Below are 144179 nucleotides of genomic sequence, written 5' to 3'. Positions count from 1 at the left end.
AGTATCCCTGAACTCAGAATTTAATAACACACCCTTTAGGATGGATGGTTTTTAAATTCTATGTTTGAAAATAGCACTTTTAGAAAGTGGCTATTTTCTTGTCCAACTATCTACCGGTCTCTGCTGGTTTGGTGTGTGTGTCAGGGGCTGGGTGGCTCCAGAGGTCTGAATGAGTCAGTGTGGGGTGAATGGGGCGTTTACACATAGAGTGAGGGAAGAGTAGCCTGCCCTGCCTGACACAATACTGGCTCCACCACCTGCTGGGCGACTGATAGCCCTGCTCCTGCCAGTGACAATACTGGCTCCGCCTCCTGCTGGGCGGCTGAGGACTCTGCCCTGCTCAGTGAATAGGCCAGGTGCCCCTGCCTGGCAACACCCACAACAAACCTGAGATGGTGGGAATCTCCCTGCTTGGACAAAGGGAACAAAGGGAAAAAGGGGTATAAGAGAAGGACCCCTGAACCAAGAACTCAGATCACTTCTGACAAGGAAACCTGTACCAAGGACAAGAAGCCTGCTGATCTAAGGACTTGCCTCCCCTTTCTGCCAGAGTGCTGTTTTGCTGTGGAGGAACCTGAAAGCTGCTTCTTTATTTTTGCCAAGGAACAAGGAGAGAGGAACTTGGTGTGTACTCTCGGAATACTTGCTAGGAAATCTCCAAGGACTGGAAGAGTGCCAGTCTCCTGTTGAAGTCACAGGGCCAAAGGACTTCACCATCTACTGAATTGCTGAATTGCTGGAAAGTGTTGTTTCCAGTACACAAGGGAAAATCTGCAGTCTCGACGCCAGCAGCAACGCCAGTGAGCAGTGGGTATCGGCCCCGGCTCCAAGTGACCCCGTCTCGACGCCGGTATCAACGCCAGTGAGGAGTGAATATCGGCTCCACCTCCAAGCGACCCCGTCCCGACGCCGCTGCTGATCGCATCGACTCGACGCCCTTCTCGACGCCGTGAGCGCTGCTCCGGCCCGACATCCCTCGACACCGCTGCGGATTGACCCGACTCCGAGGCACGATCGACGCCGACCTCGACGCCGACATCTCGACGCCGTGGATCCTCGTTTTCTTCGTTTCTCAAGGTACTGTACTTGTGGGGTCTGTTGCGACTCCAGGCTCGACGTAGCGCTCCTCGCGGTCAACGCCGAACCTTGGGAATCTTGTCGACTCGACGTCGTGTGACTCCTGTGGGGGTTACATTGTTGCCAGGGAACTGTGCTCAGAAGAATACTTTGCTAAAGAACTATTTGCCAAGAAGAAACCTTATTTGAACTATTATTTTTCCTTCCAAAGAGTATTTATTAAGACTGTGGTATATTTTTGTCGTTGTTTGGTCTTGTGCTAAGCCTTATATAAAAATACTATTTTTTATAATAACTTCTGTGTCGTGTCCATCTGTAGTGTATTCACTTTATTACTGTATGTGGTCATAAATGCTTAACACACTGCCTCTGAGATAAGCCTGTCTGCTCTGCCAAGCTACCAAGGGGGTAGCAGGGGTTATCTGAGTGTGTAATCCCCTTTCCCTGACTAGAGTTGGTAGGTCCCTATTTGTCAGAAGTGTATACCTCTGCCAACTAGAGACCGCCGGTTCTAACAATCACTGTAGTAAAGCTACTGGTCACCAGGGAAGTCTGCTGCTGGTATTGAAAGTGCATGTTTCAGTCTGCATGTCAGAAGTTTTTAATGAAATGGAAGAGGATTTGAGAAGTCACTCAAAATGTGCCCTAATTTTTCTTTCTGCAGCACTAATCATACTTTCTATGGCAAAATGAACCCCCTCATGTTGTTCCTTTTTAAATTAAATGTTTTAAGAGTTACCACTTTATTCCAACCAAGATGGCTTCAGGTGTGCCGTACGTTTGTCATAAGTAGGACTGTTAGCGCTCTAGTTGTTCTTTAGAACACTCTGGGACGCTGCAGTAGAACACAAAGGAATCAACTGACTGTCTCTGCCCTTGTTGGATGTACATGTTTTACTGAGAATTATTCTCACAAGACTGAGAAAGATAATGTGAATTTACAGAAAATATGCTCTCAGTTTAGCTTATAGATCACCTTCCAAACCTCTGTGGGAAAAGCATGAGAAAATAGTTTTCTATCAAGCATGATTCATGATATCACAGCAGAAGGCTTTTTCACATGGTAAAATCACCTTAGAACACACCACAATTCCTAAAATGAGTATGGTACAATCAACAATTGATTTATAATGTAACTAAAGTCTTAAAAGCTTCTATTAACTGCAATGCTTTTTAATGAGGTGCTATCATGTATATTGGTCCCAAGATGGCTGCCAACACTTCTTGGATGAAGTGCTGACAGCCAATCAGATCTCACGATGAGATGTGTGGTTAGGCTTCGCCCAGATATATATGTGATTTTACTTTTGATTTTCTCAGGAACTACTGAACAGATTGACACCATTTAAGCAAAAGGCTTTCGGGCTGGACCTTCGACTAAAGGTCCTATGGGAAAATGCATGGGGAAAACGCGTTTTGGGACCCCCCTTTTTTCTCAGCCCCTGCTTGACAAATCACCCCGAGAGTTTCAGGGCAGGAGCTGAGCGGAGCGCCCCATTAGTTTTGAAAATTTCACGAAGATAAGTCAACCGGCGCCAAAGTTATTCAAAATAGAATTTTCAGATTTCCTATGGGAACTCGGTCCTAACTATAACTATCTACTGGCGACCGCCAGTAGATAATATATATGCATATATATGTATGCGCATATATATGTGGAAAGATATATGCATATATATATTGACATATGTATACATATATATCTTTATATATATGCATATATATGTATGCATGTATATAGGTAAGTGTGTAGGCTTCCTTTTGTTCGAGTCTCTTGGTTAGGGGCAGTCAGGAGCCTCACACTTGATGCAAATGCAGCAGGGAAAAACAAAGGCTCACACTTTGTTAGCACTTCACACATACTTAAGAAAGGCAGCTTGTGGACAATGACACAAGCCAATGAAAAATATGGGCAGAGAGTGGGCGGAGCTTCAAGTCCATACCTGAATACAGCATGCCTCGCAGAGCAGCGCATGTACTGTCCAGGCTCCACCTAAAAACAGTATTTGATGCTCAAATGCCTCAGCTAAGAAGCTTATAGGAGCAATTGGCTCTCCACTTGCTTACAATTGACAGTACCGATTATAAACATTAAAGAGAGGTTTATCTTGCACAGAGGCACCACATAAGAAATTACCCTTTACTAATCTCCTCAGGAAGCAACATTACTGGCATCCCACCAAAACCAACTTGAAAAGGAGAAGCCAACAAGAGAAGTTCACTTCACTTCCCATCATTCATTTGCACAGGAAGTGACATCACTTCCTGCCTTCTCCCTACTTCAGTCAACTCCCCTGGCACCCCAGCAAAGCGCGGACTCAGACAAAAGCACTGACTGTTTGTGCCAGAAACCCCTGTGCGTCACCCAGCCCCCCATGTTATCAACCCCCACACCGAGATACAGACATGCCAGACACTCGCATAGCATTGGCGCTACACATTCACAACCTTGTACACGCCCCACTAACTACTGCACACACCTCTTTAACTACAGAACACACATTCCAACTCATGCTCATTAACGCTCACTCAGCATACTCCATGCACCAGACGTCGCAGATCACATCAGCTATGACAAGCTTGACACCCTCCTCATCACAAAAACATGGCACACACCCACATCATCACACATCCTAGGAACCATCTCCACACAGGCTACAGCAGCCGTCGTGTGGAATGTGCACAAAAGAAGGGAGGAGGCTTCGCTATCATCCATAAAACATCCTGGTCCTGCACCTTATGCAAGTAACACTCAATGCCAAAGCCTCCTTGTGCGTATAAGATCATAATTGATGAATTCTCGGGTGGTCTCACCACCTCATCTCTCAGACACACTCACACCACCCTCTTGGGTAACTTCACCTTCCCAGAAAACCAAAGCTCAAAAACACAAGAGACTCCCTCACCTACCTCATCAACACAGTCAACACAATACAACACATCGCTCAACCAACACGCTTCAAACCCCACAACTATGACCTCGTCTTTTCAACAGCACCAGCAATCTAACGCAAACCACACATGCTCCAGACCACCTCACCATCACTATCTCCCTTCTCAGCATCTATCAACAACAGACTGCCTGGTCTGCAGTGGTTTCTACATCCTGGTGCAAGAGAGCGCCTCGTGGCAGCAGAGTTCAGCTGCACAGGCACCTGGGGAGGATGTGGCCTAACACCCAGAGCGGACGACTTTGGAGCGGAGAATCGGGTAGATTTGAGTCTCGGCAATGACTCTAAACATCCTGTGATTCTGGCCAAATCACCTATTCCCCCCCCTGCCGAGCCGAGCTTGTTCTAGGTCAATCGTTTCTCTACACCTATCCGCTAGTCCAGAAGTTAGTGGGGTGACTTCCCACGTTGAAAGGTTTTCAATGTTGCTGAAAATATTGCTCAAACTGTACATTATGTAAGCAGTCTAATCAGAAAGCCTCAGAGGTGATTCATCCTAGGGATACAGAAAAAGGAGAGCGATTTATCCGCATGTTACATGATGTGCTATTTAAGGGTTATGATACAGCCTTGTAAATGGAGCATAGGAGGGAACGAGCTGGCTCCATGAGAAGAGTAATGTGCATTCCTCTTTCCTATAAATTCTCTCACTTTGATGCTAACCAAAAGCAAAGGAAACACCAAGCTGCCTCGTGGACACAGCTTGACATTTGACCTCTGTCTTTGAATGCACAGCAAATGTGACAAGGTAAGAACAAGATTTAAAGGCCTGTTTACAGAAAGCAAGTTCATGGAACAATTCAGTAAACACAGTTTAGGCAACAGGAGGGACGAACCAAAAGCTTCCCATTGAAACAAGATCAGCATTCTGTTATTCAGAATTCAGGAAAGCATTGAAAATGTGGCTATTTAGACAGGCCTATAATTAACCCCTTACCTATCCATATTCCTTTCCTTGTTTCCTTCTCAGTGTTATGAAACCTCAGTGCAATGAAACCAATTGGTGAAAGAGGCCTTTATAAACCTCTGTAACATAACATAACGAATCAAATAAAGCCTGCAAATAGAAAGCCAGATAATGTGAGTTATAAACCACAAAGCCAATGGTAATCAGTGGGCGACACGCGTTCCTAGGTCAACTTTCTGAAACTCACCAAGATGTCTTTAGCAAACCAGACAGTTGCGCTGTTTGGCAGGCTGCGACCTGAAAAGTAATGACTGCTCGACTGGACCGCCATTTATAGTTCAGCAACCCAGTGTTTGTGTTCTGTGCATAGGACCATGTGACAGAGGAGACGATTTTGTCCTGTGAGTTGCTCTGATGTGTGTTGTTTGCTAAGTCATCGTCTGTGGCCGGCTGCAGTCTCGATGATTCACCCCACTGTTTTTGCTGAGACTCTGCTTCAGTGTGCTGTAGCAACTGGTTTACAGTAGAAATTGGCTTTTCACATTTAAGTAGAAGAATAGCAAAATTGTGGTCTGTATATAGGAGCGCGAGTGAAATTTAAGCCTACCTATTTATCTTTCATCCAAGAGGGGACTATTTACTTCTTCCAGTTAGTGTCTGGTGGTTGTTTATTGTGCTTGTTTTCTCTAAAACCATGTGAAAAGGTTGCACAAGTGCTATGCCTTGTGCACTTAGCCAGTTTGAAATTGCATGAATTGTAGAATGCTTAATGACGCTGGGATGGGGATTCTGACAAGTTGTGTAACTTCTAAAATTTGTCTAAGTTTCCACAAGCTTCTGCAGAGTCAGAGGTAGGCTTTTTTAACTAGGTTTGAGTCTGCATTGCCTGAACATCCTGTGATTCTTAGGGCCTTTTTATGACTTTGGCTGGTGTGGGAGTTGGGCCACCATGCCGCCGCCTTGCTCCCACACCACCAATGCCTAAATAGACTGCCTGCTAGATTATAATTTATTTTGTATCTGCCAGGCAGTTCTTTGGAGTTCTCAAGTGGGGCCTTTGAAAAAGGCACCGCAATGGGAACGCCAAAGCAAGTTCCTGCACAGCATGGACTGTTAAGTCCATGACATTCAGGAACTGGGCGTGCATGAAGACGGGAGGCCGCATGCACCCCATGGCCCAGAGGTGACTGGGGGCCCCGTAGGCCCCCCTTTGTTTCCTCTATGCCACAGTTTTCATGGCAGGCTCACTGCTATGAAAATCGTTGCAAAGAGGAAACTCGTAATATGCTTGGTGGGCCGCAGCGGCCCAACCAAGCATATTGCGGCATCAAGACCGCTACAAGGCCTCCAAGGATCACGGATTCCTGGCGGCAGTAGGGTTCCCATGGCAGTCCGACTGCCTACTTGTAATAAGGTGGTCGTACCACCGGTGCGGCGGTAGCCACACCGCTACAGTGGGTTTGGCATAATCTCCCACTAAAAAAATTGACGTGAGCTTCTGTAATGTAACTGGTACTCATGTAAAGAGCTCCAATGCCTTCCAGTCGGGTCGAGTTAGCACCATTAAAAATAAATAAATAGTAGTTCAATCACAGCTGATGGATGACGGACATTAATTATGTTAAATAAGTCTGTACTTGCAGCATACAAACACAAGAAGTGACACAGAAAGTAATTATATTGCACACAATGCTGAATTAAAAAGTAGCAAAGAACAATGATAATGATGCTAAGTAATGAGTGGGCTAAAAACCCATTTTTAAAGAGTTTTTAACCTTTTTTAGATATAACGGATCATCACTAAGCGACAGTGTATGTGCTCTCCCTGCCGGCTGGACCTAAAATTTATGGATGGAATGCTTGAATTAATCTCAGCCACTGGTGAATTTTCGGGCCACCTCATCATTATTTTGCACTCTATGCCACCTCAATTTAGACTCAGCCGTATGTAAATCAGCCTCGTGCCTGCTCAAACTTGGAACAGTCTAGCTTGAACTACCAGGCCAGCTCCTGACTGAATCAGAATACAAGCAACCCAAGACCAGTTATTTCCTAGTTAGGGCTCCTCATCCAGGTATAGCTGGGCTCCAGTGACACAGTTATGTTATTTTATAGTAATTTATTAAGCACACAAATACCAAAGGTGTCTTGGTGCTAGCAGTCCTGAGTAAATGAACCTAGCCCTAGTTCCTAAATAGCCAAGTTTTAAGTTCCTTCCTGAAGGCCATTAATGTAGGCAAGGCCCTTATACAGATCGGTAGGCTATTCCAAAGCTTGATGGATCCTGCTACAAAGCTTCTGCCACCCCAGTTGACCTTCCAGATCATGGGTAGTAGCATAAATGTTGCCCCTTCCAAGCGAAGGGGTCTATTGGTACCACATCAGAGACTGCCTCAAAAGCTGATGTGACTTCTTACTGGAAGCCAGTGTAAATTAGGAATGTGATTAGCCATACATTGGAACTTTGGAATACCGAGGAGACGCCTGGTAGCTGCATTCTGCACCACCTGGAGCTTTCTCAAATGTCTTTCCTGTGTGTTGAGGTAGAGGCCATTGCAATATTCTAACTTGAATTAGACTAACATGCTTTTCGCTATCATCAGGAATAAACAGCAGGGTACTTTTTTAAAGTTTATAGTAGCTAAAAACTGCAAGGGATAACAGCGTTGACTTGGTGACCAAAGTTCAATTTTTCATCAATTATTACACCTAAGTTTTTTGCCTTGGTCACTGGGATGGGTAAACAACCTAGTTTGTCCAGTCACTAGACATGAGACCAATTAGCGGACACATTTCCAAACAGAACTATCTTGATTTTGTCTGAATTCAGCTTGAGGCAATACGAGCCTATCAATGAGCATACAGTCTTGGAATTGAGTGGCAAGTTTAGCGCCATTTTTAAAAGCTGACAGGATGATTTGGGTGTCGTTGGCATAGGAAGTCAGAGACAGCCCAAAAGATCTAATCAGTATGCCCAATCCTGTGGCATATCTACTAAATAGTGTAGGGCTAATGGATGAGCCCTGCGGAACCCCACAAGGGAGTAGGAAGGGGGTGGACTCATATATGCCCGATGCTACTGATTGTAGTCTTCCTGAAAGGAAGGATGAGATTAGTGATAGTGCTTTATCTTTGATTCCTAAGCAGCTCAAGTGGCTAATCAGAAGCTTGTGGTCAACAGTGTCGAACGCCGCCGACAGATCGAGAAATATGAGTGCAGCCGCATCCCCATCATCTAGTACTGCCCTAATTTCTTCAGTGGCTTTGATCAAGGCCATTTCTGTGCTATGCCCTGACCTAAAACCAAATTGTGTCTCATCAAAAGGTGATTGTCGTGTAACTATTTGGTTAACTGCGTGTTCATGACCTCCTCCACCATCTTGTCCGGAAGTGGGAGACGCGAGATAGGTCTGTAGTTATTTGGCTCTGCTGAGTCCAGGTTCGATTTCTTCAGGAGAGGTAATATAGAGGCCCTTTTCCATATGGATGGAAATACTCCTGTAATAAACATAGAGTGGAAGATGGAAGGGAGACTATTGCCTATGATTTCAGGGACTTGATTGAAAACTGAGGGAGTAATAGGATCAAGGGGGAACCGGAATTCACCCGATCAATCATAGTGGATACCTGATCACTAGTGACCAGGAAGAATTCTGAGAAAACCGAAGAGCTAGATTGGCCATTAGCCTCCCATGCGACCGGTGTGGCAGCGGTCTCGAAAATGGCTTAGGTCTGTTCTGCTTTCTTCTGAAAATTAAGTGCTAATGTGTTGCTAAAAGTTTGCACAGGACCCACATCTAGCCAGAACCGTCCCACTTAGGGCGACTCAGTAAAATGTACATAAAAGTGGTGGATGGAATGATTGAATTAATCTCATGGTCAAGAATGATTTTCATATGCCTGGGTCCAAACTGAGGTGGCATTGCGTGCAGAATAACAATTTACTGGGAAACAGCCCAAATAATAACCAGTGGCTGAGATTAATTCATGCATTCCATCGTTGATGTCTAAGTGGATTGTAGTGATTTACTAATAAATGATGTGTTCATTTACAAGAAAATACAAGAATAGAAGTGATGTTTTGTATCATATAATCATGTATGTATATATAGGTTTATTTATATGTATATATGTATTATATGGTTTGCAGGCCTGAAGACGTTCTTTTTAGAAAGCAGTGCATTGTCTGTGGCCGTATCGAGTTGTAAAGAAAGAATCAAAATAAAGAGGAGCCGTTTTCTATGCTATATCTGTGGAAAAGTTGGCCCCAGATATTTAAAGTCATCATCATGGTATCATTTCATTCAGATACAATATTCATTGAATCCGGGTGAGTGCATACACAAATAATATATTTTAAATACATATCAAATATTACGAAGTGTCTCTGTGCCTACAGAGGGTCCGCTTATAGGCGCCCACGCGTTAGTATTTCTTCATTTTCAACGTGTTCTTCCACATTGGTAAGCTAAATTCAGTTTTACATTAAAGCAATGTTAGCAATTTGCAAGATCAGCAAAATATGACTTGCTTCGTGTCCGGTTTGGCTTGAATAATGACAATTAATAAGTAGTTCCAAAATACTTGCGAGGCGAAGCATGACCACCATGTATACACAAGCTATCATCAAAAGTGCACAATTTTAAAAATTGAGGCAAAACCTTTTAGTTCTTATTAGAACTTGAATAAAAAGTAAGTAATCCACTTCAAAGCATTCTCATATTTCAAAAGTAAAATTAAAAAAACTATTGAGCTAGATCACAGAACATTTTTAGTATATGTCCTTGTTATAGTAACTGAAGCAGTGGTTGGTGCAAACACCTTTTAAAAAGCCAATAGGTTTCGCCTTTTGTTATTTTCCAAGGCTTTTTTCTGATACTGTCCAGCATCAGCACAAATAAACAGTATATTGTTTTTGCTGATGCAAAAAAGCATTGGCAAGAAAACCCACCAAATCACTACGATGATGCATACATGCACATGCCTCATCATGCATGTCCACATATGATTCATGGATTCAATGTGGTCCTATATATGATACATACACATGCATCACCACGCTTCAACATGTATGCATCATGATGCTGCAGCGCCCATTCTTTCTTTTTTATGTCTCATTCTGAAGGGGGGGTAAATGTTTACCATGTATCGGTACATTGAAAAACATGAAAAGAGAGTGAAAGGACCTAATTTAAAACAGAACGACCCAGCAACATATTGCAGCTGCCGCGTATTAAAAAAATAAGCATATACATGAAAAAAGAAATTAAAAATGTGGGAGGGAGGAGCAAGGTAGCAAAGCTTGAGCAGGTGGAGGGAGCAAGTAAACAACATTGGGGGATATTCTCAAGAACGTGCGATAATCATCGCCAAAATAGGCTAACGGAATTTTTCATATCTCCATCTATTGCATGAAAATAACGCTGTGTCAACGTCTTATTCACGTTCTGTGATAATCTGCGGCAGGGCAGCAATTCACACACGTCAGGCTGGAGAAATCACGATAAAAGCAGAAAAAAAACCCACAAACAAAACCAAAACAACTGCGAAGCAAAATGGAGGTAGCTGGAGCAAGTACAGAGGACAACTAGAACCCCACAAGCCCCACGGAGGACCAGCCTGGGACCTCAGGGTCAGGGAAGGACAAGGAGAAGAAGAAGAAGAAGAGGAAGATGCGGTTCAGTCCGCAGGAAAACAGGATCCTGATAACAGAGGTGGTAGAACACCATCAACTACTGTTTGTCACCTCCACTGTGTCATTGGCAACAAAAAATGAAATATGGCAGTCCATCGTGGACAAGGTGTATGCAGTCAGAGTGCTGAGGAGGTCAATGGAAGAGGTCAAGAGGCGCTGGAATGATGAGAAGCACAAAACGAAGCAGAAACTTGGCAACAACAAGAAGGCAGCAATGCAGACTGGAGGTGGTAGTCCAGCGCCACAGGAGGAGCTGGATGAGATGGAAGAAATGGTGTCCACAGTCATCAGTGTGGAGACTGTGGCAGGAGTTGGGGGACCGGACACTGCTCAACATGACCTGACACAACAGCAACAGGGTGAGTAACGACCAGGAACTGAGGGCATGGGGGGAGATGGGCACAATGGCACACATGCACAATTGAGTGTAGGACAGTGCACACCCACAATGACTCTGGCTCATGTCCCTGATCCCATTGGCACACTGCAGCACACCTAGAAACAGCAAGTAGACCCCCGTCGACTATGTTCCCAGAGGGGGCCTTTCCCACCCACACATCACCAATCTCAAAACCAACCCATGCACATGTGCCAAACCCAGCAAATACCATGGCTGCAGTCAATATATCATGACGTGTTGCACGCCACGACTCTGAGGTGGCTGAGTGTGGACCACATCCGTAAAGGAGCAGGTCACACTCTGACACATTCACATGCACAAACAAACCCTGACCTCAACAACACATCGGCGGACAAACCATGCCCCAGACTCCCAACTCCCACAAGGAGCCCAATTTACCCAAGTGTGCAACATCTCAGCACTGTATAAGCACAGAAGTCAAATGCACACTGCCTGAAAGGGATAAGGAGCAGCAAAATCATAGCTGCAGGGGTGACTCTCCCAAAATGCAGCACACACACATAACATTCAGAGCTCATGAACAATGACAACAATGTGGTACAAACTGCAACATGTTCACAACAGAACAGAGGACACAACTGGTGCCACTTGTCTGTAGAAACTAGCCAATCACATTTGGCATAGAAGGGAAATGTGAGATGATAATGTACAAGTACAAACACACATCAGTAATGTTGTCGAAATGTCCACTGTCCCGCCTCAAATAGGCAGCTCCTCCCAAACAGGGACAATGTACATTATCATGCAGTCTATATGTAAACTTGTACAATGCGCAACATACATGTGAACACAATGTTAAACTGCATCTCCTCTTCACATTGCAGAGGGAAAATCAACACCTACTGCAGTGCAGACCGAACATCTCTTCACTGATGACAAAGAGGACTTCCACACCTTCGACAACGACGCCCTCCAAGAGCTCATGGACAGGTTTGGCACCCCGCCTCCAGGGGCACAGCAGCCCAGCTGCATCGAGGAGACCTCACCCCCTGCACAGACCACACAGCAGGAAGCACCCACCACCACGACTGTCTGCCAGGATCCCCACAAACAACACATGGTGTAGGGAGGATATGGACACACCTGCGGACTTTGCTAAGTTAGCATGAGTTAGTATATACTTGGCCGCCATTTTGCTGCTTTTGCTCACGTTACTACATGCCACATTTCTCGTAAACACTTTGCTTGCTCGCTTTCACATGAGAACTGTCTGCATTTCACATATTTAGTTGAACACTCTGCTCCTCGTCTGTACAGCGTGTTCAAGGTCAAAAAACAATGAGCCATGTTGATTTGCTTTGGTCAGTCTCACGTCCCTAGCCATAACATCGAACACAGCTGCAAACCTGGAGATCTGGTGCTTTTAATATTGCCTTGCATGCATGTTAACATACTTGGAGAAACGCTTTCCAGGATAGAAGAGCTGTGCTCATCGGGAGATGTAAATTCCTGCATCTGAACTCGGAGGTATGGGGTCCCCCTGACAAAGCCCGGAGATCTTTTATAATTATAATAAACTAGCTTCTAGCATGGGGAGGGTGGCAAGGCGCTATAGTCCTGTTTCCACCATCATTATAATATGATTTCCCCTTTTGTTCTATATGGAATTGTAGCAATGCTGATTTGTTTGATCTTATTCATATTGCTGCTAGTATAGGCTCGTGTACTGCATTTTTAGAGCACGTTAGTTAAAATAAACAGTTTAAACTATTCCTTGACTCTATTTACTCATGTTGTGGACAAGTACAACAGTTTGAACAAAAGAGTGTTCTTGTTCCCACAACGGCGATAAAAATCCAAAGCCGAACATGAAAAAAGTGGCGATGGGCCCAACTGCAATGAAAAAATCAGAGATAATCTGTTGGCAAGCCTGCAATTCACACACATCAGGCGGGAAAAATCACTAAAAAAGCAGAAACCAAAACAACTGCAAAGCATAATGGAGGTAGCCGGAGCAAGTACAGAGGACAACCAGAACACCATAAGCCCCACGGAGGACCAGTCTGGGACCTCGAGATCAGGGAAGGGCAAGGAGAAGAAGAAGTGGAAGATGCGGTTCAGTCCGCAGGAAAACAGGATCCTGATAACAGAGGTGGTAGAACACCATCAACCACTGTTCCTCACTTCCACTGTGTCTTTAGCAACAAAAAATTGAATTTGGCAGTGCATCGTGGAAAAGGTGTATGCACAGTGCTGGGGAGGACAATGGAAGAGGTCAAGAGGTACTGGAATAATGTGAATCGCAAAATGAAGCAGAAACTCGGCAACAACAAGAAGGCAGCAATGCAGACTGGAGGCGGGAGTCCAGCGCCACAGGAGGTGCTGGATGAGATGGAAGAAATGGTGTCCATAGTCATCAGTGTGGAGACTGTGGCAGGAGTTGGGGGACCGGACACTGCTCAACATGACCTGACACAACAGCAACAGGGTGAGTAATGATCAGGGACTCGGGGCACGGGGGGAGATGGGCACAATGGCACACATGCACAATTAAGTATAGCACAGTGCACACCCACAATAACTCTGGATCATGTCCCTGATCCCCTTGGCACACTGCAGCACACCTAGAAACAGCAAGTAGGTCCCTGTCGACTATGTGCCCAGAGGGGGCCCTTCCCACACATCACCAATCTCACAACCAACTCATGTACATGTGCCAAACCCAGCAAAGTTGCGTGTCTGTGAGCCACACTGACAATGCAAGTTACACTGCATGACGAATAGCATGGCTGCAGTCAACATATCATGACGTTGCATGCCACGACACTGAGGTGGGTGAATGTGGACCACATCCGTAAAGAAGCAGGTCACACTCTGACTAGTCCACGCGCACAAACAACCCCTGACATCAACAACACATCTGCAGACAAACCATGCCCCAGACTCCCAACTCCCACAAGAGCCCAATTTACCCAAGTAAGCAACATCTCAGCACTGTATAAGCACAGAAGTCAAAGGCACACCACCTGAAAGAGATAAGGGGCAGCAAAATCAGAGCTGCATGGGCGACTCTCCCAAAATGCAGCACACACACAAAACATTCAGAGCACATGAATATTGACAACAATGTGGTACAAACTGCAACACTTTCACAACAGAACAAAGGAAACAACTGGTGCCGCTTGTCTGTTGAAACTGGCCAATCACATTTGGCATAGCAGGGAAATGTGAGATGATAATGTACAATTACAAACACATATCCATGATGTTGTCTAAATTTCCACAGTCCCACCTCAAATAGGCAGCTCCTCCCAAACAGGTACAATGTACATTGTCATGCAGTCTGTATGTAAACTTGTACAATGCGCAACATACATGTTAACACAATGTTAAACTGCATCTCCCCTTCACATTGCAGAGGGAAAATCAACACCTCCTGCAGAGCAGACCGAACATCTCTTCTCTCATGACGAAGAGGGCTTCTACACCTTTGACAATGACGCCCTCCAAGAGCTCATGGACAGGTTCGGCACCCCACCTCCAGGAGCACAGCAGCCCAGCTGCATCGAGGAGACCTCACCCCCTGCACAGACCACACAGCAGTTAATGGATAGGGGTGCAGACGTGAGGCCCCCCACTCTGACCCTAGCCAATGGTTCAGTGTATAGAAGCTGCACCCAGCGTATATACATTCGTGGAAACCCCATTCGCTTCATTACATAAAACATATAACCCCATTCAATAGAGTCAAATGCCTTAGCTGCATCCAACATTACTGCAGCAGCTGGCAAGTCTGGAGTCAAAATATGATACATGGCAAAAAGCGTTCATAAATTATGTGACGTTCATCGCTCCGGTATAAAGCCAGATTGATCTGGAAGCACCAGGCAGGTCATTAAGGGTTGAAGTCGCGTAGCCAAGATTTTCGCCAATATCTTTGCGTCTATATTAATTAATGACAGTTGGCGATATGAGTCACATTGGGAAGGGGGTTTATCTTTTTTAATAAGGTGATGATTAAGGCCTGTCTCAAGGACAGGGGGAGAATGCCCGATTCGTGGGCTTCAGCATATACTTCTAAAAGGTAGGGCGTTAAAAGATCGGCGTATTCTTTGTAAAATTCCGCTGTGAGTCCATCCGGACCCGGGGCCTTTTTTGTTTGCTAAAGATCGAATTGCTACTTTGATATATTCTTCGCCTATCGGTTGACTGAGATAGACCCGCTGGCCGTCCGCCAGCCAGGCACAAGCAATATCAGAGAAGTACTCATCTAGCACTGCGTCAAATATGCCCCCCTGTGAGGTATACAGTGTTGAGTAACAAGATCTAAATTGTTCAACTATCCCTTGAGGTGTATAGTGTTCTTCCGCTTGTGTGTCTACTATTTTCATGATGGGACAATATTCAGTTCGGAATTTGGAGTTTAGCGGCTAGTTGCCGACCAGGTCGGCCTCCCTCACCGTAAGTCCTTGCAATATGACGACATGATAGATAACGGGTCTCAGTTTCCGCCATGGTATCATATTCTAGTAATTGTTCTTTTATGCGCGCTAGGGTGTTGGTGTTTGGCTCGTCCATGTAGTCGCGTTCCAGGCCTGCTAACGTATGTTCGATGATCGAAAGCTGGCCTCGAATGTCTATGCCAGCCGTGGTGCTGATGCATACTCCCCTCACAGTAACCTTAAAGGCCTCCCATAGGGTGGCAACACTATCTACTGTGCCCACATTTACTTTGAAGAAGTGTGTAATGGCTTGCCTTATGGTATCATTATAGACAGGGTCTAGTAAAGCCTCGGCTCTGAATCGCCATGTGAATGGTCGGTATATAGCTGAGGGTATGCTAACATGAAGCTTCACCGGGCTATGGTCTGATAATGTTCATGAAGGTATAATTACCTCAGTGACCCAATTGTTGCACTCTTCATTTAAGATCCAATAATCCAATCTGGACCACGTATTATATGCAGGTGTGATGTGTGTGCCTACTCTCAGTTCTGCGTTACGCAGACGCCATATGTCCACCAGCCCCATCTCCAACATAGCATCACGAATACACTGAGCGACCTTCACAGTGCGTGCGCCCTGTGGGCTCGACCTGTCCTTTAGAGGGTCTAAGTGTGTATTCAAGTCTCCTCCCCATAGGATAGCCGCCTCCGGCCAAGTGCGCAGCACCGTGAGCATGCGGAAAATAACCTGTGGTTCATCTGATACAGGGCCATAAATATTAATGACAGTGACAAGGACGTGTCCTAGTTTCCCATGGACCATGGCACACCGTCCGTCAGCATCAACATATGTTTTAAGGGGCGTGAATTGCAGACCATGTTTAAACAAGATAAGAACCCCTCTCGCGCATGCGGGGTATGAGGAGGCTAACTTGTACCCAGCCCACTTAGTCACAATTCTGGCCTCCGATGATCTGGTCAGATGTGTTTCCTGTAAAAGGGCTATCTGAACCATGTGTCTGTCTAGATAGGCAAGCACTTGGCGGATTTTTTGGGGGGTGTTAAGCCCCCTTACATTCCACGTCAAGCAGGTGTAATCAACATGCATAGTCTAAGGCGACAACATAATGGGGGCAAGAATCATAACCAGGACGTGTAGACTCAGGCAGACGATCATCCAAGAACGCAGCACATAGGTACATACTTATTGCAGAGAACCTCACATTGCGTTTCAATACCACATGTCTCAGTTCCCAATAGTAACTGACGATCACTATTCAAAGCATGCATAGAATAGTAGAACCCAACATGTATGTCAGCACCCAATAATCCCTGGGAAATGTAGCCTCCTCATAAGTATTTGTGCGATCACTTCGAACCCAGTTAAAAAACACAGTAAAAACCCTTCCCACCCCCTCCCACTTCAGCACCCTAACTTTGCTAACGCCATACCCAACATCCCTAGTGATCCCCAACACAAGAAACAACAACAATACAGTATTGTGGGGATTACCCATTCGGGGGGGCGTTGCAACACAACTGGCCTCCCCAGTTAGTAGTGGGAGTGGCCACCGAGTGTCCATATAAAGCACTCAAGCCAATGTTCCAGTTTGACAATAAAGGCAGGCACCCAGCAATCCAGAACCTGAGCAAGTAAATGCCTATATAAAACAGATAGTCATCAACATTAAAGGATAACAAACCATCAAAGTGTTTCAACGGTGCAGTCTCAATGCAGTGGGCATTGGTAATAATTCCAGCGCGGTGTCGTCTGTAGACCATGAGGGTGAGTGGAGCAATGGGGATGGATCTTCATGCCAAACCGCCATCAGTACCTATTCAGGAGTGAAATGGTGCTATCCTCATTCATCGATATCCGAGGTGGCGGGAGATGGTGTCTTTTTGAAACACAGCGTTTTTGCGTAATCCAGTGCACGTTTAGGATTGGTGAATATCTTGGCCTTATCCTCGGTTCCAATACGAAGATGCACCAGATAGAGCATGGCATAGGGAATCTTTTCCGCAAATAGAATTTTCTTGGTCGTCTGGAATTCCTTGTTTGCTGCTTGCACTGTCGCCATGAAATCAGGGTAGAAAGAGAGTGTATTGCCTTGATAATTGACATTCCCTTTTTGCCTAGCAGCTTTCAGTACGGCGTCCCTGTCTCTGTAATTGAGCAGGCGAGCAATAATAGGTCTGGGTGGTGCTCCTGGAGGTGGCCGCATTGTTAATGAACGATGAGCCCTTTCCACCACAAACATACTGGATAGCGTGTCATCACCGCATAGCTCACCGAACAGATTTTCGACATATGTTTCTAGGCGCCCAACATTGGTCGATTCCGGAAGTCCAAAAATGCGTACATTGTTGCGCCTTGATCGCGCTTCAAGGTCTTCATTCTTAGCTTGGATGACCGCTAATAGTTGTGCCATGTCGGATGTTTTTGTTTCAACCTTCTGTAGGCCATCCTCTGCATTTGAGATTCGTTGCTCCGCTTCTCTGATACGCAGGCCTTGTTTGTCAAGCTTGGCGGAAATACTGTCAATTCGACCATTTAAGGCCTCCATATTATCATTGATGGCCTGTAGACTCATGTGTATAGCTGCTAAAGACTTCTCCAGTGTAGTCGAGGCTGGGGTTGCACTGTCTAGTTCTGAGTCTGAGGCGTGCTGGGTTTTACCAGACTTGCGCAGCTCGAACGTGAGTCGTGGTTGATGTGTGTCCAGCTTTCCCATGTTGTGGCTGCCTCAGCACTCTTGCGTTATTGTTATACCAGCTAACTATTTATCACCCGATCAGGGGGACTCCTGGCAATCCACGTGTAAGTGCAGTGAGTCGTTGTATATTATTAGGTGATGAGGAGACCTGCCGCAATCTGTGCTCACCGTTGTGTTAGAGAGCGACACACATGCATCTGAGGGGCACTTCAAGCCATCCTGCCATCAATGCCACACAGCGCCATGGTGCTATCATAGGGTAAAATATTCACTGATTGTCAGGCAGCAAGGTGCGCAGAACACGTTAGCCCGGTGGCATCTATTCAAGCAGCAGCATCAGTAACCACACCAGCGCAATGTGTAGCGCTGTGGTTGTGCTGAAATGGTAGCTGGGGGTAAACAAGGTGTACTGCACCACTGTCATCTCCTAGGGCAGCAATCGTTATTCCCAACAAGTTCAAACCTAGACACAGTCACACTGGGAACTTCAAGCAGCGCTTTAATGGGAGCTTCAGGCAGCGCTATAATGGGACCTCTTCACATGCGTTTATTCCCTCATCCAGCCACAGTTGGTATTCTCAGCATATAATTCCCGTCAAGCAGCTACGCCGCTACCGCCAGGACAATCAGGGCGCCACCTCACCGTCCCTCCACCGGGTCTCTCCAGTCACTCTCTTCTGCGTCCACATTCACGCTGGGGCCCGCGGAGCAACCTGTCATGCACACAACTCACCTCAATGACAGGGACGCGGTAGTCCGATCCGCAACCGCCGCCGGCTGGCCCCTCTGGTGGCAGCTCCGCGATTGCTGCACCGCAGGTACAATCAATCCGGGCTTTGACAGAGGCGGGAGTCAGAGAGGCGGCGATCCGGAATGCCGCGGCCGACCGGTGGCACTCAGCAGATGGGAGCTGTCATATTTCCTCATGTGTGGCAACCGGCAGGGCCGTCTGAATATGCCATGCAAAAGTTGGTCCCCGCAGCCAAATCCGCCTTTGGTCATACCAAGAGATGCAGAGTAGCATGCACTACAGCGGGACAGGGTCGATGGCTTCCGAGCACCAGGACAATTTCAGGATCGAATCAGTGGCCGGCAGAGCCACGATACTATGCCGCCACCTTGTCGTGCATCTAGCCATGCCCCCTTCTGGGCATACTTATGATTTGTGCGAACACACAAGAATTTGGTCTCTTGACAGGTTTCAGGTTCCTGATCAACGTTCTCCTCGTTCTTCACAGGCATCATCAGGCTCACAAGCCGGTGGAGGGGAACACCAGGATCGCGGTAGAGGTCGAGGTGCCCCACAAGGATGTGAGCAGCCTCAACAGACTGAAAGCAACGGGAAAGAAGACAATTTTCCTCGTCCACCACCGCCTTTTCAGAAAAAGAAAGCTGCTGCTTTAACAGCGAGTATTGCCACAGATGGGGAGAACCCGGCTCCGGAACCTAACGTGGGCAGTAACACTGCTAGACAGCGCAGCGGAGGTTACAATAGTGCGGCAAGCACTGCGTCTATTTCTGGAGGTGACAGCAACTGAAACATTCCCCCTGACAAAGCCTGGAGGTCTTCTATAATTATAATAAACTAGCTTCAAGCACGGGGAGGGTGGCAAGGCACTATAGTCCTGTTTACACCATCATTATAATATGCTTTCCCCTTTTTTTCTATATGGAATTGTAAAAATGTTGATTTGTTTGATCTTATGCATAGTGCTGCTGGTATTGGCTCATGTACTGCATTATAGAGCACGTTACTTAAAATATGCATTTTAAACTATTCCTTGACTCTATTTACTCTTGTTGTGGACAAGAATGAGAGTTTGAACGGAGAATGAATGAGACACTATAGCTAGTCGGATTGGGGTTCTGGGCACCGAGGTGGGTATTTTGGTACACCAATACACACTAAGGTCCTGGTTTCCTGCGCATAGTTCTGAGTATGAGCAGAATCCCTGCAACAATGGCCTTCCAACGCCATGTGTTATGGTGACAGGAGAAGATGGTGCGGATGGGGTTCGACCTCATGGCAGCCAAACTAGATGACATACGTGGGTGTCTAAGTCCCATCAGGGACCACTTATAGTCCCTAATGGACACCTCTGCATCATCACCTTCCACTGTCCCCCAATACACTCTGCGACACTCACCTTGGACTTCGACATGGACAGCCATATTCTGTTTGGTTACCAATGACACAGCAATCAGACTGCAGACTGAACTCTTCCTCTTCCGATGAACTTGTCATTACCTAAAGCACTCTGGCTGGCCCTCCACGGGGCAGCAATGTAAAGTGGGCTTTGCATGGCTTTGTACTGCTCCAGCTTCAACACTCCACTGGATGTGAATAAAACATTAAAATTCACACAGATGTGTCATGTCTATGATCATTCAAGTATGAAAGTTTGGATGTATGTAGGGTCAGTGATTCCCCCTTATGTCCATGTTGCTCATGTAGTGGGACTTGAGTCACACGGTGCAACATTGCCGATTGCGGTCCGGGTGACGCCGACAATACAACAGAGACACACGCATCAGTTACTTACTTGTTCAGCCTAGAACTGAACCACGCCAAGAGCCCTGGGCTCATTGTTCACACCCCTATGCTGGACTGACATACGCTAGCCCAGCCCACTCCGCTTATGCTTACAAGGGGGTGCAGAGCTACATGTCACAGGTCTACCCTGTTGTGATCTGCTGATCACTGGTCTAGTTGTCAGCATGCCACAGCCACTACCTGAGGGCTGGTTTACAATAGGGGTGGGCGGAATTTGCGAAATTAACTTTCGCAAATTATCGCGAAAAGGTTTAAAATTATCCCAAACAAGCGGAAATATCGCGAAAATGCGGAAGTTTTTTTCCCGCATGTGCGCGAGATTTTCTGCATGGTTGCGGGTCGCCAACTTACCCATGTGGTTGCTTGCGGGCGTGGCCATCTTGTTTTGAGTTGTCTCGCGGTGCATGATCGCGAGAAGAAAGACATGATCGCGCGACGCATGACGTCACTGCGGGCGCGAACTGTCGCGAGACAGCCCAAATGGCTAAAAACAATACAACATCTCATGGAGAACGCGACCAGATCAAGAAAACTTGTCGGCGAACGCAGGGATTCAGGTAAGGCGATCGCGCGCGCGCGAGAATGTATTATTTTACAGCGCGAGCAAGAAACAAATTATCGCCAAGCTGCGGAAACCGGAAATTTTGACATTTTCGCGCTCTCCGCGGAACGCGAAAATGTCAAATTATCGCAATTTCCGCGAACGGAACGAAATTTTCGCCCAGGCCTAGTTTACACTCACACCACACCCATCCAGCACAGGCGTCACAGGACATGTGACCCTGCCAATAAAAGGGGTCTACCACATCACATTCCCCACTGCCGGAGGTGACATGATGGTGTCAGCACCACGTGACTCAATCATAAAGGGGCCATGACCTGTGGCGCACTGGGTCGGTGGCACCCGATGCACTGTGGCCTGCACAAGCCTACCACCACAGGACGATGACTTGCGGTGCACAGAGTTGGTGGCACCTGATGCACTGCGGCCGGCACGGGCCTACCGCCATGGAACGATGACTTGCGGTGCACAGAGTTGGTAGCACCCAATGCACTGCGGCCGGCACGGGCCTACTGCCTTGGAACGGTGACTTGCGGTGCACTGAGGTAGGGTCACCTGAAGAGCTGAGCGGGTGTGCACCCTGAGATGATGCGTGGGCCTCGATACGCCATCCTGCCAATCAAGATTCAATTTGAATTGAAAGCCCTGCTGGACCGCAATGTACGCCAATGACAGCAGTCAGCACACACATGACTCCGCGGGGCGGTGCCACAGGGTGCGCAGGTGAGCATTGAAGCCTGGGTGCGCAGGGGCTGCCAGTCATCGCTGGGTGGCGGACGGGCCTGGGGACCAGGACTGGGGTTCAGCAGGTGCACAAGATCGCGCACCAACCACCGGTCACAGCGGCGGCCTCGGGGCTGGGTGGGGGCACCGCCCTGGCAGACACGACCCTGCATGCGATGACGAGATGTGCGCCTGTTGGCTGGGGACGTAGCCACCTCGTCTCCAGTGTAAATATGGTCGTTGAAGGTGGTAGGCCACCTGTGTGTAGGCCTATGGTCAGGATATGGCGGACATCGAGACACACTCAGTATTTACTTTGGTGGCCATCCTGGAACTGAACCACGGCCAGAGCCCCGGAATATTTATTAACGACATATGCTGGCCAAGTCCACTCTGCTCACACTTACAGGGGGGGGGGACAAAGCTACATGTCCAAGGTCTTCCACACTGAGGTGACCTGTTTGCGTCCACTGTCCACAACACTACAAACACCAGCAGTATATGTCCACATGGACATGTCTGTGCTCTGCATACTGAAGTCTGTCCAGCACATCACCGCCACACTTGGCATTGTGTATATTTTCAATGATGGGTCACTTGCCTCCTTCGCACACACTTGGTTCCCACCTCTCCCCACATTCTGCAATTGTGTGGCAGAGGTGCCATGCCGTGGATGGTTTGTCTACATGGCTGGCCACGGTTACCACAGTTACTTGTGTTGTCATGTCTAGTAGTGGGCATGTTGATTGGCATGTTGTATGTGATTTGGTAACGTGTGCATTACGACAGTTGTGAGTTGTATGATTGTGGAGTTGAGATGTGTTGTTTGTTCATTTGGTACTTACCGACGAGCAGTGCATTTCCATAGGTGCTATCCACAAAGCGCTGGTTGGTGATAGACTTGCAGAAGATGTTGGAATCATGTACACTGCCTGGAAAGTTTGCGACAACATTGGTGGACAGGCCCCAGTGGTCCCGTTTTGCCCGCACATTGATGGAATGCATGTGGTTTCTGTTGCGGTGATTGTGTGCAGTGTCGGCAGGGGGTACAAGTAGTACATGTCTGCAGTCAATTGCTTCCAACACGTGCGGGAAGCCAGCTATGGCGTAGTTCCCTTGCTTGGTCTCTAGCTGTTCCTGCGCAGTGTGGGGGAAGTGAAGGTGCAGGGATATCAAGCTGATACAAACCGTGATGCTTACAGGTATGATAAATCCTGCATAACAGGACCGTAACAGACGTTCGTGTGGTCGTAACCTTCCTTTTCTTTCCTATGAAGGTTAAGACCACACAAACTTCTGTTACGGTCTTTTTATGCAGGATTAATCATACCTGTAAGCATACCGGTTTGTTCAAGTGCAATACATTGTACCAGATTCCGGATGTGACTATACGGACGCTTGACCATTGTCACCATTTATCCAACAGGTTTCTGAATACTGACTTTCGGAATATGGAATTGTATTGGGGAGTTCCCGCAGAATATGCAGTTAATTGAATCCACATGTTGCCCTGATGAAGTTCACCGTTGGGAATGGAATGCATTGGCTGAGCTTTTCGTATTGTTGATTTATGTATTTGTAATAAAGAACTGTTTTTACGCTACTGTTGACTACTGGACTTTATGACCTGGAGCACCCCCATTTCAGTGACTACAATCTTCGATCTGGAGCAAAGAGGTGTCATGCAATGGCTGGCCTTGGGGTTGGTTGCACAGGAACACTACGATTTTGAACTAGCATGTGGTGCGGATACAGGGGCCCGCTGTTGCTTTTGTGGACATGCATCCAAGACATGTGTGAGGAAGTTTGATAGAGCTGGCTGTGAGACTCCTCCGACTCTGGCAGTTGTTGGTTGGGAGGTACCAGGTGCCAACAGGTGCAGCACAGCCAGCAGCTTTGTCTGCGGAGGGATGTTTGTTCTCCGCTGTGTTGGTACCGTCAGCCTGTGGGCAATGTGGGTCAGGATGCGGAGGATGGATGTCCTTTTGAGCCTGTAGTGGGCAATGGCATCCTCTGGCGTTGAGTCTCTGAGGCTGGTGCGTTTCTAGGAACGTCTGCTGTCTTGTTCTGCACTGCCTTTGTGGTAGTCCGGGGGAGGTTTCCCGGGGGGGTCCTGGGGGTGGTGGCAGTGGGTGTTGTGGCCCTCTTGTTCTCGGAGCTGCATGATCGGTAGCTCCATGACATGTGTTGGTCTTCAGATGTGGCTCTGGGCTGGGCTCCCTTTCATATTGCAGGTTGTCGCCCTGCTTAACACCAGTAAAAACAAGGAAGGCTTGGGTCCTGTACTCCCCAGACTGGACTACCCAACTATTGAAATCAATTGAAATCACAGAAAGGTGTCAAGGGAGGTTTATTTTAAATATTCACGATAAACCTAGACACAAAGATAAACACAACCTAGAACTGTTGAGTGTCGGGGACGGTAGAACAGGGTGTGCCACAAGGGGACTGAATAGAAATTATTTCCCCTTTGCTCTAGGTTGTCAACACCCTCAAGTAGGATATGCATCCCCACCCTCCCACAGGCAGGACAGTAGATATGTGTCAATTGTGTTGTAATCATGATACTGCACACCAGTTGAAGTTTAGAGTCTTTATTCGTGACCATCCGCTCTCAAACTGACTGGAGCTCACCTGAACATTCTAAGGTGAGCTCCCTCGGAACATACCACTTTCTGGTTGGGGAAGGGGTGTAGGGAGATACCAACTACACAATACATATAAGATTATAACAAATTGTCCGCCTTGTGTTTTCAGTGCAAAAGCAGGACTGGTTTGATTTCAGGCTGGCACACATAATTTATCGATGTTTATCTCGGGATCATTGGTTTGTTGTATATATTTTTGTCACAAATAACGTTTGGTATTATGTATGTGTTGTATATATTGTCTCACAAAAGAAATTGTTCTGAATCACGCATACAAATGTGTTGCAATTGTGTGATTTACTAATGTGGTGTTTCCTTTTAAAAGACATGTCCAATTGATTTATGAATGTCTTTTTGAATTATCAAAACTAAGCAGAATAAATGCTCAAAAACCTCAGTAATAATGGTCTCAGGTTTATTGCGAATATTTAAAATAAACCTACCTTGACACCTTTCTGTGATTTTAAAACCAGTAAAAGGCAGGTGTTAAATCCCTGCTGCTAACGCGCCTTATTGCCTGTTTTTGGATCGCATCGCAGATCAGACTGGTCGTTGCGAATATCGCGAAGTGGTGTTTTCGTGTGTTTTTGCACAGGAACGCCTACTCTGCGTATCATTAGCGTTAGTGGTCGCTCTCATCCGTGGCGATGTTTTTTGCGGCAGCTATTGCTGGAAAACAGGCGATATCGGCAGTTTGCACCAGCTTGAGAATGGGGCCATAAATCTTTCACCACTTTTGTGGTGCTAAAGTGCCGATAAATCGGCGATAAGTCCTTGAGAATATGCCCCATTGAGTAGTAAGAGCAAGGAGTGGCTGGCGAGCAGATGGTGGGACTGTAAAAACCACACCAACTAACAAGCTAAGTAGAATGGAGAGCTGCAGGAGGAGCAAAAGACAAGCTTAAGGGAGGCAACACGGTGAAGCAGGACACGAGACAGAGAGCAAGAAAACAGTGAAACGGAAACAACAAATTGATAAAGCCAAGATCTTGGCTGCGAAACCTTTTGGATTTGCCGATATCTTTTCTATTTTTTATGACCAAATGATTTCACATGCATCTACGACAGCCATCTTCAAACTGGATTTTGTTATTATATAACAAAATGCATTCCAAGATGGCGACCATGGATGAATGTGAAATGCTCCTAGGTGGGAGAGACACAAGAATAGGAAGAAGACTGAGGGGTATATGTACAAGAATTGCCGCTAACTAACACTAATGTTAGTTTGGAGCAATTTTATTACCGCCCCGTACCGCTGAAAACTATCACCATGATACCAACATATTTACAATACATCGCTACACAGCGATAGTATCTCATTGCAGCAAGAATTGTCGACGTTAAGACCTGCATCGCGGTGATAAAAATCTTGTCGCAAACGTGAAAAAAGTGCCGGCCAGTCAGCGGCCAGAAAACGCATGCTAATCAGTGAAACGCCACTTTTTCACGTTTCGCAGGGAAATCAACTACAAAACGTACACAAAGTTCACAAAACACCCCCCCAAAAAATTAAAAAACCTAGAGGAAACATAGACAAACCGGGAACCAGTAATGCAGGAGAGAACAACCCCCTAACCCCTCAAACAGCCAGGGGGACCAGCCAGAGACTCAGTGGAAGAGTAAGAGGAAAACCAGGTTCAGCCAGCAGGAAAATGAGATCCTGGTTGCGAAGGTGACAGACAAACAACACCACCTTTTTGTCAGCTCCACAGTGAAATTGGGGACCAAAAATGCAATATGGCAGTCCATCATAGCCAAGGTGAATGCTGCAGCAGAGGTCAAGAGGAGAGGGACTGACTGCAAGAAGCGCTGGCATGATGCTAAGTGCAAGACCAAGCAAAAACTGTACAACAATCGCCAGGCAGCACTGCAGACCAGAGGTGGTAGTCCTGTACCACAGGAGGAGCTGGATGCCTTAGAGGAACAGGTGTCCGTGGTCATCTGTGAGGAGTCGGTGCTTGGAGTCCATGGGGGGCCTGTGCTGTGTGGAAGAATGTGTATGTGCAGTAAGGTCCCCCTTCATGCACATGTACAATATTCAACTCAACACAGACATCCCTGCACTATGGTGCATGTGAGCCGGCATCGATGGTGGCCTCCTAACTTTAGTCAGAGAGCAGTCTGGTTCACGGGGCTGCATCATATTGTCATCAATGATATGCAGCCCTGTGTTCTCAAAGTGACAATGCAAGTAGTGAATCTCAATAGCATCAACACCTGCATTGCCACAACATAGGGGCAGATTTATGTTAGACTTGCGCCACTTTTACGCCGCCGTTGCGTCACTTTTGTGACGCAGCGGCGGCGTAAACCCTGGGCCACATTGTGCCCTATTTACATCGTGACGCATCTATGGAGATGCGTCACGGTGTAAAGCCCTGCGCCACATTAAACCTGCATCAGGTTTAATGTATGCAGGGTGGGCGTTCCATCGGAAAAAGCCTCGGAAAAGTGACGCAGTGAAATCTACAAGATTTCACTCAGTCACTTTTCCGACGCTGCTGCATCAAAACCTTGCGCCTGCTTGAAGCAGGCGTAACGCATGACGCAGCATGTTATGTATGGGCAGCCCCTAAACATTGCTGGAGTTGCGTCATGCTTGCGACACGACTCCAGCAATGCGCCGCCCTTACGCCATCAGATGCGTCCCGCATCTGTTTATCCTTGCGCCACGATGCGCTGCATTGTAAATGCGGCGCATCTGTGGTGGCACAAGGGTAAACTTGCGTGACGCATCTTTCCTGGCGCATCCCTGCTGATTTGCAGGGATGCGCCAGGAAACATAAATCTGCCCCATAGTGAATATGCACCCTTGGGTCTAAAAGGTGCATAGTTCACAATGCCCAAATGTAGCATACTAGAAGGCCAATGTGATGTTCAACTATGAGCAGAATGGATATGCTTTAAAAAAAAAACTACAGTGTAAGGAGGCATATCCGGAATGTGTCTCATAAAAACCATCTTCATTTCTCGTCTGTGTGCCTTGCTCACAGAACCATACAATACAAGGGCAGCGTACATAGAAGGCAGCGAATAAATTAATAGCAGGGAAAACCTGCTCTTAACTTTGCAAAAATATGAGAAATGCATCAGTCCTCCATGTTTCAGCTTTTTCCATGTGTGCTGCCTTGTGCAGCCCACATGGAAAAGCAAACTGCCATGGATTGTTTATGTACAGGAAGGTGTCTCTATGCAAGAATGACTCTAAATTTATAGACAGGTGGTATGGGATTCTCAAAAAATATTCTCTTGACCTGATCCTATTGATTGTAGAAGAGCTATCAAAGATACTGGATGAATTGGGAAGTGAAATCAACCATCTGAAAACCAAATTATCTTCCAAATTGAATTCTGAGGAGTGGTCCAAGGCTCTATCAGCCATCAATGAAAAATTGGCCTGGCATACTCAAGAGATCAATGAGCGTAAAGTGAAAACGTTTTGAAGAGACATGATAGACTATAAGTTAGGGGAGTTCTATAACTGGGCCGAAGTCTATGCAAGGAGAAGACAAAACAGACCCCAGAACAAGGCTTCCGACTCTGAAACCTCATCAGCCGATCGCGACTTTGTGATGAACAGGTGAACAACAGCACGATTTGACACAAGCGCACATCCAGGCCAGAGAAACATGCCACTTACCGAAACATCAGCAAAACCAGTTACACTAAGCGCCACAGCCTTTCCTTTTTTAGGAGCAGGCCCCCTAGGAAATGACAAACCAGAAGGGGCAAAGGGGGAGGTAAGCACCGACCCGACCACATCCAAGAGAGTAAGCAGGAGGCAGAGGACATGAACAAGAAAAACCTGGTCATTAACACTTCTTCACATAACTTAAGTCCATTGTAAATAGAAATCCTACAAAAAGGCACCTCATTCGTGCCCACCAACAAGTCTAACATACTGGAGGCGGAGGTCAGCATATTCAGATTGATGATATCAATCCGACTCAGACATTTCTCAGAGAATAGTGTCACGGAACAACAACCCAAGACGGAAGACACCCTAAAGGGATTGAAACACAAGAGTTCCTATATGGTGCCTGTTATCCATAAGGTATTGGATGCCTTCGAGACCTGATTGAAAAATAATTTAAAACATCTTTACAAAACCAAAAAGCCAAACAAACGAATTTGACTACCAAAGAAAGAAGCATCATACAACGTCTGGCTAACAACTAACAGATTAAATGTGTTAATGCTGACAAAGGGGGTGCCTTAGTTGTAATGGATGCATCTTACTACGGCCACAAAATAAATCAGCATGTGGAAGATTTGACAACATATATAGAATTAGTATACAATCCAACTGAAGAATTCGGAAGAGAACTCAAAGAGCTGATAGACAAAGTGGTGGCCTTTGGCACTATCACAAAAGTAGACTGGAGATATTTGATACAAGAGTTTCCGAAGAGTCCCACGCTACACATGCTACCTAAAATCCACAAGGATTTAAAGAAACTACCAATGAGGCCCATAGTTTCTATGCGTGGTTCAATACATAAACCTGTTGGTAAATACCTTGACCGGCATCTGTAGGAATTTGTGGAGAGCATGACTACTTATATCAAGGACACCACAGAGTTTTTATTGAAAATCAGGAATCTGGATATCGATTGGAACAAAGAAACATTCCTGTGTACGATCGATGTACAGGCTTATACACTTCTATTCCACACGACCTAGGGATCGAAGCAGTTGAATTTTTGTTATTTGAATCAATCATTAAACAGGATTTTAAGATTTTTCTTTTGAAGCTGCTTCAGTTTATCCTTTATCGCAGTTATTTCTCACTCAATGAAAACTTTTTTTGCAACTCAGGAACATCAATGGAAAATTGTGCAGCTCCCAGCTTTGCAAATTTGTTCAAGCATAAGTTTGAACTGGACAATGTTTTGAACAAAGAGGCATGAAAACAGCATTTGGTCACATTTCTGAGGTACATAGATGATATTTTTGTCATCTGGCAGGGTTCCTAGGAAGCTTTAACTTCAGCCATTGAATCCTTGATCCAAGTGGATGATCACATCAGTTTCACTTACGGTATTAACAATCGGATGATTCATTTCTTGGATGTGATTATTTCCATTAACAACCAGCAACTGGAGACTACCTTGTACAGGAAAGAGACTGATCGCAACAATTTGCTGCTTTTTAAATTTCCACCTGAACGCACTATAAGTCCATCTGCCGTACTCACAACATTTGAGAGTCAAAATAATTGTGTCTGATCCAAACCAGCTGACGTTCAACATGACCAGCATGATAGACTGATTCAAAGATAGAGGGTATCCCACCAATATACTCACTTGAGCTACAACCAGGGCATCAACTGTTTCTCGCACCCAACTATTGACTACTCAAAAAACAAAAACAAACAGAATGGTAATGGTATCCAAGTTCTCCCTGGAAAGCATTGGACTCAAAAGAATTATTCTCAAATATTGGCCCATGCTCCAACTGGAGCCGGATTTCAAGGGCCTATTTACAGACATGCCTTTGTTTGCCTACGAAAGGAGCAAAAACCTCAATGAACTACTGAGAGCAGAAAAGATGAGCGTAGAAATCAAAACACACAAAGATACTGTGCCATACTTCAATCGCAGAAATTGTAACAACGTTATTAAAGGTAACATCATCAATCATCCAACTAAGGGACATCAAATCAGACTGTTCACCACAGCCACATGTGATTCCAAGAACTTGGGGTATTTACTCGAATGACCATGCAGATGAGAAAAAATAAAACATAAAAATAAAAACAAGATTAAATGAGCACAAGAGCCATATCAGCAATAAAAACACCAAATCTGTCCTGGCTGTACACTTTTTGGCACAAAATCATAACATCAGTCAGCTACGCTTCCTGATCTTAGAAAAAGTGAACCTAAAAGAAGGAAGAGACAATCGTAAATTCTTGATACAATGAGAAACTTCTTGGATAAAACAGCTGAGCACTTTAATGCCAAATGGCCTCAATGTCTGTATTGAATATAGCGGCTTCTTATAAGTTCTGGCGTTACTCTCCTTCCCGTTTTTCATCCTAGTTCACTGAGTAGTTTCTTCTTTCTTCTCTCATTATACTGTTGTTCTTTTCCTTTTCACAATCTTTTTAACTTGTATGATTCTACACAAGGCATCTGTGCAATCTCACATTTGTGACCTTATTGTAATTACATATTTGCTGATGGCAATTTGTTTTTTTTTTACTCACATTTCAATTTATACATACTTTCCTATTTTTAGCTACAGTACACCATACATTTCTTTTTTCTTTTGTTATATTTTATTGTTCTCCACTGCGAATGTTTACAATTGACAATACTCTGATGCACAAAGAATATATATTTTGAACATTGACATACCATGGCACCACGGTCTACATTTTTTTCAGTACCGATGTTAATATACATTGTGTCAAACATAGTGTAAAACCCATTTAAATATAGCGACCATTCACATACGTCACTCAACCCTTGTCTATTTCTACTCCCGTAACATCGGGTCACATGAATGGCGTTCACTGAAGGGGAAACCCCACGCGTCTAGTCCACGACATCCTGACACGGTATTCATTATACGCGTTACCCGCAAGTTTGAATTGTGTGACACCGGCTTAATTCTTCCACAACACCGGTTACCCGTGCACTTCGTTTCACTTGCACGTAGGCGGTCAATAATACGGGCATCAATAACATGCCATTTCGAATGTGATCAAACATGATGGCTGATTTTGATAATATAGATCACCACTTCACCATTCAAGCAGCACCGATTTCCAGTGCACTTCTATCGGCTTACAGGCATGAATAATATGCGGCCAATGACGCACCCGCTATTTACACATGATGTTTGATTTTGATAACATCAATCACCGGTTTAACCATTTCAGCAGCACCGGTTATCAGTTTACTTGCACGTTGGCTTATAACCACACGACGCACCCGCTATTTAGAATGCTATGAGGTTTTGATACCTCTAATAACTGGCAGTTTGAGCCAACTTTAAGAAAGATATTGATATCACAGGTCGCAGACAGTTGGATACATTTAAATGTAACTTGTGTTACTTCTTTATCATAACGGTTGGAGCATCCTGTCCGCAGTGGGCATTTTCTTTTCTTTGTGATTGCACATGATGATTTCTCCCTTTGAACATACAAGTAAGATGAAACTCTGTTAAAGCAAATGATTGTTCATCACCATAACGAACACACAAAGATCGTACACCTGGTGGAGTGGGTCTCCCACACCCTTGCCAGTCGTTTCACTTTCGCCTTGATTTATTGTTTTTCAAGAACATATCCCCTGATGAAGGGCAGCAATATGCCAGAAATGCATTGGGCATATTTGTAACCTTCGTCTGATGTCCACCCATTGATTTATATGATGTGTGTTAATACATAAACAATGTGGACCAACACAACATGAGAAATATTCATTTTGAAGACAAATAAAGAATTTCAAATGAAATCACCACCTGACTTGGGATTAAATTGATTAACATTTTCCACTTATAACCCTGGCAGTGCACCAAAGGGACGCTTCCCAGTGGGAAAGCGCATCTGTTGTTACAGCCTCTAACATCACACATTGCTGTGATGTTTGTGTCAGTCTGATGGGGATGTATGACGTTACAACGCATACTATTACAACGCATACCTTTACAACGCATTTTTTACAACGCACAATCCATTACAACGCATGACATTACAACGCAGTACACTACAACGCATTTTTAAAAACTACCTTTACAACGCATATCCATTACAACGCATACTACCTTTACAACGCATACCATTACAACGCATAATATTAAATTGCATTTAAGGTAAGTATTAGATAGTATAGGGGTAAAAATTACTATTCTAACTCCAGGGGGTGCAACAGTAGGGTAAGTGTTGGATAGTATAGGGGTAAAAATTACTATTCTAACTCCAGGGGGTGCAACAGTAGGGTAAGTGTTGGATAGTATAGGGGTAAAAATTACTATTCTAACTCCAGGGGGTGCAACAGTAGGGTAAGTGTTGGATAGTATAGGGGTAAAAATTACTATTCTAACTCCAGGGGGTGCAACAGTAGGGTAAGTGTTGGATAGTATAGGGGTAAAAATTACTATTCTAACTCCAGGGGGTGCAACAGTAGGGTAAGTGTTGGATAGTATATTACTATATTATGCGTTGTAATGGTATGCGTTGTAATGGTAGTATGCGTTGTAATGGAATGCGTTGTAAAGGTAGTATTTAGAAATGCGTTGTAGTGTCCTGCGTTGTAATGTCATGCGTTGTAATGGATTGTGCGTTGTAAAAAATGCATTGTAAAGGTAGTGCGTTGTAAAAGTTGCGTTGTAAAGGTTGTTCCCCGTCTGATGGTCTAGCTACACAAATGTACTTGATCAACAGGCAGTCACTACTTGTCTATGATATTTGCAAAGCTGCATGCAATGGACAGCTAAGGCTGCACATTCATATAGCACTGTATGAATAGCTGTAGAGACAGAGGGGGACATTGATGACAGTCTGTGGTATGGCACTCATGGCTTCATTTTAACTAGATATGTCTATGCATTTCATGCATTGCTAGGCATTACATGGTCTCTGGTCATTGTGAAATGACCATGTCCATTGTGAACATTAGCTAAAATGCTAGGCATGATGTTACATGGTGTGGGTATGTTCTTGTGCAAGCAACATCACAGGGAAAGTCATGCATGTCAGCAATGGGCTAATGTCAACTGGTATCTTACAATATGTGTTGAATGCACAGATAACAATGTAAGTTAGTTTTGGTGTTGTGTCTGCACATCTTGTTAGTACCCAATGGACTACACTATCCTATAGACACAGCTCAGATAATGCATACCTAAATGTGTGAAACACATTTCATAAGGGTGCTGACTCCTCAGATTTATGCATAGCTATACTTGATACACTGAGCCATGCATGTTGAAGACTCAGCTTCACATGTGAACATGCCATTGGTACTTTGTAATGGCAAGGCTGCACTTTGCATGTCACAGTACTTGCAAAAGCAAAAGTGACAATGCCTGTTAGCACAAGCAGTCCACATGGTCTGTGGATCATACTTTGCCTTTTTATGAGACCATAGTATCTAGACACATATGCTGGTGAGTTACAGCAGAGTGACGGGGATGAAAATGCATGTGTTGTGCATGATATAGTGGCCCCATTTTCGTGAACTTATTGCATGAACAATTAACATTACCTGAAGTCAAGTATTGTCATGTTCTTGTTTTAACATCACTCACATGTGAAATATGTATGTTGTAACTTGTTGTGATCATAATTGAGGGCTGCTACTGGTAATGTACAAATGTTAGTGTGAATTGCAGTACACACACCATGAGTACACTGATGTTGCACGGTAGACATCCTATCTCTTTGAAGGTCCTCTCAACGTATATAATCAAGAGTATGTTGCGCAGCCCGTCACTTTTGAGGAGGAGGCCCATCTGCTCTGCAAGACTTGTGATGCAGGAGACATGTGATGAGGCACATTAGAGTGTCCACTACCATCCCCTGCATCAGTATTTGGTATTGCATAGTTTGCATTCCATGCAGTACCCTGTACTTTATTATCTGTGTTCAAAAAGGATTATGCTTGCTGAGTCAGTGAGTCAGAGAGAGAGTTGTATATTGATGCCTGCTGTAGTATTGATTTGTTGGTAATCGTTGTGAGTGAAGGGGAGGAGGACCAGGGGTTGTATCAGCAGAATATCCAGGAAAAACACTGCTTGTGCCTCACGTTTATACATGTACGATATGGGACATGTGATCTGCATGCAAATGTTGCCATTCAATACACATCTTCAATAGTGCATCCATTTTTCACAAAACACAGTATCAGTGGATGTTGTTCTTTTATTGTTCATTCCAGTAGTTCCCGCCAACACGTGTTTCGTTGCTCTGGGTATAACTCACGCGACTTCCTCTGGGCTAGAAAGACATATATACATTGCTGTCACAAACCACCTATTGATAATTAAATACATACATACATAAATAATAACTTGGGGTGGAGTCCTCTTAACCCCAGTATCAAAGTTATGTAGATATACATAACTAGCTGTAGTGACGCAAATTCACATAGTTAAAATTGCGGTATTTAAAAGCCAACTCAGTGTACGTCATGCTGGTTAATCTGATCATGTGCATCAAGTCATGTGACATCACACCCAATACAAAATCCCCTATGATCAAAAGAGTTGATAAAACCAGTGGATCCGATTAGTAGGGTGTGCTCCGAAGTGCCGGGAAAATTTGTTAGCGGGCCCTCTGCCCTCACATACCTATATCTCTGCACTTTGCTACGAATAGTTCTGTAAGTCAAAATAATAGACACATTGTTCACACTGAACATGTGCATAATTAAAATCCTCTTTACAACTATTACAGTGAGGCAAACACATACCTTCCTTTCTGTTCAAGTAATCCTGCCTGAATCTGGTCAGGATGCAAGGTATGCGATAAGAATTATCCTTCCTAGTACGCGTATTAATTAATTTTACATCTGTAATTAGAAAAGACAACCATTAGGAGTTTTATTATGATAGACTAATGCACACCCTATCTTAGTCTTTGAAAGAGCCTTATAACAGTCCAATAAATAATCAATATACTAAGACCATGCGGGAATAAGTTACTCATCACGTATTATAGAACATATGTAGTGGAGACCACCTAAATTGTCTAAATACAAAAGGGACATATATAATGTGCAATTAATTTGCACCATAAGGTCCAAATCTAATATCAAGTAACAAACATTCTACAGTGCTAAATGATATGTAGGTAAATACTGCTTACCTGACATACACGAAGCTTTAGTGTCATGTCAGTATATTAAAAAATCCGTCTTGTGCGGTGTATATCAGCGCGTAAGCAAGGCTGGAAAAACAAGAAACCAAATAAACGATCAACTCCTACGTGAGTCGAAGTATGTATCCACAAGCTACAATGCCTATCAGGCAGACTCCTTCGTACCTGTGTTACGCCTTGTATGGACCTTGTCCATCCACATTCAAATCAGGTCATATATTGAAACAACCGGAGGTATAGGATGTTTTTTAAATTGCGACCCGCGTGATCATACGTCACCGCGTCCTTTCAATAGAAATAGAAGACGGTACTGACTATCGTCCACATGCGTAGAAAACACTTCCATGGCAATGTAGTCGCCATGTTGGGTGTGTGTTGTTCCATAAGTCCTAATATCGACATATTAAACATCACAGCTTAATTGGTTTAGTACTACATATCGAATTGTGATTATGCCACATCTCAAGCGCATGAATATAAAATACAAATCCGCTCAATTTCCTCAATCTGTGAAAACCATAGAATCTAAATTGATTTCAGAAGTCAAAGCACATCTTCAAAGCAGGCATATATTAACCGATCTCTAATAAGTGGAATCTGGTATAGAGAGAGAATTCCTAACGATCTTCAAAATTAAGTTACATGCGGGCGAGCGGGAGGGGGAAGGAAACAGGAGAGAGAGATTTTGATTTCAGCCATGAGTAGTGCTAGAAATTGTATAGCACCGATTATACAAAATCAGTATTGATCAGTACTATTTTTGTATTAGGATGGGATGTCACCGAGCAGCCACAAATCTGACAGTTGTCATTCTGACCATACATATGCAGTCTCCAGTCAGTATTCCATATATTAACAATATAACAAATAGGTCCCCATCACATAGTATACAGAGACATATATAAATTATCTCAATAATCAGACTCATTATGTTGGTACATTACAATATATACCATGCAGCAAATGCTTGTTTATCTTCATTATATGAATATTGCGATATCTCAACTATGTCACATAACAAAATTCACTTGGGACCATGAGATCATTTTGTGTATCCTACAGGTTGTCATATAGCATACAGGATTATCCACTTCATTACAATCCTTAGTCTTGGTCACTTGAGTACCTATCACTTATACTTCTTAGGTTCATACAATAGAAGTACTGTATAATTATCCAAGAAAAAAATGTAGCTCATGATCCATGTTAAGACCCCCTTCCACTGTTTGAAGTTTCATGATCCAGAGTGCCTCACTGCGTCTGAGACGTAATTCCCCCTCCCGCTCGCCCACTTGTAACTTAATTTTGAAGACCGTTAGGAATTCTCTCTCTATATACCAGATTCCACTTATTAGAGATCGGGTAATATATGCCTGCTTTGAAGATGTGCTTTGACTTCTGAAATCAATTTAGCGTTTTCTACGCATGTGGACGATATTCAGTATCGTCTTCTATTTCTATTGAAAGGACGCGGTGACGTATGATCACGCGGGTTGCAATTTAAAAAACATCCTATACCTCACGTTGTTTCAATATACGATTTGAATGTGGAGAGACAAGGTCCATACAAGGCGTAACGCAGGTACGAAGGAGTCTGCCTGATAGGCATTGTAGCTTGTGGATACATACTTCGACTCGCGTAGGAGTTGATCGTTTATTTGGTTTCTTGTTTTTACAGCCTTGCTTACGCGCTGATATACACAGCGCAGGACCGATTTTTTAATATACTGACATGACACTAAAGCTTCGTGTATGTCAGGTAAGCAGTATATACCTTATGGTGCAAATTAATCGCACATTATATATATCCCTTTGGGATTTAGATAATTTAGGTGGTCTCCACTACATATGTTTTATAATACGTGATGAGTAACTTATTCCCGCGTGGTCTTAGTATATTGATTATTTATTTGACTGTTATAAGGCTCTTTCAAAGACTAAGATAGGGTGTGCATTAGTCTATCATAATAAAACTCCTAATGGTTGTCTTTTCTAATTACAGATGTAAAATAATTAATACGCGTACTAGGAAGGATAATTCTTATCGCATACCTTGCATCCTGACCAGATTCAGGCAGGATTACTTGAACAGAAAGGAAGGTATGTGTTTGCCTCACTGTAATAGTTGTCAAGAGGATTTTAATTATGCACATGTTCAGTGTGAACAATGTGTCTATTATTTTGACTTACAGAACTATTCGTAGCAAAGTGCAGAGATATAGGTATGTGAGGGCAGAGGGCCCGCTAACAAATTTTCCCGGCACTTCGGAGCACACCCTACTAATCGGATCCACTGGTTTTATCAACTCTTTTGATCATAGGGGATTTTGTATTGGGTGTGATGTCACATGACTTGATGCACATGATCAGATTAACCAGCATGACGTACACTGAGTTGGCTTATAAATACCGCAATTTTAACTGTGTGAATTTACGTCACTACAACTAGTTATGTATATCTACATAACTTTGATACTGGGGTTAATAGGACTCCACTCCAAGTTATTATTTATGTATGTATGTATTTTTTAAGTTTTAAAGGAGAGTTTATTGAAGTTCATTTACAACAGAATAACAATAAAGCATAATATTAAACTCATCACAAGTAGAAAAATAGAACGTCATAACTAAGAGAAAGGAATAAAAGACAGGGGGAAAAAGTAGAAGGGAGAAGGGCAGAAAGCATCATCAAATAGAACAAAAACAGTTGCAATAGAAATGTAATCATTGTCATACAAAATTATACAAAAGAATAAAGAAATGGATCAAACGTACAAAAACTCCTCCAATAAAAATATACAAAATAGTCATAAAACAAGCAGTAAAAGTATGTACATGAAACCATCAGGAATGTTGTCATGGGGGTTTGGGAACTTCTTCTGTACACGGGTTATGTAGGGGTAGGGATCGAGCAGACACATCTAAAAAATCTGTAATGGGAAGCCATAATAAATCACGTTTAATGGCAAGTGTAATGGGATAAACATAGGCTCTGTCAAGTCTATGATGATAACAGACTCCAAACCACCAAGCCTGAAAGGAAACATTTGAGGTATCTTTCCAAGACTTAGTGATTTGCTGAAACGCTACAGCTAGAAGTAAATCAATAATGGACGTGTTGGTGGTGGAAGAGGACCATATGTCTGAGAGACTACCTAAAAAGATATGTGAAAATGTAAGAGGGAAAGAGGTGGAAAAAATCTTATTGATCTGAGACCACACATCAGTCTAAAATTTATGAATCCTCGGACAGCTAAATAACATGTGTTTAAGATCTGCCCACGATGCTGAACAAGACCAGCAGGAGGAGGGGATGGACGGATCAATTGTATGCAATTTGGCAGCAGTAATCAAAAGTCTGTTGTATATAAAAAATAACGTTTGAGTTGTATTCGCTGCTCTAGAGGATTTCCTTATCTTGGTCCAGACCTTTTGCCACAGTGAGACAGAAAATGTGTCCTCTACATCTGATTCCCAGTCCGTTTCTGTTTTAGATTTATCTCGAGCGTCCGAAGTATCCCTTAGTTTTGTATATATCTGGGAAGCAGAAGAAGAAGCCAATAAACAAGGGAGAGAAAGAGGGGATAAATTAGTGCGAGTGGTGGAATCAGAAAGAGCGTCATAACTGTTTTGCAAAACCGTACTCAATAGATTATATTTGGATTCAAATGATTCATGCAAAGAAAAGCGAGATTGAAGGGTAGAGAAGGGAATACAAGTGCCTTCATCAAACAGTTGATGAGTCCAATTAATACCAAGGTTATTCCAATCCTTCCAAAAAAGCATCCTATTGCGAAGTTTAATAAGAGGGTTATACCACAAGGGAGACTGTAAAAAACGCGAACGGTCATCCAAACCTCCCAAAAAGAGAGGAGAAAAAGTTTTCAGAGAATTTTTAAGAATAGGGAGAGAAAATGTATTGGGAATATGGGACAGCGATACAAATTCCTCAAATGTAAAAGGATAAAAAAAAAGATGACTCAATCTCAACCCACAAAAGTTTTGAAATGGTATCGGATTCCTGCTCAGATAATAAGGGAACAGAATGTTTAAGGAAAAATGAGGAATGATAAGAGGCAAAATCCGGAAAATTAACTCCACCCAACTGCTTAGGACATTTAAGTTTTGCAAAAGACATTCTAGCCTTTTTATGCTGCCACAAGAATTTAGACAGCGTAGAATATATATTCTTATAACAAGACTTAGGGATATTAACTGGAAGATTAGAAAGGTAAAACAAAATAATGGGAACTAACATAATTTTAATTGAGTCCAGCCTTCCCCACCAGGATAAAAACAAGGGATGCCAACGAGTTGTGGAGTCCAGTAACATTGTTTGTAGATTTTTTATGTTAAGTGCTACAGTGTCTTTAATAGAGGATTTGAACCACAGGCCTAAGTATTTTATCTTAACCGGACTCCAATGAAAAGAAGAAGCCACGAAGTCTGCATGAAAACAAAATTTATTCAGAGGGAGACTTTCACATTTGTCAACATTGAGTTTATAACCAGAGACTTTCGCAAAGTCAGATACTTCCGATAAAAAGGATGGAATAGAGGATTGTGGATTGGAAATGAATAAGAGAATATCATCCGCATAGGCAGAGAGTTTCAAATACCTATCCCCATAAGGGAAACCAGTAATATCTGTATTCATACGAATTTTTATCAAGAAAGGCTCTAATGCTAAAATGAAAAGAAGAGGAGAAAGAGGACATCCTTGTCGGACACCTCTGAAGAGAGGAAACGAAGAGGAGACAAGACCATTAGCTAAGATAAAAGATCTAGGAAAGGAATACAATAAAGAGACATAGGCAAGAAATTTCTGGCCAAAACCAAACCAAGCAAGGACTGCGAGCATAAATTGCCAATTAACCCTATCAAACGCTTTTTCAGCATCTAATGCAACAGCAGCTAAAGAATGTGGATAGGAATGAGACTTACTTAGTACATTAAAAAAGAGACGAGTATTGTCCGAAAGGTGACGACCTTTAATGAAACCGCATTGTTCCTTACCAATTATGTTAGGTAGAATTTTGTCAAGACGGAGCGCAAGAATTTTTGCAAAGATCTTATAATCCAGATTGATTAAAGAGATGGGCCTATAATTTTTACATAAAGTATGGTCTTTATTCTCCTTAGGTATGAGACAAATTAAGGCCTCTTGAAAAGACCCTTCAGATTTTTTGGACGATATAAAAAATAAAAATAGTTGATGAAGTTTGGGAACAAGGAAATTAGCAAAATGTAAATAGAATTCTATCGTAAAGCCATCTGGCCCAGGAGCCTTACCTTTTTTGATTATCCGAATGGACTCTAAGATATCTTTAGGACCTATATCTGCTTCTAATGGGGCAAAGTCTGTGCCTGGAAAGGAAGGAGAAGGAATGGAAGATAAATAATGGTCAATATCTGTTAACAGAGGAGGAGATTCCGGAGTATAGAGATTTTGATAAAAGTTAGTGAACTCTGCCAGAATATCTTCATCCTTATGAAGAGTGAGATTCGACGAGGAGACAATAGACTCAATTTTTGTGCGTTCTTGCTTAACTTTAAGATACTTGGCAAGAAGATTACCTGCCTTATTTTGCGCACAGTAATATTTGGCACTGGATTTAAGTAGGATTAGATTAGCAGATTCCGTGGAGAGTTTATTAAAGGAGAGTTTGGCCTTGAGAAGTTTATTTAAGTCAGACTGAGATTTAGTTAAATAATAACAATGTTTCAATTGTTTAATTTGTGTATTAATTGACTGTAAGGAACGGAATGCAACACGCCTTTTATGGGAAACAAACGAGATAATGAAATCTCTAGAAGCAGCTTTAAAAGTGTCCCATAATACCTGAGGGGATATCAGAGGAGACTCATTTTCAGTAAAAAATAGGGATGAAAATTCAAGGAAAGCTGGGGTAAATTTGCGATCTAATAGGAGAGAATTATTAAATCTCCATCTCCTAGTACCTTTTATGGGGGGAAGTAGATCGAGGCGCAAGGAAACTGGAGCATGATCAGAAATTAAAATGGAACCTATTTCAGAATGGGTAATGTGTTGGATCAGGGTTTTAGAGACAAAAATGTAGTCAATCCGGGACTGTGAAGAATGAGCTGGTGAGTAATATGTATATTCCTGGAGTGTAGGATGGCAGAGTCTCCAAGAATCAACAAGAGAGTGTTGGGATATAGAAGATGTGAATTGAGTGTGCATGGAAGAGGGAGAAAAACGTGAATGAGACTTTCGGTCTAAAATAGGGTCCATAACCATATTGCAGTCCCCTCCTAAAATGAGATAGTCATCAGAGGACTGCATCAACGAGACTAATACCTGGGGCCAAAATAATTTATCATGTGTAGAAGGAGCATACACATTAAAAATAGTTAAAGGGATTTTATCAATCAACAAAGATACAATGACCCATCTACCATCAGAATCATTGGTTTGATTTATAACTTTGATATTTAACCGCTTATGACAGAGAATTGCAGCACCATTACGTTTCCCTGAACCAGGAGATGCAAATACATGTCCTACCCAATTACGGCGTAATTTGGTAACTTCAGCCTCTTGTATATGAATTTCTTGTAATAGCACAATATCTCCCTTTAAATTTGCTAAATGTGACAAAACTCGTTGCCGCTTAATGGGAGAACCCAAACCCTTAACATTCCAAGTAAATATATTTAACGACATTTAAATATATACTTCATAACAAAAAATATCACTTATGGAAGAGGCAATCAAGTAAATAAATATCCAGAAAGTCATCATATAAAAATTGGAAAGAAGTAACATTAGCACAAGAGGACAAATGATAAGATGCAATAAAGAAGTATGAGAGGAACAAAACTGAAAGTGAGAAAAGAAGAAGAAAACTAGCAAAGCAGGAGGAGAGAAAGAAGTAACAGAGAGGATTAGAACAAAAAACAAAGAAACAACAACAGCACTACGCGTAATGTAAGAATAAGAAATGAAAAGAGAGGAGAGGGAAATGGAAAAAGGAAAAAATGAGAAAGAGTCAATAATAGAATAAACAATACAAAATAACGCCCATACTTGAAAAGAAAAACAAAGAACAAAAAGACATGATAGAAAAACCCAATATAATATATCAAACAGACATACCACAGATAAACATTGAGGATGGGGAGGGTGAAGCCACATAGGAAAAGGCAGCATACCAAGACGGACAACTCCAAAACTGACGAAGGTACGAAGGACGACGACCTCCAGGGACAATGAGTAAAGAAGGAGAAAGGGACTGAATAATGTGCCTAAAAAGGAAACAGAGAAGAAAAAATGTTAACCACCAAAGTTATATACGGAACACAGAAAAGAGAATGCAAAAATTGAACATAGAACAGAGAAACATAACAAATGTCAATACGTTGACCAAAATTACGATCGAGACATGTCCATAGATTCATCTCTACAGGTATTCAAAAAATGCTGAAGAAGTGCAGGGTCCTCATAATTAGTTGTTTTGTTCTGATATGTGACTTTAAACAAACATGGATGAAATAAATCATATCGAGCATTCAAATTACGGAGAGCAGGCCTCTTGTCCAAAAATTTCTTCCGGCGATCTGCCGTGTCTTTAGAATAGTCTTGGGCAAAGAACAAATTAGAGCCGTTCCAAAGAATCTTCCCTTTTTGTTTGGCAGCCTGTAGGACTCTGAGTAGGTCGGTATACTCCAAAAAATATAAGATAATACCTCTAGGCTTCACATGAGAGGTCGAAGCAGAAGAGCCCGGGTTGTGACCCAAGCGGTGAGCCCGCTGGATGTTGAGAGGGGGTGTTGCAGGAAATCCAAGAACTTTTGGTAGAAAAGATCGGAAAAATAGCAAGGGGTCAGGACCTTCAAGCCCTTCCGAAAGGCCATAAATGCGTAGGTTATTACGCCTATTCCTGTTTTCCAAATTCTCCACCTGCTGCGTCAGATGCATGATCTCTCTGCGCATATCAGGAATGTGGTCGGTAACAGCTTGAATAGATTCAACATGAATCTCCAGAGCATCAACTCTCTTCTCGGTATTTGACCAATTATCCTCAAGGTGTTGGAGGCGAAAGTTAGTCTCTGTCATGTATGGCTTAAGAGAGCGGATTTCTTCCAACAAAAGTTCCATTGAAAGTATAGGCGAAGTATTAGGAGGAGAAGGAGGGTTAATTTTTGTTCTTTTACCAGAAGATGAAGAAGAAGCAGAGGGAATCTTAGAGATTGATTTATTACTGGAGCATGAAGGAACGGAAGCCAGAAGCGCAGAATTAACAGATTCAGAACCGGGCTCCTCCACAGACTCCTGCAGCACACTGTAAGGATTAGGGTCCGCCATGGACGAGGATTTGGGCTGCTGGGCACCACCACGGCTATTGCGAGGCATTGCCATTCAACACCAGAAACGGGACACCAAGAAATGTGAATAGAATAACTAGCGTTTATGAATTTGGTCAGTGAGGATGGAGCGAGTAACCCACTGTATTAATATATCCAAAGCCAAAGTCAGAAATACCACATCACGACGTCAGGAAGAAATAAAAGTCAAGATGCAAAACATTTGAGGCCATAGAACGCTCACCGTCAATCACATGAGTGAGTGGATGTGAGGAAAACCTTCAACGACGTAGCGCGGGAAACCGGAGCATCCAAAATGGCGGTCGCGGCGTTCACGAAGCCGCGGCAGATAGAGGAAGCAAATATCAGCCAACTCCGCTATCCATTAAAAGTCACTGACATTCCAGTCGATGCCGGCAAGAATACGGAACATGGTCCCACAAATATAAAAGTCCGCCGTGAAGGAAGAAAGCCCTGGGGGAAGTCGAACACGCTACTCCGTCACGGAGCTCCGGCAGGCAGCGGCCATTTTCTTCGGCGTTCAAGCCACGCCCCCATGTATGTATGTATTTAATTATCAATAAGCGGTTTGTGACAGCAATGTATATATGTCTTTCCAGCCCTGAGGAAGTCACGGGTGTTATACCCAGAGTGACGAAACATGTGTTGGCGGGAACTACTGGAATGAACAATAAAAGAAAAACATCCACTGATACTGTGTTTTGTGAAAAATTAATGCACTATTGAAGATGTGCATTAGGATTGTGTACATGTTTGTGTGCTAGGGTATAGTAGTAAAGAGAGAAACATGTGTTGCATCCTATCAACAACACATGTTAGTGATCACTTTGTTGTCTGTTGTATTTACATGGAGGATTGATGTTCAGTCCACTGCTATATGTGATAGGTGTGTTGCACATTTTTTACATTACCTTTCACTTGACAGATATATGTACTTGTGAAATGATGAAACAAGCATGCAAGACTTTTGTGTGGTGATATTTTATCTGCCAAAGTTAAAAAAAAAAAACTTTTTGGATGAATATACATGTGATGTGATATTTTGTTCCTGTGATTAGGTAAATAAATTAGAGATTATTTGATCTCTTCTTGCTGTTCCGGCTTCAGAAGCTGGTCTGTGTCTAGCATCTGCCTCTTCATCCGTGCCATCAGATGGGTTGTCCTGCTTCTCCTGCTCTTCATCCAATAGCGTGTTTGTGCCTACACATATATTGTGCAGAATGCAACAGGCCATTTATGATTTTGCAAACAAGTTCAGGACTGAACAGGAGTCGGCCTCCGATACATCTAGGCACCAGAACCTGGATTTGAGGACTCTAAATGTCCGTTCAACTATGGCCCTTGTGCATCCAAGTGCAACATTGTAGTGTCTCTGGGCCTGTGTGTGTCTCACTCTGAGGGGCATCATCAGCCATGGGGTGAGTGCATGATCACCTGATACAGATTAAAGAGATATATGGTCATTAGTATATGTGCCCGCTGTGCTTGCAGAGTGCCTTTTTAGGTGTGTGTGCATTGTGCAACTTTGTACTTTCGGGTTTGATATGTTGATTTTCCTACAATTTATCAGCATCTGTGAAATTAATTTTCCTATTCTTGACAGACTACACATCACCATGTTGTCATTGTCTGTGTCCTGTGTATTGCCTCCATGTTGTGACTGTCAGGATGTATGGATCAATGTAATAGAACATGATAGTTTCTTTGCAGACCTGTTGCACAAACCGGATGTCTCCTGTGCACATATTGTGGAGGGTGCACCTTTAGCACATGTGACTCTTTGATGACTACAATGTTGTGACATCATCTTTGTACCACATTGTTAGCCATTGTGCTGTGAGTGACTGATAGTGAAATATCTTGTCAGCTAAACGTTGGACTCATTGGGGGCTTTTTACATCCACCTTGCCACAAATGTGGATCAGTGTCTAGGTAACAGCGGCACTACTACCTAGTGCACTTGACTTACTGGGACATTTTTAGACAACATACATATGCATTGATGTCCTTGTGCATGGGTTGACTTAAACTCTGCATGTATTCAGGTTGTGGTACGACACATCAATGTACACATGGTGTGTGTCTGTTCCGAATCAACACATATTCTAATTTCTGATTCTGTGCCTCAGATTGCTATACCTCACCAGGGGAGACGTGGATGCACGACATGTGTTGAGAATGTGAATGTGATTTGTATAGTTTGTATGCTCTTCCTATGCATGCTCCGTTCTGAGACAACACAGACTGATGTTCAAAGCTACTTTTGATTTTATTTGTGGGCTGTTAGTGCTCACTTCATTCGGCACTACTTGCAGAGCCATGATGCAGGTACACCCACTACATGGTGCATGGCTGATTGTGTTTTTGCATGTCAGCAAATTGTGCACTTTCACAAGTGAGACCAGGGAGATCTGTCATCTATTTGTACATATGGTGCATGTGCTGATTTCAACATGTATGTGGCACAGCAGAAGCATATGTTCTGTATTGATTAATTGCAATTTTGTATGATGAGTTCTGCTAAATCTATGTTACAAGAATGCCATTGTGGTTTGAGTGATATTTTCATTGCTCTTCCCTTGTGCTGTCTTCCAAAAGTCTTCATTGATTTGCATTATGTGGTTGTGTACATTGGTTGGACCTGTTCCAATGTATGTCGAATTACATTGGCTACATGTGCATTGTCTCATATTTGAGCCACATGTTTGTGTACTTGAGGTGTGTGGTGTGTTCAGTTTGTACTTACCAATGAGCAGTCCATTTCCATAAGTGCCATTCGCAAAACTTCTGGTTGATGACCGATTGGCGAAATATGTATGAGTCATGCACACTCGCAGGGAACTTAGCAACAACATTAATGAACATGACTGTGAGACTCCGCCCACTATGGCAGTGGTTGGTTGAAAGGTACCAGAGGCCAACATGTGCAGCACAGCAAGTAACTTTGTCTGCAGTGGGATGTTCATGCTGTGCTGCCTGCAGCCTTGGTGGTATCTGTGTGAGTATGCGTAAGATGGAGGTCCTTTTAAGCCTGTAGTGGGCTATCACATCCTCTGGCTGTAGGTCTATCAGGGTGATGCATTGGCGGTAGACCCGCTCTCTTCTTTGACACTGTTTCTGTGGTGTTCCTGGTGGCGGTGGCAGTGGTGGGGATGGTTGTGGTCTTGGGGCTACAAGCTGCAAGATTAGTACCTCCATGGCATCATTAGGTGAGCTAATTTGCCTCTGGGATTGTCTCCCTTATGTACTGCTTTTTTGCACCAATTTTTAGACCATCTTTTTTCTGGTTTTACAAACCAGCCGCAAACTGGCCTTAGCAGCATTTTGTTTAAGTAGCGCCGGACCGGCAAATCATTGTAAATATCACAAAGTGTGGTTAGCAGCAAATTTTGTCACGGGAATGCCCACCTTGCATTTAATTTTCTTTAAGTCCCGCTAACAGAAGTGGCGATCAGAAAAACGCACGTCTACGCTTGAAAAATGGCGCTAACTTCAGTTAGCTGTAACTTGTACTTATGGCGATAGACAAAAAGCCACCATAGCGTCATAAAATTGATGCTACGGCGGCGTTAACTCCTTCTGCATATGCCCCTGTGTTTCCTGGCATTGTGGACTAATGCAACCACTCCAGAAACATCTTTTTGACTTCATGGCCACAGGTTCAAATCCCAGTAGGTCCATTCAGGCTCCTATGCTTCTGAGGCCAATGTGTACCAGTGAAATGGGTAAAAATAAACATCTGCACCCAGATTCCTCAAAGGATTGCATTGCCTTTGCTTTCAGCAGGGTGACGCATGGGTAAGTCAGATTTCCCAAGCCAAGCAGGGCCATCTTGTGTGGCCCTTCATGGCTTGGTAAATCGAGAGTAACGCAAGGGAGCACAAGTTGTTGCCTTGTGCTACTCTGCACAGGGACGGCATTACATGGGTGGACCGTGGATGTTCCCACTCGCTTTTTGGTGCATTCCTAGATTTACCAGGACTAGTAAATCTGGGAATGCATCAAAATTACACACCTTACCGATAGAGGCGCAACAAGGAGAAATATCTTTATTTCTCCTCATTGTTTCCTCTTTATAAGGGCCTGATTAAAAGTTTGGCAGCTGGGTTCCTCCATCACAAACAGGACAGATATTCTGTCTGCCGTATTACGAGTTACATTACAATGGAACATTATGGAAAATGTAATACAGCAGATGGGATATTCATCACGTTTGTGATGGAGTGACCCATCTGGCAAACTCGAAATCAGGCCCTAAGTGTTCTGCATTCAGCAGCACACTTAGAAGGAGGATATGCCTCTAAGGATTGTTTTCGTGCAGGAAGGTTTTCCTTCCTGCTCAAAAAACCTGCATGCAACGCAGGCTCCCTTGAATCATGGTCCACGGTTGCCTGCATTGTCGCTAGTCAGCACACGATGCGCTAGCACAGGGAGAGGGCAGTAATGTGCCATATCTTGGTAGATATGGCACATTTCAGGCTTCTCCATTTGACGCAGCACAGCAAGTTCTCTTGCTGTGCTACACTGCATCAAATTAGGATAATTCTGCCCCATTACCTTTCTGTAGCACAGAGTCACTCCTCTGGAGTAAACTGGGGAAGAAAAATCAGCTTTCACTCCTGAGTAAATTTCATGAGACTGTAGTATTCATATGAAGCTTTTATTAGAAGCCACAATAATCATTGGGAGACCTAGGCAATCAGCATGTCGCAGATGCACTCAACTCTTCATTCATTATTATACAATATAATTCTTCACACACAGCTAAATTGAATGTAGATGAGACCTAAAAACAGATTTCTGGAGGTGGTAAATTTGCATATTAGTTGTATTGTATTTTGTGTGGTGGGGATGTGTTATGTTAGGTTGTATATTGTAACCACTACCTGCAAATCACGCATGCCTGAACAAAGTTTTAAACAATGATTTACTTAACAACGGATTGTAGTACATTTACATTGAAAACGAATGAACCACGACAATGCCTTAGTCACGAAATTACGAACATAGGCACATATTTAAAGAATAATCTTTTTTTTTTTAAACAGTGTGCAATTTCCTAAAAAACGTATTTTTAATAAACATGCAATAATTCCTATTTTCGACATCTAAACTACATTAAAAATAATTTACAAAGAGTTTACGGTGCACAAACAAGCTACTAATGTGAAACACTGAAAATGAAGCCCAAAAACTATTTTTTACATATTTGAGAAACTAGAATGGGAAATAAAATGGTGGACAATCAAACAGTAGCTCAATTGAAAGCGCATTTTATAAACCGTTAAAAATAAAATACACGTTCTCACATAAACAACATTTAAAAAATTAGTTTCCAAAATATTTTTTAAAAACAAAATTTTTAAAAATGAACAACTCTACTAAAACTTATAAAACAAACATTGGCAATGCCAATCGGTCTTGGCATATTGATGAGTTGTGTAGTTTCTCATCTTATTTGCGTGTTTTGGGAAATTTTGAAAGTTTTACTTTTAGCCCCGATACTTCATGTTTTACAAATTAAGCACTGTTCTAAATACTCCTTTCCTTGAATGAATTGTCTGCAAACTATTTGTATTTAAATAAAGTGCCTGGGCTAAAAACAAAGTAGCAACTACCATGTTTAACTTTGCAGCACTCTGCAGCCATATAGCTACCAAATAAAGGACTACACCCAGTGCTTACTTTGTAAAACATGAGGAACCATTGCTTAAAGCAAAGAAGCAACTGCCACATTTAACTTTACAGCACTCTGAAGCCACAAAAGTCCCGAATAATGGCCTCTGTGTAAGCCTTTATTTGGGGCCTATGTGGCTGCAGAGTGCTGGAGAGTAACACGTAACATTTGCTGTTTGTTTGTTTTTTAAAAGGCAAGTTTGTTTATATAATAGTCAATAGTTTGAACACAATCCATTCAAGAGAAGAAGTATTTATAGTGCAGTTTCTCATGCTTTTTTTAGGTGTTTTGGGGCAGTGATAAAATATTGCTTTTAGCCTGCACACATCATGTTTTACAAATTAAGTAATGGATGTAGGCCTTGATTTGAAACTCATTTAGCAGCAGAATGCAGCAAAGTACAACGTGGCAGTTGCTGCTTTGCTTTTAGCCCCGGCACTTCATGTTTTACAAATTAAGCACTGCTCTAAATACTCCTTTCCTTCAATGAATTATCTGCAAACTATTTGTATTTAAATAAACAAAGTTGCTTATCAAAAATCAAACTAACAGCAAATACCTAGTTTAAGTTTACAGTGCTCTGCAGCCACATAAGTCACAAATAAAGGCCTACACCAAGTATTTAATTTGCAAAACAAAGTGCCATGGCTAAAAGCAAAGCAGTAACGACCACGTTTAGCTTTCCAGCAATCTGCAGCCACGTTAGTTCTAAATAAAGGCCTACACCACGTTCTTAATTTGTAAAACATAAAGTGTTGGGGCTAAAAGAATAGCAGCAACTGGCATGTTTAACTCTCGCACTATGCAGCAATATAAGTCCAAATAAATGCCTACGTGTAGACGCTGCAGAATGCTGGAGAGTAAAACATTGCTTTTGCTGCTTGTTTGATGTTTGAGAGGCAAAGTTGTTTACTTAATAGCAAATAGTTTCCACACAATTCATTTATGGGAATGAATATTTAGAGTTTACTTTGACATTATGTTTTTGACAACACAGTGAGAAACTACACTCTAAATACTAATTTCCTTGAATTAACTGTCTACAAAATATTTGCAAATAAATAAACTAACTTGCCTATTAAAAATCAAACAAGCAGCAACTACCACATTTAACTTTCCAGCACTATGCAGCCATATATGTCCCAAATAAAGTCCTACAACTAGTTCTTCATTTGTAAAATATGAAATACCAGGGCTCAAAGCAAAGCAGCAACTGTCACTTTTAACTTTCCAGCACTCTGCAGCCACATAAGTCCCAAATAAAGACCTACGTGTTGGCCTTTATTAGGAACCTATATGGCTGCAGACTGCTGGAGAGCAAAACATTTTGACGGGTTTTTGGCCATTTTTAAAGTTCTGCTTTTTGTTCAAGAAATTACTGTTTTACAAATTAAGCACTGGCATTACATTAATGTATTTTGTACTACCTGTTTTACAAGTATTGTGAGCACTGTATTTAATGTACTTTGTACTTGTAAAACAGGTAGTACAAAATACAAAGCAAACCAAATAAAATACAAAAGTACATGCTTTGTAACATTAGGCTCATTACATTACGCATTATTTCACAACATAAAGTCAAAGCAAACCAAATTAAATACAATTTATTTAACACAAAACACCACAGACGTTCGAAAATATTATGCATTTAAGAGTAAGCAATCACAGTACTTCCAAAACACTGCAAATGGGAAAACAAAGCAATGCACATAAACACACCTTCTGGAATATTACTCTGGTTACATAAAGCAATTGCATTAGTTTAAAAACACCTCACAGGGAAATAAAGCAAAGCACATATCCTGCATTTGTTTCCAGACACCTCAGAGCAGAGTAGCACCTTAAGCCAAATTACGGGAAGGTCTAATTCTTCTAGCAATTGACGGAGTGGAGATGCAGGGCCTCTAACCAAGTGGAAAAACAACAAAGCACAGCCTTTTGAAGACCTGTGACGTACTCAAGTTTGTCTGCAAAAAGACGGACGCCAAGCCAGCCAGCCTCCAGCAGTTCAAAAACTGTCTATGTGTGTGTGCCAGGGAAACAAACGATCGGGAGGGCCCGAAGCCCTTTGAACCCTATGGGCCTCACATGCCTGCCTTAGACGGAAAACAAAGCCAGGTAAGGAAATAAAAAGTAAAAAAAAAAACCTGCATACAACAACAACGCTGAACTAATGCAAGTAAAGGTGCCAATAGCCATAGGCGTGCCCATTAGTCAAAAAGGAGGGACTTGTAACAGTATTAACCAATAAGAACTACAACATTTTGAAAGGGACACTTAATAAAAAATAAAAAGAACAAAGTGAAAAGAGGTGTTTTTAAACATAGTAAAGCATTTCTTGCATGTCTCAACGAGACAGCGCATTGTGTTGCCTAGCCAAAACCTAAAAATGGCCATCCACCATTTTTTTTTGGACAGTGTCTTGGGATCCAAATTAATATTTCAACTCCACTGGGTACTTACCTCAAGGGAGGTGCTGGACAGTGACTTAGGGTCCAATTTAATATTCCAACTCCACTGGGTACTTACGTCAGGGCAGGTGCTGGACAGTAACTTGGGTCAAATTTAATATTCCAACTCCTTCGGGTACTTACCTTAGGGAAGGTGATAGACGGTGACCTGGGTCCAATTTAATATTCCAACTCAACTGGGTACGTACATCAGGACAGGTGCTGGAAAGTGACTTGGGGTACAATTTAATATTCCGACTCCACCGGGTACTTACTTAAGGGCAGGTGCTGGACAGTGACTTGGGTAAAATTTAATATTCCAACTCCATCGGGTACTTACTTCAGGGCATGTGCTGGACAGTGACTTGGGGTTCAATTTGATATTCCAACTCCACCGGGTAGTTACCTCAGGGCAGGTGCTGGACAGTGACTTGGGTCTAATTTAATTGTCCAAATCCACCGGGTCCTTACATCAGGGCAGGTGCTGGACATTGACTTGAAATCCAATTTAATATTCGAACTCCACTAGGAACTTATCTCAGGGCAGATACTGGGCAGTGATTTGGGGTTCAAGTTGATATTCCAACTCCACCAGGTACTTAACTCAGGGAAGGTTCTGGACAGTGACTTGGGATTTAATTCAATATTCCAACTCCACCGGATATTTAACTCAGGGCAGGTGCCGCACACTGACTAGAATCCATATTATATAATCCAACTCCACCGGCTACTTACATCAAGGCAGGTGTTGCACAGTGACTTTGGATCCATATTAATATTCCAAATCCACCAGGTACTTAACTCAGGGTAGGTGCTGGACAGTGAATAGAGGTCCAATTTATTATTCCAACTCCACTGGGCACTTACCTCAGCACAGGTGCTTGTCAATGACTTGGGTCCCGTTTAATATTTGAACTCCTCCGGGTACTTAGCTCAGGGCAGGTGCTGGACAGTGACTTGAGGGTCCAATTTAATATTTGAAATCCACCTGGTACTTACCTCAGGGCAGTTGCTGGACAGTGATTTGGGGTCAAATTTAATATTCCAACTCCAAAGGGGACTTACCTGAGCGCTGGTGCTGGTCAGTGACTTGGAGTCCAATTTAATATTCAAACTCCACCAGGTACTTATCACAGGCATATTGGTGTAAGAATCAGGACTATTTGTCAAGCAGCAAACTACAATTTGAATTGCGAAAACTAACTGCGTTATGTTTCGTACCACCAGAAAGTGTAGATGAATTCTACACTTCCATTACTGAATCAGACTATTTTACACAAAATGAAGAAAAATTGGCCCCTCTGTTAAATTACTTTGAGAAAACATGGATTGGCCAACTAAGCAGGTCAGGTCGCAGGAGGAAACCCAGGTATCCTATAAAATGGTGGAACTGCCATTCAACCTGCTTGTAGGGTGGTGCTAAAACTAACAATGTCATTGAGGGATAGCACAATTCCTTCAACAAATCAGTTTGCCAAACATCATCCTAATCTTCATAATTTTCTGGAAATTTTGAAGAAGATTTCCGGGAGATGAGACTGGCGCAATCACTGTCAGGTAGTCTGAATCCACGTATTTAAAAAAAGTAAAGAAATGTCCGAGAGACTATTGGAAAAACTACAACAATTTCCGTTGATGGTGGCTTCCGACTACCTTGACAGTATTGCATACATAGTAAATTTCTAATATTTTCTAATAGCTTTTCTACAGTACTTACCAGTTTTAGGCAAACACCAATTCAATTGAAATGTTTGTAATTATTTTTCTCTAAAACAATATGCAAAGTTGGGGTTCCTACCTTATGAAGTCTTCTTTTTTTTTCAACTCATGGTGGCTGATATACATTCCATGTGTCACCCTGAGACTCCAAATCCTTGCAAGGATATTCATTCTTCCAATCAGCTTTACTTTATTTTTTTTCCCAAAAAATCCAAAGCAATGTTAGAAAAAAATAAAGATCTTCAAAAAAGGCAACTTTAATCCACACCATGAATGTTGCTTCCCATTTTAAAAATGCAATCACCAAGTATTCTCCCATGGAAAAAAAAATGTCAACTACTTTAGCCATAATCCATCAAGAGACAGTTTAAAACACAAATCGTCAAGCTAGCCCTATTCCATCAGACTTCCAAATTCGAACTCCAAAGAAAACATTTCTTCTTTGCAATAATATTTTTTTCTAAAAAATTCATGAATGCAACTACATTAGCCTGTCCCTTACAAAACAATGTCTTCTTTTACAAAATTGCAAAATCCTTACCACAATGGAAAAGATATTCTGAGACAGGCAACTTCATTAGCCGTAATCCACTTCTGCTGCTCCTAGTCCCTTCTTCTAAATATGCAACTTTATCAAGTGCTGAAAAAAAAAACTGTAGATGCAACTATTTGTTTCATTTGCAGACCCAATCTGAACCCGAATTCCAAAATATTTTGAAGAACTGTTTTAACCAAATACACTACCACGAACATAACACATTGTTTTTAAAAATGTAACAATCAAAACCATCCACTCGTAGGAAACGTGAAGCAAACCTGCACTGGGATAGAAAATGGGTTAACAACTTAACACAGTAACTAAACCACAGTAAACAACTGCACAACCTTAGCACCTGCCTTTGCACTGGAGATAACGACAATATATCTTTAAAAAATAAATAAAACAGACTTACTCAACCATGAAATCTCCATCCTCCAGACTTGAACGCGATTCTCTACTGAATGCCGAAAGACACGTACAACCGCAAACGTCACCAAAAGCTAAAAAAATAGGAAAAGGACTCTCATCCGCATTGTAAATAAGGAATAAGCATGAGAACCAGTTAATTTTCAATGCTAAAATCAGTACTTTCATGTATTTTATTGCAAAACATTGTACAAAATATCAAATACATTTTTTTACAAATAAACTGTTGAAAAATATGCTTTAAATAATAAAAACGAACTTTTATTTATGTATATTTTAAGAAAATAAAAATCCTAAACTCTCCTTTGACTCTGTTTTAAAAAAAAAAACAATCTGAAATTTATTTTGAGGTCCCCAAAGGTAAGTATACTTTAAATGCTTTAATTAAATAAATATTTACATTTATTTGCAATTGGTTTTAAAAAAAAATATTTCTTAAATGTGTTTAATAGTTAATACCCAAGTATTAAAATTAATAACTGTGTATTGAAATACTTCCCCACACATACTATTCATTGTATTAAATAATGTAATTGTTTTATAATTTATACCAAAAAATAATGTCATTTATTTGAATATGAATACTTGGATACAAATCCTAATACCTGAGCATTAAAACACTTTCCCACCAATAACCCTTAGATCCCCTACATCCCATCCCTAAAGATATTCCTAAAATAACAAAAATTTATTAATATTTTAATTGTCATAAAATGTCCCTAATAAAATTGATTTCACCTATTTTATTATTAATTAATGCTTGGGTGTAAAAATCAATACCCGACTATTAAAATACTTCCCCACCCATTACCCTATATCTCCTACATATCATCCCTAAAGGTAAGTAATTGTGAAATACTGTTCATTTGAGTAAAAGGTAAAAGTTTTACAATGTCTCTAATAAAAATAATTTCATTTATTACATTAATAAATAATACTTTAGTATAAATAATAATACTACCAGAGTATTAAAACACTTCCCCACCCATAACCCCTAACACATGAAGGTAAGTAAATATGAAATACAATTCATTTTATTAAATATTATACAATTTCTCCTAAAAAAACTATTTCATTTATTACATTAGTAATTAATATTCTGGTATAAATAATAATACCAGAGTATTACAACACTTCCCCATCCATAACCCCTATATCCCCTACATCCTGTCCCTGTAGGTAACTATATATTTTTTTTATTAACAATTTACTTAATTCCAAAATTATTTTTAAAATAAATGTTCATAAATGAAATTAATAAAATAATAATCAAAGTATTAACACCTCTAAAGTACTTACCCAAGAATTGTGGTTCAAGCCGGTCGTTGTTAAGACTTCATAGTGTAGTAGTGGTCCAATCAATGCGTGGTTCAGGTCAGGTCATTGTTCTGACTTAGTAGTTCAGGTCCCTCATTGTTAAAGACGCGTGGTAGAGGTCGTTTCCCATTATGTTATATGTTATGCTTCTGTATTTTTGTGTTGAATTATTACTTGTCTTGTTTTAGTGTACTGTGGTTATTGTTTTCCTTTCTGTTTTGACAGTTTTGATCTCAGTGCCTTTTTTCCTTTTTATTGTGTTCTTATTTTGCTTTGTGTTATATTATTATGCTATGTTCTATTGTTTATTTTAGAAACATGGACACCTTTCCCTACAATTTCATCATCCAATTCTTTACATTTTCAGTGACAGACATCCATTTGACACTGTTTAATGTTGTAAACTACCCCACCTCTAGCTATTTACTTTGTGTGACATGTCTCAGCTCAATTGTGGTAAGGATGGTAACGATATTTCTTAAATTAGAACTTCTACTTGTGAGAAAGTGCCTTTTTTTACATGGTCAACCCTGTTTTTTTAGGATGTGTACTGCTGCTGTTTTTTAACTCCGTGTGCTGGGGATGTTGCTAACCATGTCCCGGGGCATGTCCTCTGACGTATAAAGCATCTGGACATTTGCTAAAATCAAATTGACACATGTAATCTTCCTCTAAGGCTATAGTATACGGCATCCCAAAATGCTTCCATGTCATGGAAAGTTAAATGTCACCTATGGACTACGGCACTGTTGTGCCATTAACTAGTGTGACAAGAAAACCTAACACCAAGGTTGCCATTGTAGCCTGGCTGCTCCAATTTGAATTCTGCACCGACTTGTCAAATTACATCCTTATGAAAAGGGAAAACATTCCTTTTAAATATTATCAAGTCCCCCTATGTAGGCCTTGTTTCCCACAAAGCTGGGTGCATGGCATTTAAAATTAGGACATGTTGAAATTTAAAGTTAACATGTTCTTACAGTTGCTAGCACCACTAATCTGTTTTCACTCTAGGAAGGATAACTGGGCCATAGAGAAACAGGAACAAATATTAAATATAAAATTTGACTAGGGACCAGAAAAATAATTTAAAGACTGTGTTTAATACTTACTAAAAGCCCAGCTCATTGGTGAAGAGGAATTATGGATAAATATTAAGGAAAATTGATTTTTAGAAAGTTACCTTGTTCTTGTCATTGGTTCCTGGAGGGTAATTTGCAACTGGTGAGGTATGAAAACTGCCCCCAGACACAGTGGCCTGGGTGTGAGGGTGCTTGTTTTTAGTAGGGAGTCCAGTTGGACAGTGCCCACGATCTCAAATAACTTTAAAGGATCATAACCTGTCACAAAGAAATGTAGATCACTCCTAAACAGGCACGCACCCTGTGGGGGGAACGAGACATCAAGAACTGGTTTGGAGTGACCAAGGAGGAGGACTCACCTCATTACCCTGACCAGACTTCTGGGTCGGCACACATGCTCTGCGTAAGGGGAGGAGAAGGGTTTCTACATCTTGAATTTAGTGAGTTAGGGGCATTGTGGGCTTGTTTGCAGTAGGGCACACAGGAACTGTTGCATAAGTAGATAAGGTTACCCCGGTGAAATTTTACCCTATTGCCTAGGAAAGGGCCGGAAGTCACTATCGCCCACAAGTCAGTGCCACTATTAAATGTAGCACTCTAAGATACTTTCACCAGAACACTACTGGACCTGGGAAGAATAGAAGCCTGCTCCTGCTGTTTGAGACTTGTGAGAGAGAGAATGGCTATACCCAGGGCAGAAATGTGGACCCCAAGGGTCAGCTGGCTGAAATGCTGTTAGCTACAGGGCCACAATAAGCTTCAAGGGACCTTTTCCCTGGAAATCCCAGCTGACTATTTTGAACTGAACCTGTCCTGGACCCTGTTGGTGACCTCTTCTGGAGTGGGTCTTGAGCACCAAGTGCTGTTCCAGAGAGCTTGACACCCTTGTCAGTGTCTAACTGAACTTCTCCTAATATCCCTGAAAACATTTTGAATTGACAGGAAAGCATCCCCGCACTGTGCTTTTGGAGTTGAAGACCTCTGGAGGAACAGGATAAACCTATCAAGCCAATCTACCCAAGGCATGTTGCTGCTGGGCTGAACAAGCAGGTTTCCAAACTTTCCTCCTCTCAAAGCTTCTCCGAAGCAGCAAATCTGATGCAGTGCGACCTTGCCAAGAAGGTATTCGGCCTTGTGCAGCCCTTTCCAGATACAGCCTGTAGCTTAGGCCTGTTGGAAGTTTCCAAGCTCTCATAGACTAAGAGGCGATATATGATGATAGAGTATCCTTACCACCAAGATAATGGTTCGCCTACTAGATTTAGAAGCTATCGAACCATTATTGCAACCACAACGGAGACTACTTTGTGTCTGCCAAGGTTGAAACCCTCCGATGGCCCAACTAATTAAGGGCTGTCAAGAGATGACCGTATGACCTCTATGCCCACCCACCTAATTTAGATGGGTGGACATACAAGTCAGTTTTCATTGCAATCACTGCCAGGAAAACCCTGGTGGTATGTTGCAGTAAAAACTGCCCAATGCTCCCCTCCCCATAGGACAGAGCTACAATTGAGAGGGGATACATTTATTTTTATTTTCAAAACTAAAATCCCATTTCAGGATTTTGGTTAGAAAATAAAAATATAAGTTTGATTAATGGCTCGGTCCTGTTGATGGAGCCATGCATCAAACTTAAAAAAGTATTGACAGGAACTAGGGGGACGGCGGTTCCTGACACTGCTTATGAAATGAGCGCCAGCTTGGAGCTTTTCTTGCCAAAATCAATGGTTTCCCAAAACAACAATGTTGTGAAGTCATCCTCCGACACAGCTTGCTGGCTTGCTCTGAGGAAAAAAAAAATTATGAGGCCTATGTGTCCCCATGTGCCCCCCTAACGCTTATGTGCACATGCATGTAACCTATGCATTTCCCCTCCATGGCCTTTCTATCATGATGCTTATGCTATAAAGTGGCCTGCCATCATTCAGTCTCCCATGAGAGAAACGACAAATCTGTATTGAGGCCTACACGTTTTGCATCATGTTTTCCTGCACCACATGAAACCCCGTGTTTTGTGGCTCAGCCAGACCCGAGAAGAGGTTTCAGGCCTCAGCTGCAGCTGTGTATCCTTGGCCTTGCACACTTGGGCCTCAGCCAAAGGGGCCCTGTCAGAGGTGCCGAGACAGTATTGAGCACGGTTATCTGCTTACTCCTACAGAGCCGCATTCCTGCCTGGAGAAGGAGGGATCAACATAAACCATCAGCAAAGGAGAAAGCCTAGCCTTACTGTCTCTGTTTGTGAGATTGCAAAGCTCACGTCAGTAAAAAGCCCATAGCCCCCATGTAAGGCCTCTGCAGTAAATGAAGAAATAGATGCCACATCGGCTCTTGGTGATGGGCAACCTATGTCACAAATCAGTCCCTGCTCCAGACATCAGATATCAGATAAAACAAGATGTGCTGGTCGTCCTGACACCGAAGGCCTCACTCACTGAAGGCCTCACTTCCAGACTTCCCGGTTGCATAGCAACCCTCCCCACGTCAGCTATACGTCATGCTCGAGTCAAGCACAAGTAAGGCAAAGTTCCAATACAATTCCAGCAGATCACGCAACCCCCTCCAGGTATCCACCCACCTATGACAAATTACCCAGTATCATCAAGTGGACGCCCAAATGGACGCCCACCTTCACACCTACTTACACGCCCACATGCTCTTATCTCATTCTCTTTTGCTCTTTTCGCTTACGTACATTATGGAGATGTATATATACTGTACTCTGTGAATAATGTTTTGAGAATACTTTTGAGACCCTTCCAGATCCCTTTTGGTGATGGTAATATTCTCCCTATGACTCGAGTTATTGGAATAATGCCCTTTTTGAACCAGATACCACAGACTCAGCCTCTTGCTTTATGCATGATCTTATTGAAATTATGACCACATGAGAGCGTAATATTTTATTTACGACAGCTCCGCTGAAGGATTTTGACTTTCAGAAAAAGGACTAAGCCCAAAGGTAAACTGTCGAACAGAGTTGAACTTGGTTGGTGCATCTGACTCTGACTCCATTGCAGTCAGCATGAAATTGTGGCTACGACACGATCTACCGTTACCACCTGGCTTACATTGGAGCTTAGTTATTGTTGGTGCTATTTTTCATTTAAAACTTGTAAAATTGACATCTCCAATTCCCCTTATTGGACATTTGTCATTTTGGTGTCATTTTGTTCATCAAAATATCATCTATGTTCTTAAATTGGAGTGGGATTGTTATTGTGTTGTGCTTATGATTTTGTAATTGTTAAGTACTTCTAAATGGCTTAAACATTTTCATAAGTTAAGCCTGTCAGCTGTGTGCCACAACTACCAGGAGTTGACCTCAGGATTAAATTATTGGATCCTTTAACAGGACCTAAAAAGATAGTTACCTTTTTACTTGTGGGGGACAACCATCCACCCCAACTGAAAATTCACCTTCTCATGCTGTCTTACAGTTTATATTGTTCTGTATTGACATCATCCATCTCCTAATTGGTTAAACATATCACACGTATAATAGAAATGAAGTTTCTGCAGTCTGAGAAAGAAAATGTCATAAATACACATCTCCTTACCTTCTTCTATGATCAAAATGTTGAGAGTATAATCAAACAAAAGTGTGTCAGAAGTATAGGTGGCCTTAACTTATTACATTTCCCCAATTGGGGTTCAATATAGCGTGCAGGTTTGGCAGACAAATACCTTACAACTGTTGTCATTTGTTCAGTAACCTTTCTGAGAAAAATGCTTTGTGGGGAAGGTCTTAACTTCTAAAATAGAATTGTTGTGCCTCTTTCACGGAGCTTCAATTTTATTAAATTCTTCCAGTCTTAAATTACAGAATATGTGTATTCCTATGATTGTTAATGATTACCTCTTCTGCTTTCAAAACATTTGAAGAATGATATCGGCTTGTGTGATTTCCATATCACCATCACCGTTCAGACCCAGGTACCCTCTAATCTGGACCCTTACTTTGCAGCCCTATAGGGATATGCCACAAGTGGATGCTGGACTTTGTCTTGACTTTCACCCCGAGTTTTGTGTGCCAATTCTAAATGGCTCATAAATCTTCTAGGCAATTGTAACAAATGGGACACCAAAAGTCTAAACTGATTCTCTTCCTGCTGGATCAGGTGCAACTTCATCATGGTACCATTCCTCAAGACACTTATCACCCCATTGAGAGCATATTCTACTCCAGCACATTCGTTTAAACTATCACCTTTTCCATTTGTCTGCTGTACTGACCTTACTCTCCTGAAAGTAATAGGAGGTTTTGCTACCATCAACATAACTGCATGCTCTATATTCCTAGTCTTAAGGGCTAAGTCAGTCTGGAATGCTTTTATGACTTTAGTCATGGTTCTCTCTCCTCTAGTGAGAGGCCCTTAATCACAAGAGTTATCTGATTGTTCACCCTTGCACCCCTTTCAATATTCAGAATTTTTCACTCTACTCATTCTCATCTTCTCTGATATTTATGTGCTCTTATTAGCGTCAACATGATTTCTGTCCATGAATTAGTGCTCTGACGTTCACTGAATGGCTAGGTCTCCAGAAAGTATGTGGATAAGATGCTATTCTAAGTCAGCTGCTCGTGTTTCTTTCTCACAGTATATTTGCATGAGGAACTCCATAGGATCAGACGTCCAGGTCCTTTGAACAGTAGAATGTTGCACTCACAGGCCTGCAACCACTGGGTTTTCAAGTTACCTTAGTTTACAGTACATTATAGGCTCCATTGTTGAGCCCCTCCCTATCATTTTCCAGTATTCTTCTCTTCTTTCTCCTCTCATAAAATGTTTTTTTCCTCCTGCATTGCATTCTCAAAGTTTTATTTGTATAGCACCCTTATTCTCCCTGAGGTATAGCTGCACTATAGAAAACTGCAAATAAAAAAAAACACATGGTGGCATATTTACAAGTATGACCAAAATGCAAGAGGGGGGACAAGGAGCTGTTGGAAATAGGTCCTGTACCAATGCTCCGAAAGGTAATGTATAAACACTTTTTTGGTATCAGTTCCTAGAAGAGAAAGAGGAGAGCATTCCGCAACCTGGTCGGTTGTGAGTAATGTCAGGTGTCTCCTAAATGAGGTGTGAGTGTGCAAAGAAAGGGAGAGATACCCTTATGTGAGTTGTTGTGCCCTCAAACACCCTTGCGAGTGTACAGCATCATCATTGGGCACTGCTCCTCGTGAGGGTGGCGCTGCAGTCCCTCACGGGCCCTCCTAGAGGGCTCTTTGATGGAGATCTTTTAGGAGTTGCCAAATTTGTGCATGTGGGTGTGTGGGCCAAGTGGTGGTAGTGAGTGAAGATAAAATAACCCAGTAGGTACCCTGGTAGATATATTAGGGGGTCCTCTGGGTTAAGCTAAAAATGTGACGGGGACGGAGCTGCAAATTATGCAGAATGAGAGGGAAAAGAAGCAAATAAATCCCGCTGCTCTCAACCCGTGTAGTAGTGTTACTAAAAAGTGTTAGAAGTGGGAAAAGGTCGGCATGTTTTGCGCTCGGACTGGGTCCCTAATGGATCCCTATGTGCTTCATCAGGACCAGTGATCTAGTAAAGAAGAGAGAGGGGTGGGAATCAGGGAAAAAAACACCCGATATTCCAACCATGCCTTCGTTGAGGTTAGGTCAACAAGTACTGTTTTGAGACACGTTTTATACGTGTACTCTGTTTCAAGCCCTCACCTGATTAGAGTAGGGCTGCTTCAGCAGTAACTGTCGGGTGGGAAGAGTCCGTTTTCGCCCTCCTTCCGAAACTCGGAGACCAATCCGTCCTCCAAGACCGCCTCTTTCCCTTCTAGGAACTGATACCATAAAAAGTGTTTAGGCATATTTATAAGTGCATTGCACCACCGGAACGTTACTTTTTCCGGTGTTCCGGTGGCGCAATGGCCTGCTCCATATTTATAAAATGACATTAAGCCAGTTTGCGTAGCTTAATGCCACTTTGTAAATATCATACCCTTTTCACACAAGTATCTGCATGAAAGGGGCGTTCAATGGGTGTTGCTGTAAGGATTCCCCCACAGCACCCATTGCTTTTTGACACTGCCCCATGTTTAAAAAGTATCTGTAAACTAATGCCACTGAATAGCAAGTGTTGGATTGGCACAACAAGGAGAAATACTTGTATTTTTCCTTATTTCTGCATTTTCTATGTGTGCAGCTTTCTGCAACATATATACAAAGAGCAAATCACCTTTAAAGACTGTTTATGTGCAGGAAGGTATCCCTTCCAGCACAAAAACGATCATGGTGCAAGGGTTGCGGTGGGAGACGGTGTCAAAGGCGGCCGAGAGGTCCAGGGGGATGAGAGCCGCGTTTCTTCCCGGTCGAGAAGGGAGCAGATGTCATCGGTGGTGGCGATGAGGGCAGTCTCGGTGCTGTAGTTGCTTTGGAAGCCAGGTTGAGAGGAGTCCAGGACATAGTTAGCTTCAATGAATTTGGAGAGTTCGGCATTGATGGCCTTCTCAATGACCTTGGCTGGGAAGGGGAGCAGGGAGATGGGTCTGAAATTCTTGAGGTCTGTCGGGTTGGTGGATGATTTCTTCCGCAGGGGTTTGATTTCGGCATGTTCCCAGTCATTGGGGAAGGTAGCGGTCTCGATGGAGCAGTTGGTGGTGTGGCGGGTGCGATGAAGGTGGCGGTTCTGTGGAAGATGTAGTGCAGGCAGGGTTCCGAGGGTGCTCTGGAGTGAATGCGGATCTATGACAGCTTCGACACCCAAGACCAGGCCATCAGTCCCGCCACCACCACACTCGATGATCCTGCCCTTCAACAGATTCTGCGCTCAACTGGACCCCGCCCACCATGGACAACACTCGTAAGATGCGGGTGACTCGAGCATCTCGTGAACTACGGAGGATTTGAACACCTGGATATCAGGTTACATGGTTGTATTTGTTCCAACCTTGTTTACATTATTATTTTTTCACTACGCAGTAGCAATATATTTTCTTGTGGTCCTGAGGAAGGCCGAGGATTACTCATAATCCAGTTGGCTGAAACATGTAGATCCACTTATTTATCATATCTCTGCAGTTATTTTGTTAAAACTGCTGTTGCACTGTTTTTAATGTGGATATCAAAAGATACTTATTAAGTTCTTCTCTCTTGCTATCCACTTTTAAACTCACCTTTACTTTCATGCACTGCGCCCATCACCCTTATTCAAACTCTTCCTCACATATGTGAGATCCTATAGAGCTCTCCATTCTTACTAAACTGTTTGAAAACATCCGTGAGCTCCCCTCTTTTAGTGAGAGGGTCCCAGCCCTTGTTTACACTAGTGTGTGACTAGGAGGAGATCCCAGATGATGAAGAATGTCACTTTGGTGAGTGATGGGAATCCGTCCCTTTTTTCAGGATTTTCTTCTTTAAGGATTTTCTTTCTTAAAGACTTTCTTGTTTAAAGGTTGTTCCTCTGATAATAGAATTGCAGGTATTTAGGTCTTTCGTTGCTTCAAGAGTCTTTTCTTGACTCACTAGACCCGTGGATTTTTTCATTGTTTTTGCAGTTACTATTGGGGAATACATCAACACTTGGTCTTTAAATATTCCCCGAGACCCTCTATTCATTGTTGTTTTTTTCAGAGATACATTTTATCCATTTTTTGGGAAACTATCTAAAGGGTCTTGCTGTGGAGCACGTGGTGAACAATGCAAAGCACATTAAAAGGGATGCGTTGCTGAATAGGCAGCCAGTGTAAGGATTGTAAGAGAGTCCTGGCAAGAGTACAATGGGGAGCCTCTGTTAGCAGATACACAGCCATGTTTTGGACAGTTTGCAAGTGAGACACCCCGGAGACTTTACTGCCCAGATTTGAGCTACTGCCTATCAAGGCTGCAATGCAAGAACATTTGTAGTCCAACAGTGGCAAGGGCAGTAAAGGATGAAGAACTGGCAAGAGGAAACTATAGCTGAAATTTGTGTTTCCGTCAGGATCATTATTGACGCCCAGGGGCAGTTTAACTAGGTTTTGCATTGGGGTTGCATCACTTTTATGGCGCAACTCTTCCGCAAAATAATGTTTCGTATTCACTAAGCCGTGCTTAGTGGAGTTAAGTAAATATAAAGTAATGCAATGTAACACATAGCGTTACCTTGAGTTGGGTGGAACACAGGCAAACCAATGCATGACCCATGGATTTTCTCAAACTTACTACAGCTCATAAACCTGGGAATGCTTCAAAGTACTGCACCTTCCCCAGGGGGTGTCTATCTATAACACAGACTTCAAAACTCAGATATTTCATGAAGCAAAGTGGGAATCGTAATATCGGGGTTAGGGAGAAAAAATAGATTGTCATCTACATAAGCAGAGAGTTTCAAGTGTTTATCTCCGTAATGGAAACCTGTTATAAAATCATTGTTGCGAATTAAAGACAAAAAGGGTTTAAGGGCTAAGAGGGGAGATAAAGACAACCTTGAAATAATCCTTGTTGGAATGGGACATTTTGGGAGACTCATCCATTGGCCAACACAGAGGCCTTTAGATCTTTATAAAGCAGAGATATAAGCAAGATAATATTGGGACCAAAACCATGCCAGTAAGAGATTTAAGTAAAAAGGACCAGTCAATTCTGTCAAATGCCTTTTCAGCATCTACAGCAACAGCAGATAAGGGATAGGAAAGAGTAGAAGCCTTATTTGTTACATTAAAACATAGTCTAGAGTTATCTACGGCAAGCCTACCCTTAACAAATCAAGATTATTCCTTACTTATCAATTTGAGTAAAAATGGTTCAAGTCGCGAAGCCAGTAATTTTGCAACAATGTTATAGTCCACATTTACAACGGAGATAGGTTCTACCATCCTTGTAAATAAGACAAATGGTTGCTTATTGAAAAGTATCACCAGCTATGTTATTAGTATAGAAAAATGTAAAAAGTTGCAGAAGTTTAGGGAGTAGTATGTTAGAAAAGTGCAAATAGAACTACACCCTAATCCATCTGGACCTTGAGTCCTGCCTTTTTGTAAGTGTGTTGATTTCCTTGAGTATTTCTTAGAGCAATAAATCTTGACCAAGGGATGTGGAATTAAGATTATCATGGATAGGAGGAGTGGCATATTTCAGATAGCCTCAATAAGAGAAGAATGGGCAGGAGATTCTGGAGTATGCAGGCTTTGATAAAATGGCATGCATTCCTCTAAAATAGCTTGATCTTTGAATAATCTTGTCCCATTGAATGATTGAATATATTCAGTTATGCAGGAGTTTTCCCATAGTAGTTGTGAAGATACATCAGAATCTGCATAAGCCACAAAAAATTAATCAGTAAAAAAGTGAAGACTGTAGATAAAGCAGGATCAAGAAAAAAGAGAATCATCACATCTACATCTATTGGATTTGGGATGTGCTGGGAGTATGTTGAGATCTGCAATTACTGGCGCATGTTCACAAATAACAATAGAATCAATTGTAGAATTAATGATGTTTTGTGCCAGTGATTTACTAAGAAAAATATGATCTAAGTGTGTGAGGGAACCTTTTTAGGGGGAACAGAAAGAGAACTCTTTTGTAGAAGGATTACAAAATCTCCATACATCCACAAGTTGATTCTGGGATATATCAAAGTGAAATTAATTGTCAGGTTAGTGAGTAACAAATCTAATCTGAGATTGACGGTCTATAATCTGATTGCAGTCACCACTTAAAATGAAAATTTCATCATTATATTGAAGACATCTGTTAGATATATTAGGCCAGAATAAACAATCGGGTTGGGTTGGACTATAAACATTGAAAGAAGTTAGCGGAGTATCATTGATAAGCAATTTCTTAATCCGCAATCTACCTTCACAGTCAATTGATAAAAGTGCATTTGAACTTTTTGGTACATAAAATACGCGCTCCATTTTTTAGGTTGAGCATTTGAGACCTATTGCAATTTCTTATGTTGGGTTAAAGCCATCCCCCAGCTTTTGATTTGTTTGTGTCAGTGTCCTTCAAAAATCCTTGCTTGCCAGTGGTCAGTCCTGTCTCTTTGCCCCTCCTTTCTCTTTTCCATTCCTCCCATGCAGCAGGGACTAAGTCTCATCACGCTACAGTTTTTGTCTGTTGTCTGGGGGACTACTTTTTTTCTTGCTTTACTGCTCTGTTTGCCTGTGTGTAGTTTCGGCACCATAGCTGATTGCATTTAAATATAATTTTCCTCCTTCCCCCTCCTCCTAATTACACAGTTGTATTGGGGTACATCTTTTGCCATGCCTCCTCTTCGTTGCTTATATTTTTAAAGCTTTTTAGCAATTTTCGATGTCGACCGTAATTTAGGCTTTTTTTTTAGTAGGATTGGGCTTGTTTCACAAAGTCACTCCCATGGGGTATTGCCGCAGGAGCAAGCAAGCAGCAGCGCGCAGTGAAAAGACCAGCTGTTAAGCTCCGATCGGAGCTGGGCAGGTGTTCTCTTGTTTCCCTGGTGGGAGCTGCTGTGACAAGGGTGATCTGCGGTGAATGCATGCAATCTGTCGTTCGTGTATGCCGCATCAGTTCTGACTGCATATGTTCATGCACAAATGAAGCTTTCTGTGTTTATAGGTGAACGTAAAACTTGCCCACAAGGTGGAGCTGTAACATTACATTTCATTCTTAATTTGACCATGTCTTTGCTATTGTATCTTCGAGACTTGTATACTGTTACAACATTCGCTCCTTTGTGTCATCAATAAACAAGCTCATACAGTGGTTTCACTAAAAACGAACATGACTCTGTGGGGACACCGAGGCAGACAGTCAGGGCAAGAATTGGGTTTAATTAAGATTGAAGAAGATAAGCAACCTGTGGCAGCAGTTCAAGGGACTACCAGGATTCACTCGAAAATGTAACTGATTCAACACTTCAGAAAACCTACTTATTAGGAGCGAGTTGACAGAGGACGCTACACTCCCTTCCGTGTACATAACACAAGCAGATAAGGTTTGCACCAACATCACCTCTCCAGCAACATGAAGTATAAATGGCCATCAGCATAGTCACTGGAATTAGAGGTTTATTAAGGCCCGCCATTGATGTTTGATTAAATTATTATGTCTGATTCAATTTATTTATTGTGAAGTTTGAGTGCAATATGCAGTAAAAGAAATGGAATTGACATGACAGGGAAGTGGATATACGCAGTTGGCTGTGCTGTTAATGAGAGATTATGTGGTGCATTCTCTGGTTTAGTCATGTAGCTATTTTGGCACATATTGGTACTAAAGGTATGTTTGTAAAATAGCATCAGTAACACTATACAATTGCAAGGCGCTTAGTACTGAGGTACGAAAATCAAGTGGCCAGACACTTCTTAGGTCCAAAAACTATTATGAAGCCGAAAAGAAACAGCTATCAACATTCTTAGCGTCACCAAGTCTTAAGCTGCAATGCAGTGGCTAGCCTGACGTAGTGAATACCATTTTATTGTCATGCCATATAACGCATTCAGTAGAGTGGCGGATTACCCAACAGTGCAGCCTGTGTGGGGAAGGAAGGATGGGTTACACACAGGCCGACGACTTCAAGAGGGGGCAGTTATCATCAGTATTTACATGTTGTCTGCTGCAGATCACCCTAACTAAACAAAACAGCAGCTCTGCAGGGGAGAAAGAACATGGAAGAGGACTGCCTGAGGACCCGCAGCGACCCTTGTGTCTCTAAATTAAGACTCAAAACCAGCAGTTCAAGCAGCAGTGGATCAGGGGGCACATTGGTAATGTCCAAATTCCAGCCAGATCCGAACTCTGTTACATTAAGCTTTTTCCAGTCCCAAACAAATTATAAACCCTTATGGGGTAGGAGTACTTTGATCAGTCACATGTGTTTCCAGCCATGAGCACAGCATGGCTCATTACCCTTGTCCAGCTCCCTCATCTCAGTATGACTAACAGATATAAGGAAACCCTCCACTCGGCACACAGTGACCACACTTGCACTTTAAATAAATAATGTTACCATTTAATATTTAAACCCACCCTTCTCTCCTCCAGTCATAAGCAGGGTCCCACTATTTCGTAACCCTCTTTTTTACACTCTGCATGGCAGCTGGTTGCAATCGTCTACCATCAAGAACTTCTGTAGACACCTTGATTATGTTGGTCTAACTTTTTAAACTAACATACAAATGTCTTTTTAGAGAGTAATCTTTGGGACAATTGTCATAGCCTGTAGAGCAGAGCTTCCTCACGTTATTTATGCAGATGTGATGCGATCATTCGTGGCCAGCCAATCACGTGGACTGTTGGGGCTAAGGCTCAGAGGCATTCTAATTCAAAGGTTCTGATTGCCCTAAAGACAACAATAAAAGGCCCATCGAAGTTCTTGATTCAAGCTGCTGCTTTTTACAGCCAATTAACATATGGCAAGATCCCCATAGCCAATCCGAAACAACAGATGAGTCAAAGGAGCCTGCTATTGCGGAATAACTGACAGTTTCCAAAGCCAATCCTGGTGCATTCCTCTTTCCATACCTTTAGATAGGCCATAGTGGGTGCATGTGAGGAACACTCTTGTCACGGTGGTCTGACCCTGCCATCCAGTTGCCTGTTGGGCTTCAGGACTCCCAGGGGGGGCGCTACACCTCACTGGACAGCATGAAAGAAAGCTGGCTGAGGTATCGGCAGGCTGGCAGTAGGTGCCCAGAAAAGCAGCTGTCAAGCTCTGGCTTTTTCCATCAACAGCGCATTGTATTCTGAGACTCATAGTTTTATGTGTAATGTTGTATACCCGGGCTCAGTGGCCAGGGTCTCCACGGTACTGTGGACTTGAGGGGTCAGACGTCAGCTAGCCGCTGTGCTGCCCTCAGCTCCCAGAAGCCTGTATCAGGGCTGCAGTGAGCAGACTCCCCAAAACCCGAAGGAATTGCCAGGCTGGCACTGGTATATTATATGTATTTGCTGTTCATCATGTTAGTAATGCCTATACAATACAAACACTGCATATTGATTAATAGATCACATACCAACACAGCATGACAAATGTGCATTTATGTTTAGTTATATATCTTTCTACAAGTTGTTTTATATTCAAAGATTTTCTGCATTTCTTTTTACGGTGCTGCCTTTATGGTGGTGCAACTGGGTGCGAAGGTGAAGAGTGGAGACTCACAAACGAAACCGCAACACTATATGATTTTATTGAATCATCTCATCATAGACAATTAGATTGCAGTCTTCAATTAAATTAGGGATGAATCTAGTACTCTTGAATATTGCTTACTCATAGTTCTTAATGAATATTATTTGTATGAACGCGGTTGCAAGAATTTCGCTGGACAACATTGGGTGAATGTACCATTCTGTAATGAACAATAGGTTTAAGTGCTATTGATAGTGAACTAAGAAACGCAAGGTATTTTACCCAGGTCTTTCTTTAGTTTATGTTATCTCTGCCACACAGGTCAAGCCTCGTAGATTTTCTTCATTGCCAAATAAATGCTCAGCTGCTTGCAGATGTTCAAAGTTGTAGCCATGTTAACAGCTGTGTTAACGTCAGGTAAGTTGTGTTCGCTCTTAATAAGATGCTGGGATCAACATCTTCCAAATGAGCCAATCTTGCCTGTCTCTAAGATAGTCCACTCAGAGTGCGTTGATCCCGCAACTGCGCAGCGGCTTCTAATCTTCTGATGCCACTGGCTCCATGTGTAAAATTACTCTGATAAATCCAGCCTGGTAACTTTAACTGAAAAGTGACTATTTGGATTCAAAGTATTTCTGAAAATCTGCTCAAATAAGTTGGGATTTAATTGAAGTATAGTTTGATATCGAACAAAATTCTCTTCAACAACATATATTTGTATTGTATATTAAATACATATATTTCAAATTGCATTAGCTAGTACCGTCCATCTTTCAATAGGCAGGAAAGCAGCAGGCACTGAAGCGATTTAGTTTCAGCGTGGTTCTTCTGCATTTGAGGCCATAATATGATTTTTATGCATGGAGGGTGAGAAGGGTGGACATCTTGGGCTCAATTCATTCCTCCCTATTAATGTGCATATTCTTCAAAAACAATGATTAGGGCTTCATAGTTGGAAAGATTTTAGTTTGCTTATGTATGACATACACAGATTTTCAGTGTGATTATCGTACATGGCAACATTTTAGAACAGGACAGTGGGAGATTTTAAAAGAATAATTGGAGTTTTCTACTATTTTGCCATTCTTGACAGGTTAACAAAAATGCTTCCAACACTTTTATTAGAGCTTTTCAACATGCTACACAACAGCCACACTGCTCTACAACATGGCTTAAAGACATTGTTAACAAAAACTTTTACATTCCAAGAAGCAACTCTGAATGTGATCAACAACACACATATATATGTCTTCATTATCAACAATACCAATGAGATGCATACTAGAAAATATGGAGGAGGCAGGAAGACAGTAGGATCATGAGACAAAGACCAAAGGGGGAGAAGAAGATAGAATAGGAAAGATAGAAAGAAAAAGGAAAAAATTTAAGTAGAACAATAGGGGACGGTACATGCCAGAAACAAGACTGACAGCCCAACCTTATTATAGGACAAAAATGATATAAGGGTGGTGACACACGGGTGAAGATGGCACAACCAACAAGAGACAACACACCACACCAGAATGAATCATAGAAAAAGTGGCAAACAGGAATGGAAGAATCCTTGATTACCTGCAAGAGAAATAAAAAGAAAGCGATTGAACAAAAATGAATAACCAGCAATTAATAACCTAAGAAAGAATCAATAAAAAATAGTGATACAGTAAAACATTGCATAGAAAGTCAACATAAGGAGGGACCAGCTATGTCCATTGAATCTGTCAAGAGAGAGTTAATACATTTTCTAAGCTCAGATGGATTTCCAAACAAAGTAGTTGTGTGCTGAAAAGTGACTTTAAAGGTCCACAGTTGTAATATGCCATATCGAGTGCCTAAAGCTTACATCACAGGATGAAGATTGAGAACGTTTTTCCATCGATAAGCAGTTGCCATGGAGAAATCCTGTGAAGTTAAAATTTTCACACCAGACAACATAACTTGTTTTGTGGATTTGCTTGCATTTAGAGCATTTTTCTGTGAATTCCAGAAATAAAAAAATCACTCCACGAGATTTGGTCAAAGCGGCTGAAAAAAGACAAGCAAGGGCCCAATACGTGTGTACACTGGATGTTTAAACTTGTGGATGAAAGTAGATCAAGTAGTTTCGGCTGAAGCAAAGTGAAGAAGGATATGGGATCCTCACCTTCAATACTTTCAGGCAGACAATATATATGTAGGTTGTTGCACATATTTCTGTTTTCTAGGTCTTCTGTTTACTTTTTGAACAATAGGACGTCATTTTCCAGAACTGCAATTTTAGTATATTCATCCTGAGAGTCACTGACACGTTGCTCTACCAATGTTATTTGAGTCTCCATAGCTGAGCATTTATCTTCAAGGGTTTGGATTTGTCTATTTGTTTCTTCAATAAACAGTCTTAAGGCTTTGAATTTCCTCTTATACAGTATCTAAAGATATAGGAGAAGCTGTCTTTTCTAGAGAAGGGGGGTCTTGTTTGAGCCTTTAATTGGAAGAGGAGGTTGAGTGTGATTTCAATTAGGTAATAGCTGAAACTGCAGAGCGAGAGGTGCCAGACTGTGCTATATTGAAAGAGGGACTCGGACCATCCATTAAGGGCACTGTAGAAGACAGGGCTGAGACTGATACATTAATAGGATGACCTTGACTGGAATGCAGGGATTTCTTTATTCAGCCCATACATAAATTAGCCCCATAAAGTTAAATGAATAGAAGACTCTGACAGAAAAACAAAGTCAAAAATCCGATTGGCCGCACTCTGCTAGTCCTATCAGCGTGTAGCCCCAAAGAATTGTGGTCCATGAAGTAGCGTCGGCGGGTACGCCTATGCCAAAAGTTTAAAATGAAAATGAGTGTCGCGTTAGCCATCCCTGGACACGTGTTTCGAGGTAGTTGCCTCTCGTCAGCAGGGAGTAGGTATGTGTGTGGGGTTGCTGCGTAGGCTGCCAAAAAATATTCTCAGGTAAAGTACCACTCAAGGCGCGCAGGTGCGTAGCCATGGGCTCGTCAGCCCCACCGGCTCAAGGGAGCCTGAATATAAACAAAAATCCGATTGGCCGCACTCTGCTAGTCCTATCAGCGTGTAGCCCCAAAAAATTGTGGTCCATGAAGTAGCGTCGGCGGGTACGCCTATGCCAAAAGTTTAAAATGAAAATGAGTGTCGCGTTAGCCATCCCTGGACACGTGTTTCGAGGTAGTTGCCTCTCGTCAGCAGGGAGTAGGTATGTGTGTGGGGTTGCTGGGTAGGCTGCCAAAAAATATTCTCAGGTAAAGTACCACTCAAGGCGCGCAGGTACGTAGCCATGGGCTCGTCAGCCGCACCTGCTCAAGGGAGCCTGACTATAAACAAAAATCCGATTGGCCGCACTCTGCTAGTCCTATCAGCGTGTAGCCCCAAAGAATTGTGGTCCATGAAGTAGCGTCGGCGGGTACGCCTATTCCAAAAGTTTAAAATGAAAATGAGTGTCGCGTTAGCCATCCCTGGACACGTGTTTCGAGGTAGTTGCCTCTCGTCAGCAGGGAGTAGGTATGTGTGTGGGGTTGCTGCGTAGGCTGCCAAAACATATTCTCAGGTAAAGTACCACTCAAGGCGCGCAGGTGCGTAGCCATGGGCTCGTCAGCCCCACCGGCTCAAGGGAGCCTGAATATAAACAAAAATCCGATTGGCCGCACTCTGCTAGTCCTATCAGCCTGTAGCCCCAAAGAATTGTGGTCCATGAAGTAGCGTCGGCGGGTACGCCTATGCCAAAAATTTAAAATGAAAATGAGTGTTGCGTTAGCCATCCCTGAACACGTGTTTCGAGGTAGTTGCCTCTCGTCAGCAGGGAGTAGGTATGTGTGTGGGGTTGCTGCGTAGGCTGCCAAAAAATATTCTCAGGTAAAGTACCACTCAAGGCGCGCAGGTGCGTAGCCATGGGCTCGTCAGCCCCACCGGCTCATGGGAGCCTGAATATAAACAAAAATCCGATTGGCCGCACTCTGCTAGTCCTATCAGCGTGTAGCCCCAAAGAATTGTGGTCCATGAAGTAGCGTCGGCGGGTACGCCTATGCCAAAAGTTTAAAATGAAAATGAGTGTCGCGTTAGCCATCCCTGGACACGTGTTTTGAGGTAGTTGCCTCTCGTCAGCAGGGAGTAGGTATGTGTGTGGGGTTGCTGCGTAGGCTGCCCAAAAATTTTCTCAGGTAAAGTACCACTCAAGGCGCGCAGGTGCGTTGCCATGGGCTCGTCAGCCCCACCGGCTCAAGGGAGCCTGAATATAAACAAAAATCCGATTGGCCGCACTCTGCTAGTCCTATCAGCGTGTAGCCCCAAAGAATTGTGGTCCATGAAGTAGCGTCGGCGGGTACGCCTATGCCAAAAGTTTAAAATGAAAATGAGTGTCGCGTTAGCCATCCCTGGACACGTGTTTCGAGGTAGTTGCCTCTCGTCAGCAGGGAGTAGGTATGTGTGTGGGGTTGCTGCGTAGGCTGCCAAAAAATATTCTCAGGTAAAGTACCACTCAAGGCGCGCAGGTGCGTAGCCATGGGCTCGTCAGCCCCACCGGCTCAAGGGAGCCTGAATATAAACAAAAATCCGATTGGCCGCACTCTGCTAGTCCTATCAGTGTGTAGCCCCAAAGAATTGTGGTCCATGAAGTAGCGTCGGCGGGTACGCCTATGCCAAAAGTTTAAAATGAAAATGAGTGTCGCGTTAGCCATCCCTGGACACGTGTTTCGAGGTAGTTGCCTCTCGTCAGCAGGGAGTAGGTATGTGTGTGGGGTTGCTGCGTAGGCTGCCAAAAAATATTCTCAGGTAAAGTACCACTCAAGGCGCGCAGGTGCGTAGCCATGGGCTCGTCAGCCCCACCGGCTCAAGGGAGCCTGAATATAAACAAAAATCCGATTGGCCGCACTCTGCTAGTCCTATCAGTGTGTAGCCCCAAAGAATTGTGGTCCATGAAGTAGCGTCGGCGGGTACGCCTATGCCAAAAGTTTAAAATGAAAATGAGTGTCGCGTTAGCCATCCCTGGACACGTGTTTCGAGGTAGTTGCCTCTCGTCAGCAGGGAGTAGGTATGTGTGTGGGGTTGCTGCGTAGGCTGCCAAAAAATATTCTCAGGTAAAGTACCACTCAAGGCGCGCAGGTGCGTAGCCATGGGCTCGTCAGCCCCACCGGGTCAAGGGAGCCTGAATATAAACAAAAATCCGATTGGCCGCACTCTGCTAGTCCTATCAGCGTGTAGCCCCAAAGAATTGTGGTCCATGAAGTAGCGTCGGCGGGTACGCCTATGCCAAAAGTTTAAAATGAAAATGAGTGTCGCGTTAGCCATCCCTGGACACGTGTTTCGAGGTAGTTGCCTCTCGTCAGCAGGGAGTAGGTATGTGTGTGGGGTTGCTGCGTAGGCTGCCAAAAAATATTCTCAGGTAAAGTACCACTCAAGGCGCGCAGGTGCGTAGCCATGGGCTCGTCAGCCCCACCGGGTCAAGGGAGCCTGAATATAAACAAAAATCCGATTGGCCGCACTCTGCTAGTCCTATCAGCGTGTAGCCCCAAAGAATTGTGGTCCATGAAGTAGCGTCGGCGGGTACGCCTATGCCAAAAGTTTAAAATGAAAATGAGTGTCGCGTTAGCCATCCCTGGACACGTGTTTCGAGGTAGTTGCCTCTCGTCAGCAGGGAGTAGGTATGTGTGTGGGGTTGCTGCGTAGGCTGCCCAAAAATTTTCTCAGGTAAAGTACCACTCAAGGCGCGCAGGTGCGTTGCCATGGGCTCGTCAGCCCCACCGGCTCAAGGGAGCCTGAATATAAACAAAAATCCGATTGGCCGCACTCTGCTAGTCCTATCAGCGTGTAGCCCCAAAGAATTGTGGTCCATGAAGTAGCGTCGGCGGGTACGCCTATGCCAAAAGTTTAAAATGAAAATGAGTGTCGCGTTAGCCATCCCTGGACACGTGTTTCGAGGTAGTTGCCTCTCGTCAGCAGGGAGTAGGTATGTGTGTGGGGTTGCTGCGTAGGCTGCCAAAAAATATTCTCAGGTAAAGTACCACTCAAGGCGCGCAGGTGCGTAGCCATGGGCTCGTCAGCCCCACCGGCTCAAGGGAGCCTGAATATAAACAAAAATCCGATTGGCCGCACTCTGCTAGTCCTATCAGTGTGTAGCCCCAAAGAATTGTGGTCCATGAAGTAGCGTCGGCGGGTACGCCTATGCCAAAAGTTTAAAATGAAAATGAGTGTCGCGTTAGCCATCCCTGGACACGTGTTTCGAGGTAGTTGCCTCTCGTCAGCAGGGAGTAGGTATGTGTGTGGGGTTGCTGCGTAGGCTGCCAAAAAATATTCTCAGGTAAAGTACCACTCAAGGCGCGCAGGTGCGTAGCCATGGGCTCGTCAGCCCCACCGGCTCAAGGGAGCCTGAATATAAACAAAAATCCGATTGGCCGCACTCTGCTAGTCCTATCAGTGTGTAGCCCCAAAGAATTGTGGTCCATGAAGTAGCGTCCGCGGGTACGCCTATGCCAAAAGTTTAAAATGAAAATGAGTGTCGCGTTAGCCATCCCTGGACACGTGTTTCGAGGTAGTTGCCTCTCGTCAGCAGGGAGTAGGTATGTGTGTGGGGTTGCTGCGTAGGCTGCCAAAAAATATTCTCAGGTAAAGTACCACTCAAGGCGCGCAGGTGCGTAGCCATGGGCTCGTCAGCCCCACCGGGTCAAGGGAGCCTGAATATAAACAAAAATCCGATTGGCCGCACTCTGCTAGTCCTATCAGCGTGTAGCCCCAAAGAATTGTGGTCCATGAAGTAGCGTCGGCGGGTACGCCTATGCCAAAAGTTTAAAATGAAAATGAGTGTCGCGTTAGCCATCCCTGGACACGTGTTTCGAGGTAGTTGCCTCTCGTCAGCAGGGAGTAGGTATGTGTGTGGGGTTGCTGCGTAGGCTGCCAAAAAATATTCTCAGGTAAAGTACCACTCAAGGCGCGCAGGTGCGTAGCCATGAGCTCGTCAGCCCCACCGGCTCAAGGGAGCCTGAATATAAACAAAAATCTGATTGGCCGCACTCTGCTAGTCCTATCAGCGTGTATCCCCAAAGAATTGTGGTCCATGAAGTAGCGTCGGCGGGTACGCCTATGCCAAAAGTTTAAAATGAAAATGAGTGTCGCGTTAGCCATCCCTGGACACGTGTTTCGAGGTAGTTGCCTCTCGTCAGCAGGGAGTAGGTATGTGTGTGGGGTTGCTGCGTAGGCTGCCAAAAAATATTCTCAGGTAAAGTACCACTCAAGGCGCGCAGGTGAGTAGCCATGGGCTCGTCAGCCCCACCGGCTCAAGGGAGCCTGAATATAAACAAAAATCCAATTGGCCGCACTCTGCCAGTCCTATCAGCGTGTAGCCCCAAAGAATTGTGGTCCATGAAGTAGCGTCGGCGGGTACGCCTATGCCAAAAGTTTAAAATGAAAATGAGTGTCGCGTTAGCCATCCCTGGACACGTGTTTCGAGGTAGTTGCCTCTCGTCAGCAGGGAGTAGGTATGTGTGTGGGGTTGCTGCGTAGGCTGCCAAAAAATATTCTCGGGTAAAGTACCATTCAAGGCGCGCAGGTGCGTAGCCATGGGCTCGTCAGCCCCAACGGCTCAAGGGAGCCTGAATATAAACAAAAATCCGATTGGCCGCACTCTGCTAGTCCTATCAGCGTGTAGCCCCAAAAAATTGTGGTCCATGAAGTAGCGTCGGCGGGTACGCCTATGCCAAAAGTTTAAAATGAAAATGAGTGTCGCGTTAGCCATCCCTGGACACGTGTTTCGAGGTAGTTGCCTCTCGTCAGCAGGGAGTAGGTATGTGTGTGGGGTTGCTGCGTAGGCTGCCCAAAAATTTTCTCAGGTAAAGTACCACTCAAGGCGCGCAGGTGCGTTGCCATGGGCTCGTCAGCCCCACCGGCTCAAGGGAGCCTGAATATAAACAAAAATCCGATTGGCCGCACTCTGCTAGTCCTATCAGCGTGTAGCCCCAAAGAATTGTGGTCCATGAAGTAGCGTCGGCGGGTACGCCTATGCCAAAAGTTTAAAATGAAAATGAGTGTCGCGTTAGCCATCCCTGGACACGTGTTTCGAGGTAGTTGCCTCTCGTCAGCAGGGAGTAGGTATGTGTGTGGGGTTGCTGCGTAGGCTGCCAAAAAATATTCTCAGGTAAAGTACCACTCAAGGCGCGCAGGTGCGTAGCCATGGGCTCGTCAGCCCCACCGGCTCAAGGGAGCCTGAATATAAACAAAAATCCGATTGGCCGCACTCTGCTAGTCCTATCAGTGTGTAGCCCCAAAGAATTGTGGTCCATGAAGTAGCGTCGGCGGGTACGCCTATGCCAAAAGTTTAAAATGAAAATGAGTGTCGCGTTAGCCATCCCTGGACACGTGTTTCGAGGTAGTTGCCTCTCGTCAGCAGGGAGTAGGTATGTGTGTGGGGTTGCTGCGTAGGCTGCCAAAAAATATTCTCAGGTAAAGTACCACTCAAGGCGCGCAGGTGCGTAGCCATGGGCTCGTCAGCCCCACCGGGTCAAGGGAGCCTGAATATAAACAAAAATCCGATTGGCCGCACTCTGCTAGTCCTATCAGCGTGTAGCCCCAAAGAATTGTGGTCCATGAAGTAGCGTCGGCGGGTACGCCTATGCCAAAAGTTTAAAATGAAAATGAGTGTCGCGTTAGCCATCCCTGGACACGTGTTTCGAGGTAGTTGCCTCTCGTCAGCAGGGAGTAGGTATGTGTGTGGGGTTGCTGCGTAGGCTGCCAAAAAATATTCTCAGGTAAAGTACCACTCAAGGCGCGCAGGTGCGTAGCCATGAGCTCGTCAGCCCCACCGGCTCAAGGGAGCCTGAATATAAACAAAAATCTGATTGGCCGCACTCTGCTAGTCCTATCAGCGTGTATCCCCAAAGAATTGTGGTCCATGAAGTAGCGTCGGCGGGTACGCCTATGCCAAAAGTTTAAAATGAAAATGAGTGTCGCGTTAGCCATCCCTGGACACGTGTTTCGAGGTAGTTGCCTCTCGTCAGCAGGGAGTAGGTATGTGTGTGGGGTTGCTGCGTAGGCTGCCAAAAAATATTCTCAGGTAAAGTACCACTCAAGGCGCGCAGGTGAGTAGCCATGGGCTCGTCAGCCCCACCGGCTCAAGGGAGCCTGATTATAAACAAAAATCCAATTGGCCGCACTCTGCCAGTCCTATCAGCGTGTAGCCCCAAAGAATTGTGGTCCATGAAGTAGCGTCGGCGGGTACGCCTATGCCAAAAGTTTAAAATGAAAATGAGTGTCGCGTTAGCCATCCCTGGACACGTGTTTCGAGGTAGTTGCCTCTCGTCAGCAGGGAGTAGGTATGTGTGTGGGGTTGCTGCGTAGGCTGCCAAAAAATATTCTCAGGTAAAGTACCATTCAAGGCGCGCAGGTGCGTAGCCATGGGCTCGTCAGCCCCAACGGCTCAAGGGAGCCTGAATATAAACAAAAATCCGATTGGCCGCACTCTGCTAGTCCTATCAGCGTGTAGCCCCAAAAAATTGTGGTCCATGAAGTAGCGTCGGCGGGTACGCCTATGCCAAAAGTTTAAAATGAAAATGAGTGTCGCGTTAGCCATCCCTGGACACGTGTTTCGAGGTAGTTGCCTCTCGTCAGCAGGGAGTAGGTATGTGTGTGGGGTTGCTGGGTAGGCTGCCAAAAAATATTCTCAGGTAAAGTACCACTCAAGGCGCGCAGGTACGTAGCCATGGGCTCGTCAGCCGCACCTGCTCAAGGGAGCCTGAATATAAACAAAAATCCGATTGGCCGCACTCTGCTAGTCCTATCAGCGTGTAGCCCCAAAGAATTGTGGTCCATGAAGTAGCGTCGGCGGGTACGCCTATTCCAAAAGTTTAAAATGAAAATGAGTGTCGCGTTAGCCATCCCTGGACACGTGTTTCGAGGTAGTTGCCTCTCGTCAGCAGGGAGTAGGTATGTGTGTGGGGTTGCTGCGTAGGCTGCCAAAAAATATTCTCAGGTAAAGTACCACTCAAGGCGCGCAGGTGCGTAGCCATGGGCTCGTCAGCCCCACCGGCTCAAGGGAGCCTGAATATAAACAAAAATCCGATTGGCCGCACTCTGCTAGTCCTATCAGCGTGTAGCCCCAAAGAATTGTGGTCCATGAAGTAGCGTCGGCGGGTACGCCTATGCCAAAAGTTTAAAATGAAAATGAGTGTCGCGTTAGCCATCCCTGGACACGTGTTTCGAGGTTGTTGCCTCTCGTCAGCAGGGAGTAGGTATGTGTGTGGGGTTGCTGCGTAGGCTGCCATAAAATATTCTCAGGTAAAGTACCACTCAAGGCGCGCAGGTGCGTAGCCATGGGCTCGTCAGCCCCACCGGGTCAAGGGAGCCTGAGTATAAACAAAAATCCAATTGGCCGCACTCTGCTAGTCCTATCAGCGTGTAGCCCCAAAGAATTGTGGTCCATGAAGTAGCGTCGGCGGGTACGCCTATGCCAAAAGTTTAAAATGAAAATTAGTGTCGCGTTAGCCATCCCTGGACACGTGTTTCGAGGTAGTTGCCTCTCGTCAGCAGGGAGTAGGTATGTGTGTGGGGTTGCTGCGTAGGCTGCCAAAAAATATTCTCAGGTAAAGTACCACTCAAGGCGCGCAGGTGCGTAGCCATGAGCTCGTCAGCCCCACCGGCTCAAGGGAGCCTGAATATAAACAAAAATCTGATTGGCCGCACTCTGCTAGTCCTATCAGCGTGTAGCCCCAAAGAATTGTGGTCCATGAAGTAGCGTCGGCGGGTACGCCTATCCCAAAATTTTAAAATGAAAATGAGTGTCGCGTTAGCCATCCCTGGACACGTGTTTCGAGGTAGTTGCCTCTCGTCAGCAGGGAGTAGGTATGTGTGTGGGGTTGCTGCGTAGGCTGCCAAAAAATATTCTCAGGTAAAGTACCACTCAAGGCGTGCAGGTGCGTAGCCATGGGCTCGTCAGCCCCACCGGCTCAAGGGAGCCTGAATATAAACAAAAATCTGATTGGCCGCACTCTGCTAGTCCTATCAGCGTGTAGCCCCAAATAATTGTGGTCCATGAAGTAGCGTCGGCGGGTACGCCTATGCCAAAAGTTTAAAATGAAAATGAGTGTCGCGTTAGCCATCCCTGGACACGTGTTTCGAGGTAGTTGCCTCTCGTCAGCAGGGAGTAGGTATGTGTGTGTGGTTGCTGCGTAGGCTGCCAAAAAATATTCTCAGGTAAAGTACCACTCAAGGCGCGCAGGTGCGTGGCCATGGGCTCGTCAGCCCCACCAGCTCAAGCGAGCCTGAATATAAACAAAAATCCAATTGGCCGCACTCTGCTAGTCCTATCAGCGTGTAGCCCCAAAGAATTGTGGTCCATGAAGTAGCGTCGGCGGGTACGCCTATGCCAAAAGTTTAAAATGAAAATGAGTGTTGCGTTAGCCATCCCTGGACACGTGTTTCGAGGTAGTTGCCTCTCGTCAGCAGGGAGTAGGTATGTGTGTGGGGTTGCTGCGTAGGCTGCCAAAAAATATTCTCAGGTAAAGTACCACTCAAGGCGTGCAGGTGCGTAGCCATGGGCTCGTCAGCCCCACCGGCTCAAGGGAGCCTGAATATAAACAAAAATCCAATTGGCCGCACTCTGCTAGTCCTATCAGCGTGTAGCCCCAAAGAATTGTGGTCCATGAAGTAGCGTTGGCGGGTACGCCTATGCCAAAAGTTTAAAATGAAAATGAGTGTCGCGTTAGCCATCCCTGGACACGTGTTTCGAGGTAGTTGCCTCTCGTCAGCAGGGAGTAGGTATGTGTGTGGGGTTGCTGCGTAGGCTGCCAAAAAATATTCTCAGGTAAAGTATCACTCAAGGCGCGCAGGTGCGTAGCCATGGGCTCGTCAGCCCCACCGGCTCAAGGGAGCCTGAATATAAACAAAAATCCGATTGGCCGCACTCTGCTAGTCCTATCAGCGTGTAGCCCCAAAGAATTGTGGTCCATGAAGTAGCGTCGGCGGGTACGCCTATGCCAAAAGTTTAAAATGAAAATGAGTGTCGCGTTAGCCATCCCTGGACATGTGTTTCGAGGTTGTTGCCTCTCGTCAGCAGGGAGTAGGTATGTGTGTGGGGTTGCTGCGTAGGCTGCCATAAAATATTCTCAGGTAAAGTACCACTCAAGGCGCGCAGGTGCGTAGCCATGGGCTCGTCAGCCCCACCGGCTCAAGGGAGCCTGAATATAAACAAAAATCCGATTGGCCGCACTCTGCTAGTCCTATCAGCGTGTAGCCCTAAAGAATTGTGGTCCATGAAGTAGCGTCGGCGGGTACGCCTATGCCAAAAGTTTAAAATGAAAATTAGTGTCGCGTTAGCCATCCCTGGACACGTGTTTCGAGGTAGTTGCCTCTTGTCAGCAGGGAGTAGGTATGTGTGTGGGGTTGCTGCGTAGGCTGCCAAAAAATATTCTCAGGTAAAGTACCACTCAAGGCGCGCAGGTGCGTAGCCATGGGCTCGTCAGCCCCACCGGCTCAAGGGAGCCTGAATATAAACAAAAATCCGATTGGCCGCACTCTGCTAGTCCTATCAGCGTGTCGCCCCAAAGAATTGTGGTCCATGAAGAAGCGTCGGCGGGTACGCCTATCCCAAAATTTTAAAATGAAAATGAGTGTCGCGTTAGCCATCCCTGGACACGTGTTTCGAGGTAATTGCCTCTCGTCAGCAGGGAGTAGGTATGTGTGTGGGGTTGCTGCGTAGGCTGCCAAAAAATATTCTCAGGTAAAGTACCACTCAAGGCGTGCAGGTGCGTAACCATGGGCTCGTCAGCCCCACCGGCTCAAGGGAGCCTGAATATAAACAAAAATCCGATTGGCCGCACTCTGCTAGTCCTATCAGCGTGTTGCCCCAAAGAATTGTGGTCCATGAAGTAGCGTCGGCGGGTACGCCTATGCCAAAAGTTTAAAATGAAAATGAGTGTCGCGTTAGCCATCCCTGGACACGTGTTTCGAGGTAGTTGCCTCTCGTCAGCAGGGAGTAGGTATGTGTTTGGGGTTGCTGCGTAGGCTGCCAAAAAACTATTCTCAGGTAAAGTACCACTCAAGGCGCGCAGGTGCGTAGCCATGGGCTCGTCAGCCCCACCGGCTCAAGGGAGCCTGAATATAAACAAAAATCCGATTGGCCGCACTCTACTAGTCCTATCAGCGTGTAGCCCCAAAGAATTGTGGTCCATGAAGTAGCGTCGGCGGGTACGCCTATGCCAAAAGTTTAAAATGAAAATGAGTGTCGTGTTAGCCATCCCTGGACACGTGTTTTGAGGTAGTTGCCTCTCGTCAGCAGGGAGTAGGTATGTGTGTGGGGTTGCTGCGTAGGCTGCCAAAAAATATTCTCAGGTAAAGTACCACTCAAGGCGCGCAGGTGCGTAGCCATGGGCTCGTCAGCCCCACCGGCTCAAGGGAGCCTGAATATAAACAAAAATCCGATTGGCCGCACTCTGCTAGTCCTATCAGCGTGTAGCCCCAAAGAATTGTGGTCCATGAAGTAGCGTCGGCGGGTACGCCTATGCCAAAAGTTTAAAATGAAAATGAGTGTCGCGTTAACCATCCCTGGACACGTGTTTCGAGGTAGTTGCCTCTCGTCAGCAGGGAGTAGGTATGTGTTTGGGGTTGCTGCGTAGGCTGCCAAAAAATATTCTCAGGTAAAGTACCACTCAAGGCGCGCAGGTGCGTAGCCATGGGCTCGTCAGCCCCACCGGCTCAAGGGAGCCTGAATATAAAAAAAATCCGATTGGCCGCATTCTGCTAGTCCTATCAGCGTGTAGCCCCAAAGAATTGTGGTCCATGAAGTAGCGTCGGCGGGTACGCCTATGCCAAAAGTTTAAAATGAAAATGAGTGTCGCGTTAGCCATCCCTGGACACGTGTTTCGAGGTAGTTGCCTCTCGTCAGCAGGGAGTAGGTATGTGTGTGGGGTTGCTGCAAAGGCTGCCAAAAAATATTCTCAGGTAAAGTACCACTCAAGGCGCGCAGGTGCGTAGCCATGGGCTCGTCAGCCCCACCGGCTCAAGGGAGCCTGAATATAAACAAAAATCCGATTGGCCGCACTCTGCTAGTCCTATCAGCGTGTAGCCCCAAAGAATTGTGGTCCATGAAGTAGCGTCGGCAGGTACGCCTATGCCAAAAGTTTAAAATGAAAATGAGTGTCGTGTTAGCCATCCCTGGACACGTGTTTCGAGGTAGTTGCCTCTCGTCAGCAGGGTGTAGGTATGTGTGTGGGGTTGCTGCGTAGGCTGCCAAAAAATATTCTCAGGTAAAGTATCACTCAAGGCACGCAGGTGCGTAGCCATGGGCTCGTCAGCCCCACCGGCTCAAGGGAGCCTGAATATAAACAAAAATCCGATTGGCCGCACTCTGCTAGTCCTATCAGCGTGTAGCCCCAAAGAATTGTGGTCCATGAAGTAGCGTCGGCGGGTACGCCTATGCCAAAAGTTTAAAATGAAAATGAGTGTCGCGTTAGCCATCCCTGGACACGTGTTTCGAGGTAGTTGCCTCTCGTCAGCAGGGAGTAGGTATGTGTGTGGGGTTGCTGTGTAGGCTGCCAAAAAATATTCTCAGGTAAAGTACGACTCAAGGCGCGCAGGTGCGTAGCCATGGGCTCGTCAGCCCCACCGGCTCAAGGGAGCCTGAATATAAACAAAAATCCGATTGGCCGCACTCTGCTAGTCCTATCAGCGTGTAGCCCCAAAGAATTGTGGTCCATGAAGTAGCGTCGTCGGGTACGCCTATGCCAAAAGTTTAAAATGAAAATGAGTGTCGCGTTAGCCATCCCTCGAAACACGTGTCCAGGGATGGCATTATAGTGACATACTCGTGGCATAGGCGTACTCACCTTTGCTACTACATTATCCAGAGTTCTATGGGGCTATTTGCGGGTATGACGAGCAGTGTGCGACCTACTTTGTTAATGTATTTAAGCTCCTTCGAGCGATATGGGCTGACGAGCCTTGGTTCCGCACCTGCGCGCCGGTAGAGGTATTTTACCTTTAATATTTTGGCAGTCTACTTGGCACCCCACATACCTACCTGCTCCCTGCTGACGAGAGGCAATTACCTCGAAACACGTGTCCAGGGATGGCATTATAGTGACATACTCGTGGCATAGGCGTACTCACCTTTGCTACTACATTATCCAGAGTTCTATGGGGCTATTTGCGGGTATGACGAGCAGTGTGCGACCTACTTTGTTAATAGAAAAACAAAGTCAATGGACCCTATGGCACCCTCTGTGTCTAAATATAAAATACAAGCTACCTTAATATTCTGTGGCAATGAAGTAATATTTTCTCTGTAAGCTGCCATGAAAAGTCTGTTAGGAACATTGGGCCAGATCAATGAAAAAGTATTTTTAGATTCCCAAATTGCGATTTTTACCGAATCGCTATTTGGCAATCGCAAATTGCGATATATAAAAAAAGTAGCAAAGCAATTACAGAATCGGTAAAATTCGCATTCGCAAATACAGATTCCCAATTTGCGATTTTCAAATAGTAAATTTGAAAATTAAATAACTGCTAAATTGCGAATCTACTGATCTAATGATGACCTCACAACCAGGTAGTGAGGTTTCCCATGCTGTTCCTGAAGGCCTGAGGCTGGGTAGGAGGCTGAGAGCAGAAGCACACCACTCAGGAGAACATCCAGAGTGCAGATGAAGGCACAAATACCCAGCTTGGCATCACATGAGAAGGCATAGGAAAGTGTAGGAAGTAAAATAATAATAAAATTCAACGAAAAGGAATTGGAGGTCCTAATTGAGGAAATGGACAATTATTTTGAAAGAATCCCTCCATGTATCAGAGTCAGAGAAAAGGAAAATGTGACTGCACATCCAAGCAAAAATCAATATTGTGGGGTTCACACAGCATTCCATTGAAGATTTACACAAGCGCTGGTAAGACGTGTTGTCAAGGGCAAAGGAGACTATGGCAAGCAGGCTTGTAAAATTCAAGAAGACCGGTGGAAGACCATCTACCCAGCCTGCGTCTACGCCCCTTGAGAACTTGGTGGAGTTGACCCTACAGCCTGAGTCTATCAGTGGTGTTACGGACATACACTGCTCAGCTGCCCCTCCACCAGCTAAGGTAGGATACATGCTAAACTACACTTGCCCCATAACTCCCAAAATGCACTCTTAGTAAGTTGAGAAACATTTTTGTAAAGTCCCACTTCAGTTCACTTCTTGGCTATCACCCAGCAATGCATCATGGGAGATGTAGTCAGGCACACAAGATTGAAAAAAATAAATTTCTAGCAGCATAGGCGCAGTTGAGAACCACATGCAAGTGACAAATGAACACACCGTATTTTGGTACATCAAATCCATTTTCATTGAAGTATCTAAATGTCACAAAGCTGTACACACATCATACCAAAGTAGTGCAGTTACATTCACAGATACCCCTGTGCCACAGGGTTTTGATCCAGCAACAGATGAACCAGAGGAGACCCAGGAACAGGCAGGGGAAGAAGAGACAGTCACCACAGTGCTAACAACACCTCCACTAAGAACACGCAGGTACACTGTTGCCTCACTACAGGAGTTTCAGGTAGAAAGCGAAGACATCCAGGAAGAGCTGCAGCCGAGGCCATATGAGCAGGCACAGACCCAAAGTGCCCAGTCCCACTTGTAGCATCACAATCCCCATCACAGGAGATGCAGAGCAAGAGTACATGGTGCTGCGGAGGAGGGGGAGGGCTCCTCTGTCTTTGCTGAGCTAGAGGTTACCATGGTGGAAGTACAGCGCCTGCAATTAAAAAACACGTGGTCAATGCACATACAGCTGGTGTGTCTGAAGAACAACATGGTGGACATTAAGAACAGCATCAGGAAGTTGACCAACGTAGTGGTGGAGGGCCATAGAGCAAATGCAGAAAGCCTCAGGGACATGACAGAAGCCATTAGAGACCTCTGTAACACCATGCAGAGGGAGCATACCTCCAAATTCAGACAAAGTCACCACCTATTAGCCCGTTTGGATGGTTACAGCAAGGCAATAAACTGTCTGAGCAATGTCACATCTGTCCTGTCCAAAGCACTGTGGCCGTGCAGGTGGAAATGACCCACTGCAGTTCTGGTGTAGCCAGGGGATTGGTGCAGGTCACCACTACTGCAGAACAGTAACAGACAGCTACCGTAGCTGAGAGAAGTATACTGGGTGCAGAGGACAGTGAGGAGGCCTCCAGCCTCAGCAGCATCACTGCTCTGGTGACTGAGACCAGACGTTGTAGTGTGAGGCAAGGTATGCCATCCGAAGCCTCATCAAGGGAGGCCAGTGTATACACTTACTGTTCCAGTGCTGTCCGTGCCCGTAAAAAGTAGATAGTGATGAGACCAAGGCCTGCCAAAGGGTGAGGTATCCTGTTGCATGTGATGCTTAGTGCAGAATGTTGTGCATGTTTATTTTAAATCCTATGTTGTCCTACAAATTTACACACATGTAATATGATGACGACTGTGTGCATCCAGTTTACCTGATATTAAGGTGAATAAAACACTGTAGCAAATATGTCATGAAGTGCATTTTCTCATCATTACTCACTTAGAAAAAGTTCTGTGTTATATTGGCACATCTCTGTTTGGCATCTGCTGCCCTTGCACCGTCTGCTGCTCTGTGAGGTTAACGTAGTTCATCCTCTTCATCAGACTCAGAATCTGTCAGGTCCAATGGTATGCCATTGGTTGTCGCAAGGTTGTGCATCATGGCACAAGTAGCCATCATTTTGCAACATATTTCTGGCATATACTGCAGTGCACTTCCACTTTTGTGTAGGCAGCGGAAACTACTCTTCAGTAGGCCAAAGGTCCGCCCTATCACATTGAGTGTCGACTTATGAGCAGCATTGTATTTCCTTTCACTTTGAGTTGTAGTATTCAGGTAAGGGGTGAGTATAAAGGAGCGCACAGCATATGTGTTGTCACCTCCAGGGAAAAAGGCAATACATTAGTCACTGTACTGTTTCACCATATCCAGAGAGTCTACCGGACTGTGTTACATGCATTTGGCTAGCAGTTATTCTTCACCAAATTCACCTCCAAGGAGACGTTTGTATGTACCACTGTGTCTGAATATGAAAGAATTGTGGGTACTGCCAGGGAATTTTGCCACCTTGTCAGTTATGTGTGAGGCATTACATATGACCTGGATGTTCATCGAATGAAAGACTTTCCTGTTCCTGAACACGTACTCATTACCTGAGAGGGGACAAATGGCTACATGTGTCCCATCAATGCACCTAATTACATGGGGGAATTGGGCTGAAATCTAATTTGGTCTGCTGCAATTCCTGTGGTGTAGTGGGGAATCTAATGTAATGGTGTATCATCTGGACCATTGCATCCAAGAAGACATTGAAAAAGTGTGAAAGCGCTCTTTGGGAGAGCCCTCCTCCTGCTGCTATTACTCCATGTTAGCTCCCTGAAGCTAGAAGGTGCAGTGAACATTGGACCTGCACATCTGTGGGAATGGGATTGATCCTGAGAGTTTGATGCTGCAGTAGCAGATGAAGTTCAGCTATCAGGGCTAGGATTATAGCAGAGTCTAATCTATATTTGTCATGGATTTCCTCCTTTGTCTGCTGAAACAGGGTTAGGCGCACTCTAAATATACGTTTGTGTCTCCTCCTTCTCTGTGCTGCTTCAAAGAACCCTCATCCTCTTCGCTATGACGTCCAGCTCTGTCATTGTGAAACATTGTGAGGTCCTCTGGGCCTGGTTAAATAATTTGCACCTGGTTACCACCTGATTGCAATAAGTGATAATTTGCACATGTAAAATTGCGAATTTTAGATCATTCACAATGTCTGAATGGTTCATACATTGGTCTGCGATTACCGATTTGTGAATTCGCAATTTGAGATTCACAAAATTGGTATTCGCAAAATAGGGATTTTCATTTTTGTGATGACCTATTTTGCGAATGCAAACCCTTTCATACATTGGGAAAGCCCATTTTGCATTCGCAAACAGCTGATTTTTGCGAATGGCACGATTTGAGAATGCAAAATAGTTTCATACATCTGGCCCTTAGATAGCAAAGAAGGGGTTAAATGAAAAGTTATTAATGTAAAATGATGTAGTTGGAATTGCAGGCCATCACAGGTGCATGCTTTATGTGTATTCAGGGCTGGTTGAAGCACGCTGCAAAAAACCTACCCGACATGGTAGTATTCAAGATGGCAGCTACATCAATCCAAGTGATGCCATCCATTCGTTGATAGGGAAAACAGCAGAGAAAACAGTCTAGCGAGGGTGTTACAGGTCCTTAGGTGCTCTGCTGCATGAAAACCTTCAGTTCCTGCAAAGAAAACAAGCAGAAACCGCAGTTTAAACATTGGCTGTTCCGGTGCGGCATGGAGCCTCGCAACTAAGCGGCCATCTTGAGTGGGTCCCGCTTCGTTGCTGGGGGCATTTGCATACCTGTATTTTGACGAACTTGGAGGGGCTGTGCCTGGAGCCGCTGGCAGCTACAGAGGGAGTAAGGGGCTGCTGGATGGACTACAGCTCCCAGGAGCCCGTGCCTGACCGCACCTGAGCTGCACCTGAGTTGCGGCCCGCCCACCCGCCCACAAACATTTAAAAACGGTCGCAGAACCCGCTGGCGCGGGTCCCGCTTCGCTGCTGGGGGCATTTGCATACCTGTATTTCGACGAACTTGGAGGGGCTGTGCCTGGAGCCGCTGGCAGCTACAGAGGGAGTAAGAGGCTGCTGGATGGACTACAGCTCCCAGGAGCCCGTGCCTGACCGCACCTGAGCTGCACCTGAGTTGCGGCCCGCCCACCCGCCCACAAACATTTAAAAACGCTCACGAAACCCGCTGGTGCGGGTCCCGCTTCGCTGCTGGGGGCATTTGCATACCTGTATTTCGACGAACTTGGAGGGGCTGTGCCTGGAGCCGCTGGCAGCTACAGAGGGAGTAAGGGGCTGCTGGATGGACTACAGCTCCCAGGAGCCCGTGCCTGACCGCACCTGAGCTGCACCTGAGTTGCGGCCCGCCCACCCGCCCACAAACATTTAAAAACGCTCGCGGAACCCGCTGGCGCGGGTCCCGCTTCGCTGCTGGGGGCATTTGCATACCTGTATTTCGACGAACTTGGAGGGGCTGTGCCTGGAGCCGCTGGCAGCTACAGAGGGAGTAAGGGGCTGCTGGATGGACTACAGCTCCCAGGAGCCCGTGCCTGACCGCACCTGAGCTGCACCTGAGTTGCGGCCCGCCCACCCGCCTATTAGCTCCAATATCCTTTAAGTTCACTTTGTATCCGCAGCGCGGGACGCGCCGCGGGACGCCCAGGACGAAGCCCGGACAAAGGGCGGACAGTCTGTGACAGTCCGGGACAGGAGGGGGCTGGAGGGGGCCGTATATAGGTCTGTCAGTTCGCTGTTATTCTGCCTAACCCGCTGTGTGATTTGCCGTAATGTTATAGTTATAAGGGTAGGGCAGTGAACCTTACTGTGGTATAATGGGAAGTTATCATTTGTGTTAGACTGCCTTATTTAGCACAGGTTTGTAGGGTGCCACTTTTTGTGGAGCTAATCTATTTTTGAGTTTGGGTACTGGTTTAGTCCGGCTTACTATGCCCAAAGCCAAACCAGCGGTTGTGATGTCCACTATGGATAACTATTTAGTTAAGATGGAGGATAAAATCAACCAAGAACGGAGGAAGTCCCTTGGACGGCCGGGGTCTCAAAGCCCGAGCCCCACCTTTCTTAACCGATCGGTTACCCAGTTAACTACCAATCCTGATGTTAGTGTTTTCATAGATCCAATGGATAGTTCCATTTTGGTTGACTCAAATGATACTACAAGTGAGGCTATTGTTATCTCCGGGCCCCCTAACGATGTGGAACCTGGTCCAGAAACTTCTATTGATTCAATAGTTCCAAATGTGCAGGCTCCGAGGCCACAAAGATTAATACGTTCATGTAGGAACAATAGCAAGATTAATCAGCCTAAACGAGGGGGGAATCGCCCCGCAAAAAGAGCTGATTCCTCATTGTCTAATGCTCAATGTGAGCAAAAAAAGGTACTGGATGGTACCACGATCAGTTTAGACAAGGAGCAACTTGATTTTTTAATTAATGCTATTGATGCTAAGTTTGACCTACTTGTTAAACCCCTATTGACTAAACTGGCTACAATATCAGACGAAGTAGTCAGATTGGGAGGTTTAGTGGATACATTTATCAATGCCGCCAAGGGACCAAAAACTAATGATAATGAACTTAGCCCTGTCGAGGTTCCATGTAACACCCTTAATTTGGTTGTAACGTCGGCCGTGAGCAGCACTTTTGGTTCTGGGAAGGTTTGCGAAGCTCCTTCTGCTGTCCCTAACTCTCCCCGCAGTTGTCGGCCCAAGCTAAACCATCCTTTAGCTCAGTTCTAAGGAAGCCGGTGGGTCCCAACGCAAATTTTAATAGTTCTAGTAGCCCTCAGCCAGATTTACCTCCGATCTGTGCACCTTTTGTGGCAGTTTTAACCAATGTTCCTCCTTTAAGAGTGACCGGAAGCAACCACGGTCCTGATGAATCCCATTCATCTTTAAAGAATAAAACCGTGGATTGGCTCCACCGTCAGTGTGGTTTCCCCGTAGCTTTGTCAGGGGATATCTTAAGCACTAGAAGAACTAATTGGGTGGGGAAATCCCGCAAGACTTGTGGAGGGGATTGTATTGTTATTAATTTTCGAAATCCACAACTTACCTCCACGGTGCTGATCAAAGCCGCATCTCTTCCTATACGAGATCAAGGAATTTCTCTACGCCCCCTTGGGTTCTTTTATAGAGACCATGATATTCAATTGGATGCAAAGCATCACCAAGGGAGGTCCAGAGATATGAACATGTGTGTTGATCCCACTATCCCCACGTATAATAGATTCCAGCCCCTGAGTGGCCTTGATTGTAACGACTGACTGGTATCTCCTATGGTGGACCCAGGCACTGTGGATATTACCCTGGGTGAGGGGAGGCGTAGTGTGGTCCCTGGGGCTTCAGAATCAGTGGAGGCCATTGTTACAAGTGGTTCCAGTGCTTATTATACTGATGTTACAGTCGATTGTGGAAATGTAAGACCGACCCTTGGGGCTTCAGAACCAGTGGAGGCCACTGGTATAAGTGGATCCAGTGTTAACTTTACTGATGCCCCAGTCGATTGTGGAATTGTAAGACCGACCACTGGCGACGGGGATAGGGTTGTATCAACTAAACCCACTGTTTCAGATAATTGGGACTGGTGTTCTATTGCCTGTTGGAATGTTGCTGGCCTCTCACAAAAGGATGCTTGTTTAGGATGGTTAGATTTTATTAAAAAGTTTAATAATATTTGTTTTCAGGAAACCTGGAGTCTGGACCCCATTAATTATTCGGGTTTTGTCTCTTACCAACTGCCGGCGGTGGCTTCCACCTCGGGCAGAGCTAAGGGTGGGCTTTTGATTCTGATTTCTGTGGATTTACCACTTATTGTTAAGAAATATGTACCCATTGGGGCCCATTCCCAGATCCTATGGCTATACCAGGAGCTGGGTAGAAATATCCTTTTAATTAATTTTTATAATAATGTATTTGACAATACTAGGTAGCAGGTAGTGTTTGCTTTAGAGTCCGCTCTGGCAGATATAGTAACGGGTAACAATATAGTGTTTGATTTCATATGGCTAGGGGATTTTAATACTGCTGTGTGCCCATCACCCGCCCACAGGGTTTGTGGTTTTGTAAACTGTTGGGGGGAAGGCGTCTCTCATTTTCCCCATAATCCATACGGAGATTCATTAAACAAAATCTTGACGACTTATGATATGGAATTGTTGGAGAATTTGAAAGGTGCCTCTGGGGAAACTATGCCTACATTTACGGGCCGAAATGCAAATACGGTGATCGATTTTATTTGCATTTCAACTAGCCTTAACCCGTGGTGCACAGCCCCTTTGGTAGTTGATAATCTTATTAGCGATCATAACTGCCTAACTATGGAGGCCGTTCTTTGGAAGGCGAAACAAGGCCCTAATCCAAACACTATAGCTAATATCGAACTCCACCGACCAAATGGAATCAGAATTAGGTGGAAGGGAGATAAAGCTGATATTCTGTCCAACTCCATTATTATTAAATGCGTAAACGAAATTGCTGTTATTTTAGAGAGCAAAGAATTAACGAATGTAATCATACCCAAGTTTACAAATATTAATCTCATTATTGATGCCAAATTTACTAAGCTTCTTAAGGGTAAGTCGTGCAGGCAAAGGAGGTGGTTCGACCACGCTAGCACCTTTGCCCTTAAAGGTCTAAAAGAGGCACTCGTAGCTAAACCAAGGGATATAACTTTGGTTAGGGAGCTCAGAGCCACCTATCAGGCTGCAGTTAAAAAAAGGAAGGCCGAACTGAGACAAGAGGCATGGGACAAGTTAGACCAGGCGGCTGAAACTTCGGATTCCTCCCTCTTCTGGGCAACAGTTAATTGTCCCTTTCTTAAGAACGAGGAGATGCCTGAACTGACGGCAAATGTCAGTGCAGAATGTTGGGTCTCCCACTTCTCCATGATTTTCGACTCGGATAAACCTCCGGAGATTGGTGGTGGTGACTGGCCTGTCATTCCCTTAGACATATCTACTTCCGAGGTTCAGGATTGTATTTCTGTTAGTAAGGGAGGAAAGGCCCAGGGGCCCGACGGGGTGCCCATAGATGTTTACAAAAAAGAACCAGAGATATGGGGCCTGTTATTAACTAACGTATTTAATGCAGCGGTCCGTTATGGTGTCCCACACACCTGGGAGGAATCCATTATTATTCCTATATATAAGAAGGGGGAGAGGAGGGACGCTAAGAACTACCGTCCAATCTCCTTTCTCGATTCCTCTGTGAAAATCATGAGCAGGGTGCTTCTGGTTAGACTAGAAGAATGGGCCGACTCAAACAACATATTGGCCAATTCCCAATACGGTTTTAGGAAGGGACGAGGGACAGTAGAACAGTGCCTCAACCTAGAACTTCTTATAGGGAAGTATACGAAGGCCAAGAAAGGTTCTCTTTTCCTCTGCTTTGCAGATTTGAGCAGTGCCTTCGATATGGTGAACCATAAGATCTTATGGGAGAAATTACTGGAAATGGGGGCACCGGAGGGCATTGTTTATTTCTTGGCCCGGTTATACGCTAACCTTAGATCTAGTGTTCGCTTCGGCCCGGGAGGGGAGCGTACCCCTAAGTTCCCTATCAGACGTGGCATTAGACAAGGCTGTGTGCTTGCCCCTCTACTTTTTACACTTTTTATCAATGAGATCGACTCTGTTTTAAAGGCTGTTGTGGCTGACGCCCCTAAAACCCTTGATTTCCACGTCCCAGTTTTACTTTATGCGGACGATGCCGTTATTTTATCTAGGACCCCCATTGGCCTTCAACGCCTAATGGACAGGTTTTCTCTGTTCATTAAGGAAAGGAAGTTGAAGATTAATAAAACTAAAACATTTGTTATGGAGTGTGGTAAGAGCTGTAAAAAACCGCATTTGTTTTTTATCGAAGGGGATAAGGTCCAAACGGTGGACTCTTTAACTACCTAGGTATTACATTTTCCAAGTCAGGTAGTTGGTCCAGTGAGATCAATCATGTCAGGGCGAGAATGGCGAAATGTGCCCATTGGGTGTTTCAGTTCGCATCTAAAATTGGGGATAAACGGCTTAAAGACATGTTGAAAATGTATCAAATGAGGTGTCTTTCTATAGCTCTTTATGGTGCTGGTATTTGGGGGCATACTCCTAGTGGAAGTCTACAAGTGGAGGAAAATCTCTTCCTAAAAAGACTCCTTTGTCTACCCACTTCGGTTTCTACCGATTTGGTGCACAGGGAGTTTGGTATCCAACATCTTTTAGATTCTGTTGCCCTCAGACCACTTTTGTTGTGGCGTGCAATTTGGGCAAAGGAAGAGACCTCCTTAAATAGAGCTATCTTTAAAGACTGTTTCTCTATTGATAATCATCTAAAGATTCCATGGGTCAAATTTGTTTCGGGTAGTTTCCTGGAGATCTATGGTCTTAATGTAATAGAGGATTATCATGCAGCCTCTAGTCTGACCAAAAATGAGATGAAATCTGTTTTCATGAGCCATAAGATAGAGGGGCGTGGGAGGGCCAGCGGTAATTTATCTACCTGTTTGTTCTACGGTAGTTTCTGTGAGACGACAGGGTTCCAACCATATCTGAGTTTCGTTACCAGACCCTCCCATCGGTTCGTACTGACAAGATTGCGTTTTGGGATTGTTCACCATCTGGTGGCATTTCTAAGTATTAAAAAACACCCGAATGGCCCCCCCCTTGTGATAATACTACTGCTCAAAGCACCATGCATTTTTTATTATTTTGTCCGTTGTATGGCAATTTTCGCTCAGCTTTTTTAAAACCTGTTTTTAAGAAATATGGAGTTAGGACTGTAAAAGATACCATGAAATTGTTATTTAACCCGACACCCGATGTCTGCTTCTTTACTGCCACTTTTCTTCTTCGTGCCATTAAAGCAAGGCCTAGTATGATATTTTAAACTGTCTTTTAATGTATTTTAACTGTTTGATTTATTTTGTTAATATGATGTTGCTTTTTAATGCCATGTATGTGCTTTTATGGACTTTGTGTTTAAGCTCCGAATAAAGCCTTATGAAATGAAATGAGTGGCATCCTAACCACACCCCTGCATCATAAAGTGTGACAATACAATGTTACGAGTCTAACACTGCCACAATGGGCACTCGCCCTAAAAGCAACACAGACCAACTGAATCCGCATTCAATCCAGCAAGAATGATGGAATTAATACAACAGTAAGAAAATCACACAAGCAGGGTTGTTTAAAATAAAGAAACACAATGTATTTAGTTTATAAACGTGTTTCACTTATGCATTACATTAACTTACTGTACTGGCATTTATTAATATTCTTAATTTGTATTTCTGTTTCCAATCAGTCCATTAAATTTGATAGCCGAATTAAGGGCCTCATGTAGGTAGCCTAATACCGGTCGGTAACGGCCGATTTTCGGTAAATATACCGTTACCGACCGGTATTTAGGCTTTTGCTATGTAGGGGGATCATTTCTGTATTCGGTAATTTACCGAATCGGTAAAATTACCGAATCGGTAATTTTACCGATTCGGTAAATACCGAATACAGAAATGAGATGTAGGGGGACTGTGTGGTGGGTGTGGGGATTCGTTATTTACCACCAACTAATAGTTGGTGGTAAATGACGAATAGGTGTGAAAATGCATTTTTGTGCACTGTGAAGTGTGCAATGTGGCAGACATACATGCCCCTAGGGCATGTATGTGCGCCACATGTGCACACATGGACAAATCAGGGGTGCAACAGGGTGTCAATGTGACACCCTGCCACCCTTGAATGTGCTCCCCCCATTACCGAATCGGTATTTACCGATTCGGTAATGAGGCATACCTTCCCATTGATTAAATCAATGGGAAGGTATGCCTCATTACCGAATCGGTAAATACCGATTCGGTAATTACCGACTTACTCCGATTCGGTAACATTTACCGAATTATTACCTACATACACTTTACCGATTCTTAAATACCGAATCGGTAAAATTCGGTATTTAAGAATCGGTAAAGTGTATGCCACATACATATGGCCCTAAGTGAGGGGTCCAAGATTTCTCCTTTATATACCAAATAGTCCATGCCATCTGCTACCTAATGCAATGCAATGCATGGATTTCCTATGAGGTGGAATAATGCACCCAATGGCCATAAGCATGATGTTGAGAAAAACATACCCCAAAGGCAGCTCCCAATTGCCTGCTTACAAGAGATCTCGCAAACTGAAAAAAAGGATGCACACTCTCCACCTTGGGCCCCAGGGGCTTTTATTTAGTGTAATTGGATCTGCGTAATAATACCAGGACTTCAGTGATGTTGTTACTGCAATTGATAATCGTTATGTATCACCCAAAAAATGATTAAATGGGGAATAATTACATTTAAAGGGGCGAACATAGCACTAGTTTTTTTGATGAGGATATTGGGCAAAGATGTCAGTGCATTGGAGTGATATTAATACATTTGTTGCTGCAGTACACCATATTTTCCTAAATCCCAAAATTATTTTCTGCACATTTAAAACGAATTGTCCACTTTCCTACGAACTCTTCATGAAGAGCATTGATCAAAAGTAGCAACGATCAAGAGTAGCAAGCATCTATCTCTCCACAGGCTCCAGCATTTAAAGCCTAAATAATACCCTTTAAAAGCACTCTTTCCAAAATCATTATTGTGGGGAAGCAAGAAAACCTTGCTGGCTGTCTGCCAGGAGGACCTTACAGAGCAGCTGCCACAGTTTACCTAGTGACAGGCTGAACGAGCTAATTTCAATGTCTGGCATCTAACAAAATGAAGGGAACAAAAGCATAATACACTCCTGATAATTGAACCAACATGATCACAGACTAGGAAGTCTTCACGTAAAGCTGTGGGTGACATGGGCTGGAGGATGGGATAGAATCTTCATAGGTCTGGTCTGGATCCTATAAATGACAACCGTGCATCTAGTAAACCATAAACAACAGTAAAAGGCTGCCTGATAATTTCAGCTCTAGTCTCAGTTTTATCGCAGCACCACTTGGTGGCAGTATTGTTTTCTGAAAATTGCATGGCATGTCTGAGTGAAGTTCGGATAATGAACTACACAGATACAATAACCTCCCATACATGTGGACATTAACTCAAAAATGAAAAAGATATTCCTATGTGAGAAATTAAATGAAAATAAAATGTATAAATCGCTCTACTACCCATGGGTGCCTAGGCGCTGGAAGTTTTCATTGCAAGAAATTACAACTATAAGACTTTATTCAGATATTTACCATTACAGTAAGGGATACAAATGATAAAAAAATTATGTGAAATGGATAACTATGCACTATGGAGGAACTATGTGCAGATGACTGTTGCAAATTGTGCTCTATAGTTTGTGTGGTGATCGGCACCGGAGAGGTGCACACGCAGCTATTACCCAGGTAGGCCGCAGTAATGGGGGCAGTAAATAATGGGACACATGCACACCAGTGATATGTTACGGGCCAAGACCCCGAGCGGTCATGCACCCTTTTATTTATACCTTCGGGCGTGCCCACCCTCCAGGTGCCTGGACTAAACAACAATGTATAGTGCGGGCCGGGTGGCTCCGTGACTACATCCCTCCTTACGTTTAGATGGAATGTTGCACAGCGGCCTTCTAGACCCGTTCGGGCACACAACACACAAAGTCTCTGAGTCTCTGGCTCGGAGTGGGGTTCGGCCGGAGACCATACCTCTGGCTCCGGGAGTTGTTGGCGTTCCCCATTCCTGCTGTGCCTGCTGCAGTCAATGCGGGGCTTGTGACCACCACTGGTTGTTCATCATCCAATGGTACACATCCCTCGGGGTTCCTTTGGGAGTCAGCATCTCAACTTTCTGAAGCACTCAGCGATACCACTTTGCCTTCTCCGTCTTCCTCTTCGCTTCTGCCCATACTCTCGTTCTCCACTTTCCTGAACCAGGAGACGTTTCTTGCAACAGTGCGATGTCCGGTTCGAGCAGAAACCACATTGCCCCATACTTCCGTGACTTCCCACACCTCCGGCTCGTACGGAGTGCGATACTTCCACCCGGGATGGCGATCCTTTATTATGACCGTGTATCTAACTCACAAATCCGCCACTTGTGCTCTTCGCGCCTGGCTCACCTTCTCATTGGAGATCTCCCTCCGGGCTTGCGCAGCCACTGAATCCAACTCCTTGGGATGCCAAGATGGATCGGCGGGGATGGAATCCCTGGGGGCTCTCTGGAACAGCAGGTGTGCCAGCGTACACTGCGGCGTGCCGTGAGGCATCTGATGATACGTGCTCAGGAACTGATGTAGACACTGTTCTGCATTTTCGCCTCTCTCCACGCCAATTCGCAGGGCTCGGTTCAGAGTCCGCATAAATCATTTGACCTCAGCATTGGCCTGGGGCCACAGCGGCATGATTTTGCGGTGTCTGATGCCTCGGGATGTCAGGTATTCTTGAAACTCTCTGCCCTGGAAAAGGGGCCCATTTTCCGATCTGATCTCCAGTGAAAGTCCCATCATTGTGCATATCTTGTCCAGGTTGTTCTTGACCTGGGGAAAAGCAGTGGATCCCATTACTTCCACGGCTGGGAATTTCGAGTGCAAATCAATACGGACAAGTTACTCCGTCCATCCAGGAACTATCCAAAGTCGATGCTGACTTGGGCCCACCGGTCATGACACAGGTCTTCTGTGATGACGGGGTGAGGGACCGGATCATTACTGAGGATGTTGCATGAGTGGCATGTACGAATGGTGTCTTCTACCAGGGTGTCCATGCCAGGAAACCACACCTTGCTCCGGAGACGAGCTTTCGTTTTAGCAATCCCCGATGCCCTGTGTGTGCAAGGTCAACGACCCTCTTCTGCAAACTCCGAGGAACCACCAATGAGGACCCTCGCAGAACCACTCCGTGCGATCCTTCCCTTAACTCACTTCACACTCTCCATAGGTGTTGGCGTGTCATCTTCTCATTATCCCTCATACCACTGGGGCCATCCAGGAAGTGTTGCCAGCTGCGATCGCACAGCATCTCTTTGGCCAGGCTTCCGTCTTCCACGGTGGCTCTTCCGACCTCCTCCAGCTTGAGCGCCATCGGGATGCCTCCTGAGACACCAGCCGAACAAACTCTTCTGAGTGTTCCTCATCGGTTGGCTGCCCAGCCGGTGCAGTCCTTACAGGGTGGTGTGACAAGAAGTCTGCGCGGTTGTTGACACCTGGACGGTACACTACCTCAAACTGTTAGGCTTGCAACTGGACTGCCCATCTCTTGATCTGGGGAGACACCAACTGGGCGGTGCCCACAAAGAGAGGGACCAATGGCTTGTGATCCGTCACCACACAAAATCTCTGCCCGAAGAGATACAGATGAAAGTGATGGCATGCCCACTTTATAGGCCAGAGCCTCCCTTTCGATCTGTGCATATCGCGTCTCATTGTCTGTCAGGGCTCGGCTGGCATAGACCACTGGGACCCACTCTCTGGTGGATGTCTCTTGGAGAAGAACAGCTTCTAGCCCCTCCGGACTGGCGTCCACTATTACTTCGGTGTGTCTGTTGGGCTGGAAGTACGCCATGACCGTCTTGTCCATGAGGGCTTCTTTGATGGCAGTGAACACTGTGTCTTTCCTTCCGGTCCACTCCCATGGGGTGCCGGTCTTTGTCAACCTCCTGAGGTGTTCGAACAGGGACGCCAAGTTGGGAATTAAGCACCCACAGTACCTGGCCATGCCCAAGAAACTACGAACCTCAGTGGGGGATGTCGACCGAGGAGCGGAGGGTATGGCTGTAGCTTTCTTGGGGTCGACTTGGAGTCCGTTCCGTGAGAAGATGTAACTGAAGAATTCCATGGACTCCTGATAGAAGGAGCACTTGGCGCGATGCAGCCCATTGTCTGCATGCCGTTGGAGCGTGTTTCTCAAGTGGATGTGGTGGTCTTCCAGAGTCTTAGAGAACACCAAGATGTCGTCACTTAAGTTGATAACCCCCTGCAGCCCTGAGAGTGTCTCTTGGATGGCATTTTGAAACACCTCAGCGGCTAATGATACCCCAAAGCTCAGTCTCCGGTAGCCCCACATGCGTTGAGAATGTTGTGATGTTTCTGCGCTAAGGGTGTAGTTCCAATTGATGGTAGCCAGCATTGAGGTCTAATTTCGTGAACCACTTGGCTCCATTGAGATCTGCTGCTATGTCATCCATGGTAGGCGTGAGGTGCCGCTCCCGCTTTACTGCCATGTTGGGGAGTGTCATGTCCACACACAGACGGATCGCGCCAGGCTGCTTTGGTTTGGGAGCTTCCACCAGAGGTGAGACCCACGTGGTAGGGCCGGAGACTTTCTCAATAACGCCTAACTGCTCAAGCTTCCACAGTTCTTCCTCCACTTGGGGTCAGAGATGAAACGGCACTCTCCAGTGTCTGAGCGCCGTTGGTTTGATGGTGGGGTCGGCGTGCAGCTTGAATAGCTTCCCCTTGAGGCATCCTAGACCCTTGAATAGCATGGGAAAATCCTTGAGGATGTCATGTGCATGAAGATCATGTACTTGGTTGGCAAAGAAAACCAACTCCAGGTCCTCCGCTGTGCGGCAACTGAGTAGCATTCCCCTTTTTCCCTCGATGACATGGAACCGCGTGTGAATGCAGCGTCCGTCACTGGCGACGTCGACCTCAATGACCCCTCTCAGGGGAGGCGGTTCGGTACCCCCATACGTGTAGATCTTGGCCTTCGAGGGCGTTGGTGGTGGCCGTGGGGACAAGTGTTCGTATTGGTCCCTGTCCATGACATTTACTGAGGCACCGGTGTCTATGAGCGCTCTGACCATGGACCCAGCCACTTCAATTGAGCACATAGGCGGGGGTCGGCGACGGGGGCCATCGCTGCTCACGAACGACACTACAAAGATGTCATTGTCATCATCCCCAAGTCCAAATCCTTGCAGGGTGGCATCTTTTTGCACTTGCGGGTCTTCTAGCGACAGCTGTCGGACTGCCGTTGACATCCCTCGTTGCCTTGGAGTGTTGGATCTGTTCCTTCCGCTGCGACACACTTTTGCGAAGTGGTTTAGCCTTCCACACCTGGAGTAAGTTTTTCCTTTAGCAAAACACTGACCTGCTGGCAGGTGTTTGAGGCTGCAGTTACCGCACCTGCCACTGAGTGGCAGCCTTCTGGCCCCACGAGGTGCTGCTGGGCGTCTCTGGATAGTGTTGACTCACTCTTCTTTGATTACAGGCGGCCTCGGCGTGCCAGCAGTGCCTGGGTGGCGGTTGAACGCTACTTCCATCTCGTCTGCTCAAGCGTTCGACAGTTCGTGTGATCTTGCGAGCACCGGGACCTCACCCAGTGTCATTCCGGGTTGCCTGAGTATCAGGCGGTGCAGCGTTACCGACTTACAGCCTTGGATGATCTGGGCCCTTATCTCTTCTCTTTGGTCAGGAACGGTACAGGAGCTTGCCAGCTTCCTCAAGCGCGCATAAAAAACGTCGATCGACTCTGACTCGCTTTGCTTCGCCTGTCGGAGTTTGAACCTTTCAAAATCAGGGTTGATCTGAGGGTCAAAATGCCTGTTCAACACTGCTACCGCTGCGTCATAGTTGTCGTCAGCCCCAGTGTTAGGTAAAGTTTCGAACAGGTCGTATAGTTCGCCCCCTCTGTAACACATGAGCAGGGACCTCTTCACTCTTCTGTCCCTCTCACGCATCCCTATGATGTAGTGGTCCAGCCGGCCAATCCACGACTTACACCCGATGCGGCCATGGTGGGATCCACCAACTCGCTAAAGGGGGGCAGGGGGGCTGCTGTTGCATGGCCGAGCGGCACTGGGGCGATCTGCTGAGCTGGAACTGGAGGCTGTGGGACCTGCGCAGGGGCTTCAGCCGTGTCATGATTCTGGTGACTCATTTCCTCCAAAGCACATGCAAGCGCAGGGGCTTGAGGGAAGGCCAACTAGTGGCTGCAGTGCTGAGATTGCCCGTGCGGGCCCTACCACCTTCTGAACTGTCCTCGCTAGTTGGGCCCAGGGGCTCACTCCTCCTCCTCACTGGCACTCAATGCCCAGAAGTATTGCTGTGGCCAATGCGTGTTGCCCCTGGAGCTGAGGGGGGTCGAGCTGCTCCACCTTAATGGGCTCAGGGCCCTTGTAGCTGCCAATGCTTGCTGCTCCTGGCATGGGGGGAGGCAGACAGCCTCGCGCACTTGATGCCTGACATACTTGTGTGGCTGAGGTGTCCAATTTGACACCGCCAGGGGTGCAGGCACGTGCGAGCTTCTCAGGGGGAAGGAAAGGGCACGGCCATCTTCAATGCGTCCTCGCGTTCTGCTCAGGAAGCGTGTCCCAGACTGGGCCACATGCTGAGGCACAAGCAGGCCACTGGAGCACTGCGCCACACTGACCTTCGGCCACCGGGCTAGCGGGGTGGCACCCGCAGTGACGCTCAGCTCCCCAGGGTCGCTGGACCGGAGCACTGCTACGGGGACGCAACGCCCTGGCCGCCCCCACAACCAGCCGCGATGGGCTGGGCAGCAAGCCTTCAGCAGAGTGGCAGAGCAGTGGGTGGGACCCACCTCGTTGCCAATGTGGTGATCGGCACCGGGGAGGTGCACACGCAGCGTTTATCCAGGTAGGCTGCAGTAATGGGGGCAGTAAATAATGGGACACATGCACACCAGTGATATGTTAGGGACCAAGACACCGAGCAGTCATGCGCCCTTTTATTTATACCTTCGGGCGTGCCCGCCCTCCGGGTGCCTGAACTAAACAACAGTTTATAGTTCGGGCCGGGTGGCTCCGTCACTACAGTTTGAACATGTTGTTGCTGTGCTTCTCTCTCTGTCTTTTGGGCTGTATGGTATTGCGATTGGGGAATTCATGTTTTCTAATGTAAATTACTATATATATATATATATATCACCTAGTAATTTACAGATTGTGTTGTGTGATTGCAAAAAAGAGCGTACTATAACACTACTAGTAACTGTCCCAGTAATCCAAAATCCACATATTGATTCTTGGTGAGGGCAGACTCTGTAACTGCTACTATTAACATCACTTTTAATTTAATTGGTTAACAGAGGTATCAAATAAAATCAAAATGTGAGTCTTTAGAAAGATATGGGGCGGCTCCTCTGCTAAGGCGGAGGAGCTTCGCCCTACTGCCTTTCAACACAGCAAAAAAGAAAAAAAATGATAATAGCAAAATGTTATTATCATTTTATTTTTCTGTGCTGTGGCAGTTTTGTGGGGCAGGGCTGGGCTGGGCAGGGGGAGGAGTGGTGACACCCTCCAAAGTACGCATGAATGTTTGGCCGGCCCTCTGGGGTTGGCTAAACATTCATGGGCAGTTAGCATGTTCTGCACCCAGGCTGCATTACAGCCTGAGTGGAGAAAATGCCCAGGTTTCCATTCCCCATTTGAGCGCAGAAACACGGTGCTCAGACCAATCACAACGCTGCATTGTGATTGGCTTGAGGGGGCCTGGGCACATACCAATAGGCTATGGGAAGCCTATCCTGCTTCCTGTTCCATCAGAAGCCAGGAAGAGGACTGAAGAGAGGCAGTGGCCGGCCAGCTGACCGGCCAACAGGTAAGTGATATTTTCTTAACTTTTTTTATCCCCCTTTCCCCTGTCACCCCTGCCCTCACCGCCCCCCTAATGTTTCGCAGGACCAACCAACCATGACTGAGAAAGATTCAAATTCTCAATGCCAAGGCACACAAACTGGTAACTTTCCTTTACTGTCTGGCCACCGCTAAGCTCCTTGAGCATAGAAAACATAAGTGCTGAACACACATGGCAGGGCTGGGGAACCAAAAGCAACCCTGCAAAAAGGCACAAACCAGCCCGCTCCCTTTGTCTTCTTGCTCTGTCACTCTCATTTAATCTATTCATTCTCTTTCCCTCTTCTCTCCTTTTTCTCCTCCCTTTCTGATCACTTTCTCTCTACCTTCCCCCCTTTTTCTTCATCCTTCCCTCTTGAAGCCTCCTGTGCCTGTTGCAATTAACCTTGGGGAGCTGGAAATGTGGCAGGCAGTAGCTAAGCAGATTTGGCGATGCGGCGATCGCAAGGTAAGTGTTTTTATTTTTGAAATTTTACCTATTTAAGTCTGTCTGTTGACTTACCCCCACCCCGTCCCTGCCCTGCCCCACCACCCACTGCTCTTACCTGTGCCGGCAGCACCTGAAATCAGGCTAAAGAGCTCCAGCCTATTCAGTTGATAGGATGGGTATCATGTTATGAATAGGTGTGAGTGTTCAGTTGATTGTAATAATAATTCTGTTGCCTTTAACTCGTTCCGTGCTCATGACGGAACCACGCCGTCATGAGCCACGGTTGCCGTGTGCTCATGAAGGAGTGGTTCCGTCATGCTGCGGCCGTTGGTGGCCGCGCCGCCCACGCGGCACTAATTCCCCGCCTGTGCGGGCGATTAGCGCCGTGGGCGGAGTCATGACGGAACCACTCCGTCAGGAGCACAGCCCAACCGTGGCTCATGACGGAGTGGCTCCGTCATGAGCACCGCGCCACCGCGCTGCCCCCCCGCACCCCCTAGCGCTGCGGCGGAATTTCCGCCGCAGCGAAGGGGTTAAACACAGTTTGTGGTGAGTGATCAAATGTGTCGTAGTTACAGTGAAGGGTTTCTATTGTGAATGTCTTCTGGTGACTTCCAATGGAGTCAACAGACACAATTTATGTCTCTGAGGTAGCTTTGAATTGTAGTTAAGAGCTGTGGATGTCAACAAATTGATGGATTAAGATGTCAAAGTGATCAGGGATGAAGGATATCTTAGTATAAAGACAGCTGGAGTTCCATAGTCAAAGGGAGACAGCAATATCCCTGTGCTTGAAGTCAATGTAATCAGAGGTAGGTTTAGTGCTTAGTAAAGTGAAGATATATCAAGCGATATATTCAATCTGACAGCCTTAGGGTGGTCTTACCCCAACTTTTTATCTTCCTCCCTGTGTTTTTTCTCCCCTTGTTTTTGCTGGCTTTAGCACTCTGCACACTTTACCACTGCTGACCAGTGCTAAAGTGCATGTGCTCTCTTCCTAAAACATGGTAATATTGGCTCATACCCAATTGGCATATTTAATTTACTTATAAGTCCCTAGTAAAGTGCTCTACATATGCCCAGGGCGTGTAAATTAAATGCTACTAGCGAGCCTGCACCACTGCTTGTGCCAACCACCTAAATAGTCCTCTAACTATGTCTCAGGCAACCTAGACATGTTACAACGCATGCATTTACAGCGTATGCCATTACAATGCAGTCATTACAACGACCGCGTTGTTACTATGCATACCATTACAACGCAAACATTACAACAACTTGATGTGGGGGGGGCGCTGGATTTTTTAATAGTATAATTTACTATTCCAATTCCAGTCCGTGTAACAATAGGGAAGGTGTTGGGTTTTAAATCCAACACCTTCTGCCTGCTACCGCAAGTCGTTGTAACGACTTGCGTTGTGATGGTATGCAATGTAACAACGTGGTTGTTGTAATGACCGCTTTGTAATGGCATGCGTTGTATCGACTTTGTTGGAAACGATGTTTACCTCTCAGTCCTGCCACTGTAGGACCTGTGTGTACAGTACAACCCAGCCCTGTCTGCCAGGCTATCTGTGGGGGCTAATCTGTCTTTTGTGTGGGGACAGAACACGACCTATTCAAGTGAAGTGTTAGCCCCTCTCTTCCATCCTGCCCAGGCAAGACCATCAGAATGAAGATCTATGTAGATGGGTACTTAGACACACCTATTCTTCCTGTGTTGTGGATTTCTAGAGGAAATTCACAAAGTGTAGCTGTCCCCCGCATACATGTATTGGAAACAGGCTGTCAGGCACACAGAGCAGTAAGTGCAGAAAAATGTTCACTTTCTAAAAGTGCCATTTCTAAAACAGTAATGTTAATTCCAACTTCATCAGTAAGGAGTATGTATCATTACCATTCCAAACACATGAAAAATGAAAAAGCTACTCCTCTCTGATAAGGAATTACAGCTTAAAAGTGTATCAAGGACTTCCCAACACTAGCCTATGAGAGGAGTAGGCCCCACAGTTGTGAAAAACGAAATAGACTGTCACTACCAGGACATGTAAAGGTTAAATACTCATGTCCTACCTTTTACTTGCATGGCACCTTGTCCTTAGGGTTACTTAGGGACTACCTCAGGGGTGACTTATATGTAATAAAAGGGAGTTTGAGGCTTGGCAAGTAGTTTTAAATGCCATGTCGAAGTGGCAATAAACTGCACACATGGGAACTGCAATTGCAGGCCTGAGACAGGTATGATAGGCTAATTCTGTGGGTGGCACAATTAGTGCTGCAGGCCCACTTGTAGCATTAAGTTACAGGCCCTGGGTATATTTGTATACCACTTTACAATGGACTTACTGGTAAATCAAATATGCCAATCAGGTATACACAAATGTCAGCATGTGTAGGGGAGAAGCACATGCACTTTAGCACTGGTTAGCAGTGTCAAAGTGCTCAGACTCCTAACAGCAACAAAACAAATTGGCAAAACGGGGAGGCAAAAAGCCTGGTGAAAGACCACCGAAAAAATGACAGGTTTAAAACTACATATCTTAAGTTCTGCTTCTTATCTCAAGTTCACCTTGTTGGATTTTTGCCATTTTGTTCTTATTTTATGAATATTCTCTCTTTTTCTTTGAACGTCCCATCTAGATGTACCACCTAATGAATTTAAGGGCCATATAGTAGCCTTCAGAAGCAAACTTTATTTATAAATTTGTCTGAATGCTTTCAATCAAATCATTGTATGTTGGTTCTATAAGAGAATTTTACAAATGTTTTATATGGTGCTTAGTGTTTTTATGTATTTTATTCTTTTATGAATTTTGGATAATCCAATAAAGATTGGTTTGAATTTGAATTTGAGTTGCCAAGTACGTGGGGTCCAATTTGGATATATGTCTTGGATCTTTGTTTAACTGACAAATGTGTCTTTTGAGTTCGAGACTGAATTAGGTGGCTTTCTAAATGAACAGTTTCTTGACTCAAAGGTTGAATTAGATCTTTCCTCTCTGTGTCTCTCACTCAGTCAGATCATCAGTTCAGAGTAACCTATTATTCTTGAGACTCCACTAAGGTCCTTCAAAATGTAGCTTTTCAAGAGATTTCACAAGATTTTGCCAATTTTCCATGCCATGTTTCCGAATCTACTTTGAGATCCTTCAGGCAACTTTCATAAGATCATTCTACAGCAGTGTCTTTCACTTGTGGAAAGTTTGAACTGAAAGGAAATTATGTGGCAACCTTTTGAGGACTGACTGCCGTTTCCATAGATACTGTGATCTCACTGTTATGAGTGCTGTTTAGGTGGTGTACGCCTTCGGTATTCTGACTTATCTGGTGAATTCATACTGCAGTTTTTATGGGACAATTTACAGGTCTTGGGTAGATGTGTCCAATGTTCATCAAGGACGGCCAGATCCAATGAAGATTTGTAGGACACCAAGTGTCTAAGTAAATAATGACATTTAATTGCATTGTATAAAAATGTGTCTTATGTACATATCCTTAAAATGTGGCTTGGGCCAATCCTTTTGGTACTTCGACTCAAACAGAGCACACTAGCTTAAAGGAATTAAATTGCAGAATCCACAATATCTAAAATACACAAACTGCAGGTATGTTCTTGTTATTAAAATCATTGTCTTTAATTGCTCTGAAAAAGAAAATGGTTCTTTAAAAACTTTCAGCAAAACTCTCTGGGGTCATATTGTCGAACTCCATTCAGAATATTTTTGGACACGACACTAAGGACCCAATTCACAGAACTAATCTGAGACAAAATCCTAAACTTACTACTTTTGGTATTCACAGAAGGGACTTACTACTTTTGGTTAAACGTACTACTTTTGGTTAAACGTACTACTTTTGATATTCACAGAAGGCATTTAGTAGTAGTAAAGTTAGTTTACTGCTACTAAGGGCCTCATGTAGGTAAATAAAATTTACCGATTCTTAAATACCGAACCGTACCGAATCGGTATTTAAGAATCGGTAAGTTATATGTAGGTAATAATTCGGTAATATTTACCGAATCGGTAACATTCGGTATTCAAGAATCGGAATTTATCGATTCGGTAAATACCGCGGTGGTATTTACCGAATCGGTAAATACCGAATCGGAAAATACCGATTCGGAAAAACGAAATCACATGACTGTTTGAAACAGCCAATCCTGTGCAACCAAACCCCACCCAAGTAGGAAGTGGCCACACCCAGGCAGGTGCACTCAATCAACAGACTCAGCAGAGGCTGGGAGTGCAGAAGAGAGGCAGGGAGCCAGTGCCTGATTGTTGAGATCAAACTTCACTATATCCAGCCAGAGGACAGGAGGGGAAAGGAGGCGCAAGGTGAAATTCAGCCCCAAGGAACTCCAGGTGCTAGTGGAGGAGGTGGTGAAGCAGCACCAGAAGCTTTTTGGGAGGCAATCCCAGCAAGTGGCAGAGTGTGAGAAGCGCACTATTTGGCTGGCAATCCAGGCGCAGGTAAATGCTGTGAGAGTGACCCACAGGGACATTGACGTACTAAAAAAACGCTGGTACGACCTGCGCATCGTGACTAAGAGGAAGATGGGGGACATCCAGAAGGAGGCCAGCCGGACAGGAGGTGGAAGTAACAGGGCACCTGCCCTCACCGAACTGGAGGAGCTGGTGCAGTCGACAATCGAGCCCTAGAGTGTCGTGGGCCTTGGGGATGCCGACAGCTCTGCCAGAGCCGCCACCCAACAAGGTAAGAGGAATGCACAGCAATGTAGCCCCCCCTACCCCTATCCCACATCCCCCATAGTGAAATGAGTATCCAACTCCTGTCCATGTGTTACTGCAGACAGGCAATGCATTATGGGAGATGTAGTCAGGGATCCCCCACCATGAACAGAATAGCACAGAACAATGATGCATGGTACACACATTAGCCTAAAGCAGACAGAGGACAATGTGAGAGTGTTACATCAATTTATTGTCAAGCTTGCAATGCATGCCTTCAGGTACACTGAGCTGATGTTGCATTTCTGTCCACAGACGTAACATCGCGCAGGACTGCACATGGCACAGGAGAGGGGGCACACCGTCAAGCCAGTTCAGCTACGGGCAGCACAAGTTCTGGCCAGAGAGCGTTGCCACAGCCACCATCCCCAGTACCTGAACCAGCATCCCCAGTACCTGAGCCAGCATCACCAGTACCTGAGCCAGCATCCCCAGTACCTGAGCCAGCATCACCACTCATGCTGGAGTCACCGGCCACATCACCGCCTGCAATAGTGAGGTCGAGGAGGCATGCTGCTGCCAGGCTGCGCGTGTTACACACATCATCTGATGACAGCAGGGGCCCGGAGCCAAATACTTTGCCCCAGGATGGGAGACATACCACTGTGCCCTCCACCTCACAGGGAGAAGACACGGGTAAAGGCGCCGCAGGTCGCGTGAGCAAAGTCCACCACCAATCGATCACAGCCATGGGGTCTTTGGGGGCCTTGAGGCCAACATGTTAAAACAACAGCGCCTGCAAACAAAGGCAGTCATTTCAGTACAGCGGCATGTGCGGGGACTGAGAACCACATTCAAACACATGGACAGGAACATCTGCGCAATGGCGGCGGGGATTACTGACATGGCAGCGGGCCTGCGGGATGTGTCACAGTCCATGCAGCTGTTGTGCAGCAAGTTGGACGCAGATAGAGCTGCAAGGCGCCGGGAACGGCAGAGGGGAGACAGGCACACCAGGGCACTCAACCGCCTGGCAACTGCAACATCACTACTCTGCCGGCGCTCAGTGAACATGCAGGAGGGCCTGACACACTGCAGCAGCGGCGTCACTAGGGGGATGGTGCAGGTCACCAGTGCCGTGGAGGTCCTATTGACCAGTCAGGCGGCCACAAGTGGTGCAGGGGATGCTGCTGAAAGCATGGACACCAGCAGCAGGAGCAGCATCACACCCCCCGTCCCAGAAACACGCAGGAGCAGCAGGCGGCATGGGGCTGGCACCAGTGAGGAGGCTGAATCCGTGCCATCCCACAATGTAGCGCGTGGCCGCAAACTTTGATGCTGCACCGCGTAGCAATAGACTATTGGGTGACGTAACCCTGGACTTCACACTTGTGAATGAGCAATGTTGCCAGAATGGCATTATCCTTGTTTAGTGGCGTAGTGGCGCATTATTAAACTACGTCATTACAGACAACAACTGACTGTGTCCCCTTACTTCCTCAGAAATAGTTGCATGTGATCTCTGCCCGTCTCTCTCTCCCATCTGTTGCTGTTGGCACTCCAGCAGCGTTGTCCTCTGGCTGACCTGATTCATCATCATTGTCCTCAAAATCTATTAGTTCCACCTCTGTACCTCTCTTTGTGGCAAGGTTGTGCAGCATTGCACAAGTGGCAATGATCTTGCAACAGATGATGGGTGTGTACTGGCGTGCACCTCCGCTTTTATGGAGGCAGCGGAACCTGCTCTTCAATAGTCCGAACGTGCGCTCCACCACATTTCGTGTAGATTTGTGTGCCACATTATATCGTCTCTCACTCTGGGTTGATGGGTGTAGGTAGGGAGTCAGGATGAATGACCGCACGGCATATGCACTGTCGCCTAGGTGAGTTAAAGGGAACCATCAGTCACATGCCTCAATACATTATGATTTGCACTAAGTATTAGGGAGCGTGACTGTGACTTACCTAGCAGGTATCCTTCTCCAAATTCTCCGGCAAGCAGTCGTATGTAGATCCCACTGTTCTGGAAGATGTAGGAGTCGTGGGTGCTCCCAGGAAACTTCGCAACAATGTCAGTGATGATGTTCCCTGCATCGCAGATTACCTGCACATTGATGGAGTGGGTGGACTTTCTGTTCCTGTAGATGTGCTCAGTGGCAGCTGGTGGGCAGATTGGGATGTGTGTGCCATCAATACAGCCGATGACATGGGGGAACTGTGCCATGTGATAAAAGTCAGTTTTAGTTTTCTGCAGTTCAGCCTGTGTGTTTGGGAAGCTGATGTAGTGGTGCATTCTCTGCATCATGGCATCCAGGAACTTCCTGAAGAAACGGGACATGCAACTCTGGGATACACCGCCCACCGCAGCTGTCACCCCCTGGTAACTTCCAGAAGCAAGTAGATGTAGGCTGCAGAGCACCTGCACATGTGGTGGTATGGCATGCGTCCTTCTTGTTGGCTGGTCCAGGAGTGGGTGCAGGTCCCTTATCAGGTCCATGATGGTTTGTGGGTGTACCCTGTACCTTTCATGTATCTCAGCCTCAGTCAGTTGGAAGAGTGTGATGCGCTGTCTGTATATGCGTTCCTCCCGTCTCCATATCCTCAGACCTGCTGCCTGTAGACGTAGGCGCCTTGCAATGACATACAGAGCAGCCATGTTGTCCACGCTGATGCATTTTGGGATTTCTTTTATGCACTGTTGATGATTACCACCTGCTTTCAATCTGTGTTAATTACCGACTCTTAATTACCGAATTTCATGGATTTCTAAATTACCGAATTTACCTACATGTCTTTTTCCGTTTTACCACTTCATATTTACCACTTCATATTTACCGATTCGGAAAATATGTATTCGGTAAATATGAATCGGTATTTTAGAAACCGGTAAATATGAATCGGTATTTACCGCTTCATATTTACCGAATTTTAGTTTTTGGCCTCCTACATCTCACTTGACTAAATACCGGTCGGTAACGGGAAATTTACCGAATTTCGGCCGTTACCGACCGGTATTTGGCTACCTACATGAGGCCCTTAATGCCTTCTGTGAATACCAAAAGTAGTACGTTTAGGATTTTATCTCAGATTGGTTCTGTGAATCGGGCCCAAGGTGTTTAGATTGATTTCCAGCAGACACTTTACTCCCAAAGGAGTTTCTTTTGGTCATTAATTCTATGCAGGGTGTCCATTACAACACACATTTTATGTGCTGACATTTCAGAACCAATTAAAAAATAAAACCTTCCAACGACAAATTCAACACCCACTTCAACTGTTAAGTTGACTCTAATACACTATGCACTATATCAGATCGAATACCGTGCCTCCTAGAGTCCATGCTAGTACTTATAACACCTCTCTCTTTTGAAGCATTCCTGGCATTTATGAGGCAAGCCTGGGGCTGTGCTTTGTTTATCAGATTTGTGGAATGATTAACCATTTACAACATTCTTTTGAGCACCTCTTAGACATGTGTGACAGTTTTATTGTGCTTTAAAGCATAATAAATGTTTATGGACTTGCCTTGAAAAACATCCTTTTCTACCTACTGTCAAAGAATGTTCATCAAAGATGCAAAGGAGCTTAGTATTCCCCTTTCCTGTGTAAATGATGGATCCCACCCAGTTGTCTAGCTTTAAATTCTCCTTTTTAGGTCTCGCCTGATTCAGCGCTTGTGCTGATCTGTAAACAGGCTTTTTCAAAGTGCTGCCGTGGCCTAAAGCTACAGTGCGCGTGAACGTGCACGCGCGCCCTCCGTTGCACGCGATCGCAATCGCGATCACTTTCACTTTCGCGGCCGCGTGGCGAAAGCTTGTTATCATCATGACATTAAATACAATGACAGACATAATGCACCCGGTGAGGTTGTTTATGTGTAAATGCATGTATAACCTTATTCAATACCAGGGTATGTTATATAAGATTTCGCTCACATGAATGTTAGTAATCTCACTCACATTCTTGCAAGGTAGCGGTTTCACTAATGCAGGCAAACTGATTATAACACCATGACATCGGAACTACTGTTTTCCGTTCCGTCAATTTTTACCTATTAACAGCATACACACGAGATTGTGGCTATTATTTATATCTTTTCTGAGTGCTCATATACGCTCATTACATATTTTTGTTTCAACCATTTGTGTGTGTTTAAACTCAGATACTTCTTTGGTATAGTTTTCAACACGATATAACTTTATTAAGAGGTCACACATTCCTGAATCTCCCTGTCAGCCCATCCAGACACGTCATTATGTTTTTAAACATCACAATGGAGCATCTCGCTGCGCTGTGTTTAATTATTCCATGGAGCCTTCGGGAACACGTGGTTTGTTTAGACTCGTCTCCTTTACATCTAGACTCTCGATGTGCTGGTGTTGTCCAGAACCACGGGTTCACTTTTACCACCTGGTAAGGGAATGCTGCTAGAAAGCCCAGTACTAGCAGACCATCTTTAACATACTATTTAAATTTTTACCTATTAACAGCATACACACGAGATTGTGGCTATTATTTATATCTTTTCTGAGTGCTCATATACGCCCATTACATATTTTTGTTTCAACCATTTGTGTGTGTTTAAACTCAGATACTTCTTTGGTATAGTTTTCAACACGATATAACTTTATTGAGAGGTCACACATTCCTGAATCTCCCTGTCAGCCCATCCAGACACGTCATTATGTTTTTAAACATCACAATGCAGCATCTCGCTGCGCTGTGTTTAATTATTCCATGGAGCCTTCGGGAACACGTGGTTTGTTTAGACTCGTCTCCTTTACATCTAGACTCTCACGGAGGTATTTAGATACACGTCAGCAGGCTTTGTGCACACCAGGAAGTGTTAGCGCGTGCAGCGCTTTAGAACCACGGATACAGGACCCTTCAGGAATTTTGGCTGAACAAGTAAGTTCATACGACTTACGTAACACTGCTGAAGCCATGGCATACAGGCTAAATGACAACACCGATGTGCTGGTGTTGTCCAGAACCACGGGTTCACTTTTACCACCTGGTAAGGGAATGCTGCTAGAAAGGCCAGTACTAGCAGACCATCTTTAACATACTATTTAAAGTGACAGGGAGGCCAAAAGACATTTCCCTTGGAGTGGCACTCTTAGGAGCCACAGAATGGATTAGTGACAATTGGGGACAAAACGCTGGTGGGGATTGCTACCGTACTTACCTCGCAAGACACTGATAATGTCTGGAGGGGGGCATCTCCCCCGCCTTTGGTTTCCAGGAAACAAGCAATGGACTGGTGTGTCAAACAGGAAGTAAGAGTTTCTCGCTCTCACAGGGTTGCCCCAGGGAATACAAAAAGATATGGGGGTAAATGGTTAGCATTACATGGGACGCTCTAAATTGTAATCATCCTGCATTGTACCATATTCTGTCTCTCCATGATCCTTACTACGCTATTATGCATGGTTATGTAACACTGTGGCTATTGACTCAAAACAATGCAATTCAGTCTATATATCAATTATTTTAAAAATACAAATAAAAATAAAACTTTACCTAGAACCTGGCACCAACCCAAACTCTACGGCCCGTCTAGAAAACCTCAGAAACCTTGGCCTAACTCAGCACACCACCAGACATCTACTGAACCCGATTTAATCATCCATCAGCAGAATCACAGTCGACAAGCCAGCAACCATGACCTGGACAGACCACCCCCTCATCAGTTTCAGAATACTCATCCCACACCATCTGACCTTCCACCATGGAGCTGCCCTCGACATCTGAAAAGCAGCTCAGAAGAGGAGTGGGCTTCCACTCTTTCCAAACTTTGGCCTGAGCACACAAGTGAATTGCTGAAAAGCCATCAAAAACCTCAACAGCTGGATCACAGCATGCACCAACACTTTGGCTCCTCCCTAGAGCAACCCAATGGCAAGAGACTGACCTCAGGCCAGCTGGTACTCAATCTAACAAAACACCACTGCAAGCAACTGGAATGCAAATGGAGAAAAATTCAAGATACCAGAGATAAAGATATCTTCAAATCAGCCTTAAGACACTACCACCAACAGATCGGGAACACCAATCGCACAGCGTTAGCAGATCGCATCAACACCAGCACTAACAGCAGCAAGTAAATTTCAACTCACCTCCTGTCACCTCCAGCACCATCATCACCTCACAAGACCTCTACACCAAGCTCTCAGTACTCTTCTGTAAGAAAATCTACTCCATATACAGCAAATTCAACACTCAAACTGACCCTGTCACCGTCAAAACTCAACTCACTATCACAAGTGATGAACAAACCAATGCCTCTCCAACCACCTCAGCAACCATCAGCTCTATGTTTGCCATGTAGTCCCTCTCCTCTGCAAGAGAGATTACTTTTTTGAGGCATATCTTGAATTGAAGCCATTTTTTTCAACTTGTTCAGTGTTCTTAGATCCAGTATTGGTCTTAACATCTTGTCCGCTTTTGATACCAGAAAGTAATTCAAGTAGACCCCTTTGTCTCACTCTCCATGGTACAACTTATATGGCTAGTTTTCTGACCTTTACTTTTTGTCGTAGGCAATGTTGTACTCCTTTTACTCACATCTTTTTCAGTGGTATAGTCAGAGGTGTCTCTGTTAACTCTATGCAATACCTATATTTTATAATATTTAGTATTCATTTGATGGAGGTGATCTGCAGCCAACTGGTAACCTGTGTACAAGGGTGTCCTGTGTAAGTCACTTACATGTATGCATTCTTCCTTTGGAGGTTCTTCCTCATCCACAAAGGAGCGGTTTATTATGTACACAGCACTGTCATTGTGGCGGTGTCGTTATCTCGCTCCAGTGCTGCCTGAAGACTGCGTGTGTGATGTGTGGCTGCAAGTCTCCCCTTCTGGGTGCTCTTTTTCTTTGAGCCATTCCTTCTCTGAATGGTCCCTTGTACTGTAGGGCTCCAACGGCCTCGGAAGTTCAATTATCCTTCTTCATGTGCTGCTGTTTTTTGTCCACTGACTCTTAAAACAAGCATTTGCAATGCAATAGGTCTAGCATTTGCGAGACTTTGAGCTACAGGCATTGTAAATGACAAACCTTTTATGTATGTGCTGGTTTTGAAAACATCTAAATAAAAGGCATTGTCATTTACAATGCCAATAGCTTAAAATTTTGCAAATGCGAGACCTATTGCATTGCAAATGCTTGTTGATGTTTTACCCCAGTCCTGGCTCCTCCACCATGACTACTGTCCAAAAAGTATGTTTTTGGTGGATGACAGAGATTCTTCGGTGTGATCTTTTCTGATCATTAGCCATGCTCTCCTTCCTTAAATTGGGACAGTTAGTTTAGTTGGAACGCATCATTGTAAGAAAAGAGGGCATGTTACATGCAAGGGAGTGGCGCGCTAACATGTTTCATGTGTGATTGATGGACTACCATTGGTGTATAATAGGTCTTCCAGTTAATGGCAGAATACAGTATGAGTTCTTCTTTTAAGGTTACCAATTGAACTTTTTGTAATATATTGATATTATTTCTCATCTGTGTATCACAATATTACAACTTACTTAGAGGAAATCTGCATATTTTCACTGCTCCATAAAGGCAAAATAGGCAATTTAAAAGCAGATTTTGTTAGCACAAAAGTAGGCCTTTATCTTTATTTGAACGAAGAATAATAATACTTTAAAAGTGATGAAACATATGGAGGCACACTCTGGCATCAGGGGGTGGGAACACATGGGCAAGCAGAAAGTTCTTTATGTCTTTAATGATCAATTAGTGAAGCAAAACCAGTGGCACCAGTTGGATTCAGGTGTGTGCTCTGATAGTAGGTGCATTATGTGGTAATCACCTATTGGTATGCCATGCACAGGGTTTTGCTGCATGCTTACAAAGGTATTTTCTGCAGTCAATATGGGTTTACGACTGCAAATAACACTTTCACGTATGCCAGGAATTTAGCATAGAGGCTCTCGCACTTACTACGGTGCAGAAATCTGCAGTCGTAAATCCAACTCGAGGTATGGGAAGGGAACGTCCCAAGGTGTGACTTGTCCTGTAAGGTTTGGTACTCCTGCAAACATGTACATTGGTGGGTATTCTCAATCGCTGAATCAGAGCTTTCCAACCCTAGAAGTGGTCAAGAATTGAATTGCATCCCCTTCCAGGACAGCACTTAGGACCGCTTACACCCATATTTGAATTTGGTGGAAATTCTCCACAGTGATACATATTTTCACAGAATAGGAAAAGAAAGAAAATGTGTGCATTTGCACCGGGGGCTCCATGCCACCCGTGCAGAATTCTTACTTCAGAACTGGACCCCATAGGAGATGTCACATGACATTCCCAGAAGCATGCCAGGGAAGTTGCATCTGGCACAGCTTTCCAGGCGTACTTCTGGGAAAGTTTATGCACAGAAAAAACAGACAGAGATGTGTATCCCCGCCCATACTTGTAACATTCTGTGCTTGAACTGGCCCTCAAGTCTATAATATAAATATTTTTCCGACTTTTCATTAAAAATACATTCACAGAAAGCACTGTGTTTGTGAAGGGTAATATGCCAGCTATCGCCAGTAATTACTCATAATAAAGGCAGCAATTATATATTGGGGTTACAGGTTCAGAGCATGTGCTAGAACATTGAGATGCGTTTTCTGAACTCTTAAACATTACATTTATTTGTGTATACTTGTTTGTTTCTAAAGCGCACACGGAGTAACTTAATTTCTTTTTGTTAGAGATGAGTGGGTTTCTTACGTTTTAAAGAGGTTTTTAGCTGCAAATAATTACAACCACTCTCACTCTGGGTTGCAGTGACCTCATTTTTAGGCAAAGGCCTACAGAGTCCAGCAAAAGTGGCGTGTGATCGAGTTACAATGACGGCTCTTTACGGACAGCATCATTTGAAGACCGTCGTTGCACCGACTCGGGGCAAGAAGTGTTCCGAGCGTGGGAGCATGCGGGGATTGAGCTGGTCGCAGGGTGAGGCGCGGAGATCTGTTGTGGGGGTGTTCCAAAGGTGTAGTGCAGCAACAGAAAACCGTCCGTCTACCTGCCTTGCATCGGTTTGTAGAGACTATGGAAAGCTTTGATTTCTAGATAGTTAATGGCTTGGCTAGTAATGCTGGATCTTGGCCTTCGGGTAACTGACAGCACTGCCATCCAGAAATGTATATATTCTGGATGGAATGGAGGCTTTTATAGAGACAGTTTTTCATTCCCACTAGTGTACTGACAGGAGTGTGTCTTCTAAACTAAAATGACCCAGTCTATCTTATTCTGTGGGGCAGGTTTCCAAAGGCTTTGCACTGGTGCAAAGTCACAAAAAGTTACACAACTGATGTAAAGTCTTGATAAACTAATTATTTCGCAGAGCATAATCTTTTTTTGTACTGAAAAGTTGTTTGATAGTTTTGCAAATAGCACTTTGTGTTGAGAGGGTGTTTCAAAGGTGATGAAAGGATGTTCCCAGGTAACCACTCATGGTTTTTGACACAAAGCACTTTATACTAACATTTGAAGACAGGTATTTGTGCAAAAAAAGAATAGTTGTCTCTGAGACAGGTGCAAAGTAGGATAAGAGTTTATTTGTCTCCACATTTTTCAAGATGTTCACGTGTGTTGCGTTGTACAACACACATACAAAGTGGGAAGCATTTAAATGTACGCCTGAACATATTATTTTGCACATCAAGGATACTCTATCAGTACAAAACCTCTGCTAATACACACAAATGGGTATCCTCACTTAATGCATTTGTTGGATGCCATCAGATGTTTGAAAATCATTGCCTTCTGCAATAGAAAAGCAATATTTTTTCTTTCGTTAGACCCTCACCCACTCTAGTAGTAGCATGCTTTATCATCGGGTCTCATACTGGTCTCTAAAAAGTAGGATAGTCTCCACCATATTCTAAGGAGCACATTCGATATTTAGTAGCAGCTAGGGTCATTAAGAATAAAAATACTTTGAGTAAACTAGGTATCCCCTTTCATAGTGGTTGCTCAGGTAAGGTTAAAAAATGAAAAGCTGGCTAGGAATGAGGTTATAGTGGCCCTCTTATTCTACTCTATTGTCAACATGTTTCAGCCCATAAGAAATGTCCACTCAGGGCTTTCATCAGGACAAAAAGCATGCCTTGGATTCTTGTGTCCTATCTATGTCACATTCTGATGGGGGACAAACAAACATATAGCCCATATGCTTGCCAAACAGGCTTAGTAGGACAGTGTACTGAGTAATGTCCACCTTCGATTCTTGAAGGAGGAACAAACCATACATACATTCCGATGAATTCTTTGTCTTTATGGCTGTATTCAGCTTCATAGAAGTCATGAGGAACAGGTGTGAGTATAAACAGTGACCAACTCTTTTTTTTGTGTGACCCAGTGTTAGAAATTAGAGTCTCTAGTTGGCAGGTTGTTACCCTGCCCAAGTAGGGACCCTTCTTTCTAGACAGGATAAGGGGGATAGACTACTGAAATATCTCCTGCTCACCCCCTTGGTAGTCTGTCACGAGCAGTCAGGACTATCTCAGAGGCAGTGTTTGAAGCATTTGCACATAATATACAGTAATACAGTGAAAACACTACAAAAGGACACCACACCAGTTTAGAAAAATAACCAAAATGTATCTGTGTAAAACAAGACCACTAACGATAAAAATCCAACATACAATAATCAGAATATGCACTTTGCAAGAATAACCTTAGAAATGCAGTTCCTTGAAGTCGGTGCTAAACACAACCAAATCCAACAGGTTCGGTCGACCGCCTCGGTACGGACCGGTCGTCAGTGCCAGAAGACTTGTAAACAGTACCATTTGTTCTGGCCGAACATGGCAGTGTGGGCTAGTGGCATTGGTTGTCGAGGCTGCGGTGTGAAGTGGAACAGTGCGGCATGCGGAGCCTTCAGGTCGCGTTGCAGGCAGCAGCTCGGTGGCAGTCGTCCTGCGGTGGCGGTGGGCTGTGGCTGCGGTGTGGGATGGGCCTGTACTTTGTGTAGCTAACGACCAGTGCCCCCAGGCCACGTTGCAGACCACGGCAGCGATTTCAGCTGGCAACGGTGTCATCAGTTAGACCAGGGTGGCGGAGTGAAGTGAGTCCAGTCCTTACTCTGCCCAAGACAGAAGTAGCCACTGCAGGCCAACACAGCAAAGCACACAGCAAAGTTGTAGTTCCTCCTCACAGCTTCTCAAGCTCTTAATGGGTTTCTGAGTCCAAAGAGTTCTAAAATTCTGTGGTCTGTGCCCCAATATTTATACCACATTTCCCTTTGTTCTCTTGCGGCAAAGAGTCTCTGTGCTTAGTCCCAACCAGTTCTCCACTCTCTGGCCCAGCATCCTGGCAGGGGGTGGAGACAGCATTGTCCAAGGCAGACCAGGCCTATTCAGGTGCAAGGATATCTCCTCCCACTACTCTAAATGCAGCCGAGGCCTATTCAGCCCAGCCCTAACTCATCCAGGAGAGGTAGGACACACCCCAACACCATCTGAAGAGAATGCACATCCTCAGCTCCTGTCAGTCCAAAGCCAGAGAGTCAATCCACAACCCAGCAGAGGCACATAGGATAGTCAAGCTAGAAAATACCCACTTTCTAATAGTGGTTTTTTCAAACACACAACATAAAAATCACCTTCACTAAAGATGCATTTTTACATTCTGAGTTCAGGCATACAAAACTCAATTTCTCTATTTTGTCCCAATTGAAAGCTATACTTGTAAGATGTTACAAAGTATCTCCCATTCTATCCTATGGGACAGATAGCCTTTCGACAGTGAAAAACAAAATAAACTGTATTTCACTATCGTGACATGTCACACACACTAGTACATGTCCTACCTTTCACATACACTGCACCCTGCCCATAGGAGTACCTTGGGTCTTCCTTGGGGTGAGCTACATGTCATAAAAGTGAAGGTTAGGGCTTGGCAAGTGGGTGCACTTGCCAAGTCCACATGGCAGTAAAAACTGAGCGCAGACACTGCAGTGGCAGGTCTCAGATACCTTGACAGGGCTACTCTGGGGGTGGCACAATCAGTGTTGCAGGTTCACTAGTAGCATTTGATTTACAGGTCCTAGCACTCTCAGTGCAGTTTGCTAGGGACTTACCAGTAAATCAAACATGCCAATCATGGAAACATCAATCCGTATCATAATTTACAGTAGGAGAACTTGCACTTCAACACTGAACAGCAGTGAGAAAGTGCGCAGAGACACTAAACCCGCAAAACCAGGAGGTCAGAAAGCAAAAAGGCCTTGGGAAACACACCAAAAGATGCCAGGTCTGACACCCAGTAACTCAAGCATTCAGTCTCTATATCAGAGCTCGTATCGGGAACTGCTGTGAGAAATACAAACACACTGACATGCTTGGTAAATATTTTGAACTGGTATTTGCAGGCAACCGTATTGTGTACATAATAGTACACCAACCTGTGATATACATATAAACAAATTCACTTTTGCCCTAATAGGTAACTCCTTTAGACAACATGAGAGGAAGAAGAGGGTGCCCCTATAGTTACACACTATTAATGGGATAAAAAGTAAAAATAGGCAGATCAATTTTGAGCGGTTTATAATGCTAAGAAGGGTACAGAAAGTTAAATCGATAAAGAAAATGTGATCAGCACTTACATCGTCGAGGGTTTTACGCTGCCTGTGTACTTAATTCGTTCCTCACTCCTACCGACTCCGTCATGACTTGGTGTCAGACGAGCTACCTATAAAATTGTCGATCTGCTGTCGGTCCACATTAATGTAATCGTGAGGCACAAAGGATCATGGGGAGTGTATTTTCTTGCTGGCCTCCCTCATATAGAGGCAGCAGTACATAGTATTTTGTGAACGAAGCACAACAGTGAGAACTGTCAGCAGTGAAAAGCGAGGTGAAGCACCCCCCTTTTTTAATGTAATGCATAGCAGTATAACCTGATTGGTATATTTTCAAAACAATTGCTTTTTGGAGGGAAATTTGTCAAGGAAAACTAGTGTGCAGAACATAGCTTAGACCCAATACCCTGTTGAATAGTGTTCTTTTTCATTTTTTGTGATCCATCCCTCATTTTGGTCACTTCCACCAATGAAGCAATTTCTTGTTCAAGTGTTTCAGTGGGATCTATTTTTAGTACTTTGTAATTCCTTGCACATCTCTATAAGGTAAGAATGCATGCTTCTCCATAATTATCAGCTGACTGGATTGTAATAGCTCCCCCACAAATGAGTAATGGATCACTAAAAAAGATGCAGAATTCCTGATCACAGAAAATCCCCAAATAATTTATTCCTACACACTACCCAAAGTACACAAACATAGACCTCCTCCACCTGACCGCCAATTGTCTCAGACATTGGCTCTATTCTAGAACCACTCTCCCAGTTTGTGGATTGGCTGAAAGAGCACCAATGCTTGAGAAGAGAACAGCAGCACAATATATTTTTAGATATGGTATTACCCTGCTCTCTCACTTGCACTTAACACAGCACGGCAACTTTAGCTGATGTGCAACATTGTGCAAAATATTAGTACTCTGTACAGTTTTTCTCAGTTGCTGAATTGGAGGTTGAAGACCGATACTGCTATTGCTCCTACATGGTTTAAAAGCTCAGGCATCCATCCAAGATTACCCTAGTTACTAGGACTTTATTGATGACTGTTGCAAATAGTATAGAAGAGGGGTGTAGCACCTTCCTATGATTATTTCAATCCAGTGACTTATGAAAGGAATTTCTGTTTTGGGCAAATCCAAGACATGATAACTTCTAGACCTATCGATACAGTTGAGAATTTGTCTTTTTTTCCTGTGACACAAAGGCACATATATGTGTCATCCACATATGAGTGGAAGTAAAGTGGTGTAGTTGTAGACATCAAAGATAATAGGGGATAACTGTGTGAGTCTTCACATTTGTTAGTGATGGTATGAGATTATTTTTCCCAGTTCTTGAGAGGAAGCATCTGAATGATCTGGCTAGTTTGTGATGTTTGATGTGGATTCTGTGGAAGAAGACTTTGTGTTTTGCTGTCTCAAACTCAGCAGATAAGTCAAGTAATGTTGATATGCTGACAGAGCACAGTTCCTTGAGCTGTAGGAGGTCATCACAGATGCAGAACAGTAATGTTTCTGTACATGTATAGGACAGAATCCAGTTCAGTTTGTTTGCTGGGAAGTTGTTGCTTTCTCTGTGGTTTTTAAGTTGTGTAGTGACAGATTATCCACAGGTTTGGCAATCCATTGAAACCCAGCCCTGTTAGAATCTGCTGAGTCAAGTAATGACTTTTCGGGGCCATGGATCATCAGTTTTTCAGGACTCCAGAGATCTCCCACAATTAGAGAGGGGTATTTTGATATTGTTATAATTGTCCCAGCCGGGCTGCTTTTAGGAATAAGAAGGTCACAGATTTGAATATAGTCACAGCTGATCATCACAACATTTTCCTATTTCTAATGCCCAGTGCATGATGTTCTTAGAACCTTACAGCCACTGTAGTGTAATTTGAATGGAATTCCTTTTTCAGGACTAAATATAATGGTTGTTTCCAAAAACTGACAGAACAAAAAGATACTCCAATCTTTTTATGCTGTACAGGCCTGCAACATTTCCTTGTGTCTTGAAGAGCCTCACAGGACGTCTGTTTCAAGGAAGAGGGGCTGTTCTGTCCAACAACAACGTCCAACTGCCATTATATCTCTCTGCTGGGCCAGTGGGTTTCTCTTCTTCTGTGTGCTGCTTGACTTGGCTCCTTTCAGTCCACAATGATTGGGTTCTGAACATAGTCAGAAATGAATATTAAATCAAGTTTCACCATCCCACAGGAGAACCTTCCTTCAGAGCCACTCCTCTTCTTCAGCACCCCATCCATCATCAGCATTGCTCAAGAGATTCCCCTCACTTCTGGTCTAGTGAGTATTGTTCCGATCACTCCAGTACAAAGTGGGCAGGGGTTCAATATGAGCTACTTTTTGGTCCGTAAGAGTGGCAACATTTTTTGACCCACCCTGCAGCTGACATTTTTCAATCTGTAGGTTCAACACACTCTCTGCAAGATAGCCTCATTGCAGTCTATGATTTGCTTGATTGTAAAAAAGGTGACGTGCTAAGTGTTTTGCCCCTCATGTTAACTTCTGAATCACAGGCCTCTAATGGTAAATACAAGCTATGAAAGACTGGGTAATGAAGAATGAGGAATGTTGACCACTAACCACTGCAGGGTTGGAACATTCAGGTTACAGAGCATTTCTTAGCCTATACTGGTTGAATATATTTAACCAGACTACACACAGGTCTCTTTGCTTGGCAACTATTTGTAGTCATATTGGCTCGCTGCTTCGTATAATACATCTAGCCAATCCAAATCCCTCATCTTTGTAATTTTTGCACTTTTCCATTTCTTTTACCTTGTCTTTACTTGATTTAACTCTTTTTGATTTCCCTGTTCGTTAGAACTGTTGTTTCTGGTTGGCAGATATGCACCTTGTACAAGCAGGAATCAACACTCTAGTCACTGTAAGCTAGATACACATACAAGATGACCCAGGCTCACCCTCTGGTAGCTTGGCATGGAGTAGTCAGGCTTATCTAAAGAGGCAATGTATAAAGTATTTGTGTAACACACACAATAACACAATGAAAACAACACAAAAAATGCTCCACAGAGGGATAGAAAAATTAATTATATTTTATGAGTAATTCAAGACCAAAATGACAAAAATCCAATAGGTAGAACCGGAGTTATGAATACAGAATTTTTTTTAAAGTAGCGTTTAAAAACATTTAGCACTTAGGGGTTAGTTGAGATCACGTTGGCCCAGGGAAAATCTAAAGTTCATGCAGACTGTTTGGAGGACAGGCCGGCTACAGGTCTCACACAGGTACCGATGAAAAAGTACCATGGATGGAGCAAGCATTGATTTTGAAGGCTCGATACATCGGTTCTGCTCACTGAAGGCAATCAAGGCGTCATCAACTAACCCATTCACGACACAGATGTTGTATCATCCTTCAGCCGTGCTGTCCTTTGCCATTGAGCAGCGCAGTCCGTCAAAGCGATGTCATAGATCGGCTCCTGCATCGGCGTCGAAAGTCAATGCGTAGGTTTCGTTCTGCGCAAAGTCATCACTGCATCGATTTTGATGGTTCTGGACAGCAGAAGTCACCTTTCAAGGGTCCAGGACTGGATTGGTACCACTTGGCAGGGCAGGACTCACAGATGGCCAGCTTCTGTAGCAGGGTTCAAGAAAGTCTTTGATGGCCCTGAGAGTTCAAAACAGGGGACAAGCCAGCAAGCCCTTGGAGTCACTCTGGGTTCAAGTGAGATGGGTCAAGTCCTTGTCCTCAGCAGGGCAGAGATCAGCAGGCAGCAGGGCAGCACACAAAGCAGTAAAGCATTTCTTCCAGAGCAGCAGTCAAGCAGAGTGGCAATCCTTGTAGCACAGTAGTCTTTACTCCTGGCAAAATTCTTCACAGGTCCAGTAGTGTACTGTCTCGGTAGGGTGGCAGCTTCAGTGCATATATCCAGCCATATCTTCAACACGGGACTCCGAAACTCTTTGCAACTAGGATTTATATTACTCTTGTTCTGCGAGCCTAACTGGGTACCTGTAGTCAGCCCACATGTCATCGCAGTTAGCCTGAACTTGTGACGTTGTCCTGGTTTGATGCAACCAGATATCCACAGTTGGCGCTTTGTGCTTTTTAGCACTATTTCAGTCTGTAAATTTGCATATCCCCGGATCTACTGATTGGATTTTGTCATTTTGGTCTTGATACAATATTTCTTGTAACAAAAGAAAATTAAATATTTAAAAAAAGATAAACTAAGGGTGCCTAAACACTGAGCAATCATAGGAAACCGCAATTCTTGTGAAGTACCATTAGCTGTGTGAGACCATGTTGCAGACAACTGTGCCATGAGAGAGGGAATGTTCTTTGTGGAACAGCTGTGCTGTTCCATCTACAGAGCAGTGATACTGCATGCATCCTGGAGGAAAGCAGATCAACATTATAGGCTTCAGTTAAGGAAACTGTTAGAAATTGAAAGAGACATTGGGGCATATTTTTAAGCCCCCATCGCCACAGAAACGTCGCTTTTAGTGACATTCCTGTGGCGATATGAGCTTCGCCTTATTTACAAGGCAGGGTTAAGTCACTTAACGTGGCTTAACCCTGCCTTGTAAATAAGACCCCCTTTCATGCTATACTTAGCGTGAAAGGGGCGGACAATGGGTGTTGTGGTGGGCGTTCCACTGCAACACCCATTGATTATGATGCTGCCCCATATTCACAAGGGCTGATTAAATATGGGCAGCGCCAAAATTACGACCAGGGAAAACCTAGTTTTAAACAGGCACAACAAGGAGAAATGTTTCATTTCTACTTTTTTTCCCTGTTTTTATGTGTGCTGCATTGTGCAGCACACATAGAAGTTTCAAAATGCCATTTGAAGATTTTTATGTGCTGGAAGGGACACCTTCTTGCTCATAAACAGTCTTCCCCTGCAATGCAGATGCCCTTGCACTATGGTGCAATGTTGCCTGCATTGGCGCTAGGCAGCTAAATTTAGCGCCAGTGCAGGGGGAAATGCAGGGCTGCACCATATTCTTGCAAATATGGTGCAGCCCTGCATTTCTAAAGTGACAGAGCGCGTTGTTAGTCTTCTTGGCTTAACGACACGCTTAGCCACTTTACTAGTAAGTATGCCCCATTGTCAGGTGTATAGGAATAATTTGAAACTGCATAGAGACTATCATGGACTTATGAAAAGTCTACTTCATGGGGATCCTTTGCTTCCAGTGGAAAAGGAGGCGCTGTCATTAGTAGCTAAGGTTTTCCCAAGAGTTGTATGTCATTGTTAAGAGATTGTTTTGTACAATGATTACTTCTCAGAGAGATAAAATGTGGTTTGGCACACAATTGTTATAAACACATACGTTTTTGAGAAGTATATGGCTGAGCGATCTTGCAGCTGTGAAAACGATTGCTTGGCTCTGGTTTTATAACTTGTGAAATTTATGAGTAAGCCACAGATTAAGTCAGACTTAGTCATACTCCAGTCCATGTGGATTAGGTCCAATACGTTTTTGAAATGGACACATAATAATAGAAACATAAAAAACTATGGGCTAGATTCAAAAAGAATTTTACTCACGTACTGTGAACTTGGTGTGCAAAATCCACTTTCCAAATGGTGAATTCTGGCACATGTACATTTTTTGTGGGAAAACTGGATTATTGGCTGAGGTGGTTGGGAGACCTCAACAAACAATAATGTCTCTATTCCCTGTCAAGTTCAGTTAGAGTTCGTTAAACCAAACGTTAGCTCAGCCCTGGGTAGCTGTGGAGCTGAGCAGTCAGGCTTAACTTAAAGAAAAACAAGAGTAAAACATTTATTAGTACCATAACAGTAAATACCAATCCACTCCATTATATAAAAATAGAATGTATATTTATCTTTAATTAGGGGTGGGCGGAATTTGCGTAATCGCGTTACGCAAATCTCCGCGAAACGGTAAAGAATCTCCGCGAACATGCAGAAATTCCACGAACACGCGGAATTGCATGTTCGCGATGCTTTTTTCCTGTTCACAGTTGCTGTTTGCGTGCTCGGGTAGAAATATCTCGCGAACACGCATTGTGAGAACGCGAACAAGAAAAAATTTCACGAAGTCGCGGAAAGCAGAATTTTGGGCAATTTCGCGTTCTCCGCGGAACGCGAAATTACCGAAATTCCGCAAATTCCGCGAGCGGAACGGAATTTGCCACCCAGGCCTATCTTTAATTAGACAATAAAACAACAAAAATCAGAATAAGGGAACCAGAGAAATGATTTTTGCAAGATTTTCATAAATCACTGCTTTTCAGTCGAAAACGTTTCAGTCTGTTTAAGTTCTGATCTATTAATATACTGTCCACCTGGCTCGCCACCCAGTTCACTCAGCCCTTCCCTGACATTGTGGCAGAATGCAGTCTACTGAAAGCCAATTTTTCATTGCTAAGAAATGTAAATCTCCACCTAGAAAACCAAAACTGTGAAGTTGCAAAACACGTTATACTGGACCTAGCAGCAGTTCAAGTGTTACAACTGGTCGAGACTAAGCCTGGGCGTTGAACTACGCTCCGTTCGCGGAGCTTGCGAAGTTTTGGTAACTTCGCGCTTCGCGTAGAGCGCGAAGTTGCAGATTGCTACGCAATCTAGCACGTAGCGTAGTAAATTTGCTTCCTCGCGCGCTCAATATTCATTCTCGCGCGCGCGGTAATGTCTTACCTTGATTCTGCGATCGCCAACTTGCTTTTCTGTCTGTTTGCGAGCGCCACGAGATTTGTACTATGGCTGCCCAAGCCCGCGAGAGTGTGCGCCCCCGAACACGTCATTGGTGCGCGCGAACTGACTTCCGGCGGCTGTTTTGGTAAGATCGCGATCCCGAACATGGAAAAACTGCAATCTGGCAAAGAATATCTCGCGAGCTTCATAAAACCTTCTCTAAAATGTTCATTTTGCTCAGAAAACTCCTCAGATTGTGATCTTGCTGTAGTCTTTGTGTAAGAAAGAGTCCTTTAATTTTTTTAACACTTTTTTTTCAAGAGGAAGGAAGTGCCCCTGACACTGCAACTTCCTGTTCCTGTCCAGCAGGCTCCTCCCACGTGCTTTGTGCATGTGTTGTTCACTTTCATTTGGATTTGGAGCTGGAAGGATCACTTTTTGTGTCTGTCTGCTGCATCACACCATTTTTTTGGATTTATTTGAGGAATTTTTGATTTGAGATTTAATTGACGACAAGTAAGTTGGAGAATTGGTGTGATTGTTTCATTGGGGCTTGTTTGTACCTACATTTTTCTGGGATTTTTATTGTTTTAAAAAATTATTGTTGTGGTGGGTGGCCTGTACTACTTTCAATATGGGCCTAGTTGTTTTTCTCTGCAATTTCAGCCAGTAGGGTACCCATAGGTCCATGTTTTGTGGTGTCTGTAGAATTTCTACATCATGTAGGGCATGGATGGCATAGGATTGAAATGCTAAACGTGGCTGTGGTGTATTTCACTGTTGGTGTGTGTGTGTGATTTACCTTTGTTGGATGTGTGTGCTTGTGGCCTAGTAGTCTTCCACTAGGCCCAGAGGTAGTCAGCCTCCAAGCTGTGGTGCGTGATTTTGAATGTACAGTTGGTGTTGTCTGGTGATCTTCCTTTACTCCACGGATGGCTTTGGATTTTGTTGCAAAAGGTGTGTTTGGGGTGCAATAGCATTTTTTGGGTGTGTGCTAAACAAATTGGGCTATTTTGGCCTGCATTTAAGGCAAGGGATTCAGCTCGCGAACTTTCGGTAACTCTGCACAGCGCGACAACGCGGACTTACAGTTTTCGTCATTTTTGCGCTCGCAATATGCGTGTTCGCGCACGCGAGAAAGCCTTTTTGTACAGTTCGCGATCCCGAACACGCAGCTTTTGCAATCTGGCAAACAATATCTCGCGAGCAACATAGACCCTTCTCGAAAACGCTTTTTTGTGCATTTCTGCACAAAAAACTCCTCAGGCTGTCATTGAGCTGTAGGTTTGGAGCAGGGAGAAGCTGTTATTTGTCTGGAAACCATTTTTATGAGAGGGATTAAGTTCCACAGACACTCCAACTTCCTCTTCCTGTCCTTTCCAATCACTTTCTTGTGTGTTATTGTGGTGGGGGGGCTGGGCATGTGTGTGGCGGCCATTTTGGGAAGGCATGCATTGTGCCTTTGCCATAGGCGTCCATTGACTGTCTCCCATTTCTTGTGGTTGTTGTGGGTGTGTGGCGGCCATTTTGTGAAGCCATCCAAGCAGTGTGCTTGCTTTTGCCATCCGGAAGGAAGTGCCCCTGACACTGCAACTTCCTGTTCCTGTCCAGCAGGCTCCTCCCACGTGCTTTGTGCATGTGTTGTTCACTTTCATTTGGATTTGGAGCTGGAAGGATCACTTTTTGTGTCTGTCTGCTGCATCACACCATTTTTTTGGATTTATTTGAGGAATTTTTGATTTGAGATTTAATTGACGACAAGTAAGTTGGAGAATTGGTGTGATTGTTTCATTGGGGCTTGTTTGTACCTACATTTTTCTGGGATTTTTATTGTTTTAAAAAATTATTGTTGTGGTGGGTGGCCTGTACTACTTTCAATATGGGCCTAGTTGTTTTTCTCTGCAATTTCAGCCAGTAGGGTACCCATAGGTCCATGTTTTGTGGTGTCTGTAGAATTTCTACATCATGTAGGGCATGGATGGCATAGGATTGAAATGCTAAACGTGGCTGTGGTGTATTTCACTGTTGGTGTGTGTGTGTGATTTACCTTTGTTGGATGTGTGTGCTTGTGGCCTAGTAGTCTTCCACTAGGCCCAGAGGTAGTCAGCCTCCAAGCTGTGGTGCGTGATTTTGAATGTACAGTTGGTGTTGTCTGGTGATTTTCCTTTACTCCACGGATGGCTTTGGATTTTGTTGCAAAAGGTGTGTTTGGGGTGCAATAGCATTTTTTGGGTGTGTGCTAAACAAATTGGGCTATTTTGGCCTGCATTTAAGGCAAGGGATTCAGCTCGCGAACTTTCGGTAACTCTGCACAGCGCGACAACGCGGACTTACAGTTTTCGTCATTTTTGCGCTCGCAATATGCGTGTTCGCGCACGCGAGAAAGCCTTTTTGTACAGTTCGCGATCCCGAACACGCAGCTTTTGCAATCTGGCAAACAATATCTCGCGAGCAACATAGACCCTTCTCGAAAACGCTTTTTTGTGCATTTCTGCACAAAAAACTCCTCAGGCTGTCATTGAGCTGTAGGTTTGGAGCAGGGAGAAGCTGTTATTTGTCTGGAAACCATTTTTATGAGAGGGATTAAGTTCCACAGACACTCCAACTTCCTCTTCCTGTCCTTTCCAATCACTTTCTTGTGTGTTATTGTGGTGGGGGGGCTGGGCATGTGTGTGGCGGCCATTTTGGGAAGGCATGCATTGTGCCTTTGCCATAGGCGTCCATTGACTGTCTCCCATTTCTTGTGGTTGTTGTGGGTGTGTGGCGGCCATTTTGTGAAGCCATCCAAGCAGTGTGCTTGCTTTTGCCATCCGGAAGGAAGTGCCCCTGACACTGCAACTTCCTGTTCCTGTCCAGCAGGCTCCTCCCACGTGCTTTGTGCATGTGTTGTTCACTTTCATTTGGATTTGGAGCTGGAAGGATCACTTTTTGTGTCTGTCTGCTGCATCACACCATTTTTTTGGATTTATTTGAGGAATTTTTGATTTGAGATTTAATTGACGACAAGTAAGTTGGAGAATTGGTGTGATTGTTTCATTGGGGCTTGTTTGTACCTACATTTTTCTGGGATTTTTATTGTTTTAAAAAATTATTGTTGTGGTGGGTGGCCTGTACTACTTTCAATATGGGCCTAGTTGTTTTTCTCTGCAATTTCAGCCAGTAGGGTACCCATAGGTCCATGTTTTGTGGTGTCTGTAGAATTTCTACATCATGTAGGGCATGGATGGCATAGGATTGAAATGCTAAACGTGGCTGTGGTGTATTTCACTGTTGGTGTGTGTGTGTGATTTACCTTTGTTGGATGTGTGTGCTTGTGGCCTAGTAGTCTTCCACTAGGCCCAGAGGTAGTCAGCCTCCAAGCTGTGGTGCGTGATTTTGAATGTACAGTTGGTGTTGTCTGGTGATTTTCCTTTACTCCACGGATGGCTTTGGATTTTGTTGCAAAAGGTGTGTTTGGGGTGCAATAGCATTTTTTGGGTGTGTGCTAAACAAATTGGGCTATTTTGGCCTGCATTTAAGGCAAGGGATTCAGCTCGCGAACTTTCGGTAACTCTGCACAGCGCGACAACGCGGACTTACAGTTTTCGTCATTTTTGCGCTCGCAATATGCGTGTTCGCGCACGCGAGAAAGCCTTTTTGTACAGTTCGCGATCCCGAACACGCAGCTTTTGCAATCTGGCAAACAATATCTCGCGAGCAACATAGACCCTTCTCGAAAACGCTTTTTTGTGCATTTCTGCACAAAAAACTCCTCAGGCTGTCATTGAGCTGTAGGTTTGGAGCAGGGAGAAGCTGTTATTTGTCTGGAAACCATTTTTATGAGAGGGATTAAGTTCCACAGACACTCCAACTTCCTCTTCCTGTCCTTTCCAATCACTTTCTTGTGTGTTATTGTGGTGGGGGGGGCTGGGCATGTGTGTGGCGGCCTAGTCGTACAGTAGGCCCAGGGGTACAACTCAGCAATCATCACGGCGGTTTTTTTTTCCTTGCTATTCTTCTTCCTAAGTGTACACTACACAGTACAAATACAACAGGATCCCTGGCCTTGTCAGTCTCTTAATGGCTGGCTATACTGTTGATGTTGTTCACTGACTGCATGAAATTTAATAATTGTGATGACCACCCACGAGACAATAATAAATTATATATTATATTATGGATCTTTTGACTGATGTTCTTCTGGGTTTTTTGCTTTTAGGTGCACAAAAGACAGAGGTGTGTCATCATCATCCACTGTTGTGGTGCCAGACCGACGTCCTGCTGCTGTAGTGTACACAACGTGACGTGTCAGCGACCTGACCAGGCATCTCTGCAACTTGTGCAACTGAGTGCTGTTTTGACATCTGTTGAAGATGCCCCCAAAGAAAGCAGGTAGCAGGTCCTCCGGTACCAAGAAAGTTGCCATGGAGAAGAAGGAACAGAAGAAGAAGGAAGTGTCACTTAAGTCTGGTGTGCCTCCCAAAACCTTTTTTGGTTCAACAAAAATGAGGCCTGCAGCAGCGGTGTCGGGGGGGCAAGCTGGGGGCAGCACCTCCACATCAGTGGGCCCAACCCACCAACCCATGCCCAAGCAGATGAGTGTGGAAGAGGTAGCCAGCCTTATGGTAGAAAGCAGTGATGCTGAGCCTGAACTAAACTTATCGCTATCTCAAAGTAGTACACAATCCACGCAGGAGGGAACATCATCAACACAGCAGATAAGTGGTCAACAGCCGCAGCTACCGCCCGCAATAGTAGCTGTTCCTCCTGAAGTAGGGGCAGTTCAGGAAATTGAGCCTCATGCAGAGGAAGAAGAGGAAGCCACTCCTTTAGAAGTTGCATTGGCTTTTAAATCCCCAGCAAGGAAAAGGAGGGTTAGTACATCAAGTTCTTCACCAAGCCCCCCTTCTGATGATCTAGATGTCACTTGGAAGCCACAAACAGAGTCTGAGAGGGAAACACATCACAAGAGCAGGCATGGCAAAAGGAAGGTTCCAGAAAGCCTTACACTTATGGATGTTGATGTAGAAGAGCAGGTTGATGATGATGATGAGCCAGCCATCACAAACATCACTCCCGGGCCTGAGGAGATGGAGAGCAACATTTTTACATTATCCAAAATGGATGCGAGGGATGTAGCACGCATACCTCCAACACAGGTAACACCAACACGACCTCCAGCTTCCATATTTACATTAGCAAAGGGCCGGCAGCGTCCTACATCAAGCACAACAAGCACCACCTCAGCAGAAGTAGGTAGTGGTCCTGCACAGAGTCAAATTCAACACACACCCTCCAGTTCATCCGGCATTGGAAGTGGGAGTGGCACCTCCAGCAGGAGACAAAAGTTAAGCTCCCCAGTGTGGGACTACTTTACGGTTAGCCCAAAGGAGGAGAACATTGCTGTATGCTCCGTTTGTCATTCCTCTGTTAGCCGTGGAAAGCTTGGTACAAACTATGGTACCGGAGGCCAAATGACCCATCTGAAAAAACACCACGCAATCCAGTGGGAGGAGCACCTTAGGCTCATCAAAACTGGAGCCATTGCTGTTGGGCATAAACGAGTAGAAAGTCCGCTCACGGTGGAACAGGAAGAAGAGGGAGACATTCTCTGTGCTAGTGGTACACAAAGTAGCCCTGTCCCCAGCACTGCAGTGGTAACGCCTACATCCTCAGCCACATCTCATTGGCACAAGAGTAAGAGCCAGCCTGAGACACCAAGGAGTACTGCTGGGCAAAAAAGTGCGACGTCGACCACAGGAAGGAATACCATGCAGCCTACCATTCTTAGCATGTTTAGTAGGCCGGAGGGGCAGTACGAACGCAATCACCCAATAGCACGTTTGTACAATGCTAAGCTGGCAAAAATGTTAGCACTGGACCTCCTCCCTTTTTCTTTTGTTGAAGGGGTGGGTTTTCTTGAGTTTGTGACCACCATCTGCCCAAAATGGAAAGTTCCCAGCCGCTACTATTTTGCAAGAGTTGCTGTTCCAGCACTACATCACGACGTGCTGGAATTGCTTGGAAAAGCCTTAAAACAGAGTGCTGTTCAGAGTATACACCTGACAACAGACATGTGGACCAGTTGCCAAGCCACTGATTACATGTGCATCACTGCACACTGGGTCTCTTTTTCGGGTGTTAAAGATAAGATATCTGACGGCGTTGTTGACACCGCTGAGATTTTTAAAGACACTCGCAAACATGCAACTGTAGCCATGTTTGCAATGGAGAAATCTCATACTGCTGCTAACATTTTGGATGAGTTTAACAGCAAGGTGTCGGAGTGGCTGCGACCAAGAGGTCTTACCATTGGTTTTGTTGCCACGGACAATGGCAGTAATGTAGTTCGGGCCATGAAAGATGGTGGGTATTTCAGGGTGCCATGTTTGGCACACTGCATTAACATTGTTGTGCAAGACTTTCTGAAAAATGAAAGCAAAGTCAGCAGCTTACTGACCACCTGCAGAAGAATATGCACACATTTCAACCATTCTTTTAAAGCCCGGAAGGAGCTGAGGGTGATTCAACGTGAGCATAAAATGCCAGTCAAAGCACTCATCCAAGAGGTGCCAACACGTTGGAACTCAACGTATTACATGCTTGAGCGTCTGTTTGAGCAGTATATACCACTTAATGCTTATGTCATGAAAAGGTCAGGGGATCCTACAGTGAAAGGCATGAGAGTTGAGATGACCCAATGGGACCTTGTCAAAAGCCTGACAGAGATGCTACTTCCTTTTGAGGTCTTCACCCGTGAAGTGAGCCGGGAGGACTGTACTATGGGCCAAGCTATCCCATTGTTGTACATGCTAGAGCAACAGCTGAAGGATGTGGCAGAAATGTACGCAGATGTGGATGACAAAGTAGAAGCACATTCTTTGGCAGACACCTTATCCGCTCGCTTATCTCACAATACAAGGCTTCAAAATAACATTCTGTCAGATCCACATTACATTACTGCCTCAATTTTGGATCCACGTTACAAATTATTGCTGCGCATTAATGAAGTCATTCCTTTTTCAGAATTGAATGTTGCCCAGTACAAAACTTGGATAGCTAAGGAAGCCACTGAGTTTGAAAACGAAAGGATCTTCATTAAAGGCCCGCCCCTCCAGGTCAGAAAAAGTACTGCAGGGCACCCAGAACGAAGTTCTACTTCAGAAGCCAAGAGCAGTGCGTTTGCCTCCCAGCAGTCAACACTGCCAGCAGCAATAACATCAACAGCACCAACAGGATCATCAGGCACATTTCCAAAAACGGCAGGGGATTGGTTTCTACGGAAAGGGTATTGCACATCAATGACTGATGCAAAGGCAAAAGAGGCCCAGGAAATCGGAGCACCCCTGAACATTGAGCGGATGGTTCAGGCCTATCTAGATGACACAACAGAGGTCTACATGGAGCAAAGCCCATTGGTGTATTGGTATGGGAAAAGAAGCCAATGGCCAGTGGATTGTTAGACGTACTGCTGTCCGAACCACCAGAGTTTGAGGACGAGCTCCTCTTCCCTGACAACTAGGCTTTCAAATTGTTCTCCCTTCCTTTATTTGTGTGTGACTGTGTGTATCTGTTTTTCTGGTTCAAAATCTACATTCACAACAATGCCATCAACAGTCTCCTTTTTTTATTTCCCTATTGGAGTTGCACGTCTGTGCATAACTGTCCACTCCACTCCTCAGGGTCCTGCTCCATGTTCCGTACTCTCCCTAAGTACATTTCAAGCAAGTCAGACATTGGATGGAGATGGAGAATAGTACAATACATGTTGCCTCTAACAGTCCCTCCATAAGAAGTGAAACGTGACTCCACCTATATTCCATTTTGTTTCCAATCCGAAAGAAACTCATCACTGACTGGCAGAAGGCTAGGCAGGCATCAGATCAGACAGCCAAAGAGAACACAAAGACAGGTAATGAGTGATTATTGTGAATGATGGTGGCATGCATTGCATTGGATGCTGGCTCACTACGAAGAATTGTGCATGCCATGAAGTAGAACTATACTAGTTTACCGACAAAGTACAAGTGACTCAGGTGTGGTGACAGTTAATGTTTCCTTGCTGTTTAATAATGACCACATTGTACTCCTACCACTGCAGGTGCCGGCCAATATCCGTTGCAATTTGGTAATATGGAATATATTATAAACTTAATCAGTCACTACAGACTGAGTTGGTGTTGGAGAATACGTACCACACGGTCACCATCATTGAGGATGCTGAGCATACTATCTTTGCACACAGTCAGTTGGATTGGAGAAAATGTATGGAATAACGGCGTTTGATGGGCTGACATAAAAGGTAAAAAGTTTGAACAAGAACCACAGCAGACCTAGGCTAGATGTCCTTGTAGTGGTGTGGACTGGAGTAGAGTGTAGTGATATGACGGACAGTGGCGCATTGATTTAGTCACTTCATTGGGAAAATTCTAGGTTGCTGCAGTGCATTTGACATTTCTCTGGCTCGGTCAAAATGTAAGTAAGGGGTAGGGTGCCTGGCCTGTGCCGCGGTTCTCCTGTCCTGTGGCTGTGCTGGCTCCTGAATCCTGTCCCGTTGTTGTTGTACCTTAATGCTTGCTGTAGAGTAGACACACTATGTAGCCTATCCAAGCTGCCTCAGTCTGAAAGTGTTCTCTCCAGAGTGTTGTCTTGCACTCCACTGTAATTGAGTTTATTGTTGTAAAGGCTGTAATTTTTCAATACCCCGTTTGTTTTTCCATCTACACTTACAGGCCGGCCGGCCCTTTACCCTGTGCTACAGTGGGAGAAACGACTCACACGTACCTTACCAATACGCATCAGGCAGGCAGTGATACCCAAGATTGATGTGCGGAGTGTCCATGGAAGGGAGGACCAAGAAGAATGACGAGAATGATGCAACTCCTCATTTGGACCAGGATAATACAGTAACTTTAGTATCATCATTCGTCTTTACATTTATTTGCTTGCTTTTTTCTCTTTAATCATTACGACTGTGTGTTGTGGTTTGTTTGTTAATTGATCCAACTTTTTTTTAGTTTCCTTAGCTAGCTTGAAAAATGAAAGTAAGCCCGGTAGAGCAGGCAATTGGGTTCGGTCTGAGCTCTGAGGGCGTCAGACAGGCAAGGCAAATTTCAATTTCGTCCCTGACTGTACTGTCTCATTGGGTCATAGTAGTTATAGTACAACTCATTATCTCATTAACCATCAAGTTATCCTCCTCAGCATGCATGCATTTGCTTTCTCTCACTTCATACTTTGATTTCTTTGATAATGGATCATGGTCGTCTTACAAGATTGTGTTTTACTTTTGTTGTGTCCATGCATATTGTCTGTTTTTCTTTCTCAAACCTTTCCCAAAACCCCACTTCCCATCCAATCATCAATCCCTAACCCTCTTCCCCCGGGCTGTGTGATTTATATTGAGGTGTGATGTGATGACTATGTACACCAATTGATCACACGCTTGCTGGGGCAGATGTGGTGAAAGCAACAGTAATTCAATTTCAACTAAGGCAGGGCAAGGATCTTCTTCTGCTTGACCACCCATGCTGTAGTTTACTTTGTGTTCTGTTCCACTCCTCCTCCCTGAGTCTCAGTCAAGTGACTTTCTCTTTCTTTTTTCAAACGCTATTGCCAGTGTCTACTACTACCACCACTATAATGGCATCTACTCCGTCAATTTGAGAAACCAACCATGCAGCCATCAGTGTGCCGAACTTCATCATCAATCACAGGTAAGATAAGTTTGGTGGGAGGTATGGACTAGGAGGAGAGACTGACAGTACTATGACAATTAAAAATAACTCAGTGAGGGGTACTGCATCTATCGGTTTGTGTGTTACAAAATCGGCAGATCTTTTAAATCAAACACTGGCTGTGGGCATGCAGCAGCACGGAAACAAAGTAAACAACCATGTAACTTACATTGAATTCGGAAAACTGTAACCCACCACAAAAAACATTAACATCATATAAATAAATAGTAAGTATATTTTTAATATCCCCTAACAAAAATAAACTATCCCGCTCTGACCTAACCCACCCCCCTCCCTAACCCCAACGAAACGAAAGTCCAAAGTCCCAATGTCCGTTGAAATCCCCAACGCCCACAAACCCACCCACCAACAAAAGGAATTAAAAAAGGGGCAAACGACGAGGTCCTCTACTGTCGGCGGGCCTTAAGGTGTTTATCCACCAGGATCTTGACCCGCTCCTCCATGTTCTCCTCCCAGCGGGCCATCCGGCGGAGCAGCTGGCGGCGAAATGCCCTAAAGTTGCTTCCAGGGTGGGGGGCAGCAGTGCTGGAAATCGAGGCGCGGCGGCGGGCAAATGCCGGACCACGGCGCCGTGAAAGTGGAGGCCGGGCCTGACTGGGGCCCGGGGCATTGGAGGAGGCTGCAGCTTCAGCCGCCTCCTCCTCCTCCTCCTCCTGAGCCACCAGCCGGCGATAATGCTCGCAGATGGCCTCCAGTTTCCGGCGCCGGGCCCTAGCGGCCAACTCCTTTCTTGATGGTTTTTTGGAAGGAGTATCATCTATATCAAAAAAGAAGAAGAACATGTTGGAGCCAATACTCTTAGCAAAACAGGAACACTAATCATTCAACACATAGTGTCACAGTATCACTAGCAAGCACAGTTCATAACATTTGGGATTTGGTGCTGGGGTAAGTATCTCTAATCCTACTTCCTTGGACTCTAACATTTGTGACCGTTTCAGACATTATTTATAAATATAATCGTACTATGTATGTACTGCGGTACACCAGTCGTGCTGTTCTTATCTGTAGTTTAGCCCAATTACATAACCTTGTTGTAGGCGGCATGCCAGGTCCATCAGCTAAGCTTGCACCCAAGAGAAACAGATATGAGCCACATGATGATGCAGACTCACGTTACTTTTATTTACTACTACTGTCTGCAGGTGGGGAAGCTCATCTTTTTGTCTGACGCCTTACGGCCGTTGGCACTGGTCATACTCTGTTACATGAGGGCAAATGGCATGCACAATTTCACTTACACCCTACCATGGGTACTACAAAAAGGCTGATTATTTATTTATCGGATCCAACGATCATTGCTTATATTCATATTATAGATGCTGCTAGTGCTAATACGATATACGACATCAGGTCGGTAGCGGTCGGTGGTGGGAGTGCTGCCGGTCGGTGACGTGGGAAGGTGCAGGGTGGGGATAGTAAACGATGGATTAAGGACATTCACAGGTAATTAAAGAATACATAAAAAAAAAAACATTGCTGCACACAGTAGCACACACTGCATCGCATTCGGCGGTGCAGTGCGCACCTTGAAAATAGTTTAATTTATTTTTATGTTGATTACCTGTATTTGGCCGTAACAGTAATACACAGTTTACTCGCCAGTGCCACCCACCCGTCCCCTCCCCATGTCGCCGCCCGCCAACAATCCCACCACTAACCGCTACTGCAGAGGGTACATTGCTTTCATTGCTTGTGTAACCAATATACATAAACATTAAACAAGAGATAGGCCACCCTTTGCAGGCTGGCTGCCCCAATCGAAAATACATTAATAATAATAGGTAGGGAGTGGTCCCCAGAGTGGGAGGAAGGGGTTTCCGCTTGATAATATATGACGTGCTTGCAAACTACTGCAAGTGTACTGTATGCTCATAATACTACCTTGATTCCTCTAGGCTTTGCTACTGTCGCGCAGTTTCTGTTACATTTTCTTCAAGGTAAGAATCTCCAGTGACACTTTCCACCTATACTGTCTCTTGGTGATAGTACATCCAGGCATACATCCATTAAAGTAAACGTCTATCCTTTTGTATATATCTCTTAACAAACCTTAGTTGGTTTCACCAACAAACACCCATGCTTCTGCTCCTTCCTTCCTTGCCTTGGCTTTGAGTTTGAACCAAAAACACCGCTGATTCTTGCTATCTAGTACTATCCACCCATACTGTGTCGCCCACCCAGGCAGGCATTCTTTCACCTTCCACCCATCCTTCAACAACCCATGCATCTGATCTTATTACTATCAGACTCCTATACATGCTTCCAACAACATATCCTTCTCTGCCGGTCAGTCATCTCGCCCGTCCTTCCACCCTTAGTGCTTTCCCTCTATGTTCAACACATCCATGAAGGTCATCTGATCTGAGTTTGTCTTCTCCATAAAACATTCACAGCTGATTTTGGAATCAAATAGAAGAGGCCATTGGTTACTCTACTCACGCTGGTAATGCTACGTAAAGGGTGTCTTCTTCAACCGTTGTATAATGTCGCACAGTACAGTGAAATAGTGAACACAGTTCCATCTAGCTGTAATGTCAAGAAGTAATGAATATAACTCACCGCCGCCGGCCACTGCTGCTGGATCCCCCCTGGGCCCTGTGTCTCCTGCAGGTGCCGCCAGTTCGCCTGCCCCCTCCGGAATGGCCGCATCGCTGGCCCCGACGGCACTGGTGGATGGTAGTGTGCCTAGAAAAAAGCATCAAATTTTTTAGATGCCTGTAAACCTCCCCCTATTTTAAGTGTTCACTTGGAACATTGAACAAAAAGTTAATGCGATGCAACATACATCAGCACTAGACAGTAAGTACAGTCAGTAGACAGACACTAGTAGGATATGGTTCCACTTCCTAGGGTCATCTAGTCCTACTCTACTCTTTTGAAAGTTAGCCTGAGCCATGAGTAACCCTTTTAGATTCATCATGTCGACTACTACTCTTTTGGTGCATATTATACCTGCCAGCGTATTGATGTGCAGTAGATGCCTTTAAGGCCGCTTGACTGTTGCGTACAAGTGAAGAGGTCGAAAAAAAACCAACATATTGACTTTGTTTAGTTTATATTGCTTAGCCATCACACATACATGTTACACTTTTTGGCATGACTGCAAAATGCTAGCATCATTCACCAGTATACTATCTAACGGCTAACTCGCAGTGTTTTTCTCATATATCATAGGCGAAAGATTCCCTTCTACAAACCAGAGATTTACAGAGCATAGTGGATGCAAGATGATGTAACCAGTATTTCTACGTTCTACGGTGAGGGATCTTCCACAATTATAAAGATCTTGGCTCTTGTTCTTGTTGTCAATCATGCACTTGTAAATGTTTACTGTTTTAATGTTAGGCTTTTTGCTGGCTTATTGACTATGGCTGTCGTAAATTAAATTTCATATTAACGATGTACAGAGTTTGATACTTGTTTCAAATAAACCTTTTGAACTTACACATAGACTCTGTGGTATTTGGTGTGGTGGAGTGGACTTACACAAGTGTGTGAGCAAAATGGTGTTTGTTATTATGTTCTGGATTGTCTCTGTCTCCGTCATCATCAACATTGTGTATCGTCTTCGTGGGGGGGTCGGGAGTGGGACCCTAATGTGAGACACTATAGCTAGTCTGTTAGGGGATCCTGGGTTTTTCTGACTGAGGTGTGATCAGTAAGATCCAACCTCCCATCACCACCATCCTATTTTGTTGTGCATAGTTCTGTATGTGGCTCTGCAGAATCATAGACAATAGTAGTATCATGTACTATCCGATCAAAAATACTAGTCAAATATCTGGTTGGGAATTTTGTTTGTGGTAATTGTCAAAGCCTCAACATTGAGAAGACTTGAAGAGGACAACCCAAAGGACAGGACCCAGTGGCTAGAGCTATTGGTCAATCAGAGTTTAATTGTTGCAAAGAAAACCGTCTATTAAAGAGTGGGCAACTGTGCAAGCTTCGCTACACACAGAGTAATAATAGTAATAGTAGTAGTAGTAGTATTAGTAGCACAGAGAGTCATAGCAGAGGGAGTTAGAAGCAACTTCGAGGCAGGGATAAACAGAATTAGTAAACAGATAGTCAAGGTCAAAGAAGTAAGCTTTTGTAAAAAAGATTCAGAAAGTGGAACCATAATTTAGAGTTTGGGAAAAAAAAGATGCAGTAACATAACATTTAGGGAAATATAAATGTCAATCTAACCAATGGAGGACTTACTGGGGCCAGCTGCAGGAGCCTCAGTAGAGGAGAGGTCCTGGGGTTCCCCCGCCGACTCCGACCCCGTCTTCTTGCCCCTGGGTGGTGCTGATGATCATGTAAAATATAATACAGAAAGAGACCAACATTAAGGAGTGCTGTGAGAAAAATAATAAATCATTTGGAAAAACAATAAGTCAAAGAACATTTTAGGAAACAACAAGTGCAATAAAATTGCCCTATCTAATCAGATGGATCGACTACTGGCTGCTTCCTAGTGCATTTACGGATCGTCTACTTATTTATGAACAATCCAGTGTTCCTTGATCATTCTGATTCCAAATACTAACAAAGCCTAGTAAGTACCACCTGACCTACACCACCTATTCCAGACGGGCCAATTGTTCACTAAGTCTGCACTTGAATTTTTTTCAGCCATCAAATGCATAGATGATGAGATGGAGGACACATGCATAGTTGCATACATTAGTGCATACATACAACAAATTGTGGGTTGGTTGCATAATGCTGATCTAGTTCTGCTACTGACTGACCATGCTAAGCCTACCACACACTAAACAAAGTACAAAAGGTTCGACGGAGGACTGGGGTAAGCAGCACTCAGTGACAGAGGATGCGTCACGCAGACCGCATAAAACAATTAGTAACTACTACTAACAAACTAAACCTAGTATCCAATATCCATCCACCACTATTTCACAGTAGGACAATGGAAGGACTAGAGTCTCTCTAGCAAATCGCATTACCTAACTTCAGTTCTGTAAAGTAAACTCTTACATAATCAGCATCAGCACAAGCTAGCGCAAACTACGTTGCAAACAAGTAAGAGTACCACCGTGCACCTGGGTCCTTAAATCAAAGAACATTTTGCTTTTTGGAACGTAATACCAGCAACGCTTGGCACGCAGCAGTAATCTTGTTGTTCATCTAATTTAATATACACAATCAGTTACTCACCAAGCCCGATGACCTCGACACCTAGCAGGTCCAACAGGTCCTGCTCCCGGTCCAGGATGTCGGACCACCGGTGAGCTAGCTGGTTGTGGGTGCGCCGGATCCCAGTGCACCAGAACACGGCCCGGCGCACCTTCGCCCACCGACGGTGCCGCTCCTGGGTAGCGTACACGGAGCCGGGCCTGCCGCCTGCTGCCAAGGTCAAGGGGAGGAGGCGCTGGATGAAAAAAACAAGAGCCGCCACCTCCTCCTCCCCAAACAGTTGCCGGGCCTGCACCCCTGCAGGACGCATTCTGCCGCAAGGCAGGCGGCGCTTCTCTGCAGGTCCCTTGCCCTTGGGACTTGGTGTGCCCTTGGCCATGGTTCTGGGGTGGGTGGGAGGCGGAAAAGAAAAGTCCGAAGGGGAAAAAAGTTAGGGGGAAGAAGATAGAAAGAACTTTATAAAAGTAACAAAAACACAGTAAAAGTAGAAATAAAATGCAAAATATAAACTGAGGCAAACAGAGAGATAGATAATAACTAAAAAAAGTCAGGAAAAAGGCTTTAAAGACAAAGGATTGCTGAGATAAAGGGAGGATACAAAAGTAGGCCCAGAAACATGGCATAGAGTGAAAAACAAGATGGCCGCGCCCATTCGCGACCGCGTGGGTAAGTTCGCGCGATATTTCTCG

This window comes from Triturus cristatus, chromosome 10 (genome assembly GCF_964204655.1).
Source record: "Triturus cristatus chromosome 10, aTriCri1.1, whole genome shotgun sequence".
In the NCBI taxonomy this organism is placed as follows: Eukaryota; Metazoa; Chordata; class Amphibia; order Caudata; family Salamandridae; genus Triturus; species Triturus cristatus.
The sequence above is the reverse complement of the archived record's forward strand: the minus strand, read 5'-3'. Positions refer to the sequence as shown.